This window comes from Myodes glareolus, chromosome 8 (assembly GCF_982192425.1).
Source record: "Myodes glareolus chromosome 8, mMyoGla1.1, whole genome shotgun sequence".
Taxonomy (NCBI): Eukaryota; Metazoa; Chordata; class Mammalia; order Rodentia; family Cricetidae; genus Myodes; species Myodes glareolus.
Window position 1 is genome coordinate 18426890 of NC_142033.1, and position 144179 is coordinate 18571068.

General features: G+C 41.3%; 3 protein-coding genes across 6 annotated transcripts in view; all 3 read right to left on the bottom strand.

The window, feature by feature from the left end:
- The window catches only part of Slc4a4 (solute carrier family 4 member 4), a 412005-nt gene extending 379852 nt beyond the window's left edge, over positions 1-32153 (bottom strand). The window contains exons 1-2 of one of the 2 annotated variants that reach the window (XM_087908890.1): positions 32139-32153; positions 12353-12412 (exon numbers count right to left, since the gene is read on the bottom strand). In XM_087908890.1, the coding sequence (XP_087765016.1) occupies positions 12353-12366 (14 nt within the window). In that variant the 5' untranslated portion in view covers positions 12367-12412; positions 32139-32153. Of the gene's footprint in view, positions 1-12352; positions 12413-32138 lie in introns of those variants that run through there. The other variant, XM_048425042.3, reaches the window with a different exon arrangement.
- A 7076-nt stretch (positions 32154-39229) lies between these two features.
- Dck (deoxycytidine kinase) lies at positions 39230-57577 on the bottom strand. Its single transcript, XM_048425015.3, has 7 exons — positions 57372-57577; positions 52968-53083; positions 48718-48911; positions 47689-47836; positions 45481-45596; positions 43645-43735; positions 39230-41217 (listed from the first exon to the last, which is right to left on the bottom strand). Exons 1-7 carry the CDS (start codon positions 57460-57462, stop codon positions 41191-41193), a joined length of 783 nt encoding a protein of 260 aa, XP_048280972.1. The 5' UTR covers positions 57463-57577; the 3' UTR covers positions 39230-41190.
- A 1246-nt stretch (positions 57578-58823) lies between these two features.
- Mob1b (MOB kinase activator 1B) lies at positions 58824-102028 on the bottom strand. 3 transcript variants are annotated; one of them, XM_048424992.3, is made up of 7 exons: positions 101795-102028; positions 79263-79429; positions 77726-77819; positions 71620-71753; positions 68678-68841; positions 67528-67624; positions 58824-64961 (listed from the first exon to the last, which is right to left on the bottom strand). In XM_048424992.3, the coding sequence occupies exons 1-7, from the start codon at positions 101806-101808 to the stop codon at positions 64945-64947; spliced, it is 687 nt and encodes a 228-aa protein (XP_048280949.1). In that variant the 5' UTR covers positions 101809-102028; the 3' UTR covers positions 58824-64944. The 3 variants fall into 3 exon arrangements, with proteins under 3 accessions (XP_048280949.1, XP_048280933.1, XP_085547786.1); XM_048424976.3 differs by lacking the exon at positions 101795-102028 and adding an exon at positions 90254-90366; XM_085691660.2 differs by lacking the exons at positions 67528-67624; positions 101795-102028.
- Positions 102029-144179: the final 42151 nt, after the last annotated feature.

The window sequence follows — 144179 nt, forward strand, 5'->3', positions numbered from 1 at the left end:
GAGTCACTTGTCACCAAGCCTGACTCCCTGAGTTTCTGTCTCCAGAACCTGCATGGTGGAAGTTGAGCACTGACTCTCACAGGTGTCTTATTCCACATGTGCACAATAGCACATGTGCGCGCGCGCACACACACACACACACACACACACGCCAACACACAAAAATAAATTCAAAGCATGACTAACATGTTGTGATAGCTTTTCTCATGGCAAGTAAAAATGTTGGTCTGATTCTACATATTCAACTTTGTAATTCCTTCCTCGTAAATGGGGTTTCACCTTGGGTTCAAGCATTACAAAACCTGAACCTGTCTGCTAAAGGCTCTCAGCTTCTAAACATTCTGCTAGTTCAGTGCCACGATGCTGTCTTCTGAAGTCTCAAACAAAATACTACAGTGAACCCCATTGTTAAACAGGACACTGAGTTTATGTTTCAAATGTTTGTTTCAGTGATTTTAAATCATTTTGGCAAAAATTTTGTCAGCTCTGATCCCTTGCATTGCTGTTGCTATGCAAGGTAGCTCAGAGAGTAATTTGTATTAAGAATAAAAATGTGGCCATATTGTTCTCTTACACTTATAGTTATTATTCTTCTTGTTCTTCCTTCCTGAAATATGTTTAGGATGTTTGTCCATACCAGCAACCATAACCAAAGCTGAGTGTGGCTCACATCTCTAACCCCAGAAGTCAGAAGGCAGAGGTAGGAGGATCATGAGGCGCTCCAGACCAGCCTGGGCTACAGCAGGAACTTGCCTCAGAAACAAAAACAATCAAGGCTGCAGAGGTGGCTCAGCAGTTGGAAGCTTATATCACTTTCCCAGAGGACCAGGGTTCAGCTTACGGAACCCACATCAGGAAGCTCACAACCACCTATGACTCCGTAGGTGGATCCAGTCCCTTCTTCTGGCCTCCATAGATTCCTGCATGCGTGTGGTACACATAAACTCACGCAGGCAAACACACATAAACATAAATAAAAAATTGATATCTTCAAAAACAGTCCATTTATAACCATATGCATATAAATTGGTATACCTCAGCGTAAAATGGCAGTTAACTAAAATAAATGAGGACAATAGTTTAATCTCCCTTAGCACTTTGGAATACCATCCGTAAGAGACTTGCTATCATCTAGTTTATAATTTGAAAGGTATTTCTTGTTTCAGTGAAATATTGGCAAAGTTCAATTTCTTTTCTCTTATAGTTAAATTACATAGATACAATTGTTAATACAACACAGAAATATTTTAAACGTTCTACTAAATTTTTCCTATTCCAGATTTCTAGAGGGTTGGTTTTCACTTCCCTTGAGTCTGTTTACTTTAGAGACAACAGCATAGTGAACTTCTTTTTCAAATATTTATCTTTATTATTGTTTAACAATATATATATAACAATATATATATAACAATATATATAACAATATATATATATATATATATATATATAACAATATATATAAGAGGGAGTGATTGTGGGCACATTTGGGTGCAAGAGCCCTAGGAGATGGGATCCCGTCCCAGCCTGGTCCCTGGTCAGCCACAAAACAACAGTCTCTCCTAAGCAGTGAGCCATCTCTCTAGTCTCCCTAGTGAAGTTCTGTTAACAAAGAAAGGTTGGGGAAAGGAAAGGAGGGGACAGGAGAGGAATGGAGTGGAAGAAAAGAGAAGGAAAGCCACTAGCGATATTTGAGCGAAGGAGAGACATAAAAGCAATTACTTGGGGGAAAGGAGTTTAGCAAGAGCAATTGAGATGATCTCTGCCTGAGATGATCAGGCTTTATGTGGATACAGTTGTCCACACGTTGGCGCCATTTGTAGCATGAGGGCCGGCTTGTTGGGGTTTTTGTCCTGCCCAGTACTTCATAGCCGGCAAGCCCAAAGAAAATCATACATAGGACTCCATAAGATTATAAACTGATTGGCCCATTAGGTCAGGCTTCTTGTTAACTCTTATAATTTATGTTACCCCATTATCCTTATCTACTTTAGCACATGGCTCCGTACCTTTCTCAGCTGTGACAGCTTACATGTTGTCTCTTTAGTGATCTGCGCAGGAGTGGCTGGGGAACTTTCTGCTTCCAGAATACTCCCAGTCTCTTTGCTCCGCCCCTACTTCCTGTCTGGCTTTCCCACCTATACTGCCTGCCTGGCCAATCAGCATTTTATTAAAATATGATTGACAGAATGCAGACAATTCTCCCACATCAATAAATTTAGATGAGTACAATAATTTCATTTAAAAAGCCCCCCGTTATTCTTCTGGCTGATAGAGTAAGGTTGAGAAACTGTGTATCAAACCGACAGTGATGGCGCGGGACACACCTTTAATCCTAGTACTCAGAAGCAGAAGCAGGCAGAGCTCTGTGAGTTCGAGGCAGTCCGGTCTGTAGAGTAAGTCCAGCCAGGGATACACAGAGAAACCCTGTCTCCAAAAACAAGGGGGAAAAAAAACACTGAAAATCAAAGCCACCTCAGGCTACATGCTATTTAAATGAGTATGGTGTTAACTTACTTTTCAACACTGAAATACTTTACTTTTACCATTTTTTTTTTTTTCCGAAACAGGGCTTCTCTGTGGCATTGGAGCCTGTCCTGGAGCTAGATCGCACACAGCAGGCCACCACTGCCCAGCTGCTAACTTTTTTTAATATTAGCACATACTTGGCATTAATTGTTAAATAAAAACTGCTTACTTAGCCTCTAAGCCTTCTCCCTGAATACTTCAGTAATTCAGGAGCTACATAAAAATATTTAGGAAAAAAACTGTTACTTTTTTTCATTTAACATGTTTAATTATGTTTCTTATGGAATGAGAAATGAGGATTCCCCTGTGTCTTATCACCCCAACCCATCAGAGAGAAGTATATCCAATCCTACATTGTAACTTGCTTGTACTAATTTGCAACAGTCAATTCAGTCAGAAGATTGCAAGCTAATTTTTAGACTAGCATTATTATGAAAAATTGTACAAACTTTCAACAAAATAAGTAATTAAAATAAGGCCATAACACTTAAAACACTTCCTATTATTCGATATTGCTACTATCTGTGCTCACGGTGTGTGCATGGCAGAAGTACTGCGTGACCCCTGTGTATGTCCTCCCAGCTCTGTTCAAGGATATTGGTATTCTGATGAAGGCCTTAGTGGAAGTATTTACACGGAAATCAGCAAATACCAAAATCCACACTGATTCGCTGGTTTGCTCATTTTTTTTAGACTTCAGAAAAAAAAAAGGGGAGAAAATTTGAAGAGATATTTAAAATGTGCCAAGTCTGTACTCATTAAATTGTGAGCAGAACAAAATATAGTGCAATGTTTCCCCATTGGTATCAAAAATACCCATTTCAGCAAAGAATTTGCTCATTTCCTTAGTGACGGAGTGGCATATGGCTCCGTTCGTTGACTTGCTGTTCATTATTTCCTGAGGTAAATGAAAACTCAAGTAACTTCCATATCAGAAGCGTTCCCAACTGTCAGCTACAGCCACTAATTGTCTAGACTTTGGAGAAATCAGAAAGACACGTTAGGATCTGTTACTATGAAATTTACAATGAAATTTTTGTGTATTTTTATTACTTGTAAATTATTGAGTATATATCCTTTTGTGGATCACATATAAAAATTCCCTATTAATATGCACAAATACGTATATTTGGAGTACTTTTTGTTAAGCTTTTACCAGCATATTGCTGGTTATATAATTATTTTTATTTAATTACACAGTATTTGCGTGATATGAGCATACAAATATCTAGATGAGGTTTTTTTTTAATAGCATTTGTTTATCTTGGGGATACTAACTATCTTTCCTCTCTATTATCTTTAGCATAATAATTCTCCAATTTTCTTCCCTTGGATCGAGGTAACTGTGGGGTTCTCTATACACGGAATGTATAGAGAAATAACTCTCTCCGCTATCACTGTATCCCCTTACAAGACTGGGTTGATTTTGTGCTAGGCTGATGCAGCAGCATTTTTCCTGAGACAGTAATCACGTTAGGTGTGTATGCATGCACACGTGTATGCACAGACACATGTGCGTATGTATATGCACAGACACGCGCACATAGGTGTGTATGTGCATGTATGTGGGTGTATGTATGGAAGTCAGACAAAACTGGGTGTCTTTCACAACTACTCTCCACTTTATTCTTTTTTGAGATAGAGTCTCGCCGAGGCTCAAGGCTGCCCCGCAAGCCCGATGTCCTGTGTCTGCCTGTCTCTCCAGGGCTAGGACACAGGTCTGCTTATGGCTTTCCACCAGGGAGCTGGGGACCTGGCCCGAGGAACTCACACTTTGCAAATGCTTTACTGACAGATCCATCTCCCCAGCCTTACTCCTTCAATTTTTATATCTCAAATCTTCTTTCGTTCTCTTGTTCTCCTAAAGTATAATATTAACCTGACTGTGTTAAGTTTACAAGAAAGCTATGTGGGGACAAAAACAAAAGGTTTGTATTTTCCCCTGATTTTATTGTTACTTTGGCTGGGTATACAATTCTCAGCCTGAGTTCATCTTTCAAGTTTGAGATTATAACTCTCCTTTTCTTTTAATAATCAATATTTTCCATAAATTCAATAATTTGGGTATTTTCACTTTGAAAGTAAAGTAAATGTTTTTTTGATGTTTTTCTCATTTATTTGTAAGGCAATCTATGTCCCAAATAATCTTCAACTAGGCTTTTGGGCAGGCCATATAAACTGTGAAGTATATTTTGCTTTCCTAAATATGTCCAATATCAATCAGATTACAAATAAATGACCCTCTGACAAAAAACACATTAAATACTTCTTAAGTATTTAATTTTTAAGTATTAAATTTTCACTTTTTAAGTGAAAAATTATCCAAACCGAAGGATGTAACATTTCACTCGTACATTTAACAGATTTGAGAAAGTGTTGGGGTGACGGGTTCATTAGTAAATACTCCATGCAAATGTGAAGATCTAAGTTTGGGTGCCCTTGTAAAAGCTGGGCATGATGGGAGGTGCCTGCAACCCCAGCACCCACATCAGAATCGTGCCAAGTGAAAAGAACAAAGAATATGTCACATGATGTCATTTATATGCGGAATCTTTCTTTAAGTCATACACACAGATGGAGACTAAAACAGCGGACCTTCCCGTGGAGATGAAAAATAAGACATCTAGTCTCAAGATATAAAGCAGAAAACATAGACATAAGAAATAAATTAAAATAAAATAATGAAAACAATAAATAAATAAAAAATGTAAGCACACCATGAGGATGTAGTTAGTAATAGCGGACCGTTGTGTTTGGGAGATTTACAGAATGAAGAAGCCGCAGCTGCTCTTGGCTGACGGCATGCGATGGTGGTTCTCTTCCTTCATCTCACCGCAGCAGTGATTCTCCTATACGTGTCTGCACCGTCATGCTGGGGGTCCCTGGCAGGAGGACCAGCATCTATCCCTGGTGCATGAGCTGGCTTGTTGGAGCCCATTCCTTATGGTGGGATGCCATGCTCAAGTTTAATGTAGGGAGAAGGGTCTTGGTCCTGCCCAACTTAATGTGCCAGACTTTGTTGACTCCCCATGGGAGCCCTAATCCATTGGGAGCAGTGCTGGGAGGTGGGCTAGAGGGAAGGTGATTAAAATAATAGTAAATAAAAAATAAAAACCACTGGAATGCTCAAAAATTATGCTGCATGCCTTAAGTAATCACAATAAAAGGTATTTTCCTAGTGAGAAAAGAATTTGTATTTATAACATAACTTGTGGGAGTACAAAGTAGAACCACCACACACACACAAAAACCACACTTCCCCTAAATTTCCTCACTTTGGATGACGGTCCCTAAGAAACAGATTAGCTATCTATAAGGCCACATGTGAATTGGATGACGGTCCCTAAGAAACTGATTGATTATCTGTAATACATCATGTGAATTGGATAACAGTCCCTAAGAAACAGCATGGTTTTCTATAAGACCTTATAGGAAGGCAAGTTCTGCAACAAATTCCCAGGGAACCTCACTGTTGTTAACTCTGCTTTCACTACAGAGATGGGCATTAGTCACCTCATTTTTGTGTGATTCTTTATCCTTGAGCACATAAATTTGATCTGATAATAAAGTTTGTCTGTGTCCTTTGTAGCAAGAGATACTACAAAATGGCATTTTACATAAAAGGATCAGGTAAAAACCAGTTGGGGCCAGTATAGTGACACATACCTGCATCCCTGCACCAAGACAGAGATTAAGGCAAGAAGATGAAGTTCAAGGCCAGACTAACACAGACGTCTTTATTTTTATGGGCAATAGACATACACTTTTGATTATGTACTAAAATGTTTAATAGTTTGAATTCTTTGGGAGTATAACCCTGGCACTTCAGAGACCAGTCCAATCCTTTCCCTTTCGTTCAAATTGTGCGTCTCAACCTCTAATCCAGTGACTCTTGTTCCCTGAGCTAGGGATGATTCCCACTACCTGTTGGCTTCTATGGGTTCTTAATTAATGTACAAATTGACCGCAATTAAAGATGGACCGGGAACAGAGTCCAGTGGAAAGTGTACAAGGAAGCAGGCGGAGTGTAATTTAATTATCAGAGCTGGAATTTGTCCAGGACTCCGCCTGCCATCAGGAAAGTACCCTGGGATCTTTAATGACCACAAGTGGTCAGGATTCTGGTTTTACACTTTGTCCAATTAATTTCCAAGCACATCTTCAGTTAGAGCATTAGGTAAAGGAACTGGGGAATCCACTCTGCTAATAAGCAACCCGGGGACTTGTACTAGCTTCCCATGGGATTGTCGACGGCGCATGGATAGGGTGCGTGATCACATAAGCACATGCTTAATAAGAAGCACTTCCATTACAGCTAATGAACAAGACACAGCTCACTCATTTCTTCTCCACCCAATTCAGGTGAAACTATCTCTACAGTGCAACTCAGATTAGGATTGAAAAGTGCTGGAGTCTGGGAAGATTCCAGCATGCCTCTGCTTTAACTATGGTCAAACGCAGTAGAGTGCCCGGGGTTGTTTTGTACGTGACTGCTGCCCTCTGGAGGAAGTCACCATCATGTATATAGCTCAGGGTTTCTTTCCAAATCTTGAGGTAGTCTTCAAAGTGAAATTTCAGTATAGAGCTTTCAATTTATCACATGTTCTGTTAATAAACTGCTGGTTTCTTCAATTAGTGCCCTCTTCAAAGTAAGACGGTGGTCCCTACTATTATGAAAACAAAAACCTGAGAAGCCCCTGCTTGTGTGCATTTGCCTTAGTGAAAAGCAGACCGGCTCAGTGGTCAAGAGCACTTGCTGCTCCTCCAGGGTCAGTTCCTGGCACCTGGGTCAGGTGGCACAGCGCTGTCTGTAACTCCAGCAGGCGCCTCTGTACTCCGTGGGTAACTGCATTCATGTGCACGTACCCACATGTAGATAGGTACACACAAATGCATAATCAGTACATGCTGAACTCTTTTCTGCTCTGAAAAGCCTACCTCTATGGCACCTAGACATCTCTCCGCTGAACAGCCGTACTACCTCTGAAGTTTATTGAGGGCAGATATTTCCTGGCTCTAGTTCGCATTGACTCCATCACCATGACGCAGTACGGCATCCAGGTGTTTGAAATTTAGTAAGCCCTGAAGGTCAGTCTGTGACCCCCTCTGGAGGCAACACCATGTGACTGTATGATTCTAAGAAGAAAACCACATCAATGTATCATATATAAGCTACACACGTCTTTCTTCCATTACTGTGTTTTTTTTTTCTTCCACGAATAGCTTCTGCTTTAGATCCCAGCATTGCAATCATCAAGTTTACTTTCTCTTTCTTCAGGAACCATTGTATAAAATTACTCTGGGATCTTATTAAAATCCAGGCTAATTAACCTGACCGTATTTATTTCCACACTCAGATAATAGGAGTAATTCATGAGAGACGCAACACTTCGGACACAAGGGAAGTTAAGATGCCTATGACGCAAATACAGGCACTAGGAAAAGATGATTGGACAATTTCAAACTAACTGCTACTTCTTCCTGTGACTGTAGCTGGTCTCCCAACATAATGTTTTGTTTTTAATTAGGGGAAAAGGAGATGTTTGAAGACATTACAGAAATCTGGTACGATGGCAGCCAGAGTGGAAGCAGGCAGCTTCGTCTTGCCAATGCAATTGAGGTTCTTATTCATCTGTAAAATGAGAGGCTTGCAGAGCGAGATCTCTCCGCTCCCTTCTTGCTTGCAACTGCCAACAGTCCACAGATGTTAGCAAATTTAGTTCTGATAAATGTGCAAAACCAGCAGTCACCTGCTACCTTCAGACACAGAGGGACGACAAGAAGAACATGCTTCTAGGCCAAATAAGGTGAAGAGCTGCCCAGATTTCTCTCAGTACTAAGGGGTTTTCCAAGTCACAGACTTGTTCCTGCAAAAACCTACACAGCCCAGGGCAAACCACGGTGCCTGGACACCCTACAGAAAGAGATGGATAAGATAGAAATGAAAAGTTTTGAATGTTCTAAATGTAAAGTGCCTCTTGGCACACTGAGAAGTGTCCAGGTTTGGATCACGCTGATGAAACATAACAAGTTACTTCTAAACTTGAACTGCATGTGTGTGTGTGTTTGTGTGTGTGTGTGTGTGTGTGTGTGTGTGTGTGTGTGTGTGTGAAAGAGAGAGAGAGAGAGAGAGAGAGAGAGAGAGAGAGAGACGCACTTGTGCATGTACATATGTGTTTCTGGGGATCAAGGCCTTCCACATAGGAGGCAAGTATTCTTCCACTGAGCTATATCACCATCCCTTTTGTGTATTCATTTATTTTAGTTTTTCACTCAGGGCCTCACTAGTTACCCAGTTAGCCTTAAACTCATGCTGTAGCCCAGACAGGCTTTTAATCCACAGTTTCCCTTCCGTAGCCTCCCAAATAGCCCATTACCTCTGCTATCAAGTCCAGATACTTCCAAACCTCAGAGGTATTCCAGTCGTGGTTAGGAGAAAAAATACAATCAGAAAACAAAAGAATCTGTCCTTTACAAGTCAGGAATAAGTTCAATAAAGGACAGAGGAGCCCTTGAGAAGGAATATAGAGAGATTTCTTCATAAGGTGGGGTGGTATTGTACATAAAACTGAGTAATAACCATATTACAAGCTGAAAAGTCTATCAGAAAGCCGATTATATTAAAAGGAACAGTTGTCTCCCAAACAGACCCAAATGCATATAAACAAAATCCAGTTGACTTTTCTTACCAGAATACATGATCTTAGGTAGGAATCATACCTAGGTCCTAGCTTCCTAGACTGTATATTTCTGACTCCCGTACACTCTCGCTCTATGGATTTAGGCTAAGCATCTACTCAGAGTTCTTCTAAAATTTCATACTACTTTGTCTGAAGGTTAATATGAAGGATAGTGCAGTGTGATGACAGGATTCTGGGATGCTGAGGAGGAAGAAGCCTCAGTATCCTCTCTCCGCCAAACAAAAACTGCACCACGATGAGACTGGCGGAACGATGCTAGAGCTCCAGTCTGTTAAGGTTTGAGACCTCCAAATCGGGGTGATAAACTGAGATTAAATCTGACCACTCCCAGCCTTGCTAGCCTTCTCGCACCCCATCTGATAGCAAGCAGTTGTGCCTGTGGTCCTGGAAGCAGGGTCCTCCAAGTGTCAGAAATCTGCCCTGGTCATTGATCTGGGCTTCTGATCTCAGAAGAGATGGCAGTCAATTGTTGATCCTCTCCTTCCTTTGTAGTGAGCCCTCTGCCACTCTGGAGGGTTTCCAGAGGATCTAAAAGGCTGGTGTTTCTTTGCTCTGTCCCCACCCTCTGCCTATAAAGTATTTTATCTTGCCAAAACTTAAATCTCTAAATTCATCAGAACTCAGAGCCTTGCCTTCCCTGCTATCTGTCTTGTAGCCTGGTACAAAAAGAGAAAAAAAAGGCAACAGGAATCTTCTAAGACCTCCATTTCATCTTCACTTCGCGTCCCAAGCCCCCAGCTATTCAGATATGTCAGAATCTCAATTTTACAACCTCAAGAAAGCCATTCTGGCACATGGACTATTTCCTTGAGCCCCCACAAGTTTCTACCTTCTACTTCAGCCTACATACTCCTTACACATATGCGTGATCCACAGAGCCCTTCTCTCGCTTCTTGGTTGCACTCAGCTTCCCTTGCTAGGTGAAACTATAAAATTCTATATCATCTTTTCTTTTAAAGCATTCATATGCATTATTGTAACTACTCATTCTGTTCTTTTATTTCCTACACTAGATGAGGGTGAGGGATAGCTTTGTTTCATTCTCTCTCACACATCCAGCCACACACACCGGTGCCTAACACTCATCAGACTAAGTAATTAAATAAGAAAGGGCAGTCAGTAAACATCAAACGCCATTCAAAGTCTACACAGTCAATGGACAATTGAGCCAATAAACAAAAGGCAGTAGACACAGATATCTCACATCCAGCCATGATTAGGAAGCAACTAATTTGCAAGTCCCGCCTTTTCTTAATCCTGGAGTCATCTCTTTTGTGAAACAACCCTGTAGTGCTTGTATAACAGGCAGAGAACATTCCGTTTGTTGGCGTGGCTATCCTAGAGCCTCCGGGGCATCTTGGCAGACCCTACAGGGCCATCTGGCCTTTAGCATCCCTCCTGAAGCTCATTTCTGCTCCTCTGTGATCAAACACTCTGCCATTGATCTTTTCCAGGATGTAAGGTTGTACCTGCTGTTTCCTGGCTACGGCATCTTGTCAAGAGTAAGTACCAAATGGCTTTGCACCCCCATGTGGAAGAGGTTCAAGTTTTCCAAATTCTAAAAGTTCACCATAAAAGCTTGGGAAGCTCTTCTCAACAGACGTTCGTAGTTCATGAAGTGATTGTGCTCATACAGTGAGTAAAAGTAGCAACTGTTGTCTTACTAGACAACAAAAAAGAGGCAAAAAATGTCTAATACTAAAAGTCCAGCAATAATCACTTTCAGCCTGTCTATTGAACACTTATGGCTATCTATAAAACAAAGGTCAATAGAATAAAGCTAATTAATGTAGAGTTCAGCTCTGAGGAACTTCATTGAAGACAGTGGGAAAAGAAAAACCCTTCCCTGGCTTGGGAAAACAGGGACTCTTAAACCAACTGGACCCAGACTTTAGCACAGAACACATAGCTTCTTGTCATCCCCTAAAAGTGTGGCAGAAGACTTAAATTTACTATGTAAAATATGTTATAACATAAAACAAGAACAAAAGAATACTGTTAAAAAGCATGTAGTTAAAAACCCACCAGCATGCAGGACTCTGCAACATTCTAGTGCTTTCTCCAAGAACCTATCCCTAGGAAAATAACATCATCTATAAAACCATAAAAGCAGCCTCAGGTATCACAACCCTGTAGAACTGAATGCACATCTCTGCGAATGCCCTGTTTGCACCATCAAAAACATGAGCCAGAGATGCACATGGTGCTTAGCATCCGGAAGGGGATCTGTGCGTGCTAGCCCCACGCTGCACAAGGTATTCCAACTTGTGTGCTTTTCCAATCCATTCTTCCCAGGCTTCACCTCTAAACAACAAGATGTGAACCAGCATGCATAGATGCGGGCCAGCTGAGACATCCTGTTAACGCAGGATTTGATCCTCCAACCTCACAAACCGCAAAGGGACAAACTCATGCACCACGTGATTCTTTGTTCCCCTCCTCGTAATCAAAACTCTACTAGGAAAGTCTGTGTATTAAAAAGTATAACGACAGATACATTTTAGATCTTTTCCCCACAGAGGACAGAGTTTCCCTGTGGGTTTTGTTTTTTTTTTTTTTTTTTCCCCAGTCTGGCTGATAATTTGGTGCCAGCACCAACTGCTGGTTAGATCATCCAGTCAGCAGGTGGGGCTCGCTGTTCCCTTACTTGTGTGATTTTGGTTCTTGAACATTGAGAATTGCCAACAATCCCAAATGGTGTCTCATTCCTTCTCTACAGTTGGTTTCTATTTAAAGATAAAAACTATCACATTTGAACTAAATTTCAATAAGACACACAAGTGACAAGCCCCTGTAAGGCCAGTTACATGTCTGCTTATAATGAATGGGATGGAGATTTTTATATCAAACCACAACAGCAGCAAGTGCATCTCTATATGATTCATTCATAATCACCTTCAGAAAACCTACACGATTTAGTGAGCGCCCACCACTGTCACAAAACAACTCTGGGAATTTAAATCAACAATACTAGGCCATCACGACTTAGCAGTTTTGAACCAGGGTAGAGCACTTGCTTTTAAGAACAAAAACCGCTTCGTTCCAAATGATTTAATCTTCCGTAAGTAAAAACAAAGGTGGGAGGGTTAAAATGCAAGACTGTCACGCGTGACTTTCTTACTTACAAAAGGTCAAGCATCCGGGCTCAGGTTTGTAGCCAGAGGAGGTAAAACAACTGTGGATATCTGTGAAAAGAAAAATAATTGGGCAATGTATTTCGAACACCATAAAGACCTTGGAGTGATAACCTGATAGTCACGATATCTAAACATAGACCAGAATCTGGCCTTCCTGCCACTCTCAAGTTCCAGGCTCAGGATTCTATGTCTAACTTCCTCTGGCTTTGTTGCTGATGCAGTATATTGTACAAATTCCCATTACCTAGAAAAGATTTAAAATTCAAGGATTTCAGCGGGTCATAGTGGCCCACATCTTTCTTTTTATGTATTTATTTTTATTTTTATATGCATTGGTGTTTTTCCATGAGTGTCAGGTCCCTTGGAACTGGAGTTACAGACAGTTGTGAACTGCTGTGTGCTGGGAATTGAACCTGGGTCCTCTGGAAGAGTTTCTCAGTACCCTTAACTGCTGAGCCATCTCTCCATCCCATCCCGTGGTCCATATCTTTAATCCAAGCACTCAGCAGAGGCAGGCAGATCTCTGTGAGTTTGAGGTTGACCTGGTCTGCATAGTGAGTTCCAGGACAGTCAGGATTACATAGTGAGACCCTGTCATTAAACCAAGGATTTCCAGTTTGATGGAGGAGGGTTATCTGTCTATTGTGTTATTTTCGTTGGTCAATAAAGAGACTGCCTTGGCCCCTTGATAGGACAGAAAATTAGGTAGGCGGAGTAAACAGAACAGAATGCTGGGAAGAGGGCTATGAGGCAGACGCCATGGAGTCAGCCACCAGGTCAGACATGCTGAATCTTTTCCGGTAAGCCACCACCTCGTGGTGCTACACAGATTATTAGATATGGGTTAATATCAAGATATGAGAGTTAGTCAGTAACTAACTCTCTAGAGATAATGGGCCAGGCAGTGCTTAAATGAATACAATTTGTGTGTTGTTATTTCTGGGACTAAGCTAGCCATGCGGGAGCCGGGCGGGACAAAAAGCAGGCCTGCCTGCAGCCCCTCACTACACCAGTTATTATTTTTAGTTAGCATACAAAGTAATGGTGTTAATCATGACATTTTCATACATCCAGACATTATACCTGGATTTTAAGTTGCTTCCCCACCACACTTCCTTATCTCCTTTTTGTAGGTCTCCTTCTTCATCATCTGCCTGTATGATCACACATGGCCTATAATCTCTTCTTGTTCCTCATCTCTACTCTCTCTTCTACACATACATACATGTGTGTCTGTGTATATGTATATACATATATACATATACATATATAATTGGAATTTAAGTTTCTTGCTAGAAAGCTGCATGGGAAATGTGTCCCTGCAGACCTCCCCTTATGGAAGTCTGTAAATGAGCTGGGCACGTGGCGCATTGTTGCAGTCCTAGCCTTTAGAAGGCAGATATAGGAGGCTCAGGAGTTCAAAGCTAACCTTGTCTGAGTTAGAGGTCCCTCTGGCCCACGTTTAAGAGCCTGTCTCAAAACAAGTCTCTAAATCTCTCTACTGACTTTCTATTGATATTTTTAAATGCATAATAAATATGAATAATCATTTCCACGTCTGTCAAAATCCAAATTTTACTATAAGAGAATGTAAAAAAAAACAGAATTTTACTGAAATATAGCAAAATGCAAATCTGCTAAAATCCATCAACCATGTAAGAATAACTGGTACCGGCTGGGCAGTGGTGGTGCACACCTTTAATCCCAGCACTCGGGAGGTAGAGGCAGGTAGATCTCTGTGAGTTCAAAGCCAGCCTGGTCTACAAGAGCTAGTTCTGGGACAGGCTCCAAAGCTACAAAGAAACCCTGTCTCGAAAAACAAAACAACAACAACAACCAAAAAGAATAATTAGTACCTAAAATGTGTCTTTGACTAAAAATTGTATCCAGAACATCCGCGTTCCTGTTTGCAGAATCCTGCATCCCTGGATGAAAATGTCTATAGTCATACTAGATGGTTCCATATGCAGGCCGCTAAAGGGCCTCAACGACATGATAGCCATTGTGCAAATGCAGGAAAAATAAAAAGTGCAGGGTGTTTAGTTTTTATTACAGGTATTATTTTGTTAAGGAGTTGCAGGCCTGCACAGCGCATGCACATATAGAAACAAGCACAAAGTCAGGAGAGAGGAAGTGCTGTAGTACCCAAAGCCTGTGTCCTTTGATTTCTGTTTTTGTGAAAGAAATGGTAATTCAGAGAATAATACTGTGAGCGGGCCATGGCCTCACTGCTGGCTGCATGAGAATTTGGGCCTTCACCAACACAGCCCCCTCAGTTCATCCACAGGATTAATGCATTTTGGAGGCTTTGAAAATCTTCCATCAATGAGAACAGTTTGTTGTGTAAATTCCCTTGTTTTCAGCATTCCCACTTGGTTCCACTTCCTCCTGGCTCTCTGGCTATGACTGTCCCAGTGACTATTTTGTCTTAGAGGAATCATTCAAAATAAATCATTTCTAATCCTGTTTTTCCAAGTGTGGGAGAAAAGTCACTCTAAGGAGATTCTATAACTGAAGCCCCAACATTCTACCTTCATCCCTAGCAAGAAAGATTGTCTCTTTCACTAGCATCTATGTCTGTCTGACTAAATAATATCAAAAAAATATGAAGCAGTTTTTACCATAATAAAAATGAAGCCACTAGCTCAGTCATGATACAAAGCCCTCCCACCCCGACGGATGGCCTCCTGTTAGCTTTATTTGTGTATAAAGCTTCTACTTGTTAAAAGACTTTTAATTTAGGGGCATTTCTTATGTTTGTTTATATTTTTGAAACAGGGTTTTTGCAGCCTTGACTGGCCTAGGGTTTGCTATGTAGACCAGGCTGACCTCAAACTCACAGAGATCCTCTTGCCTCTGCCTCCTGAGTGCTGGTATTAAAGTCATGTGCCACCATGCCCATATAAATTGGGGATACTTTAGAGACTGAGAAGGCCTCATTAATGCCACAGGTATATTCAAACAAGTTTATGAACAGACTAACTTAAATCATATTGAATGTCAGTGGAATTATTCAAGTTATTCTTAAAGACTGTATTTCAGGATAATCTTTACAGTCCATTATTAATGATAATCTTGGAAGATGTTAATTAATCTGGAATATATAATTGCCTTGAATTAATACAGAATTCTCATCATATCAAAAAGTCCATCTGGCCTGTGAAAGAGGAATAAGCTATTTCCCAGCAATTCCTTCCCCTTTTCTTCTTGAACACACACAGGAGTGGGAGGTCAGTTGAGACAGAAGCAGACCCATGTGCAGCCAGCTCCGCTACCAAAGCAAGGAGTGTGCCTTCTGCTAAACTAATGACTATTTGTTACAACAAAGATGTTTGCCATATGCCCTGGCACCGCAGAATAAGCCTTACACAATTATTTCACTTAGCACCCAAAATGACTCTGTAGACGCTATAAAGAAGGAAACTCAGGGAGAGTTTTTTATTTACAATTATTCATACAATATATTTTGATCATGTCCCCCACCACCACCTGCCCAAGAGATTCAGAGAGGTTTTTTGTTTATTTTTAAGTCTTAGAAAGTAATGTGTGTATCTAGAAAAGAATGGTGGACTTTAAGTTCTTACCCCTAAGCTCCATACCCTTGCTGACCCTAAACACTAGATCTTTAACAAGCCATTTTTAAAGTTTTATCTTCAATCATTATTTCAGAGCCCGTAACAGTCCTCTGCCTCCCTACACTGCTGCGCCTTTAAGTTCAAGGATCAATTCATTTCCTTCAACATCAGAGCCAAAGAATTGGATCGTGGAGTAATCGGAATTCAGAATTAGTAGTGTAATCTTAAGAGGAAGTAAAGCAAAGGTTTAAAGAGAAGGGAATTTAAAGTGTCTGTTTGGCTCATGGTTGGAAATGGGCGCGTCTCTTGAGGCATAATCATTTTTAAATCTCTGGTGGGGATGCATGTATGTGAGGGCGTGCCACAGTACATGTGTGCCACAGAGCACATGCAGAGGTCAGAAGGCAGCCTTGGGTGCTTTATTTTCGACCTTGTTTGAGACAGTTGTTAGCTGATGCATATGCCAGGCTGGCTAAGTTGGGAGCTTTGGGACGCTCCACCTCCATCTTGTTCTAGGGCACTGGGGATGTAGATGCTGCTGCTGTATCTAACTTTACACAAGTTCCATGGACCCAAGCTCGGGTTCTCATGGCTGAGTAGCCACGCTCCCTGTCAAATACGGTTTTTATAGTAGTTACAAATGAATCATGTTTAAACATAGGAGCATTGAAAAACTTAAGTATAAATGAAGAAATCAAGTTGAAATATGTTGTATGGCAAATAATACCATGCATTTAAGTTTTAAATGCATAAGGATACGGGTATAGCCATTCATATAAAACATATGAGTAGGGAAAGTCCACATTAGGAATGGATTGCTATTTATGGGGCAATTAAAGAGTTATGGCTCTAATAAGTAAACAAAGGACATTGGCTATGCACTAATGTATTGATTTAAAAATAGTAAGGATGGCCTGGAAAGATGGTTCAGTAGCTGCTCTTGCAGAAGACCTGGGTTCAGTTTCCAGCACCCACACGGTGGCTCACAAGCACCCATAACTACAGTTCTGGGAGATTTGACACCTTCTTCTGACCTCCATGGACATCAAGCACACATGTGGTGGGAACACATACAAAACATTCAAGCACCTAAAATAAAATCAATAAATCTTAAAAGATAAAATTAGTAAGGAACACGGCAGAAAGTTCCCCTCTGTTCAGTACAGGTGGCATTTATGAGGCATTAGACTCCAGCATTTCTGGAATGTTTTAAGTGTTTTCTTTCAACTCAATTTTCTGATCTTTATTGGAGATGCAAAATAGATGATACATACATATTCATACATGCATACATACATGTATATTCACTCACTGACCACGGAGAGGTCAGAAGAGTCCCGCATGCTCACCCCTGACCACTGCACATCGTGAGGGTGGTGCCCTTTGGTGGCGGTTGTTAGCAGTCTAGTTAGGGAACGGGGAGATAGCAAAGTAATGATGAGAACGGGGGAAAGGAGATGGTGAAGGCATGTGATGTCCTCGTGGGTGAGGCGGGCCATTTCCAAATAGTGTTTGAAGCTTGAACTGTGACAGCTAGCAGCAAGTCGAGCATCATAGCTAAGTAGGAGCTAAGAGTTAGATAAACCCAAGTGCTGTTGGTTGTTTTTTTATTATTTATACTTTGAGAGGTGGGCACCACCCAGATCCTAAATAAATCACACATGGAGTCATATTCTTTCTTAAGCTTGGTTTATTTCTAGCCAACTTTTCTTAACCTAAATTAGCCCATCTACTTTTTACCTCTGGGCTTTTATCTTTCTCTATTTCTGTATACTTTCTTTACTTCTTACTCCATGGCTGGCTGTGTAGCTGGGTGGTTGACCCCTGATGTCCTCCTCTCCTTATTCTATCTTGCCTCTTCTTCTCTTCACCCCAGATTTCTCTGTCTATCCATTCTCTCTGCCTGCCAGCCCTGCCTAACCTTTCTCCTGCCTCACTATTGGCCTTTCAGCTCTTTATTAGATCAATCAGGTGTTTTAGACAGGCAAAGTCACACAGCTTCACAGAGTTAAACAAATGCTACATAAAAGAATGCAGCACATCTTTGCATCATTAAAACAAATGTTCCACAGCATAAACAAATGTAACACATCTTAGTATTCTACAGCACCCAAGGAGAATAAGAAGACCCACGACCCTGCGTCCCAGCTCTCCATTTAACCTATTGGAATGGACTGCAATTACTTGACGCTGCAGATCATCTGGAGAAAATAGTGAACTCTAACTTTGGTTTCACATATCTGATTAACTGGAGAAATCCCAAATAAGCTACAGATGAAGAGCAGCAATTTATCAAAGGGAGCAATGAGCCTGGTATAGTAAATTTGGCAGGAGGATCTAAGGGTTAGGGTCAGTGAAGTTAGTGTCTGGGCATTCCAGCAGGATGTTTGCGCTCTAGGTGTATGAACAAATCGCTGTCTCACAACCTGGAACATAGAGGACTCAGGCCTTCCCTCCACTCACAGAAAGGAAGAAACACTGTTGTTTTCAAATACAAACCCGGCCCAGGTGTTAGCAGGGATACCAAATGAGAGACATTGCTGGTGGGAGCAAAACCTGAGTTTACTGGACTCAAGCGAGTGGAAGAACAGAATTCCAACCAGATCAGGGTTGCCTGTTAGTTTGGGCTGCAACTAGGAGCCATGGCCTTCATCTCGGAAGCAGCAGCTGCATCTTGTGCTTTAAGGTTAACAAATCCTGTCCTCAGACCCTTCAGCATCACCGTCATCATAAGCTAGAAGGAACAGGCAACCTTTTCCTACTTTGCAGCAGCGTGGCTAGTTGAGGTGCCAGAGCCAAGGGCTGAGGTAGGACGGCTGAGGAGGCAGTGTGAAAAGCCAGCACCCACGCAGCCGCAGTGGGGCTCAGGCTGGCAGCGGCTTCCTCTGAAATCTGCAGCTGCAGGCTGGAAGCTGTGGCCACTGGGTTTGGAAGAGACACGCGGTGAGTTACCGCATAGGCTCCATGGATGCACAGGGGCCATGTGTGAGAATTTCCACACACAGGAGGGAGAGACCTCGTCCCGGTGGGTGGAGACCAGAGCCAGGGAGACACCAGCGTTTGTGCTCTCAGGATGGGAGAGGCCAAGGTACTCCGATCATGGCAGTTTGCCGTTGTGAATGATGGTGTTTATGAAAGACCTAGAACTTCAAAGTTAAAGAGCGGAACGGAGGGGGCGTTGCCAGAAACTGCAGGTGATAAATACTCTATGATGGCCATGTCTTCAATTATAACCAATAACAAATGGGTCAGACGCCGGCGTGGTTATAAGAAAAACTTTATGACGTAACTAGAATTTTATCCTACCGATAAAAACCACATAAGGAGAGTGACAGACTGCTCAGAGCAGAAGCCACTAAGCTTATAAATCCAGGTGAGACCAGGAGGAGCTGGGCAGTGACCTCACTATTTAACCCCAGAGTTGGCCTTAAATCTACAACTGCTCCCACTGGGCACATAAATCCGTCAGCACAAGCAATCTCCAAAATAACCGAAATGAGAATAGCAGGCCACAGGAAACCACCCGGTGATCCGTGTGACGCACCGCTGGTAATTGTCCAGCCACATCTGTGACATCTAGGAACCTGAAACTCCTCACCCTGTTTCAGAGCCCCCCGCATGGAGGAGAACCCAGGAACGGGCTCGTGGGAGACAGAGGTGCACCTCGCTTACCTAGGCTCCTTGCCCATCTCAGGAATCATGCTGTCTTTCCCTGAGAGAGAGCCCTCTCTGGCTGAAGGGCTCCCATCAGCTGACCTCTAGAAGAGCAGCAGAGGGTAAGCACAAGCTGACCCGGCTGTCTCCGCACCGTCTCCTGACAAGGGCATAGGGGACACATGGGCGGTCTCCACTGTCCTGAGTCATGCACAGGTGTAAACATAGGAGTGTCACAGTGAAGGATCACATGGGGACCAGGAAAGACGCACGCATGCTGCAGTCCCGCTGTCAAGGTAACAGCTATCTTGGATTCCTGGCAACAGGATCCTGCCGGGCCAGCCCTCAGAGACACGAAGGGATTAAAAGACTCTCCCACTGGAGAGGTCACTGCCCTCCAAAGGGCTGGTCAATACGTTTGTCCCTCCAGAGTGGAGCATTGCTGGCAGCGTATGGCAGACTGTCAGCATTTTTCTACTGTGAATGACACAGCCCCACAGTCCTTATATTTCCTTTCCTCCTGCTTCCAGTAAACACTTGCTGCTCACAGGGGAGTCTGTCTCCTGTCAGTGACAACTGATAACTTGCTGGCATCTTGGCCTTCGTGAAAAGTGATCCATAAAAGAAATCGAAGCACTTCCTCCTAGTAATTAAAATCCTGTTATCATGGTATTTGAGGGTTTAAAGACACTTGAAGGTCATCTTGACTACAAAACTTTAAATAAAGTAACATGCCTAATGTTCAAAGCAAGAAGAAAGGACACGTTCTTTTGCCAGACATAGGCGTCCTTCCTCGGCTGAATACGTCCAGTGTGTGTGTCTGAGAAAGATGACAGGCTTGCACGAGGAGACTCTGGCTCCCAGAAGGACCTCAACTGCCCTTTCTTCATCTCACAAGTAATAATGGTCACAGGTATTTTGGTTACTGGACAGCAAATGTTTTCTGGCTCTCTGAGATGACTCAGAGACTCTCAGCCTTGCCGTAGGAACACCCATGAATAAGCAAAGAATAAACACCATGTCACCCTTCCACACCTCAGTGGGAAATTGCTACAGAAGACAAAGCCCAGACATGGAAAATAAGGCTGAAACTGTTCACACGGGTGATAGAGATGGTGGCTAAGAAGCCCCAAGAAGGCAAAGAAGGCATGGGGCATGCTGAGTGATACCCAGGCTCGGGATTGAAGGGAAGAGGAAAGGGATAAAGGTAAGAAAAGGAGACAGGTGGTTTCAGCTGCGTGCCAGGCTGATTAAAACATTCAGGTGCCAGGCTGGAGAGACGGCTCAGCAGTTAAGAGTGCTGTCCATACAGAGGACATGGGTTTGATTCCCAGCACCCACCCCACAGCTAACAACAATCTATAACTCCAGTTCCAAGGAATCCAATGCCCTCTTCTGACCCCCGTGGACATCAGGCACATGCGATGCAAAGGCATGCATACAGGTAAAACACCCATGGATCAAATAAAGATAAATAAATCCCTAAAAAAGAACATTTAGAACCCTCACCACAAACATCTCATGACATAAAACAGCAGTGACTTTCTAAATACTGGTTAAACAGGTGTAAGCATAGGAGCGTCACAGAAAAACTCAAAGAGGCAGCATACATGGCCCTCTCTAGTAGACGCTGAAAGAATTTCCAAGGGACATATATTCTGAAATTCAAGATGGAAGAGCACGGTAGAAAAGCTGTTGAAGCTGTGAGTGTGTGTTGTCAGGACGGAAGAGCACTGAGAGCCAAAGGAGACTCTGGTGGTGGATGCAGAAGACTGGAGAAACTGACGACTAGGATCTGAAGTGAATCCCGATCATAAGGCTGGCTGGAAGACACTGAAGAAGTATTTAATATGGTTGGTGTGGTGGTCCTAGAAGACGTTCTGGAATATGGAAAAGACATAGAAATAGGAATTGTGCCTTCTGAAAAGTCCATCAAAGCTGTGCACACTGTATATGTATGTTTAATAGCCAGTTAATACACGAATGTACATCACAGAGGATGAACGAACCCTACGAGAAGATGATTTTCCCCCATTCTGAATGCTCACAGCAACTGCCTGAGGGCTTCTTTGCACTGGCCTGTGGTTGGGGCTGGGGTGGGGCAAGCAGCAGCCCATTGATGCCGATCGCCAGAACAAAGGCACGGACGTGAAAAGTGCAATGTGTAGGAACAAGAATGGCAGCGTGGGGTTTAGAATAAATATAAAGGAAGATGTGGAGAGACCTTTAAGTAGTGGTGTTGACAACACGGGGGATATTTGGATCTGAGATGAGTAAGGAATGGATAACAAGATGGAGTTGTCACGGGTGAAGGATTAGAGAGTCATTGCCAGAAAGGAGATGGAAATGTCTCCGAGCTTTGGCGAGCCTTGAAAAGGGGAATAAGCAATGCTCTGGAGTAAAGAGCAATTAAGGCAAAGCAGGGAGGATGGAGAGGAAGAGAGAGCAGCCAAGAATCTAAAGGGTGGACCCTGGCAATAACTATATTGGGGGGTGTTAGCCTGAAATGGATGGATTCAAGCCTAGACTACAGCATGGATCAAGTAGGCTCTGAGATCAAGTACAGGCGATTGCCTTGGACTGCATAGGCTCAGTCAAGCACATGAGCTCTGGGGTTGACTGCAGGGCCTCTCACATTGAGCAGATGACCCAGGCCATGGGATAAATTGGTTCTGCTGGAATAAGCTATAGCCTGGAGCACATGACTGTGCCCACTAACCACATGGGTCAACCTACTGAATGTATGAGAACTTATATAAAGTTCATGAACCCTGCTTTTATAGCATAGGCCTGAGTATGGAGCCCAGGGTGCCCACAGGCACGGGGTAGGCCTGAGGCTCATAGGTTCTAGGATAAATGACATGTGATTAACATAGAGTACATGAACAGGGCCCAAAGTGTCAAGTATGTAGATCTAGGCCATGGTGTTGGCACTGAGTGTGCAGGCCTGGTTATAGTAGTGCCAGCATTTCTTGTACCATTGAGATGGAGTGTGGCAATTCATCACATCATAGCCAGAAACTATGTTCTTGGAGTGACAGTCATGATAAAACTCTTAGGTATCCATGGGAAGTACTAAAGGACAATTCAACAAGCATGGCCCTGCACTCTGTTCCTACATCCAGATGGGAAACAGGAAGTCCTAGAGGAGACACTTGCTCATCCAGGTTTACTATAGCAATATTCACAATATCTGAGTTCTATAATCATCCTAGATGTCCATCTACAGATGAATGAGTGAAAAAGTGTGATGCTCTATTCGGCAGTAAAAAAGAGTGAAAGAATGTCATTTGCAGGAAAATTGATGCAACTCAAGGTGGTCATACTAAGCAAAACAAGTCAGACTCAGACAAATATTGGGTGTTTTCTTTTATTTGTAGATCTAAGGCTTTATGTGGGTGCAGAAAGTCATTTGTGTAAATAGAAGTGAAACTGAGGGGATGAATGAGCACAGCAGGGCTCAGCAGGGGGAAGAAGAGAGTATGGGATCAATACAATAAAAGTGCATGGCATAGTGCAACGAAAACATCTTTATGAAACCCATTACTGTGTATAATGAATGTAAGGCAATAAGCAATGGAGACTGACTTGCCTACACAGTACACTGGTGCAATAATGGCACATTCGTCATAAGAGTAACCAACCAATATCTGATCGGAATTAAGGCCACTCCATGATATGAAACCCATCCCCAACACTACTTTGGTGGCCAAGAAGGTGAGGTGAGTTAGGCCGTGGACCTGGGGAAAATCTAAATCCTATTGTGCTAAAGAGTATAGCAATAAAATGACTACTGATGACATTCTGTGATACCCATAGGGTAGTGCCTTGCTCAGCCAGCATCATTAGAAGCTTCTTCCTACAGGAGATGAGAACAGATAGAGAGACCCACAGCCAGACAATATGCAGAGAGCAAGAGACCTAGGAACACTCAGTCGGGAATGGGATGGCTTCATCAAAGACTTCCTCTCAGGGCTCAGGGAACTGTGCAGAAGGTATGTTAAGATTGTGAGAGCCAGTGGGGATGAAAGACACCAAGAAAACAGTGTCTTCCAGACACAACAGTACTGAAAAACATGTGAACTCACAGAGACTGTGGCAGCGTGCACAGGGCCAGCACAGAGCTAGATGGGGCCCCGCACTGAGAAGGGAAGTGGAAATGAGCCCCTATCCCTAACCAAGAGGCTGTCTTCAACTGACAACTGCTTGAGAAGGAAAAATTCATTTTCTCCAATGGAGACTTACTAGGTACACAAGCCACACTTAAGAGCAGGCTCCATATCCAGCTGTGGATGGTCAACACAAAACTAACTCAAGGGCATTTTTGGAGATGTTTTTGTCTCATTTTGCTTGTGAAATGTTTTACCGCACTCTTCTTTCACTTACCTATTATGGCTTCTGATTTTGAATTATGGAGAGAGAGAGAGAGAGAGAGAGAGAGAGAGAGAGAGAGAGAATGCACGCGTGCGCGCCTCTGAGTGCATCTGTGTGTCCTCTTATGTTTTCTATGTTGTTGTTTGGGGTTTGTTTGTTTTTTCTGTTTGTTTGGGTTTTTTGTCTGTTTTTATTTTTACTTTTTTATTGACCTGAGTTTTGGGGTGGTGGTATTGTTTTAGCTTGTTTTCTAGAGAGAAAAGTAAGTGAGAAAGCATAAAGCTGCATGAGTCAGGAGGTGGGAAGATCTGGGAGGAAATGAGGGAGGGGAAACCATGATCTGAATATAATGTATGAAAAAATAATTTTGGGAGGTTGAGACAGGGTTTCTCTGAATACCTTTGGAACCTGTCCTGGAACTGGAAAGTCTCTCTTCTTTCCTCTCACCTCCTAATAATAGCTGCTACATCCTGAGCCTAAAACCTTTGGAAATGGGGTTAGAATCTTCCCAATGGTTCATTTTAATAGTAAATTACACACAAAGAACCAGTGTTTGTAACAATCTGAAGGTTGTTCCACAGAGCTCATATGCTAGGGAATTCTCTTTCTAGTGAAATACTTTCGTGGTCATTTCTACAAATAGATGAAAAATACTTTGTTTTTCAAGACAGAGACTAGTCGGGAAAGCGTGGGAACTCTCCCAGCACACGCCTGAAGTCTCAGCATCCTCTGCTCTGTGAAGTCGCTGCTTCCTGAGGGTCCTGTCCTGCACACTGAGATGAGTAGAGTCTCAGATAAGGTCCTTCACTATAGCAAGACCGATAACTGGTAACAGGAAATTGTAGTGTTAAATTGTAATTTTTTAGCCTCCACCGTACTTTAGGTGATTCTCTCTCGCTCCCTATTTAAATCTACTAGGGGCACCTTCCTTGAATCACCTCGGGAAAATCCTACCCAGAAAGTATTGAGGTTTTTTGTTTTGTTTTGTTTTGTTTTAATGTGTGGTGCTGATACTGGTATATTTTATGTATAAGGTGTAATTAATTCTGGATGCTAAAGATGCAGTAGGACCTCAAAGAGTAAAATCCCTGCTCTATGTGCTTCCCTTCCAGTAGTGAGGTGTGTATGCACTATAAAGCCAGGCCAGTTAAGCAGCCAAGTTGCGACATGCAGATAACTGTTATGGAGAGACTGAGCCAGGAAAGGGGAGGGCATAATTCTACACAGGAACAGAGGAAATAAACTGTCTCGTTAGAACAAATACTCAAAACACTCAAATATGTAAGATATTCTTCAGGAAGTATTGCAGCTTCATTTCCTTTCCAATAATATCTTCCTTGTGGGGAACTTAAAAATTCTTACAGTTTGATTTATGCATACATGGAGTGTGGGTGGACTCCTTGGGACCCACTCCTGCCCTCCACAAAAGCAGGAAGCACTCTTACTGGCTACCCATCTCTCCAGGCCATCATGTGGGTATTTAAAGACAACCTTAGGGCTGGAGAGAGAGCTCGGGAGTAAAGGTGCCTGCTGGGCTAGCATAAAGAACTCTAGCACCACCAGCACTAAAACAGTCAGGCACGAAGCATGTAACTTTAACCAATAGACACAGGGGTTTCTCTGGGCATTGCTGGCACCAGTCTCACCAAAAACTGGCAGCTCCTGGTTCAGTGAGGCACATCACCTCAGAAGAAGGCAGAGAGGGACAGAACAAGACTCTGCACATTATCCTCTGGGCGCATGCAGGGCAGCTATAAATAGGTACACATATAACACACATGCACACACACACACACAGGGAGGGAGACACATATTTTATAGCTTTTTAATCTCTATAATTTCTGAAGAAACCTGTAAGCAATACAATTAGTAAACAGAGGAAATTAGGTGTGATAGCAAAGAGGCAAGCGCGACGGCACAGTAGGAAAAGGCACTGGCTGTCAAGCCCGATGGCTCGCGTTCAGTCCCCCGGAACACACATGGTAGAAGGAGAATGGAGGTCTGCATGCTGTCCGCTGACTTCCACAAGCACACGTGGTATACGCCCATGCACAAAGACATCGATGGAAGAGGGAATTTCAGTCCTTATTTAAAAAGGCATTGCGCATCAGTGGGGAAAAGTGTGTTTTTGAAGAAATGGTTTGGGAACAATTAGGATAGCCATCTATGAGAAGTTTGTGTGTCTTATTCTTCAGGTGAATACAAATTTCAGTGTGGAAAAGCTTTTAAACATTAAAAACAAAAGCATAAAGTACCTGAGACAAAAGAAAATTTCATAAACACAGAAAGGCAAGCCTTACTAAGTATACAGAACACTAAAACTGTTTAAGAAGCATAAATCCAAGTATATTAGCAAGCCAAATTGAAAGATTTTTTTTTGCCAGGTGTTGGTGCACACCTTGAATCCCAGCACTTGGGAGGCAGAGGCAAGAGGATCTCAGTGAATTCAAGGCCAGCCTGGTCTACCAAATGAGTTTCAGGACAGCCAGGACTGTTACACAGAGAAACCCTGTCTTGAAAAACTAAAAAAAAAAGGACATTTTTTTCATCAGAGAGAAAAGAACAATCGCAGATTCTGGCAGGAGTCCTGCTGCACGCAAATGAGTATGGTGATTTAAGTGGCTGTATCTTTGACTCCGAAGTTCTGCATCTAGGAATTCGGCTTATAGGACAGATAATAGACACAGGTGAGAAGAGCTATGGTGTGCATGTGTGTGTGCATTTATTCAGAAGTATCTGAAATACCAAAATAGAACAAGTGGGATACATCTATGACATGAAAGAACATACGTACATTCTCCCAAGGGCAAGACAAACCTCAAGTATTAAAATGATCTCCCAGAGTAATAGTTGCATGAAGAGATGGTGGGCTTGGAATACTGTCCTGGTTATAGTTTGTAAGTTCTGTGTGGGAAGGTACACACTTATGCACCTCTGGAGACACCACTATGGCAGCAGCAACTGCTTCTGGAGAGGCAAGAATGGCCAGTACTTAAAAGAGAAAGTTTTATGTTATATTATGTCCATTTATGGATTTTTTATTTTATGATATATGCATGCAGTATCTATTCAATAGTATAGAAAATAGCATGTTAAAACCTTAAAATTAATAAATGTTTGTTGAAATGCCTTTACTATGGAAATAAGGGAAATATGTTTCTTAAATTGTTAGGTAGGAACGTTAAAATCTAGGTTCTAGTTATTTCATTCTACCAAATTCCAAAAACAAACCAGTTATTTTGAAATTTTTATTCATTCTTTGAAGTTTTCACAACTGTATGCAACGTAGTTTGCTATTACCCATCCCTAGCCATTGATTTTCTTAGTTGAATTTTTCCATGATTTACCTATTTACAGAACATCTGAAACTTACTGAGCAACTGAGGCAACAAAGGAAAGTCGTTCATATTTCTGCATCCTTCTCAGAACCTTTCCCTCAGCCTCTTACCCCATCCTGCACCAACGCTCAAAGGCAGTTCTCCGCAGCGTCATCGCTACAGTACCGTCTTCACTCACTCTGACTTGAGTTTTTGCTTTTCTATTTATGAAAAGCATTCAGTAATTGTTTTGCACTCTAGTCAGAAGTTTGGTTGCTTTGTAGTACAAAGGGCAACACAAATATCTATGAATGAGTGAGCTGGGTTGGAGCAATGGGGCCAGTAGAAATGAGCAACATGCTATTGTGTGTAATTAAATTTTGGGTGACTCATTATATTGCTAGAAATCAAACTCGCAAGTCAGTATTTCCACCTCCGTGTTAATCTGTTTACATGCTAGTCTTTCTCTGTGTGGCTCACAGAAGTGATGTTTTCATTCCCTTTGCTTTGGGGATGGACAATGCCAAATAACAAGCAAAAATGTTAGATGTCACTTTCAGAACAAAATGTCTAAGTCAACCTTGGGCGAGAAAGGAATGAGTGAGCGGAGCGGGGGTTGGGGCAAGGGGGCGCACAGAACCGAGCAAGGAGTTATTTTGTATAACTAAATCTTGCAGTTGCTGATACAAAAGAATGGCTAGTGAGACAGTTCGGCGGGGAACCGCAGCTTAATGGACGGCCCTGAGCTTGGTCCCCAGGACCCACGGGGCAGAAGAGGAGGACTCAGTCCCAGAAGTTGTTGTTTGACCTCCACACACATGCTGAGGTCCGCGTGTGCCCCACCCAACTTCAAATAAGCAAGTAAATGTAATTTTTAAAGGTTATAAAAAGAAACTCTTAGAAATCCTGACAAAACCAAAACCAAGTTAGTGAGAAAAAGCAGCAGGATTCTTGGTTATGCATGGTTTCTGGAAGGTGTACTCAGGAACCTTTCTTACACTGAAATGATTCTGCTGAGTGTGTGTGTGTGTGTGTGTGTGTGTGTGTGTGTGTGTGTGTGTGTGTAAAGTCTGTTTTAGACTCATAGTCTTTGTTTGTTTGTTTGTTTGTTTGAAACAGGGTCTCACTATGTGGCTCAAAATGCCATGAAGCTCTGGGCCCCTGTGCCTCTGCCCCCATGTGCTGTATTGAAGGGCATGTACCACCAATCTCGGCTTAAATTTACAATCTTTCTATAAATTATACCTCAACTTTTAAAAAGCTAGCCTAGGATTTCCTTTCATTCCGCCACAACCTACGTGGGCCTACATTATCCACATTCCTCTCTCTTTCTCCCCCACAAACTCACCAGATTCCAATGCCAGACAATACAAATGCGAAGTCACAAGGAAAGCAGAAACACAAATATTTTTAAGCGGTGGGAAGATCAAAGAAAAGTCAATAATGAACTGTGGCTCCATCAAACATTTACAGAACATGAAGACAGAACAAAATACCCGGTGACCAAAATGTATGTTAGGCTCACATTTGCCTTAGAGCAATTTATTATTAAATTTGCAACTGGCTTTTAAATCATTTAAGTCTAAAATTATGTTAAGAAATTAAAATACAACTTTGGTTAATTGTGTTTTAGGAAACTGAAATCCACTTTGAACACATTTTTGAGATGAGAAAAATACGTTCTTTCCCTTGTGTGAGTTTGTATTGTCCTATACACCAGGGATCTTTATTAAAGCAGCTGTCAAATGTGCTGACACTGCTCAGAAAATACATTTATGTTCTTTTTCACACCAAATGCTCTCTTCTCTCCGTATGCGAGGAACTTCTGTTTACGAGGAGTCACGGAAAACGCCTTCCCTTATCTCTAGGTTCTGCTTGTCTCTGTCAAAAGCAGACACTCCTCATGGGCATCACAAGCCAGACCCCTCGCCTCTCCACAGCCGTGAACTGAAGTGGGAGGTAAAGAGCAAAGGAAAGTCACGGGGGCAACAGTGGCCGCTGCAGTCAACGACCGCCGGGGAAAATCCACCAAGCTCCAAGGGCTGCAGGAAAGCCAAGCTACCACTGAACCGGCTTCAGGGGGGGCCACTGGCAGAACGGAAGGAGCTGCATCAAATCCACGCAACGGCACTTCAGCCCACAAGCAGCAGTCTGCTGACTGAGTTCAGAAGGCTAGGAAATGACTCAATAATCAGACACCAGAGGGGAAAGAAGAACTTGATACTATTAATAGCAATTATTCCCGAATTTGTTATAAACTTTCTTGGAGGAAAAATAACAAGGAAAACATAGAAATTATTCCACCAGCCCTGCTGAACTATGTCTATCTGAAGTAATTAAAGACTCTTGGTTATTTTTAAACTTTTTTCATCTCACCGTTGTAAAGTCAGAGTCCTTTACAATGAGAGAACTGTACAACTGTGGCACGGGGCGGGGGGAGGGTTACTTGCATCTAGGATTTCTAGTCCAAAAGCAATGTCTTTCACTTATTGAATATAAATCAAGGGATATATATTCACAGTTCACAGTTGGATAAAAATATAAAACAATGCCCAGCTTAGAAGTCTGGTAAAGAATAAAGATATTTTTCAGCCTGTGACTAGTTATACAGATACAAGATGTCAGAGAGGCCGTGTTTCCAATTGGAAAGACAAAGGCTTCCATTCCGAGATCCTGGTTCACACAAATCAAAGCAGTATAGTTTTTTACCAAGTTCAGTCCTTTGAACCTCGATTGCCCCATCTAGATTGTCACAAGGATTAAATATTAACATCTATGAAGTCACTTAGCAGACACACGGGAAATGGCAATTATTATCAGAGTTTTTGACTTTCTCACTATTCACTTTTCATCCGGGTATTTAACAGACACATTACCAAGCACTGACTTAGAGTAAAATGGCGAGCAAATCACATCAACTCCTGTCATTGTGGAGTTTTCATTTAGTAGGTAACACACACAAGCTCATGAAATAAAAACAATGACAATCAAATTAGGCCATTACAGCATAATTTTATGATGCATGGCATGAAGGAAATTATTTGGTGCTGTGGTAACTTGGAAGAGCGACATCTCATTCAGCCTTAGGCTGGTATCACAAATGTTTCTTGGAGAAAATGACAGTTGAAAACTGAGTGAGGAACAGGAGTCGGCAGAAGAAACACAGGAGGTCAGGAATTTTTTTCAAAGGCCCAGAATTGGGGAAGATTATAGTTGTCAAAGATTATCTCAAAATATCCACCAAGGCATTCCCTTGTTCTGGGTATACAGCATCACTCCTATAGATAGCTTTCTGGTTTCTTCCTCGGCCGTAAGTGTCATGGCACACAGCCTTTCAACTGACACTAGCAACTGGAGAAACACCTTCCCCAGCCAAATGCATCCATTAGTCACCAGGTTCAAACCCAAATCCCTGGTCATGTGGGCCAATGATTCACAGTATGGACCCTCATTCTCATCGAGTGGTCCCCTGAGGATAGCAACAAACAGGGTGACGGATAAACACGCTCCACACTTCCCATGACCTTATAGCCCCACTAAACAAGTAACAGCGAGTCCTTAAATGTTGCTTGAATGATCGGTTAACAAATGCAATTGAAGATAAAACTAGGAAAGATGGTGATAAACATAAATATGAAAAATGCAGCTATGGCTTGAGACTATTATCTTCATGTTAAGCAGCAGGTATCTGTCCTTAGTATAAACCATGCGTCAATAAATTCATTTCCTCTCCACCCAATATTTGAAGATCTACTATTATTTGTTATTGCATATCAGGTATGGATGCAGACAAAGCAGATCATATATTTTTATTAACTGAGAAAGAAATATTTAAGGACTAAATGACAAAATACATAAAAGTGCTTTCAGTAATAAAGCCCTTCATAAACAGTGCCTTGTTCTCTCTTTACAAGTGAGTTACAGCTGAAAATTTACCTTTGCTTTGACGTCATTCTAAGCTCCTATTCCTTTATATATTAGTGACTTCCAGACAACAAATTTAAATAAATCAATAATGGTTTGCACCTAACGGTTTTACTCCACTCATGACTAAGCTTATAGTGAGCCTTTCTCAAGTCCTCAAGGAGGAAGAAGAAAATTACCACTTTGGAGAGAGCCATGAAAAAGTCACTTTCTTCTTAAATACACAATTCTTTAAAATGATTGTGCAGCTTAAGACAGGGCTGACTTTAAACGAACGAACTTGTGTGCCTATTAAAATACCAGATATCGTCAACCATAATAAAAATATTAAGCATTAAACATTTCTTAACTTATGTAATAAAATTCTTCAGCCATGAGAACATGACCATTGATCAATAATAAAAACTTAGCATAGGAAATAGTGAAATAAGACAGCACAGGCAAACAGCACCATTGACAGTGCATAAAGCTGACAATGAGATTTTTAGTCTGTAACAGAAAGGTTTCAAAGCACTTTTTATAAACTACAAATAAAATTAGACAGTGGTATAATAGCATCCTTTACCCACATCGATGGGATATTAGATTTCTCTATTTACCTCCTATTTCTTTAGCCTTGAATTCATCTTAATACATTAATCCTGGACTTGGCTCTCTCCAGGCATTCTTCCCATGGCACCCATGCTGTTTCCCTTTCTCTCTATTATTTGATCATAACGACCATAGGAGTGCACAAATGTTTGAATCTGTAGATGTAAGGAATCTGCATCTGCCTCTAAATTAATTTCTCTTGATAACGGATAAAACCAAGTTAAGCAGAAGGTTGATAGATTCGTCATTCCCTATGAAGGCAGAAAGGTAGAAATACGGCATATCTTTCAAGGTGCATGTATCCACTGCACTAATTCAAACGCCCATGGTTTTACTTACAGTCCGTGCCCTTCCAAAAGTCTGTAGTGATGCTTTCTCAGCAACGATGCCTGGAAAAGCCAAAGAAATCCTTCCCACCTTGCAAGCTTCTTACACCTTCTGAAAGATGCGGGCTCAGGAGTTGCCAAATGAGATGGGCAAAGGCAGCCAAACAGGGACAACTTGCCAATCTAAAAACAGCAGGTCACGGCCAACAAACATACCATTCCTCACTTCCCTTCCCCAGCCCCACTTCTCCTCTTTCTTCTTAAGAGGTATGCATGGGTCCTGTTCAGAATTAATACAACATATATTTATATTTTTCTGTATGAATTGGTTGGTTGGGAAAAATTATAGTAAGAAAAATGCAAAAGTCAGGGCAGTTATTACTTCTACATTTATTTATTCAAATATTGTCAGGGAGAGGGAGGGGGGAGAAAAAGAGAGAAGCATATGGAGGTCAGAGGATAATTTTAGGAGTCAGATCCCTCCTCCTGCCTTGATTGGGTTCTGGGGATCTAACTTGGGTCACATCCATGCTCCAGGATAACTGGTTCACGGGCTTCCAGGCAATTCTCCTGCCTGCCTCCATCCTTACTGTAGAAATACCAGGATTGCACATTTGTCTTTTTACACAAATTCCGACGTTGAACTTGGTCAGGCTAAGCTTCCACAGCACTCATGACTGCGTTATCTCCCAGGCCCATCTGCTCTGAAGGGAAAACCAAGCACAGGTTGGGAATCACAAGCTGTCTTTACATTTTCTTTCTCTTCCCTGGAATTTCCTGAATAATGACTATTACCGCTTGTGTGTATTGTAATAAGCAAAGCCTTTCAGCTTTGATGCTACTGCTGCTTTAAAACAAGGTTCTAAGGCCACCGTTGGCAAATTAAGGAAAGCTTAAACTCACAGAAGCCAAAGCTTGCCCAAGGCATAGACAAGTAGGGGAATTTGTCTTCAAATTCTACATTTGCTACACACACACACACACACACACACACACACACACACCACCCTAAAGAGGCCAAAATAACATGGTATTTAAGATTTACCATTTTTAAGTCTTAGTAACTGAAGGGCACTTTGTAAGGCCCATTCATTAGCAATGAATTGTGATTTTCCTGGAGTCTAGTTTTGATTCCTGGATTTAAGGGAGAGAGAGCAAATTGATTTATCAGTTGTCTGTGCATTGCTACAGTGCGACCTGCTTGTCATGTCAGGCAGGTGTAAGAAATAGTGAAGCTGGCTCGAGAGCGCAGGCCTGGAGCCCCGCCCTCACCCCAACCCCCCAACCCCTCCCCCCAGCAGCACTCAGGAGGCTGAGGCAGTGCCTCAGTCACTGTTCGATTGCTGTGAAGACACCATGGCTACGGCAACTTAGAAAAGAAAAAGATAGAAAATAAACTTTAGGTTAAATAAAAAATGAAATGTCAAATTCATGAATGACTCAAGCTAAGCCATGAACACATCAAAAACTATATGCTATCATACAAACATGTACAGACACATGCAAACATGTACAGACGTATCATATGGAGAAAAGGCTACTAAAACACTGAACTGGGGGTTTGTTTACAGTTCCGGAGAGTGAGTTTTATTTTATTTAATTAACTTTTTTTTTTAACATACCAACCAGTTTCCCCTTTTTTTTTTTCATTTTATTTAATTAACATTTTTTTTCATTTTATTTTACTATTAGGTCCTTTTTTTTTTTTTTTTTCCTGACAGAGTTGGAGCTCCTGTTGATCTGAGTTCGCTAACTGGCTACCCCGGCTGGCCAGCAAGTCCTGGAGAACCATTGTCTCCTCCTACCCTAAGCACTGGGGCTAAGGACACACAGTGCCAACTGTGGACCAGAATTCAGGTCCCCATGCAAGGCAGGCACTTCACCAACTGAGGAGTCTCCCAAGCCCATGCTCTGCTTTTATCAAGACGTGTTTGTTTTTATTGTTATTGCTAAGTAAAGGGTGTTTTTTTTCATCTGAAATTATAAACCAATAGGGAAATATTAACACATTCAAATTCTAACTACACTTTAAGTTAGGCACAGGCATCTTTCATTTAACATATAATAATAACTTCAATACAGTTGATAACTAAATTTCAATTTAAAAAACATTATTACCTCTCCAATATAGAAATCAGGATTTTGGTTTCTGAATCGAAACAAGACTGCTAAAAGATAAGAAATACATACAAATATAATTATATATACACATGAGAACATGTAACAGTGATATGCACAGATATGGTTGGGTTTATGGTAGACTCTATTGCCCTATTTGTAATTTCTTATACTCTCTAACTTACTTTGTTAAATATTATCTAGGGCCGATCAAATTCAGATTGTCTCCCTTCTCTTCTTTACCATGATAACTTTGTTTTCTTTGTCTACTTTGTTTTCTGTTGTGTACTAAACACCACGACCAAAAGCAACTTGAGGAGGAACGGTTTTGTCTGACTCCCGCTTCCAGGCTGCAGTCCATCACTGAGGCAGGAACTATGTTATGCTGCTTCCGGGCTTGCTAGCACTCCTGCTCAGTTGGTTCCTCCCCAGGACTGGTACCACCCACAGTGGCCCGGACCCTCCCACAGCAGCTGGCGATCATGAAAATGCCCCACAGGCTTGTTCACAGGCCAATCTGATTGAGGCAAAACCCAACTGAGACTTCCTCAGGTGTCTCTGGCTGTGTCAGGCTCCCAGCTGAAGCTGGGAGAACAATAAAATAAAACTGCAAGCTATCAAGGGGACATTTTGGCGTATTAAATTCCTTTTAGTCCCCATTTCATGATACTACCCAGGTGTCCCTGCACTGTCCCTCTGGCCACTCCAGGAATAACAGAGCTGTTACACTAATCATAATAGTCTTACTCGTAACAAATGCCCAAATAAGAGTAATAGTTTCTTTTATTAAAAACAGAGCTATTTTTCAAAAAAGCAAATATAAATGTGCGAACATTGGGAGTTATTTTTATTTAAATCTGTCTTCTAAAAAGGAATACGAAAATCTTCATCCACCTAGCTTAAAAATAGCAGCTAACAGACAGGACGGTGCATGCTCCAATCCGCACTCAGAAGTCAATGCAGACTGCTTAAGGCCAGCATGGGTTGCCCTGAGCCCCCATTGGGTCATGACAGACGACTTGAGGGAAACAACTTGAGATTTTCTTTTGGCCTGTGTTTTAGGCCCGTTAGCTGGTAGAGAGGGCATGGTAGACACAAGACTTCATCATGGAAGCCAGGAGCTGAGACAAGTCTGCATTAGTAAGCCTCCTTCTTCCTTTTATTCCATTCAAGACCCTTTGAAACTAGATGGTGCTGCCCACACACAAGATGGATCTTTCTCCCCTTAAATAACCTTTCTGGAGGATCCGGAGAAATGCTTGAACAGTTAGTAACACTTACTACTCATGCAGAGGACCAGAGTTCAGTTCCCAACACTGGCAAACAGGTGGCTCACACCTACCTGAAACTCCAGCTCCAGTAATCTGATGCTCTCTTCTGGCCTCACCAGGCAACTGCGCTCTGGTGCACACCCCCCCACACACACACACACAAAAATACATGAATACACATTTCTTAATAAAAGAAAATGTTTAATTGGCTTTTCAGTTCCAGAGGGTTGAAATCTATGATGGCAAAGCAAAGCGTGTCGTCAGGAATAGCCAAGAGCCCACATTTCAAACCATAAGCAGCAGGCAGAGAGCTCCAGTCTTTGGACACTTCAAGCCTACCCACAGTGACACAGGTCCTCTAACAAGGATACACCTCCCAATCCTTCCCAAACAGTTAATATGTGAATCTATGGAGGCTGTTCACTCAAACTACCACAGGCTACTTCATTCTGTAGCTGACAAGACAAAGTGAAAGCCATCTAATTTGCTGGGCAGACCCTGAGATGTAATTCCAGGTGTCAATTTGTTTTCTCCACTTTTGAAGCCTTATCTAGGAATTCCACCTGTGCCAATATCTTGAAGTGTTTTCCTTGTGTCTTCTTTTGTTTCCAATCTGGTTTTGCTCAAGCTCCTTAGCTACTTGATGTCTTCTGTGCTCTCACAAGAATTTGGAGATGTTTTATCCAGTTATACAAAGTTATCCTTGGCATTAAAAGTCACCCACTGTAACCCTGGGGCCTAAATAATTTTTTTATGTCTAATGGTGTTTTTTGTTTTTTGAATTAGGTGCTGTTCTAACATTCGGCATATAAATTTATATCTCATTCTGATTTTCTTCAAGTAGCTTATATCTTGTAAAATTTGATGGGTTACTGTATTCGAGGTATTTCTTTTTATGTGTTGATTTTTGTTGAACACATATTTTTCATACAATACTTTCTAATCACAGGTTTCCCTTTCCTCATCTTCTCCCAGACCTTCTCCCCACCCCACTCATCCAACTCCATGCTTTCCCTTTAAAAAGCAAATAGGCAACTAACAAAACAAACCAAGATAGAACAAAACAATCAAACAGGAGGGAAAAGAAACAAAGAAAAAGCACAAGAAGCACACACGTGCACACATACGCACACGCAGAAACCCATAAAACACAAAGTCAGAAAACATTAGAGAAACAAGGTATTCCTTTCTTATTCCTCATTTGCATATCTTTTTCTAGTGAGATCTAGTCACATTCTTAACGATGGTTTTACTAAATACCCAACTCAAAAATGCATGCATGTATGTAGTTTAAAATAAATCTCAAACGTGGGAGGGTGTTGGGAGGAGGGGCGGAAATGGAAACTTTTATAATTTAATAAAATTACTTTCAAAAAAAATAAATCTCAAACATTATAATTCTCTGTAAATAGCCGCAGATACATAACTAGAAGTGTCCTTTACCAATCCTCTATGCACAGCTCAACCCATGCTGACAATGAAGATGAACCAGTAAGTTAAGGTGATGGCCCAGTCAGTAAAGTGCTTTCTTTGCAATCCAGAGGATATTACGTTGACCCCTAGAACCAGGTTTAAAAACAAAAACAAAAACCAAGCAGCAAACAAAAGCCATGATGTGCAATGGCAGCTTGGGAGTGTTCTAAAATATTCCTTTATACTGTGAGATGTGTCACTGTTGGCTTAATAAAAAGCTAAGCAGCCAATAGCTAGGTTTTCTTTGTTTTAGGTCTAAAAACCACTTATGAGTGAACACATATTATATTTGACTTTCTGGTCTGTCTGGATTACCTCACTCAGTATGGTGGTTTTTTTTTTTTTCTAGATCCATCCATTTGCCTGCAAATTTCAAAATGTCATTTATTTTTTTATCGCTGTGTAATACTCCATTGAATAAATGTACCACATTTTCTTTACCCATTCTTTGTTTGTGGGACATCTAGGATGTTTCCAGGTTCTGGTTATTATAAATAATGCTGCTATGAACATGGTTGAGCACATATCCTTGTGGTATGATTGTCTTTGGGGTATATATCCAACAGTTGTATTGCTGGGTCTTAAGGTAGATTGTTTCCAAATTTTCTGAGAAAACACCATACCGATTTCCAAAGTGGCTGTACAAGTTTGCACTCCCACCAGCAATGGAGGAGTGTTACCCTTACTCCGCATCCTCTCCAGCATAAGCTGTTTTCGATCTTGGCCATACTGACAGGTGTAAGCTGGAATTTTAGAGTTGTTTTGATTTGCATTTCTCTGATGCTAAAGATGTTGAGCATTTCTTTAAGAGTCTTTCAGCTCTTTGAGATTCATCTGTTGAGTTATCTTTTTAGGTCTGTACCCCATTTTTCATTGGATTATTAGTTCTTTTGATGTCAAGTTTTGAGTTCTTTGTATATTTTGGAGATCGGCCCCCTGTCTGATGTGGGGTTGGTGAAGATCTTTTTCCATTCTGTAGGCTGCCGCTTTGTGCTGTTGACTGTGTTCTTTGCTTTACAGAAGCTTCTCAGTTTCAGGAAGCCCCATTTATTGTTTCTTCAATGTCTGTGTTACTGGGGTTATATTTAGGAAGTGGTCTCCTGTGCCAATGTGTTCGAGTGTACTTTCCACTTTCTCTTCTATGAGATTCAGTGTGGCTGGCTTTATGTTGAGGTCTTTGATCCATTTGGACTTGAATTTTGTGCATGGCGATAGATATGGATCTATTTTCATTCTTCTATATGTTGATATTCAGTTATGCCAGCATCATTTGTTGAATATGCTTTCTTTTTCCCATTTTATATTTTTAGCTTGTCAAAATTCAGGTGTTCGTAGGCGTGTGGACTGACATCCATATCTTCAATTCAATTCAATTGGTCCTCCTGTCTGTTTTTATGCCATTAACAGGTTGTTTTCATTACTGTAGCTCTACAGTGGAGTTTGAAGCCCAGGATTGTGGTGCCTCTAGAAGTTCTTTTGTTGTACAGGATTGTTTTGGCTGTCCTGGGGTTTTATTCTTCCATATGAAGTTGGGTATTGTTCTTTCCAGGTCTAGCAGCTGAACATTCTTACTAGCAGTTGTCCAAGTTCTCCTCCAACCCACACTACTCTGATCCACCTCTGTTACTGTCTCTATTGCAGTTTTGGGATTAGGGTGAAATGAAATTTGAGTGGTTTGGATTTGCATCTTCTTCATGTTAATGATGATGAGTGTTTGTAATGTATTTCTTGGCTATTTTTTATGCATGCCAACATTGTGTGTGTGTGTGCGCGCGCGCGCGTGTGTGTGTGTGTGTGTGTGTGTGTGTGTGTGTGTGTGTGCGCGCATGCACTAGGCAGGAAAGCCAGGAAACGGGACCGTCCTACAACTGGAGCAGGAGTTCCAGGCAGCCAGTCTACAAAGCCAAGCTTTGTAAAAAAGACAAATGGAAGATCTGAATTACTATGAAACTACAATAAACAATCAAAACAGTGCTGACAAAAGAACAGACAAACATACCAACCAAACAGAATAAAAAAACCCAGAAAATGGCTTGAATAAAGACAGTCAGCTGATCACTTTAGAAAGAGGAGCAAAGACGGTGCTGAAGCAGGCATACAGGCACACACACAAACCCACAGACAGACCTAACACCTTCAAATACTGCAAATGGAGCACAGATCTAGAAGGAAAACGCAAAGCCATAAAATTCCTAGAAAATAACCAGATGATTTCTGGTTCAGAAAATTTAAACTCTCTCACTATAGTTCAAAAAATTTAAATGTATTTATTGACAAACATTTAAGGTGCCAAATTTATTTATATCAAGCAAGAAAAAGGTCAGATATATCACAAGACAATTTATTTTTTGTTATTACAGATTTAAAGTTGAATCCCCTTTTCAAAGATCAGTGCTACTGTACCAGTTAACCCACTAAATTATCATCTTTGAATAAGAAACCAAAAATAAAAGGTAACATTTTTACAAAGGAAAATTATAGCTTCAAAATAAATGTGATTCTTCATTTCAAGAAATTACACGTTTTTCCTAATGTGAAGTAGAAAGGCTAATTACCTGGTAAAAATAATGCAGAACTTAACTTGAAAAGACTACACTGGAAAAATAAAAATAAAAATACTTCTTTAATTATAGACAGGACGTTCCCAGCTAAACATCAAAGTGGTTTAGAGATACATGCATTGTTAACAGGAACTTAAAGCCTTAGTTATTTCCTAGTTCAACAAAAAACTGTAACATTTCCATGAAGCACTATATATAAAGCAAAATTGTTTTATCAATTATTTCTCTGTGAGTATAAGAGATTTAAGAAAAACTCTACAAAGCAAACTATGAAGCGAAGTTGTGATCACAACAGTCTCCCAGCAGAAGAGTGTGACTTCCATCTTAGATGGCCCAGCAGGAGCTGACTGGATAGCTGAAACGCTCCACCATCTACCACTGTGTCTTACCATGTATAAAGGCAGAGAGACTAATTATCAATACAGGGCCAATGCAAAACTTGTCATCATGTTCTATCATCATTTTACATAAAAACTGAAAGAAAGAGAGGAAGAACTATACTTGTATCTCAAGTGATTTCAAGAAAATCAGAGCCAGGTGCGGTGTTGTGTGTTTTTAATTCCAGCATCCCAGCTCTGGTGGGTGGAGCTCTCTGAGTTCAAGGCTAGCCCGGTCTCTATACTGAATTCCAGGTTAGCCAGAGCTGTAAAGAGACTTTGTCTCAAAAAACAAACAAACAAAAAAACAAAAGAAAAACCACAAAAGCAAAACGTAAACAAGCATTTAAATTATAGTAATTCAAGAAAAGCAGTAGCTAATTTAATGAAGTTTTATACTCATGTAATAATGTCTTAGCTACCTTTTAGATATTCTTCCATTCTCTAAAATTTACTTTCACAAAAAAAGAAAAAAGTACTCATCACAGATGAAGAAACACGTAAAGATTAAATGATTTATAAAGTAATTACACCATTACCACACTGGGAACAGAATTTAACCTCTTTCTCTACAAATGCACCACAGGCACATGAATAAACATCAACAAGGTGATGATCACATGGTCTTATCGTCAACTTTAAGTGGGGTGGAAGGAGAGGCACTTGATAAAAACAACACTACAGGGCTGAGACAGTTCACTGTAGAAAGGTTCCCTAGCATAAATGAGACCCTGGGTTTGATGTCCAGCACCACCAAAGGGAATAAGATGAAAAACAAAACACACATCAAACAAACCCCTATTCTAGGGATTCCCCAAACTACTCCTTTCAGCCTGTAATAGCTGTGCTAACTTACAAAAGATGTACATCCTCCCTGTGTAACACTAACGGAGTGAGATACTAATGAAGACATGTCTACCTGCTCAGGATAACGACCGAGAAGGCGGAGGGAGGCTGGGCCTTTCCTAACTCACTTCACTGATCCTGAGAACATCTACCTCCAGACTTCCTGGTGTGAGAGAGAAACACCTCTGATTCAAAACCGAAGGAAGTGAGGAAGAAAGGGAGGAAAGGCGGGGCACGACGTTTTACAGGGGATTCTGAATATTAAATAAAATACATATACAAAGAAAAGGTTGTTCTCCTTACAACGAAACTGGTTTAAAAACGTGACTCCTATGGAGACCTTTGTATGAAATCAAGCTATGAGGACACGCAGACAGAAGCTTCTGGAGACATTCTGTTGCCTGCAGGCTCCCGTTCAATCACAAAGTACTCAAAAACTCTTTAACCTGAGGAAGAAAAAATAAATATAATTCCTTCATATAATTTGATATCTAATATCTTATCTTCACCTACAGAAAAGTCAAACACACCAATTATATAAATAACTATCACAATACCACAGCACTTATTTTTAAAACAAATACTAAGTATTTCAATAGTAGGGTAAACAGTCTAAAATTATTAACTAATTTACATTTAAGACTTATATAATTAAAAAAATTATACAATTTTAAAAGACCTCTAACACTAATTTTATGCCTGCTCTCTCATACATACACACAGAGTGCTGTTTTTCAAGATGGGATTTCTCTGTGTAGTCCTGGCTGTCCTATAACCAACTCTGTAGACCAGACTGGTCTTGAACTCACAGAAATCCACCTGCCTCTGCTTCCCAAGTGCTGGCATTAAAGACCTGCGCCATCAACTCTGAGCTATAGTTCTCTGTATTTTTAAATAATGTAGAGCAATGATATGTAGTCTTAATACTGATAATTAAGAGATTAAACACCTTTGCAATTCAAACATAAAAATCTGTAATATTAAGGCATAAATTTATTTTTATTTTTTATGTGTGAACATTTTGCCTGCATGCATGTCTAGGTACCATGTGCATGTCTGGTGCCTAGAGAGATGAGAAGACGGTATTGGATTCCCAGAAACTGGAGTTACAGCCAGTTGCAAGTCAGCATGAGGTGCTGGGAATCCTTCTCCTTAGAAGAGCCAAGGCAAACATGTCTAGAATGATAGTGTACAGGCAAAGCTACATAAGTTTTGAATAAACCTAGCCAATAGATGAAGACTACTATGCAAGACTCTAATTCTCCACTGTAGACTATAAAATTTTCCTTAAAAGATAAAGGTTGTTGGGGCTGGAAAGATGGCTCAGCGGTTAAGAGCACTGCCTATTCTTCCAGAGGTCCTAGGTTCTATTCCCAGCAACCACATGATGGCCCAGAACCATCTGTAATGAGATCTGGTGCTCTCTCCTGACCTGCAGGCATACATTCTCGGCACCCATATGACGGCCCACTACCATCTGTAAACCCAGTTCTAGGGGCTCTGACATCTCTGCCTCCTGGAGCACTACTCACATGTGGTGCACTTACATACTTATGGATACAACACATTAAAAAATAAACTGAAGTTTAAAATAATAGAGACTAGAAATTGGCTCAGTGGTAGAGAGCCTGGGCTGCCTTCCAGAGGTCCCGGGTTCAATTCTCAGCACCCACACAGTGGCTCACTGGGATCCAACACCTTCTTCTGGTGTGCAGATACATATACAGGCAAAATACCCAAATACATAAAAATGCATAAATCCTTTTTAAAAAAGGCTTTTAAAGAATAAAATTAAAGTGGTTTTACAGATTCAGTTAAATTCGTGCTTACTATAACTGCTGCTAATTTTATTTTAATAGTGTCATATTTTAATTCTACCTTATATTTTAATATCATAAATAGAAACTAACTTGAATTTTCTACATATATATTACTTTATATGAAAAGGCAACCAACCATACACAGCAGTATTTTTCAAATGTTGAGGTTTTCCATTTTTGAGATATAGTCATTATTTTATTATAGTAAACAGCCAGATATTCATGAGAAAAAAACAAACAGAAATAGCCCCTAAGTTTCTCTCAAAACTAAACAAATTTATGTTTTTTTTCCTAGACATGAGATCACTAAGTTAATATTAATGGTACATAAGGATTTATTATATAATTCTTTCTATTATTCCCTTAATGTTCTTCAGTAAGTCTCTCCCTTATATGTATAAATTACATTACTCATTTAGATAATGATCAACTCTCAATTTTCTGAAGGTTAAATTAACCTTTGTTAAAATAATGATTCAAGGATTAGAAAAAGGCCAATTCATCCTTGACATGGTCTCCAACAAATATATAAACTAGCATTGCTTACTTCCCATACATCAGCTAAAAATGAACGAGAATATATCCTACGACTTTAAATGCCCTCCATACTGGATTCCTTGAAAAAGATAAACTAATTTTAAGCAGTTTATATTAAAGCATATGTGTATGTATGTGTGTGCATATGCGTGTGTGTATGTGTGTGTGCGCGCGCGAAGGAAAAAGTGGGACAAGGCAAGAGAAAGGGATGAGAAAAAGCACAGTGCTTCAAAGACAGACAGACCCCTGCCCTCTTTTTCAAGACAGTGTTTCTCTGTAGCTTTGGAGCCTGTTTTAGAACCACCTCTTGTAGACCAGCCTGGCCTCGAACTCACAGAGAATCACCTGCCTCTGCCTTCCAAGTGCTGGGGTTAAAGGCATGCGCCACCACTGCCCGGCTAGACCCCCAGCCCCTCTTAATGTACTTTTATAGAAGCTTTTCTGTAAGCAGCTGTTCTCACAAATTAATATAGCTGCCTAAGACAAAAACAAACACTAGGCTTTTTCTAAACACACCTTTTCAACCAGGCTTTCATGCTTGTCTTTAAAGTCTTCGTTGACATCCAGGGTGAGGATAGGCACCTCCTGAAGATAATCAAAGTTGGTTCTGTTAAAAAGAAAGACGAACAAAATCAGAAACGCACTAAATCCAGGAAAAAAATATTAAAAACTACTTCATATTCAAAAGTCAAAAGATTGTCACTCATGCTAGACTAAAGTTATCCTGCAGGGAGAGATTGGCAGTCTCTTCTTTACAGTAGATTTACTACTATGTGTACAATCATCTCAGCTACAGAATATGTAAAACTAGGCATATATGTATGTCATTCCGCAAGAACCAAAACCACGAGAAAGGTCTTGTATTCTAGCTACTGGTGTAGTGTAGTTGTAGAGTGCTTGCCTAGCGTGTCCAAAGCAGTGGGCTCCATTCCCAGCACTGCAGAAAAACAGACAGAAAACTAAACTCAAGAAAGCCATTCAGAGCCTCAGGCGCCATGCAGTTACATACTGCCCGAGAGCTGACTCAAAGTCGATGCCATTAACTGGGCTACTCTCTCAAGTCCTGGCTGAAGACACAGTTTAAACTACATCCCAGTAGCTTCCCCTGGCCACGTAAGATGCATTCCAGGATTCTCTGTAAGACTGAGATCACGGTAACATCCACGCCATATGCACTGTTTTTTCTTACACCTAACATATACATATAACTATAACACTACTTCTACCTTAAAACCGCCTTTTCCTTTCCCTAAACTGAGAGTGTTCCCCTTTCCATTTAAAGCGCACCACAGCTTCTCTCTGGCAAAAGGTTGCCAATATCCCTCACGACTCTAGCATTTCAGAAGCATTACTGAGTAAGAGAAGGGATGCTTGGCTATAAGCACTATCATATGTGACAATCTCTAAACAGAACAGTTACTAAATGACTACTGGGCACATCCTATACATGCTTAGACAAGCTCGACAGAGCGACTACTCATCGCCTAGGCACTTCTGGGTGGAACAGGACAGCCGGACAGCAGTGTTTCAACACTACTCAGAATGGATGGCAGTGCCGTCCAGTATGGCCTCAAGCTCCTGGGCTCAAGCAATTGTAGGGCAGTCTTCCAGGAAACAGGACTATAGCTGGCAAGACATGGCCAGCTTAGCAAGCAACTTTAAATTCACGAATTCTTTCTGAAATTTCACATTTAATATTTTTGAATTAAGGCTAATAATGTATAACTGAAAGTAAAAAGTTAAAGCAGGGGGCTGGAGAGATGGCTCAGAGGTTAAGAGCATTGCCTGCTCATCCAAGGATACTGAGTTCAATTCCCGGCAACCACATGGTAGCTCACAACCATCTGTAATGACGTCTGGTGCCCTCTTCTGGCCTGCAGACATACACACAGACAGAATATTGTATACATAATAAATAAATAAATAAATATTTAAAAAAAAAGTTAAAGCAGATACAACATCGGACAGACTATGCTGCCTTAAAATTACTTCTGAGTTTATCTTAGTAACAGACACAGACACAGGCTGATTTTATCACTTAAAGTAAAAATACCAATAGAAGATACTAGTCACAAAAATCTTCACACAACTGACTTAAGTATGAATACATGAGTAAACATAAAGATTAGCTGGGCAGTGGAGGCACACACATTTAATCCCAGCACCCAGAGGCAGAGGCAGGCAGACCTCTGAGGTCAAGGCCAGTCTGGTCTACAGAGTGAGTTCCAGGACAGCCAGGGCTACACAGAAAATATCCAGTCTCGAAAAAACAATTACTCACATCGCCCATCTCCTAGACTAAAATCCGATAAAGGGAACCACAGTGAATAGCAAATAGGAAGAAAGCCTTACTTCAGAGTTCGATGAAGGAGCCAGCTCTCATGTTTATAGTGAAGTTTCGCTAAATATTCAAGAGGAATGCCTTGTTCTTCGTTTCTTCCCCGTAAATATATCCTATTTAAGCATTTCTAAAAGTAAGCAGTAAGAAAAATTTGAGCAACGATTTGCGTCTACTACCGTTAAAATTTCCTTTCTGCTGTCTTCACGTTAGCCAAAACCCTGTATTTGTATTTTTTCTAGAAAGTTGATATAGCTAATTTTTCCCTATAAGTGTTATTTTAGTCAGTTATTTTAATTAAGCTGAACTTTGAAAAATAAATCAGTATCCACATATGAAACACACTAATCTAATTAAGTATTATAAAAGGGGGGGGAGCTGAAGATCATTAAATATCTACCTACTTTTTTTTTTAGAAAACAACCAGAGTGATCAATCTATCCATCCTACTTGCCATTAAGCAACTGTGCTTGGCTGGACTCCAACCCTGTAAGAGCAGCTTGTCCCTGAACCACCAGAACCTGAAAGAACACGGGGTCCTTTATACCTGTCTTCTATATGTATGATAGAGCAAGGTGGCCACCAGCCACCACGGCTTTTCAGCACTTGAAGCATGGCTAACATGGTGACCAAAGAGAAGAATTCTCAAACTTTGTATATAATTTTAATAATCACAAGCTTCCACAGCCACATTTGACGGTGTGACTCTCAATCATTTTTCTCTAACGGTGTACATATAAAGGAAATTCCATACAATTTGTGGGAGCTCATCAACACCCAGATATACGAACAACCACACTGTGCCCTGTGGTGAAGCACCTGTCTACAATGCTCAGTATCTCTAGTTCAATCCCCAGAGCTGCAGAAGAAAGAAAAAAAGGACCCCCAACAAGTAACGTTCACCAGACTATGCAGCCCGTAAACTGTGACAGTCTACTAAAAATCCTTTCTTCAGTAATTTTTAATTAAAACATACAAATGAGCCCAGTGTGGTCATGTATGCCCTTTAGTTCCCGCTCCCAGGAGGCAGAGGCCAGCCTGGTCTACGAAGTGAGTTCCAGGATAGGCAGGATTACATAAAGAGTTTGTCTCAAAAGACAAACACAGGTCATAAATGAGAGCTTGGGAATACAGCTCCGTCAGTAAAGCGCTGACCACACCAGCACACGCACCTGTGCTAGATCCCAGCACACACAAAATCTCAGAGAGACAGAAGCAGGCACATCCTCTGCTCGGCTGAGACAGAGAGAAGCAGTCTTCTCCAGGGACAAGCCCCATGGTAGGTTATCCAATCCCAAGCAACCAGTCCCAAACACATAGTCATGGGAGCAAGAAGGCTGTGTTTATAAGTTTATATACACATACATACGTAACAATAATAATTAAAAACTTAAAAGGTTTTGAAATTAAAATTTCAAAAAAATTTTGAAAGTGAGGACATGGGAGAAGTCAGAAGAAGGAAAGGGAAAAGGAAACAGTCAGTCTAGCTGACTGGACCTTTCTGGACTCGTGTAATATAATACACAAATAGAAAATGAATTTACCTAATAAAAGGTGTATTTCTCAGGGAGTTCTCTTAGTTGGAAACAACAAGATCTCTGACTCTCTTTGCAAGTGCGTCACTATTTCTTTGTACCAATTCACAAGTAACCATAAGATGTTTCTTAAAGTGGCCCTCCAACAGAGAGCAAGCATCTGGGAAGCTTCCACTATGTCCCCAGACCTTCCAGTGGTCCGAGAAATCCAACAATAGCTAAAACAGCTCACCTAAGTCTCACCTAATCAAGCCTCTTCTTCTAGCTCTGATAGGACAAGAAGCTGAGTTAGGAATTAAGACTGAAAAAAAAAAAAAGGATTGGTGAAGAACAGAGAAACTGCTCTGAGTTTCCAGGTTAGGAGCTAAAGAGTTGATTTTATTTATTTTTAACTTTATGTCAATGAGTGCTGGCTGTATGTATGTCTGGCCAGCTCATGTGTGCAGTACCCATAGGGGCCAGAAGAGGGCATCAGAGTCCCTGGAACTGGAGTTACAGATGATTGTGAGCCACCATGTGGATGCTAGGAATTGAACTTCAGGTCTCAGAAAGAACAGTCAGCTCTCTTAACCACTGAGACATCTCTCTAGCTTGGAAGTCGGTTTTAAATTGTCATTACTACATCCGTCTTGTGATTTCTATTACTTCAGAATTTCAATGGCACAAGCAAATGTTTATTGGTCTCACCTCTGGAGTAGCTCGTAGATAAATGATTCCATCCAGTTCAAGACTTTGCCCAAACTGGCTATTCATCCAGTCATGCCAGTCCTGATATATTGTCCACTCTGTTTCATTCATGCAGTCAGATTCATACAAATTAGATGCGAAAATATACCTGAAGGAGAATCTTTGTCAGCATACACATCCCCTCAAACACAGACACACCAATTATGACAGAGGAAACGGGCGTAAAACACACTCCTAAATCCCGTGGCAATGAGTGCCTTGGAAAACGTACACAAGAAATGGGTTCTTTCCCAGTAGCTCTCAAAATGTTGAATAAGGATCCCTGGAGGTCCCCAAGCTCCGTCCAGATCTATGAGAAGCCAACTTACTTCACATACTACTATATTTCAACCAAAATACATATACACACATATAAATATACAAGCATGGATAAAAACCCAGTTTTATTAATTCAGACATTAAAGAGCTACAAAAAAATGTAAAGCAATGCTACTCCTTTCAATCTATTTTTGTTTTAAACCAGAGGTTTTCTATGTTAATAGAGTATGTTTATTATTGATTCTTTCATTTTATATTTTGTATATTGATTGTATACTGATTCCTAATCTTAATTTGTAATATATGTATCAACTGACAAAACTTTTTAGACTACTTTACAATTAAAAAAAAAGGGATCCTGAGACCAAAAACTTTAAGGGCCTCTATTCTGAGATAATTAAAAAGGTCAAAAGGCAGAGTAATTCTAAAACACCTTTAGAAATTTTTAATTTTTGTCTTCTTTTTCTAGGCGAGAGTCTAGGATATAAATCCAGATATAATCAGAACAGATGAGAATTCTAAGGGGTTGGAGGGAAAAGGGGCTCTGTCAAAACGTCATTAGCACCACAAACAATGCTAAAGCTATTTTTCAATGTAATTTTCTATCTAAAACCTCCAACTCAGCCTCCAATTTGACTACCAGGAAATGAGAAAAAAAGGGAAGTGTCTAGATATAAACTCCAAAGAGCCAAATATAAGCCATTTGCATACCTGTCACTATACACAGATCGCTCAAAAAATAATACCGGTTTCTCTGCATCTTTGAGCTTGCCATTGAGGGAGGCGAGCTGAGCTCGGATCCGGCTGAGACAGGCATAGGATTGGAAGGTAAAAGACCACCGTTCCGGTTTCTCATACATCATTTGAAGAACATTCCCACCACTTTTCTGGGACGTTGTCAATTCCTAAATTGGCAAAAGAGGTAAACAAACAAACAGAGAAATAAGACTGCCAATAGGGTTACTGTAACTTTTTTGTCTTGTTTTCTGAGACAAGGTCTCACTATGTAGCTCTGACTGTCCTAAAACTCAGGATACAGACCAAGGTGTTCTGGAAGTCACAGACATTCACCTCCTGCCTCTGCCTCACAAATGTTGAGATTAAAGAGACGAGCCACCATGTCCCTGGCTATCTTAACTTTTTAAGAGGTTCAAAAAGAGAAACTAGGGGGAAGGGTCCTAGAGAGCAGGCTCTATGCTGAAGAGCACCTGCTGCTCTTGGAGAGGACAAAGGTTTGGCTCCAGCATCCATGTAGTGGCGATTCCGGAAGATCTGATACCCTCTTCTGGCCTCATGGGCATTGCAACCACAATACAGACAGATATACAGGCAAAAGGCTATACAAAATAAATAAATCTTTAAAAAATCTTTCATAAATACGTTATTAGCAAAATCAAAACATTAAATTATTTCTCCTCACTCTTTTCTTACCTGATGTCTAAAATAACCCTTTCTCACAAGTGACTAACGACCTACAGAAAAAATGTCAATACTTAAAAGCTAAATAAATACATTTGATTTATAATAGAAATTTTAATAGTTTTTAAAATAGAAAAGACAGAGAATATTGTACTCCTATTGCCCTCTCGGAATAATCAGCTATGAGTCTGGCAAGGTCAGAGGAAGTGCTGGCCACTCAAGCCCGATGACACCAGTTTGACCCCTGGAACCCATACAAAGGTAGAAGAACACCAACTACAGAAGTCTGCCCTCTGATTTCCACGTTTCTGCATCAGATATATGCCCACACACAAGCACTGATAGACACAAACAAAATTTTAAAAAAAATCATCTACATGGGGGCTGGGGCAACGCTCATTGGTTAAGGACATTTATTCCTCTTGCACAGGTTCAGTGCCCAGCACCCACATGGCAGCTACTATAACTCCAGTGTCAGGAAATCTGACGCCCTCTTCTGATCTCTGCAGGCACCACTCACACATATGATGCACATACATACACACGCAGGCGAAACACTCATACCCTTAAAACAGAGTAAACAAATATCTCTAAAAAGAATCAGCTACAGCTAAGTCACACACGCCTCTCTCGGGTGAGACACATATACTCCCAGTTTATCAGCTTCCAACAGTCCCCGATTTTCTAACAGATCAAACTTAAGGGTGCTCTTCCACTTACAATGGGATTCTGCCCTTATAAATAAATCCCACACTGAAATTATGGAAGGGTGAAATGTGTCAAAGCTTAAAAGGACAGTACATGACAAGAAACTTCTCATTGTTTGGTGTCACTGTGATTTCACTGCTGGTGTCTACCACAAGAGAGTACCACATGTCTATGAGTTCGAAGCCAACCCGGCCTACAGAGAGAGTTCTAGGACAGTCAGGGATACACAGAGAAACCCTGTCTCAGGGAGAAAAAAGAAAGAAGCAATTAAATAAAAGCTTTGAGACTACATAATGCAAATCAGCAAAGAGAGTAAACTACTGCTTTAAGTGAGCCTGCAAAACAAAGACTAATCATCTGTTGGTTTTCAAAATCATTTCGCCAGAATTTAGGGAATGAAAAAGAAAACCATGTAATCTTTGTACTTTACCATGTCAGACTGGAGGTAGACGGTTGGTAGCACAGTAACACTTCAGCCACTAGATGGCAGGTATAAAAAACCCACTAAACAACTTACAGCCAAGTAAGTTAAGCATACAGACGGACAGTTAGTTACTGAGGGAAGAGAGGAAGGCTCTAATGCCAAGTTCTTCCAACTCCACAACCTCCAGGAAGTAAAACAAGATCAAAAGGAGGACTGGTGGGTTAGGTCTCCACACAGTCTACTCCTCAGTGATGACAGGATCCTAAGACAGCCGAGTTTCAGAGACTGGGCAATTCATATTCTAACTACAAAGAACGGATCAAGAACGAGTTGGAGAAGGGTTGGATGAAGAACAGAAGTCATTTCACTTGTGTTGCTTTGTGGTGCTAAGGCTGAACCCCAGGGCCTTGGGCACGCTAGGTAAGCAACTTACTGTTGTGCTATATCCTAGCCCTGAACCCCATTTTTTGTGGAGAGGATGAGTAAAGACAACATACAAAAATACAGAGAAGCTATCCACCTACTTACTGCTTCATGTTTCACATTACCCACAAAATACTGTTCCCCACATTTTCGGAACCCTACTTGAAGCACAGAAGACCACAGCCTCAAGCACACAAAAAACGAGAAAATGAATTCCATACGGGGAGTAGTCCCTTTAAGGTTTAGTATTTGATATTCAAAGGATCGGGATATATTTAGTTGTGCCCAAGCCTAAAATTAACTATGCTTTGCAAATAAAAGTGTGAGAAATATGTTTAGCTATCGAAACCCTTTTATCTAAAAGAGTCCAAGAGAGAGAGAGAGAAGAAAAATTCACAAATACCCCTGTGTGGGCTAGTTTCATGTCAACCTGACACAAGTTACAATCATCTGAGAGGAGGGGACCTCAATTTAGAAAAGGCCCCCATTAAATCTGTCTGTAGGCAAGCCAGCAGGGTGTTGTCTTAATTAGTGATTGATGGGTGAGGACCAAGGCCACTGTGGGTGGGGATCCCCCCTGGGCTGCTGGTCCTGGGTGGAGGAAGCCCAAGCAGCACCCCTCCTCCAGGTTCCCGCCCTGACTTCCTTAGGTGATGAACAGTGATGTGGAAGTCTAAGCCAATAAACCTTTCCTCCCAAAGTTGCTCCTGGTCTGGTGTTCCGTGACAGCAATAGTCACCGCAGCTAAGACAACCCACGAAGGCTGTAGCTTCCTGCTACTCATTCCCTCCCATATGCCCAATAATTCCCAGAAATCCTCACATCAACAGCTCTCCTTTTTTTTTTTTTGTCAAGTTTTTTCAGACTGAACAAGCTTCTGACAGGCCCGCCCAACTTCTCTACTTTCAATTTCGCTTCTCCAGAAATGAAAATGCTTAGGAACCATTAGCACACACAGCCAGAACTTCCTCCAGGAAAGAAGGAACCGAAGTCTTTATCCCCCTGTTTTCTCATCTGCAGTGCTGGACTGAAAAGAGCTAGGAAATGAACCGTCCAGAATGGAAGCCTGTGGAGAACGACGGCATAGGACAGGGAAATAGGACAGAAATGGATTTCCAGGGGCTGGAGAGATGGCTCAGTGGTTAAGAGCATTGACTGCTCTTCCAGAGGTCCTGAGTTTAATTCCCAGCAACCACATGGTGGCTCAGAACCACTGGTAATAAGATCTGGTGCCAACTTCTGTCTGCAGGGACACATGCAGGCAGACCATTGTATACACAATAAATAAATAAATCTTTAAAAAAATGGATTTCCAATGATAAAGGGCTGAAAAGATTAATAAAATCCAATTACTGGAGGTTTTGGTTTTCTTATATGTTTTCACTTAAATTATAAAAAAAAACACTCAAAAATTTGTAATTAGATTTTTAAGTTACTTTCACTTTTTTTGTTTTTGTTTTTTCGAGACAGGGTTTCTCTGTGTAACAGCTCTGGAACTCACTCTATAGACCAGGCTGGCCTCAAACTCACAAGCCCACCTGCCTCCGCCTCCCGAGTGCTGGGATAAAAGGCGTGCGCCATCACTATCAGTTGCTTTAAGTTTCTTGAACTTTCATAAACCTTAAACTGTGATGTAATAGTGCCTAAATCTTAAATGCACAGCTAGACTTGAAAGTGGTTACTGGAAAGGGAAGGGGGGGGGGTGCAAGAGACAAAACACACTGCTCCCCTAACCTAAAGAATTTTTATTTATTTATTTATTTTTTTAATGTGAACGGGTGATTTCTCCGAATGTATGTCTGTGCACTGAGTTGTTCTTGGTACCCACGGAGACCAGAAGAAGGTATCAGAACCCCGGGAACTGGAGGTACAGACAATTCCGAGCTACTACATAGATGCTGGGAACTGCACTTCCGTCCTGTAGAACTGAGCCACCCTCAGGTCCTAAAGAATTTCTATCGTATTCACTTAAATTTCACTTGAATACCTCAAACTCATCTTGCGTATTCTGAACGTTGCACCACCTGGCAACTGGCTCAGGAACCACTTCCCAGTCCTCACAGACTTGCTTCAGGATGTTCACGAATGTGGACTTCCCAGCGGCTGTCACAAAAAAGAAAAGACAAAACTAAGAAAAGGTGTTTGAAAAGCAAACATAACCAATGGCCATCAGCGTTTACAAGAATAAGAGTGAAAGGTACATACGCAGAAACAGTAAGACCTTTTCTTCACCTTTATTTTTATAAATGAAAACTTAAAGACGGTCCCTAGCCAACTGTGCTAAACAAATTTGTTAGCAAGGAAGAGAAGACCTGAAACCCTGCTTAAGTTTACAAAAGATATCATGACAGGAAAAAACCATCTGCCTTCTGGCCCACCTTTCTTTCCTCAGCCAAGCCCTTAGAAAAAGAACTTTCTGGAGAGTGGTAAAGCCTGTCCTTCAGCCAGTTGTATGAACTTGACCAAGTCCCTGACCTCAGTTCCTCATAACCCAGGAAGAAAAAAATAGTACTGAAACTATTGGGATGCCCAGTAAATGACTTTCTCCTACCTCTGCTTTCTCAGTCTGAAGAGCTCTCGCTAAGAGTAGCCTGAACTTCGAACTCCCAATCTAGCAGGCTAAGCTAAAGAGATTTTGAATTCTAGCCCAGCCTGGGCTACGTGATGAGACACAACTCAAAAAACAAACGACAGCAGGTGTAACAGCCACACCCACAACCCCAGCACTCGGAAGGCTTAGGTAGCAGGGCTGCTCTGAGTTCAAGTTCAAACTGGGCTAACCATGCTCCACACAAAATTAAAAAAAAAAATTAAAAACAGGAAAAGTAGGGTAGACACCCCAATACAACCAAAGTAATTTACCAATAATAAACAAACCAATTAAGAAATAACTATACAGGGGGCTGGAGAGATGGCTCAGTGGTTAAGAGCATTGTCTGTTCTTCCAAAGGTCCTGAGTTCAATTCCCAGCAACCACATGGTGACTCACAACGATCTGTAATGAGATCTGGTGCCCTCTTCTGGCCTGCAGACACACACACAGACAGAATATTGTATACATAATAAATAAATAAATAAATAAATAAATATTTTTTTAAAAAAAGAAATAACTATACAATCAATGGGAAGACGCATCCAATGCTTAAGAGCTGGCGCCTACTACAATCTGATCCTAATAAGCCTATGGCTAGAGAAATAACTTTAGGTCTTGCAAAGCACTTCCTATGACTAACAGCTGGAGAAGTCTGCCTCGATTTTATGGTTCTGTGCCCTGTATCAAACCCTTAAATAATAATAATAATAATAATACAGCTTTACTTTTCCTGATCATTCACTAGTTTCTAAGGTATCCATGAAAAAAAAGACAAAAATAGCTTATGTGTAATCAGGACATACTATAGTCATCATTTTGGTTATCAATGAGTCTGGACCTTGTGGCGCAGAGGGCGTAGCAGTTCTTCTAATGCCCACCACACCCTTTCTATCGTAAGTCACCAAATGTGGCTATATGAGGCATCCATCACTGGCCAGTATTATAGTCTTCCTTCCTCCACCTTACACACACAATATATATATATAGCTTCAGTATCTTCGCCAAGTATCCTCTTCCTTATAAACAGGCTCAGGGTTGGCACCAAGAACTTACCTTTGACTTTCAGAAGTACAGACAAAACTCCAACACTATACAAGGCCAGAAGGAAATCAGGAAGAACCTTAGAGACTCATGCACAGATGAAGGAAAGGGGGATCAATAGGGTCACAGGGTGGGTGAAGAACAGCATATCAAAGCTGCTAAATCCCAAAAAGAGAAGAAACAAAGGCAAAGATAAACTGGGCGGCTATTTAGTTGAGGGAAAACATGGGTGACCAAAATTCTGTGTGGAAAGGATAAGTTTACAGAGAGTAATGCATCCAGAAGTATGATTTAAATGGTCATCACTCACTGGCCTCGGCGGAAAGGAGAACATGATATCCAGGGTAGCCAAAAAACACACTGAAGTATCTCAGACTAGTCCAGAATCTAAAGGTACTTACGGCTAACACATAAAGCCTTCTCTGACACCAATTGCAACCACAAAAAGCTCGCAGAGTTACACTTTAAAATTGCAAATGTTAAATTTTACTTTAAGCTGAGCAATCAGAATCAATTGCAGTTCGTAAACAATCACTACCCAGATCCTTCCTGAACGTCTGGGATCAGAGCTGGGAAAAGCTAAGAAACTAATATTCTACGAAGGTGAACGATCACAATAAGCAAGAACACCTGTTAATAGCTTTCCAAGTCACAGTAGGAGAGGTGATGGCGCAGGGTTTGGATGCTGTGCACTCAAAAGCAGGTAGCCACGCTGGTTGGTCTACACAGTGAGTTCCAGGTCAGCCTGATCTACACAGTGAGTTCCAGGCAGGTCAGGGCTGTACAGTGAAACCATCTCAAACAAAACACAAACAACCAGAAAGTCATGGTTAACAAACAAATCCCTAATGCGAAGCAATCATCACCACGCTACGTCATTCTGAACACACTGAAATGAGTCAACAGGGCCTCCATAAACCTAATCTCTGGGAGTAACTCAGCAACACGGAACAAGAGAAAACAGGTTACGTGACTACGCAACTAAAAATGACCAAACAATCTTCAAATTTTAGGATGAACAGAAGAATTACAAGGTAGTCTTCACAGATTGCACAACCTTTACATCAACAGGACCCAACAAATAAAGGTAAGAGGGATGTAAACAACCATACAAAGCTACAGGAGCAAGAGGCAAGAGGTGCCGCCTCCCTGCAGGAAAGATCACAAGTGGCTATCTTAACATGCAGAATCTAAATGGCAGTCCCTCCAACACTGCTGTAAGTCTACTCGCCAAATCACCAGATTCTTTCTTTTTGGTCGGTCAAAGACCTAGATGCTCAAGGGAAATCTCAATACTTGTAACTAGCTTTTCCTAATGGTGTGCAAAGGCCGGCCATTAACATGCAGCTCTTTCCAGATCAGTAGGGAGGAGGTCAGGGAGGGATTTCAGGCACAGACATTCACAAATGCTTTCAGGGATGAGAAGATTGAAGATGAATAGAGGCAGGGAGACCTCTAGGTGTATGTTGCCTGGGTTTGAGGGAAAGGAGATAGATAATCCACTATGGTTCTGATCCCAGGGGTCGTCCACTGAAATCTACTTCAAAGATGACTTTATTAAGAACTTCCTCCTGTTTTTACGTACAGTCATCTTTATCTACTAAGAGATGTGTGTTGTCTTGCTGGTAAGCATGACATCTCAAAGAACTTTTAAGAAATACGTATCTCTTCCAATTCGACCTGTGTCTAAGGATGGGGTAAGTAAAGTAAGCCCTCTTGTCTGTGTTTCAGCTCTGCTCTCGTGAAGGCATCCACACCTGCTTGCCTTCTTAAAGAGTGGGTACTTTGAATGTGATCCAAATGAAACCATCTGTGGCACACATCAACAGTCAGTGCTCAACTTGCAGCCCCCAAATGACAGCCGTATAAACAGGAAACACCATCAGGTTTCCTGTGGTCGGAAGTGTAAAGGAATGGGAGATTCGTGTTCACCTTGCAGAATCACATGCACGGTGTAGTTTATCCCAATTAGGACAGAAATTCCTCGTATGCCTACACAGTCTTAGGAATTGCCACCAGCGTCAACCCAAAAATGTTGACCATGGGGGAACAGATGAGGAATATACCATTTAGTGGAATATTATTCAACACTATTTTTTAAGTACTACAATGGGCCAGGCGTGGTGGTGCACTCTTTTAATTCCAGTACTTGGGAGGCAGAAGCAGGCAGATCTCTGAGAGTTCAAGGTTCTACATAGTGAGTTCCAAGTCAGTCAGGATTACATAGAGACTCAGTCTCAAAAAAGCCAAATTTAAAAAAAAAAAGTACCACAGAAACAAAGCATGAGCGAATCGTAAAAGCACTCTGGTAAACCATACAAGACATTGAAGACCAGACACTCTGGTTCTGCTTAGAACGCTGTGGAAAAAAACAAAATTTGCATGGAGTAAAAAGTAACAAGTCAGGGCTTGTACAGGGAGAATTCTAGAGCTGACTACAAAGAAGCACAAAGGGAACTAAAGGGGGAGGTGACGAAAATGTTCTCAATTTGCAGCAAAACTGCAAAGTTAGTGAAACCTACCGGAAGAGCACACCTAAAAAAAGGGGGTCGCTTACCTAAGTAACCTCTCAAGACAAGCAGCATCCCCCCAACTGCGCCCCGAATCCTCGCGTTTGGAAGTTCCTAACAAAGAGGGTGCAGTGGCCCAGAGCGCGCCTCACAAAGCCCCGGGATGGCGCAGGGCCAGAGGAGCCACCGTGCGGGCGCGAAGGGAACGCCGAGCACCGGCACCGGTACCGGAGCGGGGTCGCCTTACCGATGTTCCCCTCGATGGAGATCTTCTTGATGCGTGTCCCCTCGGAGCTGGCGGAGGGAGAAGGGCAGAACCTCTTGGGCGGGGTGGCCATGCCTGGCTCGCGACGGCTCGGGCTCGGGATGCAGGAGCGCGGCGGTGCTGGGAGCTCCGCTGAAGCGTCACGCTCGCGCCGGCGGGACCCGCACTTTGACTTTGGCGCGCGGCTGCGCAGGCGGCTGGGCGGGCCCGCGGAGCGGCCACGCCCCGGCGGCCCCGACTCCCACCCTCCACGCCTCTCCCTCTCCAGCCCGCGGTGCCGGGAGTGTGGCACCACCCGGGCAGCCAGGCGCCCCGGGGCGCTGGGGGCAGGGGGCGGGCCTTGCGCTGCGAGCTCGTCGGAGGGCAGGGGCGGGGCTTGCGCGATGAGCTCATTCGACGGCAGGGGGTGGGCTTTACAGTGTGAGTCCTTCTCCCCGTGTCAGGCTGGGAGGTTAGAACTCGGCTGGAAAGAAAAGTAGGAAGTAGAAAATTCAAACTGAGGAGCCTCAGTAGGTGTCTCTACAGGAAGCGTGTAGCTGTCCCGCACTGTTAAGAGGTTTTTCGTTAACCAGTGACCCAGTGCTAATCCCACTTTAGGGCCGGGAATGAAAAGAAGTGCCGTGAGTGACCGAAGGACAGGACTACCCCTAGGTATGGTGGAGAAAATTTATTTTGATAAATTTAGATAAAAGGGACAGCATAGGTAGAAGCAGGAACATCTGGGAGAGTCCAGAGTGGACATGACCAGACTGAACTGGGCCATAAGAGAAAAGAAAAGGCATAAGGGGGGAGACGAGGGAACCAGGTGGAGCATCCAAAAGACCAAAGGTACAAAAAGGAGCAGGTAATGTCGTCGTCGTCTCCCCCCCGCCCCCCAATTCCCCTTTTAAAACTTAAAGAGCAGAAATTTAAAAGTGTGTCTGTGGACTGACTGAATTTACGGCCCACTCCCTAACACTGCTAGGGTGGCCTGAGACTAGCAAGGCCAGGGACCTACAGGAAATCCAAATACTGTTCTGCTAATGGACCCATAGGTCCCTGTCTCATTCAGTCAGCATTCAACTTCCCCTGCAGGAGATGGAACAAAAACAAACTCACAACTAAACAAAGTGCATTTTCTTAATTCAGTAGAAAGGTTCACAAATATTTCATTATTTTGCTATCTTTTCACAGCAAAAGTACATACTAAAGAAAACATCAGTTTTAAATTCAAGCATATAAGCCCTAGACCCAATAACGTGTACAATTCCTTAACTTTAGTTTTCTAAAATGTAAGGTATACAGATGGTAACTTCCTGTATTGTGAGAATTACAGAAAGTACTGCCTAACAAATTTTGAGACATTCAATATGCTCTATATACCTTAATTTCCCTTTGAAATGTGATAGTGTAGAAATACCTACAGTAAAAATAAACAGTAATGTGAAGTCAGGATTCATGGTCAAACATAACTATTTATTAGGGTTTTTTTTCCTTATAAACATTTTCTTCCTTTTTTTTTTTAAAAAAAAGAAAAACTTAGAATTTAAATACCTCCCATTCCACCACATATAAGACTGTATACATTATTTACATTTCTCAAATAAAACATTACAGATTTTCTGACATTCAGTATTTCCTTTAAAATAACAATGAAGCAATTAAACTTTGATCAATAGCTACAATTTGTATAACCTTGGCACAATTTACAACATGGCACCCACGCTGTATTTCATATTTTAGACCATATTTTGTCCCATCTAATTGCCCAGTAGAGAACCTGTCCCTCATGAGAACAGACTCTGTCTCCATGCATACTAAAGCAAGTGCACAATGCAAATGCTGCCCTTTTGCTTCCATTACTTGGTACTGGTAGTATTTCTGATCTTTGTCTTGAAAAATGATTTCTACTCTGACTTTAAATGTTCCTTATATTTACTGTTTTCATGACATTATTTCTACCAATACTTTTAAGTAATATCTTAAATGTATAGGAAAAAAATCAAATAGAACAAAAGTCTTCCCTAAAATATTAGTGATTTCACCACCCTGGTTATGCATATACAAAAATAACAAACAAAATTTAGTAGCTGTAAAAAACTATTTTCCCTAAAAATAGTCATTTCTGCAAAACAATTTTAGGAGAAAAATGTTCTGAAATAAAAATGCACTAATAGATTTTACAACCTATACTATTTTCAGAAACAAAAAACACAAATTTGTGCAAAACTAGAAGAAATATCCACTTATAATAATAATAATTATGAGCCAGGCGGTGGTGGCACACGCCTTTAATCCCAGCACTTGAGAGGCAGAGGCAGACGGATCTCTGTGAGTTTGAGGCCAGCCTGGTCTACAAGAGCTAGTTCCAGGCAGGCACCAAAGTTACAGAGAAACCCTGTTTCGGAAAAAAAAAAAAAAAAAGAATAATTATGAAAGAGAAATTAGGAAACTGTCACTTTACATCACCAATAACTAGAACTTTGGTGACATAAAGAAACCTGTCAAGCAAACAAAAGAAAACCTGTATGTCAACAATACTTCAGAACTAGTAACAATGACAAGCTGTAAAGTCAGCCTTGAGTGCATGTGATCGGTGTACACAACAGATGCAGAGTGGAAAACACAAATCTGTCAAGGCCAGTGATCTCACTTACTGCATGTTTGAGAACTGTGTAGCAATACATGCAAAAGAAGGAGAGAAAGAAGAGGGAGGAAGGGAGGGAGAGAGGGAGGGAGGGAGGGAGGGAGGGAGGGAGGGAGGGAGGGAAGACACCTGTACCAGGAACTTGTACCACAATTATAAAAACTGAGGGCCCAATTTAATTTGCATTTTTTTTCTCTTTTGTGAGAATATGAATAAGTCCAACTATATGAGTAGTAGACAGAGATCACGCAGTCTTATTCTTCAAATGAATTCTCACAGATCAACTTCTGAAAGCCTTAAAAATTCAGATCATCTGCATTCAGAATCCTGTTGCATGTCTGTTGTTAGTTTTGAACTTTTCTTATCTTGACACAAACCTCTATTTATCACTCACAGATGATCATGCTGATAACAGTGGTGCCTATGGTAAGTCTCTAGATTACTGCAAAGCCATAATACTAAAGTCCATTAGGAGCAATACTTCAAGACTGAGCTGAGTTAAAAGTGGTATATTCTTTAATATGTCAAGAAAGCTTCAAAATAAGATGTTTTCCTCATATGTAATCATATTCCACATTGCAAATAAACTTTTGGTCCAGTATATTTTCAATCGAAATTTAATGTTATAAATGACACATTCTGAGTACTTATATAATTTTAAATGCTATTCACAATAGGTTAAGGTAACACATGGCATAATTTATAATAAAATTTATTCCAATTTTTCCTATACATCAACCTCCAGTCTTCAATTAAAGTCAGATTGAAAGAAAGACTTGTTTAAAATAAAACAGAACACAGCAGAGGTAAAAAGGCTTTGTTTCTTTAAACTGCTGTTTTAAGTACTGGATCCACTTTCTCATACTATCTTCTCAATCAAAACTATCCTACATAATTCGAAAGTTTTAAAAGATAAGGGGGGGGGGACAGAAAGCAAGTTCTAGAGAAAGACCTTAGTTTAAAAATTCTATTTAAATTCAAAGTAATTATATTTAATTTCTTTTTTACAATGTTTTCACATGTAAATGATGGTTTCTATTTCCAATAGTGACATCAGGGAACTTCTATGCTGTGACGCAGTCACTGATAGCAGTCTTCTCCCAAGATCCAGAGCCTACAACATACTCTTAATTACCACATTGGCTTGGTTCTCAGAGAATAGCCAAGTTTGTGAACTTGCTTTGGTAATTAATGTTGGTTCTGTTAGCTTTGAAAATTGTTATTGTGCAACTAAAAAGATGAAAATGATATCTTATGTAGTCATAAACCAACTCTCAAAGCACCTATGACACATGACAAAGTTCTAGAAACATACTTTGCAACATAGTTAAAATAAACAGTGCTCCAAAACAAAACTGCTTTGAAAGTCAGCTCTCATTTGGATGTTGATTAAGGTACAACATACTCATTTTAAAAGGAAGTTCCACAACTTAGTATTTGCATCTCACATAATCTACCATTTTAGTGGTTATCAAAACCTCTCTCAGAGAGGGTGTAGACAAAGCTATAAAAGAAAGCTGTTGTTTTGCTGTTACTTTTCCCATAAGCAAGGAAAATGCTCATAAGACAAAATGGAATCTAGTGAATACATATGCAAAATATAAATATCCATATTTCCTGGGAAGAGATTGTAGTGCTTCATACATCCTGATAATCCAGGTAGTAACTCAGAAATACATATTAAAAATATACTCTGCTACCCAATACATTTTATGTTGACCATTTAGAATTTACAATGACTAAAAGAACTAAAATGTGGCAACAACCTAAAATGCTTTCAGTTTATGGTACACAGAGCTCCAAAGCCACCCAGCAACACACGCATGCTCACTGTCTGATGCAGTCTAACGGTGTGGCTTCTGTGGGAAGTGGAAGAACCAAGTGAACAAGTGAACAGGGCAGCAGCACCACCCACTCAGTCAGTCTCTCTTCATGACCACTACTCTGACAACTAATATTTCCTAAAACCTGCTTCGTTATATCCGCATCTAACAAAAGCACTGTGAATAACAATATAATTTTCTATATCCAATTGTATGGGATGAACTTATGAAAGAATGAGGAAAACAACTTGCACTTTTATAACTGCATAAAAAATGGGGTAGCCAGATATGGTGGTGCACACCTTTAACCCCAGCATGTAGGGTGCAGAGGCAAGGAATCTGAGAGTTTGAAGCCATACCTGCTCTATGTAGCAAGTTTCAGGCTAGCTAGGACTACACAGACACCCAGTCACAAAAAGCGGGGGGGGGGGGGAGGGTAATTAGGGGAAGAAAGAAAGGGGAGATTTTATTTCTAAGTGAACAGATCTGAAAGGGAATCTAAGAGACAGTTATAAGCAAGCTCTCCTGCAGAAGGAACTCTGATTTATACTCTATGAAAGGGCATTTTACTCTCCAAGCAAGTTTACCAAACTGGCTTTCTCTTGAGTTCTAGTGTTTCCTTACTTAGCGCCATCTGCCACCATGTACACCTGCCAGGCCCTTCCCCAGGAGAGCTTCTATTTTCTCACTACACAAACACACACACACACACACACACACACACACACACACACACACACACACCAAAACAAAAAAAACAAAACAATAACAACAACAAAAAAAAAACCCATATCTCCTTACTTCCCCAAATTGAGGGACTACTTGTAACAGTGGCACCTGAGATCCTGGCACAGTGAAAACAGCTCCTGCCTAGTGTAGTGGAGCGTCAAGTCCTACTACCAAGCACTAATTTGTAGGATTAGTTTTCCATTCTTATCGCGCAATGTATGTAAGGCTTAAAAGACTCCCTCTCCTCTCTACATGCTGCTGCTATGGAAGCCCCGTATTGCTAGGGCGATATGAAGTCAGGAGACTATGGAAGACCGTTTCAGTGAGTAATTATGGGTTCATTTCCTGTTCAAAGAGGACTCAAACATCAGAATTCTGAAGCAACTCATAATGCTTGATATCTATTTAGATACTAAAAAAATTATTTTAAAGAAATCAGCTAGCTGTCAGTTTACAAATAAGCACTACTAATAAATGCCCAGTATTATCTACCTTTTCCAAGGTTTTTGTTCCTTTTATTATTGGTACTTGGTGAGCAATTCCCATTATAGAAATGAAATGGAGAAAAAGGCAGTTCCTAGTGATCATAACTGCAAGGGCATTCAATTCTTACCATTGTCACTTCTCAGTGACAAAATCACATTTACTTAACTATAGACTCTTTTCCACTAATTATTTGCATACAGTTCAGAGCAAGCATTTCTATTTCACTAGGGGAGACTAATTACAGAGAGTGAATTAAGGAAAACAGATTTATCCAAACTGACAAAATTAAAACTCAGAGTCTGAAAAGAGTATTTCTCAAGAACAAAACTTAAGAGAGGGGGAGAGGAAACCTCAATATTTATTCTAAAAACCAAATTCTTGAACTTGTAATTGATGATGACAACTCAACAGAATGTCATGTCAACTAAAATTTAAAAGTTATTAACTACCAAGCTAACATTCTCATTTCTTGGTATCGCCACAAGGAAAATAGATTTCACAATGGAAAATAAGAAGCCAGGGTGCTTCAAACTGCACCAGAAATCAAGGTAGTGTGTCATTTAAAATGACAGTCAGATACCAGCTTCATTCACTGAATGGAGATGCTAAAAAGTGATTAATTTCCCCAAATAGTCATTAAATGTTTAATGTCTGTACCTAAAACTAACTATTTATTTTTAACTTCTCATGGAAGCTGATTTCTAAAAGGAAGTCTTCAAGACTCTGTTTATGAGTAATAAACACCATTCTATTCCAGGGTTTTAAAACAGAACTTTCTAGAATTGACTCCCCATACTTGTTTCTCTTTTGATTTCCCAAACAAACTAATGCCTGCCACCACCCATTCTCATTTTTCCTTCCTCTCTGAAATACATGGGGATTCTGCACTTACGGCTCATTTGGCAATTCCTAGGAAACCTCACAGTTCAACATCCTTTCTGAAGACGGCAATTCTATATATAACCTGAAGTTTTACACTTACAGTGCATTTAACATATAGAAAGAAGCTGAAATGCAATGGCTATTACATTTCAACATCCTCAAATTTCAATATCACAGATATCAAGAGATGGAAAAAGACCTGCTTGTAGAACCTTAAACATCTGCTGAACAGAATATATTAGTCAATATCAAAAATAATTAAGAATTTTGTTGTTTTACATTTATGTTCTACATGCACACCTTTACAAATTATGTCAAAAATAATTAAGAAATAATTTTGTTTTACATTTATGTTCTACATGCACAACTTTACAAATTATGTTTTTTTAATGTAGCAAAAACTGGACATCATCAACTTGAGTAAACTATGGCTTTTATAACAGATTACTTTACAACATGCACAACTAAGTGCCCTAGATAGAAATTCTAATATTGTTTCAAGCTCTGCTCAGTCCTATATCTGTGCTTTGCACCTTAGAAGTGAACCTATCAAGGCACTTAAAAACACATAAGTCTTTTTTAGGGACTTCAAAGTGGGCCACAATTTACATAACACAGAATTCAATCCATCGGCATTTCAGTTAGTATTTGTTTCCAGAGTACAATATCATAAAAAGTCCTCAAGTAACCAAAACCAAGTTAATAAAAATAAAATACTAAAAAAAAAATATTGTACACCACTAAGACAAATTTGCCATTTTCAAATGTAGAGAATGGTTCTTGGCTTCCTCTAGCAACAAAATATGATTTTATATTTCAGAAGAGAAAAGGGAACCCAAGCAAGACCCCAAACCTAAAACAGAAACAATCCAGATAAAAACAAAATATAGCAAAGCCCAAATACACTCCGCACAGTTCCACTGGAGGAAAAATTTGCAGCTTCATCCTTTATCTGTCCTTTGAGGTGAGTTTTTCAATCAGTTCTTGGAGTGGTGCAAGTTCTCTTCTGTCAATAAGGTTGAACTCCTGCAAACAGCACAAATTATTTGCATCTAATTCCAAAGCAGATTACTATGCATACGAGCTTCTGGTGTAAGTAAAAGGCAACTTCATTTTTTAAATTGTTCGTTAGCTTAAAGAAATCACATGGCTTCCTTGACGCTGTTTTTACATCTATAATATTAAAAATAAATCCCCCCTAACTTATTAAATTATTGTGGAGACTACGTGCGGCAACTGCTGCTCACTACTTCATGTAATACCTGGAACACACGACCAATCAGAAAGTGGGAGCTGCTGCTTCCTGATGAAAACAATACACTGGGCGGCACTCAAATGTCAATCAAATAGGGATCTGATATCACTGCAAAGAAAAAACTTTTACCATGGAAAAATTAAGAAGTTGGGATACTGTGCCAATAATCAAGGTTCTGTGTCTTTTTTTAAAGATTTATTTATTTATTATGTATACAGCATTCGGCCTGCATGTATTCCTGCAGGCCAGAGGAGGGCACCATATATCATTATAGATGGTTGTGAGTTACCATGTGGGTGCTGGGAATTGAATTCAGGACCTCTGGAAGTACAGTCAGTGCTTTTAACCTCTGAGCCCAGTACTATATCTTTTAAAATGACTTTTTAAATGATTCCTGTTGAACTATGATTTTAAAAATCAATAAATAAAGCTGGGTGGTAGTGGTACACACCTTTAATCCCAGCATTCGGGAGGCAGAGACAGGAGGATTTCTATGAGTTCAAGGCCAGCCTAGTCTATAAGAACTAGTTCCAGGATGGGCTCCAAAGCTACAGAGAAACCCTGCAGCTCACAACCACCTGAAACTCCAATTCCAGAAGATCTGTAATGAGAACACACTCATGAGAGTATCCAAGGTAACGGAGGCGGAACTCTCCCAGGGGGCAGGAGACACAGCTACAGAGTTCCAAAAAAAAAAAAAGAGAGAAGAGAAGAGAGAAAGAAAAGAAAGAAAGAAAGGAAGGAAGGAAGGAAGGAAGGAAGGAAGGAAGGAAGGAAGGAAGGAAGGAATAAAGGTGACATATACTATTCTCAACTCTCAATTAGCACCCATTAGCACCCATCATTGGCCAGCACTACAATCAGAACTTTAGAGACGCACAAGCCCTGAGATCTGTGGAGTCCTGGCCAAGAACATGTGGGAATACATACATGGGAATACCTACCACGTGACTAACTCTTCGTATTGACATTAAGTAACATTATTAAATAAAGCATGTCCTTGACAAATCTTCAGAGTGACCAGAAAAAGACTCAGAATTCCCGAAACGCCTCATAATTCTACACTACAAAGTAGATGGCATGAGGAGTCAGCTGAGTACCTGACCCTCAGCTAATCTTTTGCTTTTCCAACCCAAAGCTCTACCTATGCCCAAAAGGGCCCCATGCAAATGAGTAAAGATAAGTTGGCTGGCATGTCCAAGATAAGCACATACCTCTAACAAGCAGGTATCATCTGGGTACTCCTCATGTCTAAAGCTATACCTAGTAAAGATGTGACATAGTCTCCAAAAAGTAAACATCAACAATCCACCTGCGAGCATGAGGTAGGGAATTTGATCTGGGATCAAATATATTCTAAACACATGAGATATTATGCTCTTGGCCTTGTAGGGTCTAGACTGTATTGGGTCAGAGCAAGATTCTCGAAATTCAGAGATCTTCTTAATCAAAATCAAGTGATCTTCTTAATCAAAAGGTGTTGCTAGGGGGCTGGAGAGATGGCTCAGTGGTTAAGAGCATTGCCTGCTCTTCCAAAGGTCCTGAGTTCAATTCCTGGCAACCACATGGTGGCTCACAACCATCTGTAATGAGATCTGGTGCCCTCTTCTGGCCTGCAGACATACATGTAGATAGAATACACAGATTCTGTAGATTGTATACATAATAAATAAATAAATAAATAAACAGATTTTTTTTAAAAAAAAAAAAAAAGGTGTTGCTAGGAGGGTAAGATGTGCAAAATGCTCTAAATTGGTTCCCCACTATTTGCTAGCACATAACATAAAGTATACTTTATGGCTATAGAGTAAAGTAAAACTAACACTTTTAAAGGAAGAATATTTCTCCTGAACCAACAAAACCTAAATTTGGCAATCATTTTCTGCTAACTAAAATACTAATGTAAAACTTCAGTGGTTTTGTGTTGTTATTGGTCTACAAATCAGACTGTCAAATAACTCCCCAACAAAGCTTTTAAAGTTATAACCTCTTAAAATGTCTTTTTTACAGATAATTTTTTTAAAAGTATCTTTAGTGTTAGGAGTATGTATTAATGAAAATGGACACATGTTTCTTTGGTAGAGAGGAAAGTAAAAATGACATTTATAAACATATGTTCACATATAAAAACAAACAAAACTTGCTTTCTCCCAACCAACATTTCCTTCTTCTAATATCTACAGAAACAGGAAACAAACAAACTACTTGGCCCATCTATTTCCAACTCTTTCATTTTTCCTTATAATTTATCTAATTAGAAAATTAAATAAAACTCTACTTATAGTTTTCTCTTTCCTCATTCGAGACAAGGTACTGACAAGTAACCACGCTGGTTACCTGATTCTCCTGTCTCAGTCTCCAGGGAACTGGGATTGTGTGTAGGGGCCACCATGCCTGCTTTCTTAGTCTGCATTTCAAAGGCTCTCTCTGAGGACTAAACAAAGGGGAAATAAATATAAGGGACCTCTAAAACACACTCTGGCCCTTCCTTTCCTCATACATGATGGGCAGTCATTAGCTTCAAAATTACTTAAAATATGGTTTTAAAAAGAAGTGGGGGAGCCGGGCGATGGTGGTCCCAGCACTCCGGAGGCAGAGGCCGTCAGATCTCTGTGAGTTCCAGGCCAGTCTGGTCTACAAAGTGAGTTTCAGGAAAGCCCTGGCTACACAAACAAATCCTGTCTCAAAAAAAAAAAAGTGATATTCCAAGTATGTATGTGTGTGTACACACACATACATATACACACACACGTATATATACGTACGTGTGTATATATATATGTATATATATGTGTGTGTATATACACACACACACACACACACACACACACATATATATATATAGAGAGAGAGAGAGAGAGAAAAGAGTCCACTAAGAGAGACCCAAGATTTCCCTTTTAAAGTAGTGGGTTAAGAAAACAAAGAATGTTAGAACACTTGAGCCCAAGTTCACTACAAGTGTGCCCAACTAGTGGAGTTCACATTCTCATTGCATTTTTCCCCTTCCTTGATTTGTTTGTTGCTTGTTTCTGTTGGTTTTGTTTGCTGTCTATTCATTTTTGTTCATTTGTTTGTTTGTTGAGATTGGATATTATGGTCTAGGATAACCTGAAACTTGCTAAGTAGCAAGCTGGCCTGGAACTCAATCTTTACGCTTCAGCCTCTCAAGTGTCAAGATTACAGGCAAATATCATCAAATCTGACTCACTATTCCGATTTCTTATTTAGTCCCTTCATATGGCCTAAAATGAAGGCATCCTTCCAAGCAAGGCATCTTGGAACTGTTTTAGAGTTACCTACTATAAACCGGTAGACTAATGAAATTAAGACGAAAAAGGCCCATCATTATCATCATGGAAAGTGTAAAACAGGATGTAGATTAGATAGAGATAGCAAGCTCTGCTCTGACAGTGTATATACACCATTTATTCATCACAGAATTCTAAAAATGAACATGGACCAAGAAAAGCATTATGAGCCAACCTACCTGAACAAAAAAAATAAAGTGCTTGAAAGATGTATTGAGATGTGCTTCCTCCTGAAGCTGGATCACAGGGTCAAAATGTTGGTGATATATGTGAGCATAAACTCTAAAGAGTCGTTTGAGAATTGTTTTCGCCACGGACATGAAATTCTTCGGGAATGGAACACCTAGTAAAGAGATAAGCCCTCTCTGTTAATAAGAAAAGAGCAAAAAGCAGAATGCTTTGCCATCAAGTAGCAACAGGGCTGAAAAATGTAATGTATATGAATTCCTGTTTTCATGCCCATAAAATCTTCAGACATTCTTAGCACATCATGAATGAAAGCGAACTCCAGAGCTTTTTAAAAATAAGAAGGATTCTTCTTTATGGCATACTGTATTTCTAACATACATCCACTTTACAAATAAACACCTCAGAGGCATCACGGCAAGAACGCACATCCAGATTGTTAGATTTCTTAGCATTAAGCACTACACAAATATGTGGTAACAATGTATTAACCACCTTAGTTATGTTTAATGCTTTTAATATATCAGACACACACACACAATTTAACCTATAGGAGATCCTGATACAGGCATAGTCACATATCTGTTCAGCACCTGAGCGGCTGAGACAGGATTATAGTGAGTTCAGGACCAACGTGGGATACATAGCAAGATCCTGTCTCAAAATAAATAAATAAATAAATAAATAAATAAATAAATAAATAAATAAATAAATAAAATAGGGAGGTTTGAATTTGGAAGGATATTATACTAAGTGCACATCAAACCTAAACAGACTATTTCTCAATCTTAGTTATATTTTGAGTGAAAAAGAAAATGACATACATAGAGAATAAAACCATGGTTACTGGATTAAAGGGATAGGAGGATATGAGAGAATGTAGGTCAGAGATAAACACAATAATACCTGTAGCAAAGATACAGGACAACCAAGTCTAAAGATAGAATATAAAATATAAGAATGAAACATAATAATATACCATATTTACATTTTATTAGTTGGGTAATTATAGCTGCTTTTCTAACAGAATAAAATGGATTAACTGTAACACAAAGAATATTTATTTATTTTACTATAAAAACTAATTTACTATAAATATAAATTAGCATCATGCTATATAAAAAATTATAAAATAATTCAATTTTAATAAAAATCTGGGCCAGTGAGACGGTATAGAAGGTAAAGTACTTGCTGGGCTAGCCTGGTGATCTGAGCTCAATCCCCAGAAAGCACATAAAGGTAAAGGAGAGAACTGAAGTCACAAAGTTGACCTCTGACACCCACATGCACACACATGCACACACAATAGTCATAAGTAAATTTTTAAGAGGAAGGAAAAGAATACAAAATCCTATATTCTAAATGTTGAACTTGGCACTAAAACACTGGTACTACTGGCTCAGTGTTGTTAATACTATTGCCCATTTCACAGCACTATAAATCACAAGGACACAAGCACACCACAATCCAAGGACAGTCGAAAATAGCAAAGTCATAAAAAAACAAGAAAAGGAATGAAGCCCGCATATTCTAGGCATAGCACTGCATAAAAACCTAAAAACACAAAAAGGACCTAAGGTTGGAGAACAGTGCTCTAATGAAAGCATACAATGTCAGTCAAAAGTTGTTTAACAAAACTCTAAGGGTTAATTGAAAACACAGTTGTAACAGTTTGAAGACGTACAGACACGTATTAACTGTCTAATGGCAACAATGAAGACCTTTAAGCAAATATACCAAACAAGTCACTCGATCTATTGATGGAGGAGGGTCTTCTGTCTGTGTGTTACTTTCATTGGTTAATAAAGAGACTGCCTTGGCCTTTTTGATAGGCCAGCCCTTAGGTGGGTGGAGTAGACAGAACAGAATTGTAGGAGAAAGAAAGCAGAGGCAGGCAGATGCCATGGCTCTCCTCTCCAAGATGGAGGTGGGTTAGAATCTTCCCGGTAAGCCACGACCTCGTGGTGATATACAGATTATTAAAAATGGGTTGAGTCAATATGTAAGAGTAAGCCAATAAGAGGCGAGAACTAATGGGCCAGGAGTGTTTAAAAGAATACAGTTTCCGTGTAATTGTTTCGGGTAAAGCTAGCTGGGAGCTGGGTGGTGGGACACAGTCCGCCACTCCGTTTGCAACAATCTATGTCAGGCCAAATCTCAAAGCTGTTTTTTTTCTTCTCAGATATTTTGATATCAAAATCTATGTGATGTGTGATGGCTCATGCCTGTAACCACACTCAGGAGGCTCAGACAGGATTGTCATAGGCTTGATGCCAGCCTGAGCTACAGAGATAGCTACCCTATCTCAAAACAGAAGAACAAAATAAAATCTTTAAGATTTATTTTATGAGCCTTAAAAAACCACACTTTTTTATCATAAGTATAAAATTAGATATAAGCTATGGAAACTTGAAGGAAAAAGAAAATAAAACATGAGTGTGACAGGTATCATTAGCTATCTTATTACCTATTATCTTTTTCTATTATAGGCCAGATTTTATTATCTTTCTATATCAAAAATTCATCTGTCCATCACTTAAAACTATAAGGGGATATCATTAATAAATTTAGTGTGAAAAGGGACACAAGAACACTCTTTAAATGTATAAAATTAGAAATATTTTGATTGATGTGGTAACCTGTTATGGGTTCCTGAAACAGTAATAAGTTTCCATTTGGGACTTGCTTCTGAAAAGAAAACTACTAGATATTTATAATTCTTTTGTTTTTCTTAAAAAAACAAAAAAAAACATGAGACAGCTTGCTTATATCTGACTGGGTTAACTGGGTTAGAAAGCTCTGGTGTCTCTTCTTGTCTCTTCAACACAGTCCCAGGGAACTACTCAAATGGGTAGGAAAGGAAGAGAGAGCACGCGATTATAGAAACAAAATTAAATACATTATGATTTGTTCCAATTACGAAAAATAATTTTACCAATTTTTGATGGAAATAATGTTTCATCATCCAGCTGGTCCTGAACCCAGGTCATCAGGTAATCAATGTACTTTGGTGCAGAGCACTTGATAGGCTTTTTAATGTTGGTTCCATCTGCCCAGTGATACTCATATCTGCAATAAAAAGAAAGCACACAGATCATCACAAGGGAGGTATAAAAGTGTGCATATAAGTATATGTATGAGGAATATATATGCAAATATGTTTTAAACAATCTGTTCTCCAAGTAAGTACACGTTCTTAATCAACAGTAGTCTGTTTTGCTTTTATCAAAATTCAACCTAAGGAGATCACACTGAATTCATCTTCTTTTTTTGTGTGTGTGTTTGTTGAATTTCTCTGTAGCTTTCGAGCCTGTCCTGGAACTAGCTCTTGTAGACCTGGCTGGCCTCAAACTCACAGAGATCTGCCAGCCTCTGCCTCCTGATACAGGAATTAAAGGCTGAATTCATCTTCTATTTAGATGTTTTCCTCACCTGTCCAATTTTCTATCTTTTCTTTTCTTTTTCTTTCTTTAAAAAATAAAAGTCTCTTACTGTGTAGACCAGGCTGACATAGAACTCAGAGATTTACCTGACTGTGCCTCCCAAAAACTGGGGTTTAAACATGAACTGCCATGCACATCCCCTGAATTAAAGAGCTCTCTCTAATACAGAATAGAATTGAAGTGGAAGAAGTTACTACTCTGTTCTATAATGGCTACCTCTGAACTTTATAGTTGTTTTTCTTCCTTGCATAAAATGCAGTACAATTCTTTTTAATTGGGGGCTTTAAATTTGGGGTTAAGTATAAAGAATGACAGAAATTCAAAGTAAAACTAATGTAAATAAGAATGGCTCAGTAGTTTAGTACATTTGAATGAGGAACTAATATATCCTTAAAGAAAACTGGCAACTCAAATATGCTCGTTTTAGCTATTAACCAAAATTAACCCTTTGATTTAATATGTAACCATGTGAGAAACACAAGGTCAAGAAGAACGAGCACTAAAACAAAATACACTTCCCCTAGTCAGAAAAGCAGATTAGTAGAAGAGACACCCATAAATGTATAAGTAAAAATATGTATGAACTGCCTGTCTAAAATGGACAGTTTACTCTTGAAAGATCTACCTACAAATGCAAATATAAAACAAGTTACTTGGTCTATACTCAGGTCAAACCCTCCAGTTATTTTCTTAAACAATTCTTCCAATCTCTCAGTCTCTCAACCTCTCTTTCTCTCTCTCTCTCTCTCTCTCTCTCTCTCTCTCACACACACACACACACACACACACACACACACACACACACACCTCCCTGACTTTTAAGATAATAGGACTCTTCTTAGAAACTACAGTATACACATATATCAACATAGCCCTAAAGAACTAAGTACATAGCTGAGACTCCAAAATATAAAAATGTATAAACTCAATTGACATTTAGATTTTTAGTTTCCAACATTTCTCCTGCTACCTAACTTTTTTTGTTGTTGTTTTGCTTTTGGTTTTTGTTTTCGAGTCAAGGTTTCCCCATATAGCCCTGCACGTCAGGAAACTTACTCTGTACACCAGGCTGGCCTCAAACTCAGAAATCCACCAGTTTCTCCCCTACAAGTGCTGTGATTAAAGAGCACTACCACCAACCAAACACCATTTCCCTTTTTTGTTTGTTTTTCAAGACAGGGTTTCTCTGTTTTGTCCTGGATGTCCTGTAACTCTTGGTAAACCAGGCTGGCCTTGAACTCGTGGAGATCTGCCTGCCCCTGTTTCCGGAATGCTGGGATTAAAGGTATGTGCAACCACCACCCAGCTACTACTTCACTTTTAAATCAACTATTTTCTAACTTTTCTCCCAGAGTTTGACCTGACTGAAAAACAGACTAGTGAGACTAACAAATAGCAGTCTAACAGAGAAATACTACATGGTGTATTTCTGATAAAAATTATCTTCAATAGTATGAATGAGGATCCTTTCTATTTAGCAAATCTAAACCTTAATAATAATCCAGAAGTGACCTAAGCAAGAATACACCTTAACAAACATTCTTAGAAGAGCCTTTTGTATCACTGCTGAGCACAAGGAATGCCCATCAAATCCATTGTGAAGTCTCAAAGGAAGATTCTCCCAAACACCTACTGGTACCCTGCTACAATGGTTAATCACTTTCCCAGTCAAAATTTTCTCTATTATGAAAGTTAAATACAAGCTGGCTAGTGAGGGCCCACGCCTTTAATCCCAGCACTTAAGAGGCAGAGGCAGGCGGGTCTCTATGAGATTGAGGTCAGTCCAGCCTACAGAGTGAGTTCTAGAAGAGCCTGGGCTACAAAGAAAAACCCTGTCTTGAAAAAACAAACAATAAACCAAATGACTTCATTGGGTAACTCTATTTTACCCCCAACAATTTTTTTCCCACTCTTTAACAGACGATTCTCTTTAAAATTCTCTTCTGTTATCACAATATTTACTTGTAAATTACAGCTCCAAAATAGCCACAATTTCTTTCACAATCATATTAAGCAGCAAGTGTCAACCAAGTCCTCAGAAACAACACTTAGTATCGCTCAGTAAGAGGCTACTGGTTGATCATATACAATCCAAATCTAAACTTAGGATTGGTAATGAGTGCTGACAAGATGGCCCATAGTGGGAAACACCAAAGTTGAAATTAACAGACATCTCTGCATGATTCAATTCTTCCTTATTAGTAAAGATAAAGAACTGGGACAACTCCTAGCATTAATAATAGCCACACACCTTTAATCTAAGCACTTAGGAGGCAGGCGCAGGTGGATCTCTCTGAGTGTGAGGTCACCCTGGTCTACACTGAGAGTTCTAGGACAGCCTGGGCTGCATAGTAAAACTATCTTTAAAAAAAAAAAATTGAAAGAGTAAAGAGTTTCAAAAAAGAGTCAGTTGTAGTGGTGCATGCCTTTAATCCCAGCACTCAGGATACAGAAGCAGGTGGATCTCTGTAAATTCAAGGTTGGCCTAGTCTACAAGGCAATTTTCAGAACACCCAGGGTTACACAGAGAAAGTCCATGATGGGTGTGCGGGGGGGGGGGGGGGGGAATTCGGGAAGGAAGGAAGGAAGGAAGGAAAAGGAAAAAAGAACAAGGAAAGGGCACAGCTATGACCAACACAACTCAGATTCTAGTCCAGTGCCTACCTGGGCTGCAGAGGTAAGATGTAGTCTCAAACAGCTGCTTTATTTATTTATTAAAGGACAAAGCCAGTGAGAGGAGCACGAGGTCAGGCGATGTGCTACAGAGGAACACTTTTCAGAAGACAGAGCTACTTTGTCCCTCAAGACAAACTAACCATGTAATAGCAAAATTAAAACCATCCATTTTCACATGAAATTTAAAACATATGAACTAAACACCAATAATACCAATAGGAATTCAGTTATAAAAGGAAATTGAATTTCCTCAATGCCTTTTTTTTCTTACAAAATCTTAAAACAACAAGAGACAAAAATTTGATGAAATTAGGACATTGTCATCTGTCACAATATTTAGTTAAAGGGATATCTAATTCATTTAAAATCAAATTTGCTAAAGAAAGGCACCCTTGACTAAAAACCTACGGAGGGTCGGATGTGGTGGGACACACCATTCGTCTTGGACTCAAGAAGACAGAGGTGTGCAGTGCTTACTCTGTGAGTCCAAGGCCAGCCTGAGCTACAAAGGGAGTTCCAGGATAGACCAGGTTACACAAAGACTTTATCAAAAAAGCAACAACAAAAGTTCTATAAAGGACAGTTCTCCAATAAAGCGTTCATCGAGAAGTGAAAAGCACCAGCTACAATTCTCACAGAAGAGCACTAAAGGAAGCAGGGAACTAAAATTTGGGACAACTCATCTCTGTAGGCAAGAAAGCAGCACAAGGCAATTACAGCTCTCTGCTTTTCTAGTGAGAATGGCCAGTGTGTTTGCCTCCTAAGATAGCAACACACCTCTCCTGAGCTCCCATATCTCTGCTGTAAGTTCTTTGATCAGCTGACTAAATTCTTTATGTCCATGATGATGCATAGGGTCAGCAATTTTCTGATATGTTGGAATATGTAGTCAAATATATATTCACATATCACTAAATAAACAGCAGTGGCCTTTATTAATAGTGATAGTAAAAGCCAACTTCAAAAAGGTATTGGCCAAACCAATATTGATTGCTGAGGAGATAGGTGGTAAGCACTGTCTTTGCACCAAGACAGATTTAAAAGAACAAATAGACTTGAGTAGCACACCTGCCGTCTTTGATTTGATGCTGAGCGCACACACGTGTGTGCACACAATATTACAGTATAAACACAACACAATATATCATTGTAAAAACAAAACCAGTAGGACTGGAGAATTGCCACAGCTGTTGAGAGTGCAAAGCTCTTCTGAGGACCTGAGATAGGCTCCAACCTGTGGCAGCTCCAGGGGATTGGACGCCTCCAGCCACTATGGGCACTTGCGCTCATATGCACACACCTACATGCGCATGCACGAGTGCACGCACGCACAAATTAAAAACAATTTTTTTAAAATAAAAAATTTAAGCAGAAAGAGCACATCTACACTGAAGAATCCTAAATGGCTCCACAGGAAAAGAAATGTTCAGCGCAGGCCTGTTGCAAGGAGGAGACATTGTAAAACATAAACGTGAGAGAAAAAGAAGAAACAGAAAGAATTTGCAAGTGCTGTTAAGCTCCTAGGTGCAAGTTTGTTTTTATTATGTTTTAAATAGCTTTATAAACTATTGTCCATAGACGGTATTATGTACATTTAATTGAGATAAAGGAAGATAAGTTTACTTTGTATCTGAATCAGCAAAGTAGGTGTATATTTAACAGTGGAAATTGGGGTTTCCCAGAGTACACATCACTAATACAATCATTCCAGCCCATCAGATACCAGGCTGCCCCGTGTATGCTATATACACATGTAAAAACAGGACGTATTTTACTCAATGTATGATGCTAATCAATGAACTCTTGATTTTACAGAGAAAACTTATCGGTGAATTTTATTGTATATGTTCATTTTATTATTATTTTTTTAAATGAAAAGAGGATTCGAAATGCCATGCAGTCATTAGTAGAAGAGTTCTAGGACTCTGCCTGCCCTATAACTATCTGCATATGGCCTAGCAGGAAACAGAAATTCACACATGCATTCAAGTCAAGCAGTTAAGGAGAAGAACAGACTCCACAGCTTTCCGTCCACAGCTGTGACTGGTTTTTAAGAATGTAACTTATTTTCCAATAACCCCTGCCTCTGTGGCTTTACCACCAGCTCTATTAACATAAATGACTGGTTCAGGTGAGGTTGCGCCCTACACCCTCTGTGGGTTCCTTCCTCTCATTTGTGCTGTTCCCAAGCCTCTGTTCATCTCCATACTGCTTCAGTGAAAAGAAATGCTTGAAGAAGAGATTGCTATTCAGTTTCAAGATGGCATGATGTTTTAGACAGTTATTTCAGGATAGAAACTGGTTTTATCACCAGGTTCTTTTTTAAACATGTTTTAACTCCCATAAAGAACAAACTGTCCAACTTAAGTTTTTCATAAAATAAGGTTTTAAGATCAGATCTGTTTCTTGCAATGACATGATGAGTTGCCAAATGACTGAGATCATTTTAAATGTTCTGTTCATACTCTTGTTTTAGAATTAAAATTTACATTCATTGTGTGTGAGTTTTTCATTGTTTTGAGGGTTTTTTTAAATTTGGGTTTTATTTTATTGTTTCTGATTCTTAATGTAATATGAATATTCTTATCATTTTGCATTGTTTCTTACTGAAATTTTATATATAAATTATAAAATGTTTCCCTAAAAAAAAAAAAGAAAGAAACAGAAGAAACGAAAGGTATCCGAGAAGAATAGACAAAGCAACTTTTCAGAAGAAACAGAGTAACTGGCAAGGAGTTTCCATGAAGCCAGTTCAGGTGGATGGGAAAGACACCATAAAGAGAGAAAAAGCAGCAATGGCAAGTCACCAGGAAGTCACTGAGGGAATCGCTAGAACTCAGGAAGCACATGGTTAGACACTTCCTTCTCATCTAAAGGCCCAAGGACAGTGACAAGGAAAACTGGACATTAATCATATCTTACTTTGGTCCAGCTGACATCACCGGACAACTCTCCTCTGTACAGAAGTCTGTGATGGTTCCATAAAGCATATTGATTTGATTGAAAAAATCCACAGCTGCAAAGCAAATGTCCATCATAAGTAAAATAAAACAGTAAGAAAGTTATTTTCACTTATTTAAGCAGAATCCCAGGTTCTTTTTCCCTACAAAACCAGGTGGAAAAGTTCACACCAGAGCCCCAATTTGTTGACTGTACTAAAATGAGGAGCTTGTACTAGGGAGCAACACAAAAGTGTGAAAAATTATTGGCAACCCACATTAAAAAATGTATATATACAATATACAAAGAACTATATGTAAGAGATGACAACACAGCAGAAAATGTAACAATTTAAAATCTCCCTTCACAGAAAGTTTCTAGATAATCATGAAACCCTATGAAAAAAATCTCAGTAATAATGAAACCACAAATTTTAATGATAATGGGTTGTCATTCCAAAGCCACGCCCCCCCAAAACACTTACCTTCAAAGTGGAAAAGCCAAGAATACCCAACACACTGTGAACTGTGTGAGCACGTGGAGGCTAGGGGAGAGCACTAACAGCTGTCCCAGTACCACAGACACCCCATCCTAGCAACTCAGACAGACAGACAATACAGACAGAATTAACTGCTCCTAGACTTAATATGTTGAGTCTAAAATACAGGGTTCTACACAGCCATTCTTAACCTTTCTTAATTAGTATATGCATGCTAGCAAAATGATTCAGTGGGTAAGAGTGCTTGCCACCAAGCCTGATAACCGAAGTTTGATCCCCAGGACCCACATGGTAGAGAGAAAAAACTGTCCTCTAACCCTCACATACTTGCTGTGACATGTGTTTTCACAGACATTAACACAAACACACAAATAAATAAATGTGAAAAAATCCAAATAGCTAATAAATGAGCTCTCAAAGTACAGAAGCACAAACAAGTGCCAAAAGGAAAGAGAAGAGAGAAGAGGGGACAAGAAAGGAAGGGACAAGAGGACAGAGCAGGGCAGGGCCTTTAATCCTAGCAACTGGGAGGTAGATGAATCTCTGTACATTGAAGATCAGCCTAATCTACATAATGAGTTCTAAGTCAGCAAAGGCTACACAGTGAGACCCTATAATGTACACATACATTGGAAACTTATTCTGGTTATCTTTGAGATGTCACAAAAATCATCTCATTGGGTAAAATGGCTCTCACTAATAAAGTGAAAAAATAAACCATTTATTTTTAATAACAAAACTGTGTTAGTCCAGAAATACCACATTCTAATTAATCGCATAATTAAAAAATAATGTGACAGTAAAGTTCTATGGACATTTCATAAATTTTCATACTCAGATAAAATAGCATAAAGACTAACAGATTAGGACATTACTAAATAGTGACATTAGGCTATCTGTCATCACCATATTGTGACTATTAGACTAAACAGATTCTAGAATAACCAGCACCTAAACATTCACCTGCACTGAGGTCACTGTCCCACTTCAGAGTCTGGTGAGAAACAGACGGCTACTTACTGTTCACTGCGACCCACTCATTGAGGTCCTCTCCCTCAGGAAGCATGACGGCCATGCGGAGGTTCCCACTGCCAAGTGTGGCTTCTGCATGTTTTAAGAGCTCATACTGGTGAGAACCCTCTGGGATGTTCTTCTTTGGTTTAAAAGTTTTAGAAGAGCGACTACCACTATGAATAGAGAAAAGAAAAGGGGGTGGATAAACTATCAATAGAATCTACAATTTATTACTGGGCAAAATAAGTCATCTTAAATATCCAAAAATTAATAAGAATTACACTTTCAGTCCCCAAACTTAAACTGTACTAGCTATATTAATCCTAGCAATAATGTAGTTACTGTATGTAATATAATGACTGTGTTATCTACCCAAAATACATACACATATTCTCTCTACTCTCTAATTCAACTCAGGAGGAAAAAAAGAACTTTCAATTGTAACTAATGTAGTTACAATTGAAACTAACCACTAATAATAAACTAATAGTAAACTAACCACTCTGCATTACAGACTATAATCTACAAATTTTTTTTAAAAAGGCAGTTCTATAATGTGTAATTTTATTCCTTATTCAACCCTGCTTGTCATTTTAATACACAGAAGTGTTTTCTCTTATAAAATGTAGATGCAATTTCATATCAGTGTAATATAAAAACCCAAGAACATGGGGAAAAGAAGGTAGATATTCTTCTACCCAATTACAGGAAGCACTTGCAATCGCTCATAACACAGAATTCTGGTTAAACAGGTTACTATGACTGGTCAAATTGCAGAATGCATACAAATACACATGTAGTGTAGCTTATGTAACACACGTATACATACAGTCAGCCCTCCATGAGTTTTCATATTGACTCAATCAAACAGGAACTGAAAATACTTGGGGAAATTACAACTTTACAGAACATACAAATGTTTGTTTCCTGTCATCCTCTAAACATAGTATAATAGAACTTAGACTGTGTAAGTAAACTAGATATAAGCTTAAAAGTATGTAAGAGGATAGATAGAATACATATGCAAGAATCATACCATTCTATAAAAGACACTTAGGCATATACATACAGTCTCTATAATATTGCAGGATCCTGGACCCAATCCCCCTTGGATATAGAAGAACTGAGGGAGGGAGGGAGGGAGGGAGGGAGGGAGGGAGGCAGGGAGGCAGGGAGGGAGGGAGGCAGGGTGAGAGAGAAGACAGAAAGGGGTGGGGGGGTCAACTAAAACTAGGTTTAGAATGAGTTTTAAAAGATTAAGAGCAGGGTGAAGAGGTACACAATTGTAGCTCTTGGGAGGCAGAAACCTGCAGATCTCTGTGAGTTTGAAACTAGCCTAGTCTACATAGTGAGTTCCGGAACAACCAAAACTGCACACCACAGAGAAACACTGTCAAAGAAACAAACGCCACCCCTCCACACCTCTTGCCACCTGTAGCAGGTGAGAGAGCTGTCCCTGCGGTCATAAGAGCAAGAGAGCTGTCCCTACCCCTCACCAGCTGCAGCAGGAGAGCAGGCCCTGCACCTCACCTGCTGATGGGGGCGCAGGTGAGCCTGCCCTGAGGGCATGAGTGTAGAAAAGCTGGCCCCACTACTGAGTGTCTATCATAAGGCAGCATGGGTGAGATGGTCTCACCCCTGCCCCTTACCACCTACAGCAGACAAGAAACTGAACCCTTACCAGGTACAGCACTTGGTAAAGTGGGGCCTGCACCTCGTCTGAGCAGCACAGTAGAGCTGACTCTGTTGACAGGGATGGGAGACCTGGCTCCACCATCTGCCATACGGTGGCTTGGGCAAAGGAGAGATGTTCCCCGCCCTGTGGCAGTTGGAAGAGCTGAAGCTGCCCCTAACCAGCTATGGCCCCGGGAAGAGTGGCCTGGACAACACAGTAGAGCTAACCCTGGTGGTGTAGGTGTGGGCGAGCCAAACCCGAAGGCATAAGGGCAGGAGAACACTGGGCTGCCCCTTGTTCCTTGCTGTATATATAGGGTGAACTAGTCAGGGCAACGCTGGAGAGCGTAACCTAGTGGTGAGGACAAGGGAGAGCTGGAGGGCTGGCCAACCATGTAACTACCCAGGCCCAGAACCAGGGTTATGAGTTGGCCCACCCTGCTGTCAAATATTATTTTAAGATGTGTTACATCTATTTATACCGTGGAACATTTGTTTTAATGATGCAAAAATGTGTTGTATTCTTTTATGTCACATTTAACTCTGTGAAGCTGTGATTCTTTGCCTGTCTAAAACACCTGATGGTCTAGTAAAAGAACTGAATAGCCAATAGCAAGGCAGGAAGAACAACAAATGGAGCTGGCAGGCAGAGAGAATAAACAGCAGGAGACATCTGGGAGAGAAGGAGAAAGAAGGAAGAAAGGAGAGGAGGACATCAGGGGCCAACCACACAGCAAGCCATGGAGAAAGTAGTACAGAAAGGCAAACAGGGGATAGAGATGGCTCTGCGGCTAAGAGCACTGACTGCTCTTCCAGAGCGCCCACATGGCAGCTCATACCAGTCTTTAACTCCAGCTACAGGCTTCAGAAGTACATGCAGGCCAAAACCAACTAAAATGAAATAAATATAGATAGATAGATAGATAGATAGATAGATAGATAGATAGATAGATAGATAGATAGAGAAAGGTATACAGAAATAGAGAAGGATAAAAGCCCAGAGGCAAAAGATAGATGGGATAATTTAAGATAAGCTGGCAAGAAATAAGCCAAGGTTGTGTTTTATAAGAGTAAGAGTCTCTGTGTGTGGTTTATTTGGGGGTTTTATGACAGGCTCCCCCAGGAGCAAGGACCCCCCCAAAAAAGTCAAAAGAATACAAAAGAAAACAGTAAAAAAACGAACACCACCACCTTGTGGGAGAATTGTCTGTATTCTGTCAATCATGTTTTAAATAAATGCTGATTGGCCAGGCAGGAGGTGTAGGCGGGGAAACCAGACAGGAAGTGGAAATGATGCGAGGAGAGCAGGAGAATTCTGGGAAGGAGGAAGCTGATTCCACTTACTCCTGCCCAGACCACCGAAGCAGCAGGATGTGAGCTGCCCCACTGAAAAAGGTACTGAGCCACATGGCTAACATAGATCAGAAAAATGGGTTAATCAAGATGTGAGAGTTAGCCAGTAAGAGGCTAGACCTAATGGGCCAATCAGCTTTATAACTTACAGAGATCTGTGTGTGATTTTTCTCTGGGACTAAACAGCTGGGGGGCCGGGCAGGACAGAAACACAAACAAGCCAGTCCCTTCATGTTACAACACCTCAACATCCACTCCATCTATAATCTGATGGAGCATTGGGGGGGCCGGTTCCACAAACCAAAGCTGCAAAATCTCTACAATACAGAGCAACAACAGGGTATCTAAGAGGAGTCCCAGAGAAGCCCCAGTATCAATGGTGTAGCAGAAACCAGAGTCTTAACCCAGACCAATGACTCTTTGCAATGAACACTTGAAACTAAAGACATATGGACTAAAGGGTATATTGACAAACTCACTGTGTCACATGACAGCTTCTATAACAAGACTTTTCTTTTTTTTTCTCTCTGTTTTCCTTTCTTTTAAATTTTACTTTATTGGTGGGATTATAAGGGCAGAAGGTGGATATCTAGGGACAGGAAGATGAATGGGATCAAGATGCATGACACAAAAGACACAAAGAATAAACAAAAACGAACTTTAAAAAATTCAGACATTTGAAGATATGAATATGAAAACAGAATCCTAAACAGAACACAAAATGGTGAAACATTACACTCATCACAGCTTTGCCTTCTTCAACCCTTTCTCTGAAGTTTAAACTCCACATCCCTTCCTGCCTTCCCCAGGATACAGCTATGGCTCAACCCTAGTTGTATACTACAACCACAGAGGATACTAAAGTAAGTTAAAAGTCTACCAATTAACCCAAATATCCAACTCAAACAGTGATATCACTCGACTAACATGCTCATTTAGATATTGTCTGTTCTTGAGTGCTTAATTAGAATTAAATTGGTATTTTTCAACACCAAACACATCCACCTTCCATGTCTTTAGTCAACAACCATGGAATCTCTTCAAAAACATTAATAAGTAGACACGGTTCCTCCTCTGAGAACCACTCAGTAGCTTCCCAGTGCTCTCAGAATAAATCCAAAGGTAAGACACTGGATAAGGTCAAGCTGTAGAACACATTAGAGTGCACGGACTTTCCTCCAGTCTAATCATAATGCATTAAACATCAAATTCTTGCCAAACAGTTCTAAAATATATTTACAAAACTACAATTATACCTTTTCAAACTCAATTCTTATTTTATTTTCTCCTTTTCAAACCTCTTAAAAACAGAAAAACAGAAAAAACTGTTTTTCTCAGGGGTTCTGACAAAACTAAGGAAAGTATTGGACCACTGGACATCCCTGGGTCTTCTCATACTTAACTGTGATAAATATACTATGCCAATATATTTTACAAGATTAGGTATTTTCCTAATCTATCTGTTGATTATGAAAATAGCTCTCCTCAGACTCTTGTGGTTCAAGCCTTGAGGCAGCCTGCTTAAAAAACAAAAACAAAAACAAAACAAAACAAAACTCACTTAAGCCACCACCAAGTTAGAAAGAACTGGCAGCTCTGAGAATAGCTGCAGCACACACGTTCTTGACCTATGCCAGCAGAGAGATGTGTGTGGGTCTCACTTGCTCCCCAAAGTTATCTGCCAATTAAACTTCTCTTCCCTGAAAAAGTACTTTCTACATCAGGGCCTCTTCTAAGATTTGATCCTTATCAAACTAAAATCTAACACATAAAACTTTATACTTTGTTAGAAAAAAGAACCTGGATTTGATGTTGTAGAATATCAGTTTTCACGTGTATTAATGTTTTTGTGTCTAGTTTGGTTTTTTGAAATATTCATTCTAGTTTAGACCTGCCTCAAATTCACCACGGTTTCATTTTCCCTAGGTTTATTATTTGGTAGCTCATCACTCCCAATTTACTGACTTTTTTTCTTTACTTTTTTTCTTATTTTTTTATTTTTATTTTTTTCAAGACAGGGTTTCTCTGTAGCTTTCTAGCTCTTGCAGACCAGGCTGACCTCGAACTCACAAGAGATTCACCTGCCTCAGGCTCCTGAGTGCTTGGATTAAAGGTGTGCACCACCACCATCCAGCTACTAGCCTTTTTCTTAGGCAAGTTCTCCAGAGTCTGCTTCTTGTTGTTGTTGTCATTTGTTTCCCAATTATTAAAGACTAATAAAAGCAAAGTACCACTAATCCTGTGTCACAGAACATAAAAACTACATGTGAAAAGAGATTTTAAACTGTAAAATGCTATGCAATTGTTAGCAGTTTCATTCACCATCTTTCCTTTTCTTGAACCAGAATAATTGAGTAAAGACATGGTGGTACAAAGTCCTAAGCTGGAATCAACCCCAGTCCCACCCTCAGCTCCCTAGACTACATGGGGAATAGGCCCATGGTGTGGAAACAACTGTAGACATAAGGTTCAAAGACAACTGAAGATGATGTACTGTAGTTTGCATTTGTGTACTCGCCTCCCTGTGTTCACGCTACTGCTAAGGTGCGCTCAGAATAACAAGTTCCTGTTTCCTCAGATGCCAGTTTCTTCTTCCTCTGGCCCTTAAGAAACCACAATCTGGAGTTTGAGAGATAGCTCAGCAGTTAAGAGCACTGGCTGCTCTTGCAGAGGGTCCAAGTTTACTCCCCAAAACTCACACCTTGGTCTGTAACTCCAGTTCCAAGGAATCTGATACCCTCTTCTGGCCTCCACTGGCAGTGTATAAGTTGTTTGGGGATTTTTCTGTGGTTTTTGTTTTGGTTTGGTTTTTTGAGACAGGGTTTCTCTGTGTAGCTCTGTCTATCCTGGAACTAACTCTGCAGACCAGGCTGACCTTAAACTCAGAGACCCACCTGTCTACACCTCGTGGGTACCGGAATTAAAGGCTTGCACCACTGTCCACCTAACACACACTTCTCTATTTCTAATTTTCATTAATTCAAACTTCCAAGTCCAGGTGGTTCCTGTGTGTTAAAGGGTTCCTTCTAAAGCTTCAACAGACATCAGCCACCTGTTGACTTCGTTGTCTCCATCGTTTGCTTCTCTTCTGCAAGTACTGCTGTGCAGCACTCAGTGTGTACGTGAGAAATCCTCAGGACAGCCTCGTTCCAGAGCATGTGTGATTTTGGATTGTACGATGCTCTTTTTACCCTCGCAAGTAAGTTATAGCCTCAAAAATCCAATTATAATACCCTCTGAGAACAGTTGATTTTGAAGATAAAAATTCCTCTTTTAGTTCCCAACATAGCATCATACCTACAGAGAATGCAGACCCTTATGATTAAATCTGAACAATATGAGTACTTATAAGGGGTAGTACATTAATAGTACAGCCTCCTTGAGGCTATAACTTTCCAAATAAACACCTAAGATATTCAGGATTAGTTTTCCCGCCCTCCTTATCCTATCCAAAAACAAATCAACTTGCAGAGCAAGTCAGTGCAGTCTAGAATACGCCATCCTAGACACAGTTCTTACCCTTTATAAGATACAATTATCCCTTGTGATTTGCCTGTTTTAAGTTTCAACATCATTTGCTTCCTGTTCGAGACCATAAAGAATATATTGGGTCTCAAAGGAATACCCATTTTGTTTCCTGTAAGCCATTTAATGCTATCAAAACCATTCATTTTAACATCTATTGGCAAATGACAAGGTTATAGTTTCTAAAATGGACTGGAGAATCTTAAGGCTGAAGACATGAGAGAAATCAAACCAGGAGCAACAGCAGGAAATAAAAAGATACCTGAATATTTTGACATTGAAGAATATGCTAGTTTATTGAAAATCAGAAACCAATTAACTATCATCAATTTGTATCAATAGTCCCATTCCTTCAAGGTGAAGTGATTTACTCTGACCACACAGACTTTTAAATGGAAGAACTAGGATTCAATAACAGTCTATCATCTTGAAGTTACTTAGCATTACTGTTTTAGCTTCCTCATCTATACAGTACCAAAACAAGGCTTGCCTTACTACTGAACCACCTGGGAAGTACACCATTTATACTGGTTTTCTTTGCTCCATTCTAAGTACAAAACTGGCGGCATTCATTTCAGTATTTCTTCTTCAGGTCTAAGTCTACTACCAGAGATAAGGAACTGCATAAATAACTTGTTGGTTGACAGTTCCACTCAGCTTCAGGCTTAGAACTCCTAACAGTGTAGTAATGAAGATTGATATTAACTTATTAACTAATATCTCCAACATGCTTCATGCTCAAAAATATTTTACATGTAATTGTTCATTCAGCTGTTACAAATGAACTCTGCCATAGTGCTAATTTCTTATTTTGTAATATAAATTTTAGTCTTAAAATGTTCAATTTGCCCAAGATTACAAAAGTTGTAAAATAAAGAGCCCAGTTTAAAGTCAATTTTGGGGATCAAAGGAATAGTTCAACAGTAGAGCACGTGTTTAACATGAACAAGGAAGGTCCTGTGTTCAATCCAGAGCACTAAAATAAGTTAATAAAATCCATTTTCTTACTTCTGCACACTACTTAATGCCTTTTCCTCATTTTCTGCACGATTATATCTTGCAATTTCATATCATACTTCAGTAGAGCCATTCAAGAATTAATACAAAGTTAACTTACAATAAAAAATATAAAAGGTGTATTTTAAAAGCAATCTTTACTGGGTACATTGGCACACACCTTTAAGCCCAGCACTCAGGAGGCAGGAAGACCAGCCTGATCTATAAAGTGAGTTTTCAGACAGCCAGGGCTACAGACAAACCCTGCCTGGAAAATACAACAACAACAAAAAAGCAATCTTCTAAATACCTAGTTATGTTTCCTTTCTTCACACATATCTAACATGGAAGTACTGAACACCATACTCTGCCAGTAAAAAAATTTAAAATCTGGCCCAATAGTAGTAACAGTGACTAGTGAAATCCTCCTGTAAAGATCGATTTCTCCTTAAAATTTGCAAAGAAATTTATGCTTCTTAAAAGGCTCATAAGTGTCTGAAGATTTCAAAATGAACATATTCTAGGAAGAAAGCTCAAAGATAAAGGCTAACATCAAAAAGATCATCTTGGGGCTGAACAGATGGATCAGCAGTTTAGAGAGAGCACTTGCTGCTCTTGCAAAGGACAGAATTCAATTCTGAGCACCCACACCACAACTCAGACCATCTAGAATTCTAGTTGCAGAGGATTCAACACCACTTCTAACTTATTTGAGTTTCTGCATGAACATGGTGCACATACATAGACTCAAGCACACATAAAACAAATACCTTTTTACAAATGATCATCTTGACTTAAAAGGGACAGCAATGTATACAAACATATCTGTTTATATTTTGGCTAAAAATTTTATTTTTTATAAGTAATATTGCTATTATTGTTACAGTTGGAAAAGGTTAGGAAACTCATGTAGCCAGAAAACAAGAAAGAACACTTTCAACAGATCAGAAATTGAAGAATTCTGATGAGATTAAAAAGCTGATGAGCTTAGGGCTAGAGAAACAGTTCAATTGTAAAGTGTTTGCTATGCAAACTTAAGGACCTAAGTTCAATGCTCAGTTCCCACATAGATGGATAGATAGATAGATAGACAGACACACAGACAGACAGACAGAAAGAAAGAAAGAAGAATAGCTAGGCAGTGGTGGCACATGCCTTTAATTCAAGCACTCCAGAGGCAAAGATAGGCCTCTGTGAGTTTTGAGGCCAGCCTGATCTACATAGTGAGACTCAGAACAGTCAGGACTACACACAGAAACTGTCTCAAAAAAAAAAAGTGGGGGGGGGGGGGAGATGGTATTGCACACCTATAATTCTAGGCTTAGGAGACAAGAACACCCCTGTCAGCTCCAGATTCCATAAGAACCAGTCAGAAAAACATGACTGAGAAGTCACCCAAAGTCAACAACCTCTAGTTTCCACACATTTATGCCCCAACTAATATGTGCTCGAACACACACACAAACACATACACATGCATATATGTACCCAAACATACACACAGAAATACTTCAGTGATCTAAAGTAACAGGGAATCTTGAGTCTTATGGAGGCTGCTATGACTAAAAATCTGAATTATAGGAGAGAGGCCCTGTAGGGTTTTCAGTAGATTGTATGGGAAATGAACCGGCTCTACGCAATTGGACTCCTCTGCTGGTCTTTTCCTGAGAAGCAAGGAAGGGGCAACAAGTGTGTAGTAATAGGCTAAGACTCAGAGCAGAGTTGAGTTTGGAGATTACCACCTGCCCAACAGATAAGGGTACACAATCAATCAAGCAAACATCTATTGGTGTACATGCACACGCACAAATACACAGTGAGGTATTTGATCATTCTCCTACTATTGTCAAAAGAAAGCTCCTATAATCAAAGACTGTAATTCACTAAAAAGAAAACCATAAAAATTACCAAACACAAATAAGCAAACAACCTCCACAACATCAACTACTCAAGAAACCAATACCAAGAAAAAATTACAACTTAATAAGTAGCCGGGTGGTGGCGCACACCTTAAATCCCGGCAGATCTCTGTGAGCGAGGCTAGCCTGGTCTACAAGTGCTAGTTCCAGTACAGGCTTCAAAGCTATATATACAAAGAAACCCTGCTTCGAAAAACAAAAAAAAACAATTTAATAACTAAAGAAACTGAGCGACATTGTAAGGAAGACACCCAAAGTCAACCTCTGGTTTCCACACACAGGTGCATCCACCAGTATGTGCACATGCACTAAATATACCCAATGTCTTCAGGAATAACAAGGATACTATCACCTTCATGAAAAAGGCAATTATTAAAAGAGAGTGCTTTGTAACAAATCACCAAACTGCTTCCTAACTTGGCTATGCTGAAAGTACAGAAGGATTAAACTCTCCTTTAACATTCTGTCAAGTCAATAAATGTTGTCAATAATCAGTGGTGGGGAAGGGGGAAAACCAGGTTTTAAAAGGTTGATAATGGTTACAATTGCACAACCTGGAGAAAATACCAATATACCAAATTATGCTATAAATAAGTGATTTGTGAAGTATGTGATTATACATAAATAAAGCTACTTTTAAAGGCACTAAGTTGACATAAATACAGACAACTGATTTTTGACAAATGAGGAAATAAAACTCAATGAAGGAAGAATGATCTTTTCAGGAAATGGTGTTAAAACAATGAGAACTCCGTATGTAAAACATAAATCTAAACAAATTCAACACCTTACTAAAAAAGTAATTTGAGTTGGATCACAGATTTAATGTGGAACACAATACCGTAAGACTTCTAGCTGGGTGGAGTTGGTGCACACCTTTAATCCCAGCACTCAGCAGGCAGAGACAGTCAGATCTCTTTGAGACTGAGGCCAGCCTGGAATACAGAATGAATTCCAGGATAGCTAGGGCTACACAGGGAAACCTTGTCTGGGGGGGAAAAAGACTTCTAGAAAAAAAAAATAGGAGAAAAATCTCTGGACTCTTGAATCTACCAAGATGCAAAGTCATCACAAAAGAAACTGACAAGTTAAATTATAAAAGTTAATATCTGTACTGTGTAAGACAACATAGAGAAAATGGAGAAGCTACAGACTAGCAGACAAATATTTACCAACTACATATATATGTATGTGTGAAATACTCTGGTCTGATACACTATGATTCCAAACACATGACATTTTGGCAACTAATGACAATAAATGATCAGCAATCATAGCTGGGGTAGGGAAGAGTGGGTCTTTCCCAAGAGAACTGACCATATATGTTCACATTAAAAGTGTGAACAAATATCCATAGCAGCATTATTCATAATAGACAAACTAGCAGAATAACAAATATAAATCAATTGATAAATGGAAAATAAAAGTAGGTCACCCACATAACAATATTTAACAATAAAGAATAATGTACTGAATACATATTACAAATGATAAATCTTAAAAATATTGTGCAAAATGAAAAAAACTTACCTACAAGACACAAAATATTTGGTATTGCATTTTGGATGACTCCGTCTACAAGAAATGTCCAAAATAGGCAAATACATCGGCAGAACAGACTATAGTTGCCAGAGGTTAGAGAGCTGGAGGAGTAAAAAAGTATTGCAATGGCTTGTAATCCCAAAATTTGGGAGGGGAAGCAAAAGGCCAGCCTCTTGCTATGTAGCAGGTTCAAAGTCAGTCTGGGATCCAGGAGACTTCACCTCAAAAACAAAGAGGCTGGGAGTGGTGGTAGATCTCTGTGAGTCTGAGACCAGCCTGGTCTACGTAGTTTCAGGTGAGCCAGAGTGAGACCCTGTCTCAGACTGACAGACAGACAGATAAACGGATAAATAAATAAGCAAGCAAGGGGAAAAGAGAGGGAAGGAGAAAGTAGGGAATGGAGGGATGACAGAAACAGTAAATATGGTGTGATAGGATTTCTATTTTTAGATTATACAAAGAGAACTAACCAAGAGAGAAAGTAACATAGCATTTAACATACATGTATATAGCACACATATATAGTGAGGTCTCATGTTTTAAACTAATATTTCAGCTGCATAAATAAAACCCCAACATAAAACTACAGAATTGGAGTGACTCTAACAGTAACAGTTTAAATGTCAAGGAAGGGGCTGGAGAGATAGGTCATTGGTTATGCATACTGGCTGCTCTTCCAGAAGACCTAGGTTTGACTCCCAGCATCCACATAGTGGTTCATACTCATCTGTAACTCCAGTTTCAGGGGATTGGATGCTCTATTCTAGCCTCCCCAGGCATGCAAAGTGGTATACTAGCACACATGCAGGCACAATCATACACATAAAATTAAAGTTTAAAGAATAAATTTTAAAAGACTGCAAAGAACACTGAAATATCATCTAGTGAACTGTGAATGCATAGGCCAGGGGTAAGAGTTAGATACTGAACTAAAGGAATGGTAGTGGTGAGGAAGCAGTCAGTAACCCAGCCAGAAGAACAAGAATGGCATTCAAAAAGACAGGCAACTCCGGACAAATGCAAGCTGTAGGAGATGCAAGTAAAATGGCAGAGTACTGCAAAGCAGCAAAGACATGGTAGAAAGGGTATGGTGAGCTGGAGTGATAATCAAGGACCATCTTTAGATATCTCTGCTGAAGAGTACTGCCAAGCACTCTGAGCCCATTCCAGTTTCTAACTGAAAAGATCATGTGAACTACAAAAAAAACAGGTAAACCACAGAATTCTAGCTCCCTCCTTTTCCTATTAAAAAGAAAAACAAAAAAAGGGATACTAGCCAGACATGATGAGGTGGTAGAGGAAGCACTGAGGAGGCAGAGGCAGGTGGATCTCTGTGAATTTGAGGATAGCCTATCTACATAGCAAAAACAAGAACAACCAGAGTTAATCATGAGAGCCCATCTCAGAAAACAAACAAATAGGCAAAAATAATGCTAGAGTTGATCAGCAATAGTGGCAACACTAGAAACAAGCAACTTAAGTTCCTGATACCCAATACAAACAGTCCTTGCACAAAAGTACACTTCACAGCTCTTGCTGGTTAATACATGAACATAGGCAGGACTTCCAGACAGAGAAAGAGGAACTGGGAGCAAGAATCGAGGTACAATTTTGCCAGCAGACACAAGCAGACCTGAAGCAAGTCAGACATAACCAAGCCATGTGGCCGAACAGAGATTTTAAAAAATATGGGTAAATTATAAGAACTACTAAGGAAAAAGACTAAGCTAAGGTCAAGTTTTCAAAATTAACAATAAGTCTCCAGGTCATTATTTGTATGCTGGTGGTCCTAAGACAGTCCGACAAGAAAGCTTGCTACATTTATCCATGTACCATGCTGCAATTTTAAACTTCTTTTTTCTTTTTAAGATTTATTTATTGTGTAGCCAGTATTCTGCCTGCAAGCATGCCTTCAGGCCAGATAAGGGCACCAGATCTCATTATAGATGGTTGTGAGTTAAATGAGTTTGCACCAGTCAAGCTTCTAACACAGGGTTCATTCTAACCTTTCCTATTCTTTACTTTCCCAGTTGTCCTCATTTACTTGTTTACTTACTACACAGCACAATTTCTGACCTGCTTCGGTTACCTTTCTTGTGGCCGAGGCTCCAATAGTAGACATAGAACCAAGAACCTCGTGTTCTTTATAGAACTTTGCCTGTGCATTACATTTAACTGAAATAGTTCTTTGTTTAAAAACTTCCTGTTGCTATAGTCTTTTTAAGATTTATTTATTATATATACATTGTTCTGTCTGTCTCCTTGCTGGCCAGAAGAGGGCACCAGATCTCATCACAGATGGCTGTGAGCCACCATGTAGTTGCTGGGAATTGAACTTAGGACCTCTGGAAGAGCAGTCAGTGCTCTGAACCGTTGAGCCAACTCTCCAGCCCCCTGTTGTTATAATCTTTACACACAAGTCTAATTCCATTCCCACTATCTCTTCTCTGCCAAAATTTCAACTGATTGTCTTATTCTAGACTCTTAGAAATAGCACTTTTGAGTCAGTGAATGGGAAACTACACATTTTGAACACTGTTTTAAGGTCTGTTGCTTGGATCTCTGACTTACTGTTCAGGACTCCTAAAGAGGATTTATCAGCCAAAGCTGAGTGGTTTTACTGTTGTTATTGTCTGTATTTTTATGACTGGATCTTATATGTTGCTCAGGCTTGTGACAGACTCCTGGGTTCAAGTCATTATCTTTCCTCAGCCTCCTGAGAAGCTATGATTAGAGGTGTATGCCTGGCTGATAGTTTCTTACCTAAAGTAAAACAGTAATATACCAGAAAAATGTGTCTTTAAGCACTTTTACCCCTACTGTTTCTATTTACTCATTCTTTGTTTATACTGTTATGGCTCTACATTGATACTCCACTTCCACAAAGAATATAAACATAAAAATAATCTCCAAACACTACAACCACGGGGCAACTCCAATATAGTTTAAAACTGAGAAAAAGAACTTGGACAGAAAATACAACACACAGCAATAAGACAATATTTAACCTTCCCATTAAAAACAGCAATAAAAAGAGGTGGAAATTTGGCTCCTCAGTGCTAAAAATATGTACTCTCTCCACAAAGCTCAAGGTTGATTCCCAACATCCACATCAGGGAGCTCACAACCATCAGTAACTCCAGTGCCAAAGGATCTGATGCCCTCTTCTGACTTCCATGGTAACTGCACATACAAGGTGCACCTACATACTTATAAAATACTCACATACACAGTAAATCTTTTTCACAAAATTTTTAAGCAATAAAAAAGCTGAGTGAGGTAGGATATATGTGTAACCCTAGCACTCTAGGGGCTAAGGCAGAATGATGAGTTTGAAGCTAACTTAGGCTTCATAGTAAGCTCCCAGTCCCTGAACTATAAAACAAAACACTATCTCATTAAAAAATTAAATCAAACAAAAACTAGTAATAAGGCTATTTAGCCATGAGATTATCCAAATAATAATGCCAGACATTTATTTTCCTTCAAATTCTTGCTTTTAGTTTCTAACCTCAGAAAAACCAGAGTACCACTAATACATATCATAATAAAAGCACAGAAATTACCTATAATTATCAGAAATGCCAAAATTTTTATAAAAATAACAGCCTCTAGCAGTCATAATAATGCTGTGATATTCATATCACTGTTTCATGTAACTATAATTTATGGAGTAAAACTTTCCATAAACTCAGTATCTCTAGTTCCCCCAATATTTCTGGAGTATTGGTCCTAAACACAAGATCCATAGAAAAGAAAAAAAATGAATGAATCCCCTAGCTGCACAAGTACTACACATATGGAGTCTCACACTGTACTCATTCTTAAGAGGTCTACCACAGGCGCCCCCAATGCTACAACAGGAGCTGGGGCAATAACCTCCACAACAGCCAGAGCCCAGGACACAAGAGAGACAACCAAGATGGGTCATAAAAAAAAAGCCACTATGTAGCAAATAAGTAAATGAGGTCAACTGGGAATCAGGTTTTTCATGGATAAAAAATGTGGAGACTAGGGGAGGCTAGAATGAACTATGTTACAGGCTGGAATGGTGCAAACTCATCTAATATATGCAGACAGACACTTTTCTTTATAATGGACATGCATTTGTATGTGTATATGTTTTCTAGCAGAGTCCAGCCAAACGGCTTAGCAATAGCAAAAAACATCTGTAGCAGTAGGTGTATATGCCACCTATATTGCTTTCTAAATACTATTCTCCACTAGTAGAAACAAAGCTCTCAGGGAAACAGCCAGATCCAAGACTGAGGCACAGAAACTATAAGATAACCCTGGAACATCTTATGTCAGTAAGCATGACAAAAACAGAGATGAACATAAGAGAAAGGACACAGGAACAAGCATAAATAAGGTTTTCACTACCCAAAGCTGGGACAATTTGAGCACCAAAGTTAGTAATAATAATTTCAGATCCTAACTAACTGAAGAACCAGGCAGTGGTGGACACATCTTTAATCCCAGCACTCAAGAGGTAGAGACAGGCAGATCTCTGAGTTCAAAGCCAGCCTGGTCTACAGAGTGAGTTCCAGGACAACCAGATATACACAGATGTAACATGAGGGGCCGGCTTGTTGGGGTTTCTGTCCCGCCCGGGTACCCCACAACCGGCAAGCCCCAGAAAATCAATCACACAGAGATCTCTATAGGTTATAAAGCTGACTGGCCCATTAGGTCAGGCTACTTATTAGCTCTTATAACTTATGTTACCCCATTATTCTTATCTACGTTAGCACAAAATGGCTCAGTACCTTTTCCAGTGTGACAGCTTACATGTTGCCTCTTCAGTGGTCTGCGCAGGAGTGGTTGAGGGAGCTTTCTCCTCCCTAGCCTTATCCTATTCTCATTGCCCCGCCTCTACTTCCTGTCTGGTTGACCCGCCTATACTTCCTGCCTGGCCAATCAGCGTTTTATTAAAATACATGATTGACAGAATACAGGTAATTCTCATGCACCACACAGAGAAACCTGAGGGGTGGGGAGTGGGGGAAGGGCAACACACATCATGGTACACCAGTAACAGACAAATACACCATGTCCACATGATCTGATGCCATTTAAAAAAGAACAACATATACCACTTCTGCCTCATATATATAACCTATGTGCACAGGAAACATCAGAAAAAGTATAAAGAACATTCTACAAAAATGAACCTCAACACTCAAGGGTAAAGGTCATGAAAGAAGAATAAAGAAATACTTTAGTTAGAAAACTGTGGGGCTGACAGTTGAACACCTTAAGCAAACACTGGGTTCCATCTCTAACACTACAGGGGGGATGACAGAATACTTCTGACAGAACTGTGCATGTGTACGCGTGTGCGTGTGTGTGTGTTACTTTGAGATGTTAAGGTTCCTCATCTCTAGATGAGGAACACATGACATGAAAACTCTGTGCGATTTGTTGAAGTCTTTCTGAAGACCGAAAACTTTTTTTTATTTTTATTTTATTTTATTTTTTTCGGTTTTTCCAGATAGGGCTTCTCTGTGTAGCCCTTGCTGTCCTGGAACTTGACCAGGCTGGCTGTCAATTCACAGAGATCCACCTGCCTCTGTTGCCTGGGTGTTATGATTAAAGGTATGCACCTCCATTAGCTGGTCTTAAAAAACTATTTTGTTTTTGAGACAATGTTTCTTTGTGTAGCCCTGGCTTGTAGCAGGAGCTAGCCTCCACGTTCCACCCTCGTTCCACCGCCCGGCTAGCTTAACCCCCAAAATAATCACACAGAAATTGTATTAATTAAATTACTGCTTGGCCCATTATCTCTAGCCTCTTATTGGCTAACTCTCACATCTTGATTAACCCATTTCTATTAAATCTGTGTATCACCACATGACTGTGGCTTAGTGGCAAGATTTTAACCTACGATCATCTCAGGCCGGAGGTTCATGGTGTCTGCCTGTCTCTGCTTTCTTCCTCCCAGAATTCTGCTCTGTCTTCCCTGCCTACCTGAGTTCCGCCCTATCAACTAGGCCAAGGCAGTTTCTTTAATAACCAACGAAAGCAACACAAATACAGAAAGGCCTCCTACACCACTGGCTGTCCTCGAACTTTCTGTAAACCAGACTGCCCTTAAATTTAAGAGCTCCACCTGCCTCTGCCTCATATAACTGCTGGTATTAAAGACTTGTACCACCATGCCTGGCTAAAATAATATATTAAACAATTCAGCAAATGAAATTATTTTACAGCTATTTGTAACTATTGTTATAATGATTTTTAGAGTTCTAAAAGTTTATAATTTTCTATGATTTCACACCTTACTATCAAATTGAAGATATTATAGAAAGTCTTATGTTCTTTGTGCTACACGTTGAACATAGACTGTATCCCTTGAAAGGTCAGTATGTTAAAGGGTTGCTTCCCAGGATGATGTTACTTCATGCTATTGGAACCCTTAGTAGTAGACTTAGCCTCAAAAAGGTCCTTGTCAAACTCTGGACATCAGGCCTGCATGCAAGCCCTTTAGCCAGATGAGTCATTTCATTCGCCCAAAAGTCTATGCACCGTCACTAAGAAAATAACACATGAATAACCTGGTCTATGCATGGGAAGGATCCGTTTGTTTATCTGTGATAAATTATCAATTTGTATAATGTAATAGAAAACATTTGCAAAGTTATACTCAAAAATATGACCTATGGCTATCTGTGAAGCTCTAGTTGTAAATTATATTCTCTGGCTTCCTGAAGGCTCTTACGATGCACTACAGGCTGGCCTTCAACTGACAGTCCTCCTGTTTCCTGGAGATTACAAACATGGATCAGCATGCCCACCAGGAATTACTTTCTTTCTTTTCTTAATTGTATTTTGTAATATCTCTAGTAAACTAATATAAGAATAAGTTATAATATTAGGTTTAAAATTTTCTCCCTTGTCTTTCTCTGTTGTGTTAGCGGCAAAACCATTGAAAAGGATCCTACCAGTACAAGCACAGTGCCTGCTAACACAGACTATTCTGAAAAACAGACCTGACTTAGAAAAATACTCATATATATGGGCTGAGGATTTAGGCTGCAGTTAGACGCCCTCCTAGTCAGTAGGAGCCCTAGCTAGCACCAAAGTGTGGGAGGGTGGATATGCAAAATATAAGCACGAGGTTGTATTAATCACAGACAACACAGCATAAGATCATAAGCCTAGATCCAGACTTCCAGGACTCAAATAGCTATACCTTTATCAGCTACATGACTTTCCTGTGCCAGTTTCCCTACCTAAAAACTAAGGTTCCTGCTAGTTATTTAACTAAGGTTTTTAAAGCACTGGGTACCCAGGCTAGAGAAATGGCTTAGCAGCTAAGTGCACTCCCAGAGGACCCAGGTTTGGGTCACAGTAACCATGCCGTACTCCAGTTTCCTCAGCTCCACGGCCCTCTTCTGGCCTCCACAGGCACTGCATGCACATGGTCACACACATAAATACAAGCAAAACACTCTGGCTCACAGTAAACATTCACCAACCTACAGTTTTACTATTAATTAACTTCTGTTATAGATGAAAACTGTAAAGCACTAAAATCAGCTCAATCATTTGTTTAAAAACAGTAAATAAGGATGGGGGGGACACAGAAAAAAGGACAAGAAGAAAGGAGAAAGACACATGAACTCAGATAAAATACCGGTTTCTTTTCCTACATTTTTGCTTCTGCAAAAGAAAAATGGAAGGGGGAGCTGGAGAGATGACTCAGCAGATAAGAGCACTGGCTGCTCTTCCAGAGGTCCAAGTTCAATTCCCAGCAACCACATGGTAGCTCACAACCAACCGTAGTGAGATCTGGCGCCCTCTTCTGGCCTGGAGGGATACATGCAGTCAGAACACTATACATAATAAGTAAATAAATCTTTTTTAAAAAAAAAAAAGCTATCAGATATGAGAACAATTAAAAAGAAAAAAGAAAAATGGAAGGCACTCAGCATAGTCATTAAGATATATTTTCTTTCTTTCTCCCTTACATTCCTGAACCGTTTTTGTTTCTCCTACATAGAAGCAGACGTGATCTATATTCCTCCACATCCCTAACCCATCTTTTGCTACAGTTAACAGCATTTGTTTTAATTCCATCAAAAAGCCTTACATTAGAAAATTATACTCTCGCTTTTTTCATTATTTCTCAAAAGAATTTTAAAATGCCAGAAACAAAGAACATTCAATACACTTTTTGATTATTATCAACAATCACTTTCCTCCTAAATTTCACTGCACTTTACATAGATAAAATATCAAGAGAAAAAAAACTAAGTAAAGAGACCTGTGTTCCAAAAACTGGGCCAGCAATCCTGGTGATTGTGATTTTTGTCCCTTCAGTAAAATAGGGAACAGGCTATTCCTAAGAGCCCATCTGATCACTCCAAAATTCTACAGCTTCTTGTACAGCCTTCAAAATGTAGAGTTCACAAGCAATTCCCTATTTCCCAAGTAAAACGCACCATAGCCCCTTTCTTTCTCAGAAAAACTCTTACTCATCTTTTACTAGGTAGCACCCAACTTTTTTCTTGAAACCTACTTAGAACAAATTGCTTCCTATGTTTTGGGACTTCACGATGGGTTGATGAGGAAACTGTCAACCAACCACATCTAATTGTGGCATGGCGACCTGGACCCCAGAAAGAAAAATGGGAGATTCAGGTGCGTGCTCTCTCTGCGCGGTGTCTGGAAGTGTGGTGATTGGAAGTCGGACCTCCCGCTCTTATAGTGTGAGTTTCCCCTCTTTAACCACTAAAATATAACTGTTATTCTTGAGCTAGCCTGGTTATTTATCATACCGACCTAATTCGCTACACTGTATGCCATCTACCGTCCACGGAGTACCCACACTCCCCACATAGCTGAAGTGTCGAGAACTTGAATTCTACAAAGCTAACTTAGGTTTCCATACAGACATGCAGAGGTCAATGGGCAGCACAACACAGCGTCAGGCCAGTCTTTTTCACATAATGCAAGGAAAATTCAGTCTGAGCATTCATACAAAGGCTACATAATCGCTCTGAAGACCGCCTGTGCACCCACCAGGATCGCCCTGGGCTGCCCCAGCTCCCACCCCCAGCTCCTACCCCACCTTCTCTGTTTCACAGCACTCCTGCTCTTCCTTCACACTAAGTAATTCCTGACCTCTAACACTTGCGGGCACTGACTGAAACATAAACCCTACTGAACAGGAAGCTTGTCTATCTTAATAAATGACTCGGCTAGGGCACAGCGAAAGTTGTGGGGCTTTTAACCAACAGCGCTTTCCTTCTCAGACCCGACTCATCATGTGCTAACCCTATCTCTCAGTGTCCTATTTCCTCTGCTTTATCTACTGACAGTAGCCTTCCCAAGACAAGGATAGCTGTACGTAACTCCTTCATTTTTCTCTTTTTCTGCTTCCCCTGTTGGTTCATAAATAAACTCAAGAAACTATAAATAAAAATTGTTGATTAAATCTTGTTTGTTTTTAGACAGGATCTCACAGGCTGCTCTGGCTCTCTCCAAGTAAACCAGGCTTACTTCGAATACACAGAGATTCACCCGACTCTGCCTACTAAATTCTAGGATTAAATGTGTGTGCCACCATGCCAGGCTCCCTACAGATTAACTTTTCGGGACTGTTAAACCCATGGGCAAAACCTGTTGAGCGTGTGTATATATATGTGTATGAATACATATATAATTTTTTAGTTGTTTCCATTGAGCTATGTATTTTCTCTGCTCCCCGCACTTCCTCCTCACTCCCCTTCTATATCTTCTCCCACAGTCTCCATACCCCCCATTTACACAGGAGATCTTGTCTTTTTCTACTTCCCAAGTAGATGAGATGCTGAGCATATATTAACTTCTATTTGTGAACTTGCAAAAAAAAAAATTGTTCACTAAATAGCACAAACTCTCTAGATGATCACTGTAGTTACAGCAATATTGTTTTATATAGCTAATACTCATGGGGGGGGGAAGAACTAACCTTCCATGTATCTGCACCTAATACTGAGCCACAGAAAAACAGGACACTATTTTATTTGTATTCACAAAGCAGCACTAGAACCTTCCCCATCACCAATTTCTAGTCAAATACGGCCCTCCTATACTGTAACCACCTTAGCTCGTAAGTTCCAAAAGAGACAAGCCTGTCGGCAGCCACCATCCCACTTACACTCTTGAGAACAGAGGATAGGCAGTGCAAAATCACACTAACAGGAGAGTATACTGATTAAGGTAAACCGTGAAACGACCGCTTGCTGTCCAACCCACCCAGTTTCCCTCACCTACTGACAAACTCAGAATCAGCCCTAGAATAAATTTACAAGTTGAAACATGTCGGGCAGGTTGACACAAGCCAGACACTGACTGTGCCTAGGAGAAAAATCTGTCCAGGGTGAGCCCTTCCACGACAATTCAGCTTTGCCTAAACACCCTAAGAAGAAATGATTTCCGATATATGAGCAGGTGAAAATAAGGGTATACTCAAGATTCAGGTGCCAGTGCAAAGGCTAAAACTTACGGGAGCGGGAAAGGGAAATCTGAACAGAAAGGAACTGCTGAACGCTGTTTGTCCCATAACAACAAAGGGGCGTATGAGGTGGATTACAACCTAGAAGGACTTGTTTTTATTTTTGTGTTAAACCAGCTTTCTAAACACCTGGATGAGTAATAAGAAAGCTTTCAAAAGAGTTACTCTGGAGGCGTAACCCCAGGGACCTGAGGTTTGTCTCTTGCTTCCAAACCCTAGTCTTGCTGTCCTATTTTTCTGTCCCAACCCCCACCTTTCCCTCCTATTTGTCTGAAATAAATGGTATGTGAAACAATGACCACGAAAGTCAGTGTTAGCCTACAGCCCGGTGGACCTAAATTAACCCTGGCCCATTACCCAGATCCTATCCGGAGGAGACCTGAAAAAAATATAACCTCTACACATCAAGAAAGCACTGCAAGAAAACGGGAGTGGGAGTGGAAGGTGGGTGGTGTTCCCAGGCTGTCACCAGGGAATCCAGGTCTTCAAACAGCCCTGTTTTGAAGTCCCTGTCTTCAAGTTATCTCTATGGAACTTGGCTCTCAATTTCTCAACCCTAAGACCTAACATGTTAAAGGGGTCGGGGGTAGTGGGATAAGAACAATCTATCTTCTATGGTTTGGACTCAGAAAACAGCAATGGGCAGCTGACACAGAGCCGGGAGACCTGGCAATCCTTGAAAGTCAGTCGGGAGAGTGGGAGGTAAGCGTGCAAATACACGCAGACACGAGTGGGAGGTGAGTTTGCAAGCACATACACACACGCGCGCACACACATACACACAGAGATACATATACATATATGGGGGGGGAGGAACCAACAGGGAGGCAGGGCCCGACAGCACTAGGACGGGGAGGCAGGGCCGCGCATCCCACAGACGACCGAGAGACAGGGCCTGACAGCACCAGGAGGACAGGGAGGCAGGGCCGGGCAGCACACGGAGGACCGGGAGGCAGGGCGTGGGAGGTCGGTGAGCACCGAGCCCTGGGAGCCCTGGGGGCGGCGGAACAAAGCCAGCTACTTACAACAAGAAGCTCATGTCGGCCGCGGCGTGGGCTGCGGGCTCGGCAGAGCGAAGCCTGGGACGGCCGGCTTGAATCGGAGGGAAGGCGAGGGAGCGAGGAGGACGCACGGCTACGGGGCGGCCGCCGACTTCTCCGGCTTCTCTTCTTCCAGCGGCCGGCGGAGGAGCGGAAGAGGAAGACCTGGGCTCGTCTGGCTGCGCCGCCTGGACGCCGAGCTGCCAGGGAAGCGCCGCCCGCCGCGTCCTTTTCGCCAGCTCCGCGCCCCCTCGGAGAGATCTCGCGAGAGCTCAGGCGCCCCGCCCACCCCGGAATCACCTTCGGGTCACCTCGGCAGCAGGCGCTGGCCATCCCAGCCGTGGAGCTTGCGGCAGCACGTGGCTTCGGGTCATGGCCCAGCTTCCAGAGCTGCTCGGCTGCGGTCGGAGCTCAGGAGGGAAGTGAACATCCATTCCAGCCATGGGTTTTGTCGAGAGGGAGCGAGTCTCCATCAAGGACTGCCCAGCAAGGACAGTGGAAGGCCATGGGTTCACTTTTCTCGAGTTAAGCAAGCAACTTGAGCTACAGCCCCAGTCCCTGTATACTCACATTTAGAAACAAGGAGACATTTCTTCAGCTTGGAATGACTTGGAGATGGGATTTTGGGTAAGGGATTAAGTGAGTTTTAGAATTCTTTTTTTTTAAATCTATAGGTATATCTTAAAACACTGGACTCGGAGGAGGTGAGATCAATTATTGAACAAGAAAGCTAGGCTGTTGGCAGCGACAGCTGGGGAAACCAACCAGCTAGGGAGCCAAGGAGAGCTGAGGTCAGTACATCGTGAATGTCTGGAAACTGATTTTCCATGACCAGTTGTGGGATCTGTTCTAAGTACTGATGCACAAAACACTTGATCAACTAAGACTTAGTCAGTCATGCACTTGGAGAAACTTTAATTCTCATATGCTTAAGAGACTAAGGGCAAAGATTTTTATCTACTGCGGCTCCCTAGATGGCTCAGTCAGTAAAGTCACTTGCCACCAAGCCTGATAACCTGGAACCCCTATGATAAAGAGAACCAGTTCTCACAAGTTGTCCTCTGACTCCCACACATATGCACAAATGAATAAATAATAAATAAATAATAGATAATAATAGTTAAGAAAATGTTAAAGTGGTTAGTGCTGAGCTTGGTGGTGCTTGCCTCTGCAGCTCAGAAAGAGAACAAGTTTGAAGAAAGCCAGAACGACACAGGAAGATAAGATCTGGGGTGGGGGTGCCTGCGAATGCTTGGCTCTTTACAATATGCCTCATCATGCATTATCTACTTAGGTGGGAAAATAAAGTTCACCCTCCCCCCCCTTTTTAACACACCATCAGCTCTACAAGTTCTCAAGGACTCTAAATGAAGCAATGTGCAGATATTAACCCAACTTGAGCTTACTATTCCAAAAGTCACCTGAAGGTAATGCAAATATTAAATTTATTCTCTTTCATTAATATACCAGTAGTTTGCAGTGTTGAGTGGTTTTTAAGAAGAAAAAAAACTAAATGCAAGAAAACTGAACCTTTTGTTTCCTAGGAACAGCAAATAATAAATAATAATTTGAAAAGACAGCCTCAAAAGATAAGAAGAGGCCAAGATGTGGTGGTGCATGCCCTTGGTCCCAAAATAGGGAGGCAGAAACAGGCAGATCTGGTCTACATATTGAATTCCAAGCCAACCAAAGACAGGGTCTTAAAAAAAGAAAAAAGAGCTGGGCAGTGGTGGCACTCGGGTGGCAGAGGCAGGCAGATCTCTGTGAGTTCGAGGCCAGCCTGGTCTACAAGAGCTAGTTCCAGGACAGACACCAGAAAAGCTACAAAGAAGGAAGTAGTGCTTACTCCAGCCCCCAATTCTTCAGAACCCTCAGGTAGCTATTCTCTCTTGATTCAGAAATGTGATCTGCTTTTGGTAGAATGAACATCTAAACAGCAAATCTAGAAAAAGGTATCTAGCGACCAAGACTTAGTAAGCTGATAATATGCAATGTGTCCTACAGGGGGGTTTTTGCTGTGTAATATTTAGATAGCTAGGATAATTATTCTATCTGGTTAGTCCATTACATAACATTATTTTTGCACTAATAGTCCTATGAACCAATCACTTTAAATTTTCAAATATTTTATTACTTTTTAATTTCTTTTCTGTTTGATTTTTTCATCTATGGCTCATAATGTTTCATGAGGCTGATATTATGCATTGTTTTCCCTTTTTTATAAACAAGGGAAAGAGTATAACTTGCCCAAAATCACAGCTAGTAAGTACAATCTGAATTTAGGAATCTCTGTTTCCCCATTCTTTTCCCCTCCCAGCTACACTGATTTAAAATAAATATAAGTAAATTGTGTCGTGTTACACAATTCTACTTATAAGCAGCAATTCAACCTGACCATGTTTCATCAAAGATAAACTATATTTGTAAATGCTTCTAGGGATAGAGTGGTTTGACCTAGAAAAGGATGGAAGGTCTGGGGAGATGCTGTGTGAACATGAAGATCAGAATCAGATGCCCAGCACCCACATAAAAAAACAAGCACAGTTAGGTAGGTGGTGGCGGCAGCACATGCCTTTAATCCCAGCACTCAGGAGGCAGAGTCAGGTGGATCTCTTGTGAGTTCGAGGCCAGCCTGGTCTAAAAGTGATTTCCAGGACAGGCTCCAAAGCTACACAGAGAAACCCTGTCTAGAAAGAAAGAAAGAGAGAGAGAGAGAGAGAGAGAGAGAGAGAGAGAGAGAGAAAGAAAGGAAAAAGAAAAAGAAAAAAAATAAACAAAAAAGCTAGGCATGGCTTTAATCCCAGAACTCAGGAGGCAAAGACAGTCAGATCTCTGAGTCTCAGGCCAGCCATCATTATATTATGAGACCCTATCGCAAAACAACAGAAAAGAAATACATGGTCTGTATCCACAACACTGGGGGTAGGGGAAGATACAGGAAGATTCCAGCGACTTGCTAGTTGTTTAGCCAACCCAGCCAAAATGGCCAGCTCCCAAATCAGTGGGAGACCCTGTCTCAAAAACTGAGGTAAGCCAACTAGGAAAACACCCAGTGTTTTCATATGACCTCCACGTGTGCACACATTTAACACGCACAATAATAGAAACGTGAAAAGTTGGTTCATAAAACTTGGTGTCTCTTTCTCTCTTTTTTTTTGGGGGGGGGGAGGGGGGGTTCTCAAGACAGGGTTTCTTTGTGTAGCTTTGGAGCCTGTCCTGGATCTCACTCTGCATACCAGGCTGACCTGTAACTCACAAAGATCCGCCTGCCTCTGCCTTCCAAGTGCAGGAATTAGAGACGTGCAACCACTACAGGCTGGCTAAACTTGGTGTCTCTTTTTATTATTATTATTTTATGTATATGAGTTCTCTATCTGCATGTATGCCTTTATGCCATGAGAGGGCATCAAATCCCACTATAGATGGTTGTGAGCCACCATGTGGAGGCTGGGAGTCGAACTCAGGAACTTTGGGAGAGCAGCCAGTGCTCTCAACCGCTGAGCCATCTCTCCAGCCTGCTTGGTATCTCTTGATGCATTCCTTTATAAAAAAACAAAAAATGATAAAGCAGAACAAATGCATCTTTACTGAAGGTGGAAGAAAAATAAATTTTCTCTTGATCACAAACCTAATATACTTCTACTTCAAATTGTTCATTCTTTGCAGATGGGCACATTCATGCAGATAAAGACTAGATTTTAGTGAATAAGGGACAAATTACATGATTGCCCGCTTGACATACATTTATTATCTATGAGGGGCTTGAGGGGAAAAAGGAATATGTAGAAGACATATCCCCTGTCTTATGAAGCATATAACTAAAAATTAGTATAAATAAGTAATAATTAGAAATTAGACGTTGGCACTTTGACATCTCTGTACCTGAGTGTACGAGCTCCCTGGATGCAGTGTGGAAGCTGAAGCCACTCTTCCCAGGTGGCCCTCCCAGATGGGGCTCCCACAGCTCAGCCTCCAGCAGCAGCTGCACCATCTGAAGTTGGCTCACCTGCTGCTACACCCTGGCAGCCAGGCCTGATGGCCCAGATGGCCACCGCTGCAGCTGGTGTGGCTGTGGTCTCTACACCACACCCTGGGTCATGCCGTCACTAGGGCTTCAGTGGAGGTGGTAATGCTGCGCCTACAAATCCTGACATCACTCACTAGGAGCCTCAGGGAACCCAGCTGCTGGGCCAGCAGTCTGATGGGCCTTGGTCTCTGGAAAGCATCCAGAACCAGAATGACGTCAAGCTGGGCGAGAACGTCAACAAGGTACATGGGCAGTACAGGATTGCAAATGGCATAATCTAGAAGTTCAAACTGGCCAGGCAGTGGTGGTGCAGGCCTTTAATTCCAGCATTCTGGAGGCAGAAGCAGGCAAATCTCTGTGAGTTCGAGGCCAACCTGATCTACAGAGTGAGTTCCAGAATGGCCAAGGCTACACCAGGAAACCTTGTCTCGAAAAATAAAAAATAAATAAATAAATATTCAAATGGAAGAGATGGGAATTGGCCCTACATACTTGATAGAGCAAGTGTGGACCCTAAGTAAGCAAACCTCTTATTTCAAGTAACTTCATTACTTCAGAATGGCCATGAAAGAGAGTTCTAGCCGTGTAGATGTTCACCCAGTGTTGGGTACTGGGCAAGCGTTTGGCCTCCTTGAACCAACTGTATTGTGTTTTGTGAGTTAATGAAAAATAAGCGGTTTTGTTCTGAAAAGGAAAAGAAAAATTATATCATGTGGAAAGGTTTGTGTTCTGCGTGAGTGCATATTACAAGGCTATCTCTTGCCAGGTGTGGTGGAACATAGCTTTCATCCCAGCACTCAGGAGGCAGAAGCAGGTGGATCTCTATGTGTACCAGGCCAGCCATTGTGAGACCCATTCTCAAACAAACAAAGGATGTCTCTCGTTTTGGTGATCAGAGTATTGGATCCTGCGTATACAGAAACAAATAGTATAGAAGGGTGGGGCTAACAGAGGGCTTGCCTGGCAATGGCGGCCCTGGGTCTAACCTATAGCATCCCCTAAAACAGTGGATACTGCGTATTTATGTCTCACATTTAAATTACCGTTGCATTTATAAACAGCATAACTTCATAGGAAGTGAAGTTCTTGTTCGTCCCAAGGTGTTTTGACGCACAACAGGAACATTGATTCTACTCCCCTCCACCACAAGAGTCATCTTTGCGGGACTTTTTAGGAAACGCTATTTGTAGTATAAGTTTGAGGATCTCAGTCCATAGGACAAAAGTTAGAGGGGGCTCTCTTGTGGGCTGGAGTTGTAGCTCAGTGGTAAACCCCAGCCCCAGACCAGCGCCAACACTTGGGAGAGAAACTGAGTGGCTGCATGGGTGAAGTCGCCTGCTGAGCTCAGTCTGATCTCCAGAACCCGATGGTTGAGAGAGAACTACCTCCTGAAGGTTGTTTTCTGACTTCCACACTCTCGCTGTGGCGCATGCGCTGTGGCACATGTGCACTCTGCTCCCCTCCCCCATGCGCACAAATCTTTCCAAAGTAAGATAAAACGGACCTTGTAGTTTTTCGGCACATGCAGAGCTTTATTTCTTTTTTTAAATTTATTTACTTATTTATATTTTATGTACATTGGTGTTTTGTCATGAGTGTTGGGTCTCCTGGAACTAGAATCACAGATAGTTGTGAGGGAGCCGCCATGTGGTTGCTGGGAATTGAACCCAGGTCCTCTGGAAGAGCAGTCAGTGCTCTTAACCACTGAGCCATCTCTTCAGCCTGAGCTTTATTTCTTGATCATAAAGTTTATCGTTGGGGGCTGGAGAGATGGCTCAGTGGTTAAGAGCACTGACTGCTCTTCCAGAGGACCTGGGTTCAATTCCCAGAAGCCACATGGCAGCTCACAAGTGTCTGAAGATCCAGTTGCAGGGAATCTGACACCTTCACACCGAAAGTTAAATAAACCATTAAAAAAAAATAAAAAATAGAGTTTATCGTTGCCCACAATGGGCTTTCCTCCAAGACACAGCAATTACTTCATTACTGTGCTGCATGCAGATGAGGAAAAAGAGAATCCTCTTAAAGTTATCCAGCGTTACTTATCACCAAGGGGAAGGCCATTGCTGAGGTATGAAGTCTAAAATTAACTCTACCAGCTGTGATTCAGTTTGCTTTGTATAACACATGGGCCCGAGGGACTCAGTCGGCTAGGTTCTCTGGCTCCTTCAATCCAGTCTACTCTTATAAAGTTCGTTTGCCTGGAGTGCATGCTATCCACAGGACATGGTAACTAAGCAGCTTGAAAATATAGGGAGACTAAACAAGCCACTCCTTGAACCTCAGAAAAGCCTGGAAACGGTGTGGGGGACAGAGGAGGAGTCACAGCCTGAGTTGGCCAGAGGGAGGGTTAACTTTTAACCTTGTTGAAATTTCCCAGAGAGCAGGCTGCTGATGTGCCCTCGGAGGGAGGTCAGCAGATGAAGGCGTCATTTCAAGGAGACTATGTTTTTAGCCCATCATCTCCGGGAGGTCCTGTAGCCTGAAGGACCATATATAGACATAGAGAGCATCCCGACTGGTACCACTTAAAAATACTCTAGGAACCAGCAGCTGTTACTTTCTCCCACACGTTTACAGTGAGCTGGCTTAATAAAACGGCACTTGTTCTAAGAGCTGCTGCCTTGGGAGGTAGGCAGGGGTGCCTTATGTTTATTCTGTCTTCTCCTGTTTGGCCCCCCACCTCAGAAGAACAAAAAGTAACCCAGAAGAATGTAAGGGGTCAGTTATGAGAATTGAAGGGGTTGTATAAATTTAAATGATGAAATGAGCAAACCCTCCGGAGGCAAAGGCAGAATTGCTGAGTAGGCTCTATAATGAGTTCCAGGCCAAAGAAAAGAAAGAAAGGGAGGGGGAAGAGGAGGAGGAGCGTGGAAAAGACGAAAAGAGAGAAGAGAGGAGGAGGAAAGGAAAGGAGGGAGCTCATCTTCCTATACAGTTTTGAATCCCTGTCTGTGAGACTGATGGAATCCAAGGACCCCAGGCACTTTCTGTTTGGCCATTTTTTTTTTCTCCCTCACGAATGACCATTGCTACACCTGCTTCTTGGCATCTCTGTCATGTTTTCTTTAGTTGTCATAGTCACAACCATAGCAACCTGAGCAGGCCACAATCCTCTTAGAGCTGGAGACATGCTAGTCCACCTTAAATAACACAATTACCCTGCCCTGCCCTCGTAGGAATCCGATCCATATAGTCAAAGCATTTCTTTTGCCGCAGGGAAAGTAATGCAAATCCTCCAGGCTATTTCTGTGCTTAGGACTCTGTGGTTTCAAAGTACCCACCAGCCCCCACCCCTGAAAAAAAAAATCAAAACAATCCATTTTGAAATCCGATTTGTTTTCAAATAATTCTGTTTTCCCACTAACCATTTAATGCTAAAATAAAACCTTACCTAGACATGATGGCTCACACCTGTGATCCCAGCATTCCAGAGGCTAAGGCAGAGGAATTAAAAGTTTAGGTCTAGGTTATACAGTAAAACTTTATCTTAAAAAAAAAGGGAGGGGCTAGAGAGATGGCTCACAGGTTAAGAGCACTGTTTGCTCTCCCAGAGGTCATGAGTTCAATTCCTAGCAACCACATGGTGTCTCACAATCATCTGTAATGAGATCTGGTACCTTCATCTGGCATGGGGATGTCAATTCAGGAGGAACATTATATACATAATAAATAAATCTTTTTTAAAAAACAACACAGAAAGGGGAGACTTGTGATGGATTCTGAGACCTCCGTTGACCCTTCCTGGAGAATCTTCTGTAGACCCTGTCGTTAGCATTTAAGAGATACCTGCTATAACCATCTAACAGTGAGGTCAAGAAAGAGACAGACAACATCACATCTCTAGCTTCAGAAACTGCCCTGTAAGAGGCCATCACCACACAGAAGGATCCCTCATCACAGAACTGCACACATAGGCTAGAGGTCCCCATCTGAGGACAAGGGGTTACTTTAACATGACAAGCAATCATTTTTTAATTTTCTCTTTCCTTTTGCTTTGTTCTTTTTTAAAATTATTTATTATTTTGAATTCACTCATATGTGTATGTGACTGAGATTTTGTGCACAATATGCCCACAGAAGTCAGAAGAATGTGTGGGATTCCCTGAACCTGGAATTCCAGGTGTTTGTGAGCCAGCTGATAAGAGCAGGAACTACACCTGGGTCTTCAGCAAGAGTAGCAAGTGCTCTTAATGACTGAGCCATCTCTACAGCCTTGCCTTTTTATTTGTGTCTGTGTTGGGGGTGGTACAAATGCATGCAGAGACCAGATGTCAACATCAGGGTCTTCCTCAAATGCACACTACCTTAGTTTTTGAGACAAGGACTCTTACTGAAGCTGGAGCTCACTGATTAGGCTAGGCCCACTGGCCAGCAAGCTCCTGGTATCTATATATCCATCTACTGAGTGCTGACAGACCACGGCCAGCTTTTTGTGTAGGTGTCAGTTATCCAAACTTGGTCAGGTACTCGCACTTCAGCGGCAAGAACTTTGTCCACTGAGCCATCTCCCCAGTTCAAAAAAACCAGTCTTAACAAATTAGTAATCCTTCTCCAGGTGTGGAAAATCTGATGGAGAGTAAAGATAGAGAGAGGTGTCTTTGTAATGGTCTGTCCTGTCCCTTTAAGAAACAAGTCCCGCCCACTCCCTCTCCCATCCACCCCAGGTAGGCAGATCTTCCTTGGATCTTCCTTCCACTTCCAGCCTGAGTCCCTTCCTTTCCATCTCTCCTAAAGAGGCAGTTTCTGCCTCGCTCCCTTCTCCCCACTTTTCCCCTTCCACCCCTCTCTATTTCTCTCTCTCTCTCTCTCTCTCTCTCTCTCTCTGTCTGTCTCTCTCTGTGTGTCTCTCTGCCTCTCTCTATCTGTCTGTCTGTCTCTCTCTGCTCTTCTCCCTTCTCCCCTTCTCCCTTTTATGTTTTAAGGAGCAGGGCCCCTTGTCTATTCCTTACACCCGAAATAACCACACAGAAACTATATTTATTAAAACACTGCTTGGCCATTAGCTCTAACTTCTTATTGGCTAACTCTTACATCTTAATTTAACCCATTTCTATTAATCTGTGTATTGCCACGTGACTGTGGCTTACCGGCAAGATTCTAACCAGCATGTCTCAGGCAGGAGATCCATGGCGTCTCTCACTCTGCCCTTCTTCCCAGCATTCAATTCTGTCTTCTCCGCCTACCTAAGTTCTGCCCTATCAGGCCCAAAGCAGTTTCTTTATTCAGTAACCAATGAAAGCAAGACATAAACAGAAGACCCTCCTATACCACTTTTCCCCTTCCCTTCCATAACCCACTAAACAAATATCCAACCTCACTCTGTTTGGCATGTCTATCCATCCATCCATCTCTCACCCGTCAGGGCTGCAGCTCCTTGTGGGTCTGGCTGCCCCTTCTCCGTCTCTCACCCACCATGCAGCTCCATGCCTAGGACCTGCTGGCCCTCATGGCCTGCAAACCACTCAGGGGCTCCATGCCTGGGACTGGCTGCCTTTGTGGCCCGCCCTGGTCTCGCAGCCCGCTGGGGTCTTGTGGCCTGTTGCCGCCACTTGGGGACCTGTGGCGTTTTACTTTTACTGTTACAATCACGTGTGATAAGTTAGAATAATGACCTTCAGTGGGATTAAGCAACTTTTCTAGGTTGAATGTAACAGTTAATAAAGAAAACACTAGCCGGGTGCTGGTGGCTCACACCTTTAATCCCAGCACTCAGGAGGCAGAGGCAGTCGTATCTCTGTGAGTTCAAGACCAGCTTGGTCTACAGGAGTTCTGGGATAGCCAGGGCTACACAGGGAAACCCTGTCTCCAAAACAAAACTCTAACCTGTATTAAACATTTCCTGTATCCAAGCACTGTTTTGTTTTTGCTTTGCTTTATTTAATTTGTCATTATGCTAGGAATACCATTATCATCTCGGTTTCATAGATAGGAAAACTAAGATCGCCAGTAAGGACAGGTAACACTGATATCAGAGAAAGCTTTGTGGGATGGAATCAATGTTCCAAATCATCATGCCACGCTCAGACATTTGCTATGACATCTCCCTTAGTTTCTTTAATCATTGCTGTGGCAAAACACCTGAAGAAACAACTTATGAGAAGAAAGGTATAGCTCAGAGTGTCAGAGCTTCAGCTATCACGGGGGTGGAGGAGTGCCAGAGTTCAAGGTAGGGGGAGTTCGGGGCAGGAAGCAGGGAGAGCTAGCTCAGAACCAGAAACAAGCGTAAGCTCTGCTCCAGCCGCCACTTCGAGCAGCCTGTGCCACCTCCTCAAGACTCTACAGCCTTCAAAATGGTGCCATAAACTGGGGGCTGAGCGCTCAAAACACGAGCCTATGGGGGCCGTTCAGATCCAAATCATATGAGCCTCTTACTTTTTCTTGATGTTTTGTTGGTTTTCGTAATGAGAATTGAACTTAGGGCTTCACGCATGTGCTAGCCAAGTACTCCATCTAGTCTGGCAGCTGTGTTTTATCTGTAGACTGTGTCTCTCTAAGCTGCCCGGGTTGCCCTTGAATTGCAATCCTGCCTTAGGCGCCCTAAGTAGCTGGGATGCCAGGCACACATACCACACCAGGTTCAGTTCTGTCTCCACCTCCCAAACCAGAAGCTATGTCTTCTTCGTATGCTATTCTCTTGCTAGCGTGAGGCTCTCTTACGGCTGCTATTTCTTACACGTGTTAGAAGCCAAGTAAGCAAACTTGTTGGTACTGTGTCTTTTTTTTTTTTCCTGTGACAGGGTTTCACTGTGTAGCCCTGGCTGCCCTGGAACTCTGTAGACCAGGCTGGCCTCTGCCTCTCCAATGTGCACCATCACCATCTGGCTGGTAGTATCTCTAAATTGGTAGAAAATAAATTAGTATCTGTGGACTTAGTAATAACTCCTATACAGGAATTTTTCCCATTTTCTCCTTCATTCTCTATCATACTCTGTTAAATAGACATCTCCATGCCCACTCAAATGTCTCCTCTTAGATGAGTCAACATGAGTTAACCCAAGTAGTTGACCAGAAAAATTATCCAAGTAACGAGAAAATATCAGAATCCCCTGAGAGGGGCAATGGTTTATTGTCACAATCTTTTCAACACTTGGTTTTACCCACCTGTAGCAAAAACAAAAACAAAACAAGATAAACAACAAACACAAAACACACAAAGGTACTAGCTAGTTCCACAAGCCGGCCTTCCGTGGAATGTTTATAGTTAAACTGCTCCAACATGTTAAGTGGCTGAAAGGGCAAAGCCCAAAGTGAGCTGAGCCTTCCTACATCAATTAGCAGTTAAGAAAATGCCTCACAGATGTGGTCACATGCCAGTCTGATCCAGGCAACTCCTCGGTCTTCCCAGGTGACTCAGTGATGGATACTTGAAAGCTGGAGATAGCTAATACAGATCTACTCCGCTAGAGAAGCAGAACTCACAGCTTCAGAACTCCGAACTCTGGAGCACTTGCTGGCCGTTGTCCTAACTCGTTGATGTACATTTCCTAGCCGCGCCTTACTTTCTTCTTAATGTTTATCCATGACTATATGAAGAACGTTAGAAAGTTCAGTGTTGCCTCCATTTCTGTCTGTAGCGAAATGCCCACTGCGAGCATGCTCGCTCATCAGAACAGCACATGGATGACTGACGCAAAGATGCTTGGGCACTGTCTGGAGACCGTGGGAGAGCTTGACTACACTGATTTACTGCATCCCATGCTCGGTCACCGAGGACTTACAGTGTGTCCCCTACTCCGAAGGTGCTAGGTAGACAACAGGACAGGCGTACTTTGTTTCATCAACAAGACCATGTCGTTTGGTATGTAGTCTCCTTATATTTTGTAGCCTGCGTCCTGGCAATGACATCTGCTGCAGGGCCCTACCCGACTTGTTCACTCTTGCTTTGGGGGAGGCATGTGGATTGAGAAATTGCAGGTGGAGATAATAGAGACAGAAGAAACAGACATAGGACAGATCCGGGAGGACTGTCTGTGGACACTGCAGCCTCAGGTTTATTTTTCACCCCAAGCCCAAGGGGAGGGCAAAAAGACTTTTTTTTAATCCTGATGCAAGGAACAAACAAGAATTCAAAACTCTGAGGAGCAAAGCATCCAGTAGCTACACCTTAGGCCCGAACATCCTGTTATCTAGGCAAGACATTCAGCAACTTCACCTTAGGCCTTTTGTTTGACCTTTGGTTTGTCGCTTGAACTCTCTAACCCTAAGTCCAGATGGAGGAGAGCCACTTCTATGGGCTCCCACACTAATATAACCAGGAGTTTTGTTATACAACTTATATTTTGAGATTATAACATAATTACATCATTTCCCTCTTTTCTTTCTTCCCTGCCACCCGTCCCATATCCCAAATTCATGGCCTCTTTTTCTTTCATTGTTGTTACATATACATAATATAAATTCCTAAGTATATAAATACAACCTGCTCAGTCCATGTAATATTGAGTGCACATGTATGTTTTCAGGGCTGACCATTTGATATCTGATAACCAGCTGGTGTGCTCTTCCCTGGGGAACAGTTTCTCCCACTCTCGGCATGCCTTAGCTGCCTGTAGTTCTTCGTCTAGGGTTGAAGCCTTTTGAGCTTTCTCTGTATAACCAGTTTTATTTTTAAATAGGAAACTTCAGGTTATCATAAAGCATCGTGAATTGGATGCCCTTGTCATACTGGGGATTGAGCCTAGGCCCTCACACGTGCCCTAGAGTCGCTGCATGGAGGAAACACTTGCCCAGTTCAGCATTCTAAAATTTGCATACCAATGTCAGATTTCCCAAAATATTCTTCCTCAGAAATAAGAGACCAAATACAAGAATTGAATACTAACAGTACTAAAGAATAGAACTATTTGGAGGGAGAGAGGGGACATCGGGGATGAGGGAGGGGCAGGAGCGCTATGGGAGAGGGTGAATATGACAATGACATGAGAACATCAGAATGGACCCTTTGTTTTGTATTTTATATGCCAACTCAAAAGGAGGAGTGCTAATACTGGAATAAAATTAAAGGTCTATTTTTATTATTTTTACTTATGTGTGTCTCTGTAAGCCAGATGCTTTCGGTGACCAAGGAAGCCAGAGAGGATGTCAGATCCCCTGGACCTGGAGTTACAGGCAGTGTGAACTGCCGAGGTGGGTGCTGGGGATCAAACTCAGGTTCTCTAGAAGAGCAGCCAGTGTTTTTAAGCACTAATCCATCTCTCCAGCTCTTGAAATGTATTTTAAAATGAGCATACAGCATAAGCGTATGGTGTTCTGCCATATCTTAGACTTCATAAAGTATGACATCAGTTTCTTATTGGTGATATAAAAAATACTGCACACTTGTATCCTAGAACAATTTAAACTTATTGTCTCAAAATTCTGGGGGTCCAACGCAGAAATGGGACAGACTGTGCTAAAATCCAGGCTTTCTCAGGGTTGTGTTCCATCTGGGGCACTAGGAGAGCTGCCTTTGTCTCACTTTCCAGGCTCCTGGAGACTTCCTGTTTTCCTTAGCCCAAGGCTCCATTCTTCCATCTGCAAAGTAAACCACTCATTGTTACCTGTGGTGAGATTACACAGTTCCTTAGCTTTGTCTTTACAGTATTTTCTTTATAGAAAGAAGAAAGAAAAGTATTCCACGAGTCTGCCGGTGAACAATCTAGAAAACTGTGCTAGTGGATCTTTCCTCCTCCTCCTCCTCCTCCTCCTCCTCCTCCTCCTCCTCCTCTTCTTCTTTTGAGACATGATTCAGTAATTATGAAGCCAATCCTGAAACTCACTCTGTAGACCAGACTGGTCTTGAACTCACAGAGATCCACCTGTGTCTGCCTCCCGAGTGTTGGGATTAAAAGCAAGTGGTATCACTGCCCAGCTGTGCTAGCGGATATTAAATAAAGAGCAGAGATCATCAGAAGTTGAGGCTATTTGGATCTGCCTGGGACAAAAAGTATTGCCACTTTTATACCCTGGGTAATGCCCTGAGCTTGGCTGAATGACCAGCGAGGGGCCACAGGGTTTTGTTTGTCTTTTCAATAAATGCTGCCTGCAGTCTGGATATGGTGGCACATGCTTGTAATCCTAGCACTCAGAAGGCTGAAGTGGGCGTGGGAGTTTGAGACCAATCCGTACTTCATAGGATATTTTGGGCCAGCCTGGACTACCTTAAACAACAACACAGAAACTGTGATGATAGGTTATATTAAAAGATATTCTCCTATCACTTTCAATCACTTTTTAAAAAATAAAATAGCATTTTCTTTGGCTATGTATTTGCTTCTGTTCTTGTTTGAGACAGTTAGTCTAGGCTGGTCTGGAACATCTCCTGTAACTGAGGGTGACCTTGAACTCCTGACTTTGGTGCGGGCTCCATCTCCTAAATACTGGGAGGACAAGCATTCTGTTTAATTCACATTTGCTTTATATTGTCGGGGAGGAATGCCTGCATTGTGCGTTTCTTTGTTTTGCCTAGGACAAAAGCACAAATGGCAGAGGGTATCTGGTTGGTACTAAGACACTGCTATGTCAAGCGAGCCAAATGCTCTCAATGGACGATTGAAGTGGAGTGGGAGAAGTGCCTGCCAGTTCTCATTATTCATTACCCTGGATGCTCCACCGCATGACACTTGAGTCTTCTTGAACTTTGGCCAGGGGGAAACAGCGGTGCTGATTCATTGGGTATAATTCCGATGTGGAGAGCAGATTTTCAGAAGACCTGGGCTCTGGAACAGCAGGCGCTGTGGGTGAAAACAGCCATGGAGTGAAGTCCTTCTCTGACCCCAACACCACACACAAAGGCCGCCGAGGGAAACTCCACATCTGTCTACTTTCCAGTATTTATTAGATTTTATATGAGAAGGGGGACCTAACAGTTTAACAGTATATACTTGGAATATACCATAGTAACTGTGCTGGGACAGTTTTATGACAACTTGATTCAAGGGACAGTGATCCCAGAGGAGCGAGCCTCAGCTGAGAAAATGCCTCCATTAGATCAGGCTGTAGGCAAGCCTGTGGAGCATTTCTTAATTAGTACTTGTCGAGGGAGGGTCCAGCCCTCTATGGGTGGTACCATTCCTGGACTGGTGGTCCTGGGTTTTATAAGAAAACAGGCTGAACAAGCCGTGGGAACAAGTCAGTAAACAGCACTCATCCATGGTCTGTGCGTCAACTCCTTCCTCCAGGTTTCTGCCCTGTGTGAGTTCCTGTCCTGACTTCCTTCAGTGATGAACAGCAATGTGGAAGTATAAGCCAAACAAACCCTTTCTTCCCAACTTGTTTTTGGTAATGGTGTTTCATCACAGCAATAGAAACCTAACTAAGACTGTTATGGTTTAAGTAAAATACTGCAGGTCCCCAAGTTGCCCGTGTGCCAGGAGAGGCAGTGGATCCCAGGCAGCGAGTCTAGGAAGAGAGATGCATGGTGGGTGCAGTTTCCCAAGTGGTGGGAACAGACAGCAGGAAACAAGAGGCTCCAGGCAGGGAGCCACGTGGCAGGTGAGAGACAGATGGATAGGCACGCCATGCAGAGTGAGGTTGGATATTTATTTAGTAGGTTAAGGAAGGGAAGGGGGAGAAGGGAGAAGAGCAGAGAGAAGGAGAGAGAAAGAGAGAGAGAGAGAGAGAGAAATATGAAGAGAGGGGTGGAAGGGGAGAAGTGGGGAGAAGGAGCGAGGCAGAAACTGCCTCTTCAGAGAGACTGAAAGGAAGGGACTCAGGCTGGAAGTGGAAGGAAGATCCAATGAAGATCTGCCTGCCTCGGGTGGACTGGAGGGGCAGGGGAGTGGCTTGCCTCTTAAAGGGACAGGACAGACCATTACATTCCCATCTCTTTTTTATAATAAAAAGACAGAAGGTAAGGCACAACAGGTTAAAGGAATTGGGATGGTGGATTCTCAAGCGGATTCTGCTTATTTGTGGGGGGACCTGAGAAAGTTGGTCACATCCTGGAGTAGCTGGTCTCCTTGTTCCTGTCCAGTGTTTGTGGTATGGAAATGTCTGGTGTCTCTTACACCTGTTTAAGGTATTGGCAGAACAGAGGACAAAGTTAAGTTTAGGGGGAAAAATTAGAACCAGGGAATTGAGAGGGGTGTATTTGACCTGTTTAAGTGGATCCTTCAATTCAATGCCCTGGAACTTACAAGAATTTTTGGGGTTTGTGAAAACATAAGTTTTAAACAGCAGCAGAATGATTGTGACAGATGTTTTTGCACAATGAAAAGTATTTTTAAGACTATGAAAGGCAGCGTGAGAGAGAAATTTGATAACTTGCATTTGTCCTCACACCTTTATAACTCGTAGATACACATTTTAATAACTTGTATTTTACTGAAATTTGTTTGGTGAGACTGTCCTTTTAAGCTGACAAAACCTCTCAGCTGCCAAACTGTATCAAAGATCTTTGAGAAGGATAAGATTTTACTGAGTTATTGATTAAAAATGACAGATAACTTACTTGGTTGACACCTAGAGCATCTCCTCAGGATTTTCCATGGTCGCTGAAGTTTATATTTGCCTTTTGCTGTTTAGCGCAGGGCCTGCCAGGCTCCAGAAGATCCTGTGGGTTAGGAAATCTGTAGGAAGACAAGCCTGAGCAGCTAGGCTGTCGATTCCAGCGATTCTGTCCATGTCTGGAGATCTTCAGTTAGGTGAAAGGCAGTTTTTACCAGTGGTCAGTGCTTGGCAGTAGAAACAAAGTGCGGATGGATACTGTTTTGAGCCCATTTGTCTTCTGTCTTCTTTGGAAGAAATAGAGTGCTGCTGCTAGGAGCCACCCTGTCTCTTTTAGTTATAAAAAGTTTTTTAATAATTAAATATTTAAATGTCATATTCCCCAGATCTCTGAGAAGTTGTGTGCTGTTTATCAGGTATAACTACAGTAAAGAATCTTCCTGGAGAGCTGACTCTGAGCTTGACTGTACTAGCTCTCATCTTAACAGGTAAAGCAGGGTTGGATTACATATATAGTATTTTTTCTAAGAGCCTTAAAAGTACATACCAATTTAAAACATGAGACTTATTATTTTATAGCCTAAAATGAAATACAATGAACAGACAATTATAACATTTAACAGTAAACATAGGTGTATTTACGTTACATGTATGTACGTACACACAAACAGTACATAGGAATTGGGCAAAGTGGATGCTTTGGTGGGCCCTACCAAAGGCATGCCACTGTGCAAAACACACATGTGACAGAGTCAGCACCAGAGTATCAGGCAGGGAATACCTCAGTAAAATGATGGAACTTGATCACCTGACCTGGCTCTCAGTTAAGATGGTGGTAAGGTCACCTGACCTCAGTCAAAATGGCAGCAGTCACATGTTGTATGGAGAAGCCGCATTTTTTTTTGAGCTGCAAGAGCTTTACCTAGAGGCATGATTCACCCTGTTGCCAAGCTACCATGCCATAAGCCGCAGCTGAAATTGAAAACAGCTGCCTCGTGGAGCCAACCAATCTTGTCGGCAGTGGTGACAGAGACAGTTTCAGGAGAAGCAGAGCTGGCAGGACATCAGGGAGCATAGTTTGAGTGTTTATACCATAGCTGGGAATGTGAAAGACCACGAAAAATACCACAGGGCCTATAGAAGAGCATCCTCTCTCTACAGGCAGGTGTTAAAGCCTGACTGGCCCCAGTCCGGGTGACTCAGAAGCCAGGGAAACTAGAGGCCACTCCGGACAGTCTCTCATGGTGGGGACCACTTACGAGTGGTCCAAAAGAAAGGAAAAGAGAAAAGAAGGAAAGAAAAAGAAAGGAGAAAGAAAAATCCGAGGGACCCAGTTGAATGCATCACACAGCATGTGCAGTGCTAGCTTGGGATGACTGACCCTGGCTTGTCTGGTCACGTTTTTAGCTATGGAAAGCAACCAGAGATGAATGTTAGCAAAGAACTCAACTGTAGCCATGAAGACTGATGTTGGGGGCTGGAAGGGGAAAGCTCACCATTGAAGTTGCTGGTGTGCATAGAGGTTGGCATTCAGGCAGATACAATGCAGAGCTGTTGTAAAGAAACCTAGTTCTGAAGCCCAGGGTTCCACATTTTCTCAGCCGGCTCTCCAGGTGAGAGAGAACGCAGAGAGTCTGGCCGAGTCATGGCTCCAATGTAATGGTTAAAGTAAAATGCTGCGGGTCCCCAAGTGGCGGCAGCAGGCCATGAGACCACAGCAGGATATGAAGGCAGCCAGTCCCAGGCAGAGAGCCCCGAAGTTGCCTGCTGGCCATGAAGGCCCACAGGTCCTAGGCATGGAGCCACATGGTAGATGAGAGACCAAGATGGGGTAGCCAGTCCCACGAGGAGCCACAGCCCTGGTGGCTGAAAGACAGATAGATAGGAACGCCTTGCAGACTGAGGATGGATATTTATTTAGTGGGCTATGGAGGGGAAGGGAAAAAGGGAAGAGAAGAAGGGAGAAGAGCAGAGAGAGGCAGAGAGAGAGAGCAAGAGAACCAGAGAGAGGGATGGGGAGGAAAGGAGCTACAGCAGCAGCTGCCTCTTTGGGAGAGAGACAGAAAAGAAGACTCAGACTGGAAGCTGAAGATCAGCTTGCTCCAGTGGACAGGGTAGGGAGTGGGCAGGGTTTGTCTCTTAAAAGGACAGGACAGACCATTACAGTGATTGCAGCAGAAAAACTCAACTAGAAGATATAAAAATATTTTGAGATGCCATGTAATCAATCTATTAGTATTGTTTATATTTAACGTTTTTAAATTTAATTATGTTTGTTTTATGTGCATTGGTGTTTTGCCTGCATGTATGTCTGTGTGAAGGTGTCAGATCTAGGAATTACAGACAGTTGTGAGTTGCCATGTGGGTGTTGGTATTTAAACCCAGGTCCACTGGAAGAGCAATCAATGCTCTTTACCACTAATATATCTATCCAGCCCCTCTATTTTAAAAAGTTTTAAGATAATTTCATTTTATTTGTATATGGCATAAAATTCCTTGGATATAGAGCTGTAGACAGTTGTGAGCCACTGTGTGGGAAAACCTGGCTTCCCTGGCAAAGTATTCAGTGTTCTTAAGCACTGAGCTATCTCTATAGGCCCCTCAAAAGCTGTGGAGGCCCAAAAATGTGAGCTTATTTCCACCTTGTCTGAACGTCAAAGTTTTAGCTTTTTCAAAGTTGTCGACAAGTGTGGCTACACATCCTGACCTAGGGTGTGATTACTCGGTCCTTTTGACATTAAGATGGCCCATTGAGAAAGATCCACTTCACCCTGACCAATGGTCAGTATATTCAAGCATACTTCTGCTCCTTCTTTTGAAATAGGAGATTTGACCTTGGGAGTGGCTGCCTTCAGGATACTTGGTCTAGGGTGGGTTCACTGCCTAAAAACAGAATGCTAATGACTTGATGTCTTAAAGCACTGAAGCAATTAACTGTTCTAGTTGTCCTTTGTATCATGTTAAAGCAGTTCTCTGTCTTCTTTCTCCTGGTGTATTTAGGTATAAAAGTGTATGGAAAATTAAACACGGGCAATTTCAGTATTCACTGGAACTCTCTCCCAATACTATCCTGTGTTTCTGTTTTTACTCACATTTTTGTGCCATATACTAACCTTCTAACCCCATGCCCCTAACCTGGTAAGTGATATTTTTGTTGAAGCTGGTCTCTGACAAAAAGTTTATTGTATTTTTTAAAGGAGTAAATCACAAATCATTGGTGAAGAAAAAAAAAATGAAGAAAATGATCAAATTAATTTTTTTTCATTTTTTGAGACAGGGTTTTACTGTAGCCCTATCAAGCCTGTCCTGGAAGTAGCTCTTATAGACCAGGCTGGCCTTGAACTCAGAGATCTGCCTGCCTCTGTCTCCTGAGTGCTGGGATTAAAGGTGTGCACCACCACTGTCTGGCTTCAAAGTGATCTTGAATTATCAAAAACATGTTTAACTAACTTACTCACTTACTCAACAAACATCCACTAAGAAACCTTAATGTGCTCTCTGCTAGTCTAGGCCTTGCTGGCCTGGTATCATTAAGGACTTCTTGTTATATTAAAGACTTTAAACATAATCCTATAAATAATAGATAATAATAATAGATTATTAAAAAAGAAAAAAAAGTAGGATGAGGGGATGATGTGCAGGAGTGGTAGTTGATTTTTGCAGTTATTCAAGGAGAATGGAGGCAGATTTGGCCAAGATATATTGTCTATATGCATGAAATTGTCCAAGAATAAAAAAATATTTAAAATTAAGGACACACATACACAAACAGATACACATGTATGTACACATTCACATGCAAGAGTATACACACACATGAACATAGAATCATCCACTGTCCAAATTCCTTCAACCTGATATGTCTAACTCCCCGATTTTTTGTTATAAGAAAAAGATGGGAATGTTGTAATCTGCTGATCTGCTCTGTCACCTGGGTACGCTGTCCCTTTAAGAAACAAGCCCTGCCCACTCCCAACCCCCCCCCCCCCACTGCCTCCTCTCCAGACCAGACCATGCATGCTCTCTCTTGTTCTCTCTCTCTCTCTCTCTCTCTCTGTCCTGCTTTCTGGAGAGGTACCTTCTGCCTCTCTCTCTTCTCCTCCCTCCTCCCTCTGCCAGGGCACCCACCGAGGCCTCGGGTCACCGGCCACTACCCCTCGTGGGGCCAGTCTCAGGTCACCAGCATTATGAATGATAACAATAAGAATTTTTTAATGGGCCAGTGAGATGTCTTAGCAGGAAAGCTGCCTGCTGTCAATCAAGCCTAATGAATTCAGCTGCCACAGTGCATTTCATGGAAGGGAAGAATTGATTACCACAGCAGTCCTCTGACCACTACACATGTGCCAAGGCACTCGCGTGCATGTGTGCAAACAAATGATAAACAGATACTGTTCAGAAAGTATTTGTCTCCTTCGGTGGGTCTCATAGCATTCTAGATAGACATGAAGCATATGTTTACTGCTAAAACACAAATAGACTGACTGTTGAAAAATAGAAGCTTATTTAGCTTACATCCCCGATGTCTGGGAAGTGCAAGTCACAATGGAACAGAAGGGCAAGTGAGGACATTCAAGATAGAAAAGAAATGCGGCTAAACCTGTCCTTTTTTATCAGGAACTCACTCCTACCGTACTGGCATTACTCCATGCGTAAGGGCAGAGCTTCCTTACCCAATCATCCCTTAAGGGTTCCACCTCTTAATGCTGTTACAAAGGAATAAAATTTCAACATTAGTCTTAGGGGGACATCCAGACCGCATCATCATTCTTGGGACATGATAATAATCACAGATAAGAATGGTTTTAGGATCTCTATTGCTGTGAAGAGACACCATGACCATGGAAACTCTTATAGAAGAAAACATTTAATTAGGGCTGGCTTACATTTCCAGAAGTTTAGTCTGTAGTAATGAGGCCACTTGTTGGTTTCCGGCTGCTCAGCCCTGAAATAATCACACAGAAACTACATTATTTAAATCACTGCTTAGCCCTTTAGCTATAACTTCTTATTGGCTAACTCTTACATATTAATTTAATCCATTTTTAGTAATCTGTGTATTGCCACATGGCTGTGGCTTACTGGGTAAAGTTTCCAGCACCTGTCTCCAGCGGGGCTACATGGCTTCTCTCTGACTCTGCCTCCTTTCTCCCAGCATTCAGTATAGTTTTCCCTGCCTAGCTCTGCTCTACCCTTTCACGGGCTCAAGACAGTTTATTAACCAATGGTATTCACAGCATACAGAGGAGAATCCCACATCATTAGTCCATTATTATCTTGGCAGGACTTGGTAGCATGTAGGCAGACATGGTGCTGGAGAAAGAGCTGAGATTCCTACATCTTGACCTTGAGGCAACAGGAAGTGACCTGTGTCACTGGGTGTAGACTGAACATAAGAGACCTTAAAGCCTGCCTCCACACTGACACACTTCCTCCAAGGGCACACCTCCTAAGAGTGTCACTCGCTATGGGGGGCATTTTCTTTTTCAAGCAACCACAGGAACCGAGGATATATGGAAAAGAGAGACAATTAAGAAAATAAGATGGGGTTTTGTATGGCTTAAAAGTCTTGACCAATACTTATAGTTAGAGCTTTTGGTTGCAAGAGATAGGAACATAGGGCCTGGCATTATAGCACCTGTCTTTAATCTCAGTTCTCCAGAGGTAGTAGCAGGGAAATCTCTGTTAGTTTCAGAGCAGTCAGTGAGACACTACCTAGAAGAAGAAGAAGAGGAAGAGGAAGAGGAAGAGGAAGAGGAAGAAGGAGAAGGAGAAGGAGAAGGAGAAGGAGAAGGAGAAGAAGAAGAAGAAGAAGAAGAAGAAGAAGAAGAAGAAGAAGAAGAAGAAGAAGAAGAAGAAGAAGAAGAAGAAGAGGAGGAGGAGGAGAAGAGAGGGGGAGAAAGAAATCAACAAAAATAAAAATAAGAATGTGTGTGTACATATATGAGTTCAAACAGGGATACATCTATGTATGCAGTTTCGTGGAGCTCACAGATTAGCAGGAATCTGAAGGCAAGACTTGGTGATCAGAGAGAAACCAAGGGATTCCCTCCAGGTACAACCACAAAGTACAACAGGCATCTTCAGTCAGAGAAGATTGGTCTGGACCCCTGAGGGATGTTTCTGCGGGTTTCTGTGAATTGATCTAAGTGTTGCTGGGCTCCAGTTTCGACTGACTCCAACGCCTGGACAGGAGGACCCTGTTTCTTCCCTCTCAGTTTCTGCAGCAGAAGATGAATAATTCTGAACCCTACTAACATAGATGCACAACCATAGGTTCTAATAACTTCTAACCAAATAGGAAACAGGCATTGAATGATAACCAGGTATAAAACAAAGCAACCAATACAGAATTTGAAACAGGCAGTAAGAAAACCTATTACAATGTTAGACAGGTGAAACTGGTGATCTCATTTCTTCAGTCCACAAAAAGAGAGAAATAATAGCACTCAGCATATGGTAGGTAGGAAGATCAAATTAGAGAAAGCAAGACGTCCTGATGTATAGAAGATGGAAATGAATTGCCAAAATGATATCAGTTGGAATTTATTGGAAAATAATTAACCTGCATTCTTCTGTTTTTCCTCCCTGCTAAGTATTTCTTCTGCTTTATTGCATAATGAAGACTATACACATTTTTCGGTATTTAGCACTGTGGTGCTAGATGGATGGGATATTGCTTCTTATATATCAATTTTTAATATAACAACTTTAATGAGTTATCCATTACTTATAATAAGGATTTTTTTCAATTTTTAAAGTTAAACATATGATTTAACAATTTCATGCAAGCATATAGTGTGTTCTGGGCACATTTGTTCACTACCACTTCTCAACCCTTTCCCACCCACATCAACACCCCTTCCTCCCTGTAAATCCTAGCTCATGGATATCCATGTCTTATTGCTTTATTCTTTGCTTTGTTTTGTGGCCTGATGAGTGTGACCACGCTAGTGCATATGAGCCTGGTGCAGAGCTATCCACAGGAACATCGGGAACTTACCAGACAATGACTGCTTCTCCCTCAGCGTGCATCAGCAGCCTACAGTACCCAGGGAGTGGGAGGGTACCATGAACCCTCTCGTGCCCACAACTTGAGTTCATTGTGCAGCAGTCATGTTAAGTCCAGGACCGTGCTTCACACCCCTCCTCATCAACATCTGGCTCTACTATTTTCTCTATTTACTCTTTTCTTCTTATTAATCTATCTGAAAGGTCATTTAAAATTAGTTCATAGGCCAAGTGTGAGTTCCTCATGCCTAGAACCTCATTAGTGGGCAGGCTGAGGAAGAAGGATTGGGAGTTCCACCGGGGCTACATAGTGAGATCAACAAATCTCACACACACACACACACACACACACACACACACACACACACACACACACACACAGAAAAATCAACATAAAATACCCTCTTATTTTTTGCTAGTATGTATACACACCACACACACATACTGAATTATACTTTAATTTCATTGTTGCTTCTTCAAGACAGGATCTACTTTATGCTGAACTGTATCTCATTAAGCAGTTCAGGCTGACCTTGAACTCCTGGCAATCCTCCTACCTCAATCTGGAAACTGCTCAGATTACAGGTGTGCCCCACCACATCCTGCTATTTCTCTCCTTCCTCTTCTTTCCACTGACCTACTTCTCTTTCCAAGTGCTCAAAGATTTTAGCTGAACGGTCCTTTATATTACTCCTTCCTCCTCATGCTCCTCACTTCCCTCGCCCCAGAATGTTCTCCCTTCTGTTCTCATCTCACATGTCCTTTTCTCTCCCTTCCCCATCCTTTACGATCTGTTTCTCCTCTCTCGTCCATGGCCCCTTTTCTCTCTCCCCTCCCCCTTTTTTCATTCATTCAGAAAGATTTATTGACTGGGAAGCAAGGGGCAGTGGTGTAGCCCCTTTGTACTTTCATGGCCTACACACACAGGGGGATGAGTTCATACACATTATCTGTATCACACACAAATTAAAATGTAGAGTTCCCATGTGAGGAAGCAGGTGGTGTTTGTTGTCCCAAGTTCGGTTTATTTTGCTTAATATAATGATCTCAAGTTTCATCCACGTTTCTGAAAATGTCAACATTTCATTTTTCTTCATCCTGCCCTAAAATCCGATTTTGTCTAAGTCCTCATTTTCTTTACATACTCTTCTGTTGATGGGCATCTAGGCGGCCTCCGTTTCCTGACTACTGTGATCAGTGCAGCAGTAAGCATCGAGGCACACGTATGTTGAGTGGGCCCTCTGCATATATACAAAGGAGTGTACAGCTGGGTTCTAGTTTTAGTTTTTTGATAAACATTCACACTGATTTCCATAGTGGTTATATCGGTTTTCTTTCCCACCAGCAGTGTGTAAGAGTTCGTTTCTCTCGCATCCTTACCAACATTTTCTTTTTTTTTCTTTTGTTTTTTGTTTGTTTGTTTGTTTGTTTTTCCAGACAGGGTTTCTCTGTGTAACAGCCCTAGCTGTCCTGGAACTCACTCTGTAGATCAGGCTGACATTGAACTCACAGAGATCTGTCTGCCTCTGCCCTCAAGTCCTGGGATTAGCTGTGTGCCACTACCGCCCACTCTTCAAAAAAAAAAAAAAAAAAAGGAGAAGAAGAGAAATCCTAACCTATACTATCTTTGTTGGGTAAGGGATTACATTAAATTGATCTTTGTTTTGTTTGCAAATAACAAGAATGTTTTGTTCAAAATGATTGAATAGTTCAGATTAGAGAGGAATTATCAACAAGATGGACAGCAGCTTCAAGCTGGTCTCTGATGTGCCCCCCAAATTATGAGATATCAATTCAATCTTTCATCTTCATCGTCCTGGCATTTTGAATGACAAATGCCAAAACAACCTTGCAGTTGGCAGCAGCACAGAAGAATCCTAAAGGATGTGAAGGCAGAACACAGCTGCAGCTGCACTCTGAACTCTGCCATTAAGTTCTCCAAAGCATCCTTGAGCCTAGCTAAAATCATTCACCAGATCTATGTGAGATGATTTTCATCCCAGTAAGGCATTAGTTTTGGCATTTCTCTGACATTTTTCTTCTCGTTGTTCTTTGAACTTTAATACGGTAATGCTTTATGAATGATCTCTCTAAATATATTTGTTACTCTTTAAAAGAGGGCCTTCCAAGCAAAGATACTTTATAACTTCACATTTGCTGACAAGGTTATTTCCAACATCTTACCCCATTTCATCTATCCGCAGCAGCTCAGGACCTTCAGAGACAAGGCTGAATAAACTGCGGCCGAGCAGTCTTACTGATCTCGAATGACTTCAGGCATACACGCAGACAAAATGTCAATACACATAAAACAAAACCAATAACTTCAAATTTGTTTTATTTTATTTGAAGATTTTATTCTTATTTTATGTATATATTTGCCTGAAAGCGTGTGTGTGCAATGCCCAAAGAGGCCTGAAGTGGGTGTGGGATCCCCTGGAACTGGAGTTATAGATGGTTGTGGCTGCCACGTGGGTGCTGGGAACTGAACCTGGACCTCTGGAACAGCAGTGAATGCTCTTAACCCTGCACCATCTCTCCAGATCCCTAATTTTTTTTCTTAAAACATCATTAGTGAAGAAAAGAGAAGTGAAAGAAAATTAAAATGAATTTCATGTATTTATCAGTGCCGCACTTTTAAAGTTTGAATGCTTTTTAGTTTAGATAAGAAACTGAGTGTATTAATAACCTTCATACAAAAATAGCAGATTCTTATTTTTTAGAGTTAGTTTTCAAATAGCATTTAATTAGAACAAGTTTTCCAGCTTCAGGTTTTCCCACAATAATTTTAGATATTTATCATCTCAAAGTGGGATTTTCATCTGAAGTTTTCCTTTAAAATATCTCCAAAAGGTGATTTTTTTTTTGCCTCCTAGAGACACTGGCAATGTCTAGGAAAATTTTTGTTTTATTATAATTGAGGGGTGAGAGACATGTGCACCAGTTGGATAGAGATGAGAGATGCTGTTGACTAAACCCTCTCTCCTGTAGATTGTCTTGATCATGGTATTTTAACACAGGAACAGAAAAGTAGCTTAGACACCTCCCCATCCGCTGGCTCTGACTTTCCATGAAGGTCTGTGAGCCCTGGGTTGGGGGTGATGAGCAATAGCCCATTTAATAAGGTAAATTTAAAGGGAGTTTTCTTGATATGTGAGTTAATGTCATATGATGCTATTTTTCCCACTTAAAAGTCAACTTCTTCAATAATAAAATGCCCTGGGACAGACTGATTCCACATGAGCTAAACAGAGCTGGATTGAGACTGCTTCTTACTAGGTCGTATATCAGAGGGAATAACATTTTTTTATCATAAAACCAGAATAATATCATCTGAGTTATGGAGTTGTAGTGAGAATTACGTGATATGGAGAGCCTTGCCAGAGTATTGGCAGAAATTACATGCAGGGTAGAAAAAAATATATATGTATTAGTTCATTTTTTGTTTTTGTTTTGTTTTGTTTTGTTTTTTTCCCCTGAAGAGTCTGGAGTCTCTTTCCAGTCCTAGCCCACACTGTCATGTGCTTTCTGTGATTGTTAGCTCTCTTTGAACAGCTGTGGCCAAACAGTGACAGTTGACCCCAGGATATCACAGGGAACAAGGACTGCTTTCAGTCCTATCCACAGTAACCACACAGTGCTCCTGGGAGGAACCAGCCCTTGGCCCCAAGAGGGATGTAGATGACCCAGGGAAGACTTAGGTAAATAACAAGCAAAACAATCCTGTGACAGTAACTGTGATAGAGGACACATGTCCCCAGAGGTTGCCACATAGCGTACGGGGGCAGGGAAACTGGGGGGCTTTGTTCTTAGAAACAGTCAGAGGTCCATCTTAATTTCTACACATGTACCCCTCCTTTAATTTTGGGTCTGCCATTTGCCATTTGTCCCTGCAGCCATTGAGTTAACAACTATCAGTACCTCCCACAGGATTTGGGTGTGTGATACTGTGTTATCTAAAGATTTTTTTTTGTTTTATTTATTTATTTATTTTTGGAGACAGGGTTTCTCTGTGTAACAGCCCAAATTACTGATATGTAAATAAACATGTTATGTAGAATTCTATTATCTTTCTGGAGAATGTATTTTGTCATAAATATCTTAGTATGCTAGTTTTTCTTTTAAAAAAAATCTTTTTGTTTCTTTATTGTGCAAAGGGGTGTCCTCCATGACTATATAGGCCAGGACTTGAGGATAATGGTACTCTCCTTACACCGGATGATTTCTGGGACTTGAACTCAGGTCCTCAGACTTTTAGGTCGGTCTACAAGCACTTTGCCATGATGAGCCCGAGCCATCTCACTGGTTGAGTTTTGTTTAATACAACAAACAAACGAACAAAAAACTTTTAAATAATGTGTATATAAGCTGGGGGGGGGGGTTGTTCATATCATTTTAAGCCACTTGACATGGGTGCTCAGAATCGAACCTGTGTCCTCTCGAAGAGCAGGACAAGCTCTTAACCCTGAACCATCTCTCCAGCCCCAGGATATTAGGCCCCGCCTTCTTTCTGCCCCATTGTCGTGTGAAGAATCTCTATCACATTGTCTCATTACTATGAACTATACCGCCTTCCATACTAGGAGTCATCAAGACTGGGAAGCTGTAGGCTGCAAACGTAATTAATATGCAAGATAACATGAATGAACTTTTATCGTGTGCTGGAGATCAAACCTAGGGTCATATGTATGCTGTTCAAATACCCTACCTCTAAACTCTCTCTACCCCACCCCCTGTCCCAGCTCTGATTATCACTTTTGTGTACATCTAAATTTCAGACACCCAGACTAATGATAGTTCAGTCTTTTCATAACAGCACTGTAATTTTTGCTGTGCCACCTAACCAGACTATTACAGCTTTCTGGGGCCATCTGTCTTAAGTTCTGGCCAATGGAATATGAGCAGAAATGATTTCTGTCACCATTAGATATTCTCCTTCAAGTGTAGTATGAGGCTGCTTGTTCGTTTCCAGCTGCCCAGACCTGAAATAACTGAATAGAAACTGTATTAATTAAATCACTCCTTGGCCTATTAGCTCTAGCTTCATATTGGCTGGCTCTTGCATCCTAAACTAGCCCATCTCCATTAATCTGTGTACTGTCACATGGCTGTGGCTTACTGGCAAGGTTCCATCCAGTGTCTGTCTCTGGTGGGGCTCCATGGCCTCTCTCTGACTCTTGCTTCTTTCTCCCAGCATTCAGTTTAGTTTTACCTTTAGTCTGTCCTGTGCAGGTCCAAGACAGTTTCTTTATTCATTAACTAATAAAAGCAACACATAGACAAAAGGACTTCCCACACCATTAAAGAAATTAGCATTTAGCATGAACTACACAATGATACTCTTGTCTCATAAAAAAAAAAAATGAAAACAAGCAAACAAACCTAAATAAGACCCTCCCAATCTGGCCTTTCATTTACTCATCTCTTCCTGTGCTCTGGGTGGGACGCCAAAGCAAACCTAGCCCGGGCCCAGAGACCAGAACCATATGCGGAATATGGTGGAAAACTGCCTACCAGCCCAGAACCACCCATATCTGAACTATTCAATGAGATGTCTCTCCTGTTTAAGTCATGGTATTTTATTTTATTTATTTATTTTTAGTTTTTGGTTTTTCAAGACAGGGTTTTTTTGTGTAACATCCCTGGCCATCCTGGAACCCTCTCTTTGTAGACCTGGCTGACCTCCAACTCACAGAGAACCACCTGCCTCCGCCCTCCCAGTCCCCACTCCCAGTGCTGAGATCAAAGGCATGTGCCACCATGCCCAGTTTAAGTCATTGTAATTTTAAAAAGATTTTGTTATGGCAAGTTTATACTGCATAATAACATGTACAACAAAATATTAAGAGTGAACCCATATGATCAGATGACTTTCTTTGCCTTGCTTGCTTTCTCTGAAAGTTTTTGTTTACATATGAAGATCTATGATAACTGAGATCAGCCAGGCAGCTTTTACTCCTGATATCATATCACATATCATAGAGGAGCACAGAAGCAGCCATACATTAAAGGATTGTTGGACCTAATTCCTGTTCAAAACATTGTATTAGTTTTGTAACTTGGACTGATTCCGTGCATACATCATCTCAGAGAGAGAAAGTTCAGAGTTGAAGATACTGGCTTCCCAAGGATCCCTGGCAAAGAGACTACCATCTCCAGAAACTGTCTGCTAAATTACTCATTCCTTTACTATCTTCTTCAAGGTCAGTGATTGGAAATTAAAGTAAGAATCACATCAGGTCATGCAAAGACTAGAGAACCCCACTATCTGCCACTCTATTCCAATGCCTGGTCCCATCCCACTCCATTCTTCTTTGTCACATGGCTGCTGAATTGGTTTTTTCAGAAAGGCTATGTTTCTATTTGAAATTTAGCTTTGTTTGTCCAGACTTGAAGGGAGGCTGAAATCTGAGTTATATTAACATTGATGTGCTCCATCAGGACAATGAACGCTTTGTTCAAGCTTTCTTGACTTCTCCAAGTATGCCATCCCCTTTAAGAAGAAAAGTTAGGGGCTGGAGAGATGGCTCAGTGGTTAAGAGCACTGGCTGCTCTTCAAAGGACCTGGGTTCAATTTCCAGCACCCACATGGCAGCTCACAGCTGTCTGTAACTCCAGTTCCAGGATCTGACATCCTCATATACACATAGGCAAAACACCAATGCACACAAAAATAAAATGAAAAAATGAATGTAAAAAAAGAAGAAAAGTTAAAGTGGTATTTCTTTCATACAAATTTAGTTTCATATTTCATAGTAGGATCACACCTCACTAACTTTCTAATTAACTTTGGATTGACTTAATAAAAATTTTTGGAAAGCTAAACAGATATATTTTAAGGTAGTTTATCTTGATTCTATTTAACTAGGTTAGTTACTGCTTGACAGTCATTAGTGAATCTCTCTCTCTCTCTCTCTCTCTCTCTCTCTCTCTCTCTCACAAAATCTGTGAGCTAGAGAGATGGCTACATTGTCAAGGGCGTGTGTTGCTCTTGCTGAGTACCTGAGCTCTGTTTCCAACACCTGTCTCGGGTGACTCACAACCACTTGCAATCTGCTCTAGGAGCTCCCGTGCCCTCTTTAGACTCCTGAGTACCCATACTCACACGTGCATAGACACATACACAGACCCACACTTAAAAACAAGGCTTAAGGGGCAGTGCATAGTCTTAGCTGTACCCAAACTGTTCAAAGTCACTTCTAAAACTTAAGGCAAAACCTTAACCACGCTACCCTATAAAAACAGGAAGCAAGTTACATACTCCCTATACACAATGGTACAGAGGAAACATTCCCATTCTCAAGAGAGGAACAGGAGAAAAGTCAGAATAGACTAGGCCACGGTGAGACCAAAACCCAGCAGGGCAAACACTGGATTTTGAAGCTTACATCTTGCATCAGAGGTACATGATGTCACCCTGTAAGTGCTTAATGGATGGGTACCACCCCATACTGCCTCCGCCCCGTGCCCGCCATACTGCCACCTGCAGCACTTATAGCCTCTCCCGTTTAGCATCTGTAGCTTTTCTCGGCACACACGCGAGGTCTCCTCAATGCTCCAGGGTCCTCATTGCATGCTAGGCTACACTATTACACACAGGTTGCTCAGGCGGTCCTTCGAGGGAGTCTGACCTTGCCACAAACAGTCAGGCTTCTTTGCTTTTTCTTAAAAATCTTGTTGAAAGTCTCAGTGACCCTGCCACTCCTTCAAAACCAGCGCCATGTGGAAAACGCCAGGTTCTGCTGTAGGCCCAAGGTTTAGGTGGTTGCTTTGGACCATGAGTGCAGCACCTCCCGTGCTGGCACAGCTGGACCAGGAAGACCTCTTTCTTAGCTGATGGTGTTCAAGCACACCATCCCCATACTCTTGGTTTGGAGAAAGTTTTTCAAATGCATTTATCTTTGGACAACTCAGAGCTTCCAGGGCGTAGGGTCTTGGCCTCACCTTTGCTCTTTGTGCCAACGCACAGAGCTTAGGGCCACTGTGTACATGCCATTCCTTCTGTCAGGGGTGACTGAGTGCTTGGTCCTCTGGGGCCATCTTCTGGGAGGCTGAGTGAACTAATAAATGAGTTTCAGGGAAGCCCATGAAGAATTTATCCCCCCAGCTACTTCCTGTTGACCAAAGATTTTTACCATGAACACGGCTATTTTTCTGGGCATGAACATTCAGCTTCTAATGTCTCAGGAGAGCTCTGAGCAGAAGACAGGTTCCAAAGCACACAACTAAGATGAACTGCTGGAGGGACCCACGTGAGCCAGTGCTGATGTAGGTGCTGGCGGCTGCTCACCACAGCACACCCCCCCTGCCATTGTTCTGGGTGAGAACAAGTGATCAAAAACCACAAGGAAACAATGAAGGAGTGGCCTTTTGGCATTCTTTAAATCTACATGGTCCTCCTGCCTCCAGTAGTCTTTCCTGACATGGATCTGTTGAAGAGATCAAATATTGTATAAAATATACCGATTCAGAATTTGTCCAGTGACTTCCCATTAGGTCAGTTAGCTTGTTCTTCTACCCCAGTGTTTCCTGTAAACTGAAAGTCCAATATAAAGGCTTATATACTGGGAGACAGAGAGAAAGCTCAGCAGGCAAAGGAATGACACCCAAGCCTGATGACCTGAGTTCAATCTCCAGGACAAACACAGTAGAAGGAGAGAAGGAAGTTCTGTAAATTGTCCTCTTAATGTGCACACACACACACACACACACACACACACACACACACACTAAACAAATGTAAAAAAAATTAAAGGCTTATACTGATTCAAGACACACAACCTGCTCAGAATATGACTAATGATACTATAAATTATCTTGTGCACAGTAGGAAGTGCATATCTTGTTCTATTAGTGATGACAAAATTGAGGACTGGACTGAATAGACCTTTGTAGTCCTGACTATAAACATATAAACACAGAGCATGAAAGTATGAAAAGAATGCATATTTACATGGTAGAAAAGGGCTGCAGCTAAGGCACGGCAGCGCTTACTTTGAAGACCTATGTCTCACTGACCAGAAGACATGATGCCACACAAGTCACTAGCTAGTTGGGATCTTGGGGGAAAGATGACAATAACGTATCATGATGATTTTCTTGAATTTATATCTGAACTCTTACATTAAGCATTTTATAAGTTGTATAATGCCAAATATATAAAAGGTAATCGTATTTTAAATAAGCAGCCAATTAGCAAGTTCTGCAGACGCTGAATTATTAACAAGTACTTATTACTTAATTAAAAAGTAATTTGATGGGCACAGTGGGCCACACCCTAATCTTAGCAATCCTGTGGTAGAAGCAGGCAGAGCTCTGTGAATTCAGGGCTAGTTTGATCTGTGTAGTGAACTCTAGGCCACCCAAGGCTACATAGTAAAACTCTGTCTCCAAACAAAACAGCCCAATAAATATCTTATTTTATATGCACAGGGGCTTTGCCTGCGTGTCTGTCTGTGTACCGTGTGCCTGGTGACCCTGGAGGTCAGAAAGGTCACTGGGTCCCTTGCAGTTGGAGTTACAGGCAGTTGTGAGCCACCCTGTGGGTGCTGGGAATTGAACTCAGGTCCTCTACATGAGGAGCCATTGCTCTTATCTACTGAGCCATCTCTCCAGCCCCTAAAGATCTTTTGTTTTATTCATTTAAATCTCCTGTTCATCCCTTAAATTCATCTTGAGCATTTTGAACCTTGCACTACTTGGCAACAGGTTCAAAAGCCACTGCCTACTCCTCAGACTTGTTTAAGGGTATGCACACATGTTGACTTCCCTGCAGCTGGTGTCCACACACATGTACAAAGGGGCACCTGCATATACACACTAACAAGTACACTACATGGCACGCACAAGCTGTTGAAGTATACACAGAACCTTTGCGTGTCAGCATCTGATGTGCCACTTTTTAAAACCGTAGCTCCTCTCTCAGAGACGTCAGCAGGAGAGTGCTCTACATGAACAAAGGCTGTGTGCAGCCTGAAGACACTGCTTTCCTGTGTTTGTGTGAAACAGAAGCTTTGCGGTCTGCTGATGAGGCAGAACAGTCCTTGAATTTAGCGACATATCAAAAATCTCCCAGAAATCCACCAAGGATTTACTGAGACAAAATAATACAAGAGGGAATCCTGGAAATAGTATTTTGAACAAACTCTGGGTCTCAATGCATTTAGTTAAGCCCCCTGGGACAATCGCTAAGAATCAGGGCATCTCTTCAAGGGACCGTTTGCCGGTTGTTCTGTAATTCCTACGGTCCCTATGCCAGGATGAAGGCTATCTGATAGGTCATTAACACCTTAATGTGACTTAATGTCTTCAGAAATGCTAATGGTGGATTTGAGACCCTATGATACGTTAGGGTAGGGAGGGGCTGAAAGAAGAAAAGCTTTGCTTCCTGGCCCCACAAGTGCCTTAGGGAATCACTTCCTTTACCCATTGTAAAATCTGTCCTCAAATCACAGATGAATTTTGTGATGAGAGTGAAATGACATCAATGGAAAAATCTAGGCAGCACCTGGGTGCAGTACTTGTGAGTCTTATTGAATAACCCTCCATTCTCCTCTGGCTCCTCTCCCTCCTTCTCTCCTCCTCCTCCTTCATGCCAGAAAAATCTCATGTTTTTCCTAGGGCATATGGGCTTGCTACTCTGCTATTGGGATTGTTCACCATAGATGGAGTCACTATTGGGCAGAGGATACTGTAAAGGGGATTAAGCTGAATTAGAATCTTTCAATATCTTTAATACTTTTTCTTCCCAAAGACTTTATTATCCTCTGGCATAGCCTAAAGAGCCCATTTATTTTTCCCGTTTAGGACAAGGAGGATTAGAACTTTTTCTACTAATACCTCCGCTGGCTGCTTTTCCTGGCAGCCTTTCCCAGGTTGCTGGAGGACTTAGAAAAAGCTCTCGCAGGATATGATTCTACAGGGACAGCCCATGCCCCTTTTGAAATCGCTCTCCTGCCCTAGGCCTGCTTCCTCAGAGTTCCCGTGCCAGCCCTCCAGCTACCTCTGGTCTCTCATCTTTCTACAGTCCGCCCTTGAATCTACTGCATTTCTGAAGATAAACCTGGTTTTCTTCACTTTCTACTTCAATATGCAACCCTTCCATCTTCTTCGAGATAAAGTTCAATGCTTCAAACATAAAGGCTAAAGATGACCTTCTGTGGTGAGCTCTTACCCAGCGTGACCAAGGCCTTGGGTGTGAGCCCAACACCACAAAGAAAACACACACATACCCGTGCGTGCATGAGGCCTTTTACTGTTCCTACCCCCACCAGCCAGCCCCAAATCCCTGCTATAAACCATTTGAAATTCACTGACTTCTCCAGGTTCTCTTTCAGGGTGGGGGGAAAGTTCCCTGGGCTTTGAATAACAAGTCTCTCTGTTATTTTGTTAATCTTTATTTCTTTACAATCCAACTTTGATGTCAACTCTTGTCATCTTCCATTCCATAAGTGTGTGAAATGCCCTTCCTTTGAAGTCCAATGGCATCCAAAGGAAACTTTATTACAGCAACTAATTACTAATTGCATTCCGCTACAGTTTGCTTCCATACTTACTCTACATCTGTTTGCCACGCTGTGCGACTGTGAGAACCTTGAAAGAAAGGGTTATATTCATTTACACATCTCTGGAGTACAAAAAGCATGTATTATCATTTTTGGAAGGGATTATCTCAGAACAGATAACTCCCAACTCCATGTCATTGAAAAGGATTAGGTCAGAGTCACCGTCTGTAACAGAGTTCCCGTGAGTGACAAAAGGACAGACCCTGTGTGGGAGTGCTGCGAAAGGCCGGATTCTAGCATGGGTGGGGACAGTACTAAAATGCCATCAGTAGACACATTGAATGGAGAGAAACCAAGAACTTCAGGACATGCCCAGAGAGTATTAGGAGTGTCATGGATGGTGGCAGTCGGAGGAAACACAATTAACTTTCTTGGAAATTTCTGGGGACAGTTCTTATGATAACTTAGGTTCCCAACTATTTTATGTTCATAGAAACAAAACAAACAAGACCCTACCAACCCTGATATGGTAGCACATGTCTTTAATCCCGGCATTTGGGAGGCAGAGGCAAGTGTCTCTGACATGAAGGCCAACCTGATCTACATAGAGAATTCTGAGACCTGCCTGGTCTACACAGAGCTAGTTTCAGACCAGTCAGGGCTACATGGTTAGACCCTGTCTCAGGCCAACCAACTAAAACCACATACAAACAACCAAACCAAATCAAATCTGCTAATTCCAGTTGGTCCCATCCTGAAATCTAGATCAAATAATGGTTATTGTGGTAGGTGAAGGGGGCTGCTGTGTAGCTCTGTGGTGAGCATTCGCCTTGCATCTGCCCTGAGTTGAGCCCCACAGTAGCGCTCGAGGTGGCAGCTCCACTCTCCCTAAAGCAGCAGAGAGAACAATGAACTGTGTAGATGACGACAGCCAAGCAGAGTAGGGCTGTACACTTCACTAGTGGAATCGTTTCCCATGTCATCCTACATAGGCTTTTGTTTAAATGACAATACAAATGACTGTAAGGGCACTTCCTCCTGCTTCTCGTGTTGGTTATAAAAGGAGCCTACAAATGCAGCTAAAACCACACAGGAAGACTGTTCAAAAGCTCAAGTGTCTGGGCTGAAGAGATAGATGTCTCAGTGGCTAAGAGTGCTTGCCGCTCCTGAAGGGGACCCAAGTGTCTAGCACCCATGTCACACAGGTCACAGCTGACTGTAGCTCCAGCTCCCAGAGATATGATGCCTCTCTGGCCTTTTAGAGCATGGGCATACACATACACAGGCACCTATGCACATGAATAAAAATTTTAAAATGTGTCCAGTGGTAGTGGCGCATGCCTTTAATCCCAGCTTTCAAGAGGCAGAGGCAGGTGGATCTTTGTGAATTCGAGGCCAGCCTGGTCTACATAGCTAGTTCTAGGACAGGCACCAAAGCTACACAGAGAAACCCTGTCTTGAAAAACAAAACAAAACAAAACAAAAATTAAAGATGTATGTTTCTATGTTCATTAGAAAAAAAAGTCTGATCTAATTTAGAATTGATAAGAATCTAATTTATTTTTTGGCTAGAGATGTTACAAATAAACCATGGTGCAGATATATAATCACAGCTCTCGGGAAACTGAAGTGGGATGTTCCCTGCAAGTTCAAGGCCAGCCTGGACTACCTAGCAAGTTCTCAGGCCACTGTGGGCAAGAGTGAAATCCTGTCTCAAAGAACCAAACGAAGTCAATCCAAACCCCAAACCCACATCCCTCCTATGTGCTGTTGTCCAGGGGGGCATATTCCTGTTCCACATGCTGGATATGCTAAACAGGCCTCTTGAAGCATAACTTAAGCTTGGCAGTTCCTTTTTTTTTTTTAATAGACTTTGTTTAAAAGAAAATTTTTTTTCTTTTGATGTTAGCTGCCTTATACCCTTTTGGAGTCAAGGCAGATTATCAACAAGTAAACACTGAGATGGGATTGGAAGGAAGAGACACAATACTACTACCGTTACTATTTTAACAATAACTAACAAAATAACGATGATTACCAGTTTCCAGGTCTTCCTATATGCGAGGCACCTCATCACACTATGGGGTAGTTAGCATTATAATTTAGCAGCTAGCATTTATAATTAGGAAACAAAGTTCAGAGAAGTAAATTCCTTGATCAAAGTCACAAAGGTAGATGTGATAGTCATATGAAAATGTCTTAATTTAAAGTCTTTTTTGTTTTGTTTTGATTTTTTTTTTTTTTTTTGAGATCGGGGTTTCTCTGTGTAACCCTGGCTGTCCTAGATCCCACTTTGTAGACCAGACTGTCCTTGAACTCACACAGACTGGCCTGCCCCATCTCCCGAGTGCTGGAATTAAAGGTGTGCGCCAACACCGCCAGCCTAGTTTTAAAGTCTTGTGTTTTATTTGTATGTTTCTTCCCTCCAACTCTGCTGGAATATTTGCTTATCATTTAGCTTGGTATAAAAGGATGTAGGGCACCTTCTTTGCCAAGGAAAATTATTTAAGTGCCTGCAGGAGGAGGGCATTCTTTCCGATGTCCTCACGGATTCACTGCTGGCTTTCATCTGTGCCCTTTCTCAGTGTCCTCTGCTCCTTGTAATACAAGCTCTCTCACCTATTGTGTGTCCTTTTCATTTTTTCTCAGTGTGGGAGCACCACAGCTTAGTAGACTTGTCTGGAACCCCAGGTACAGAGGAGTCACCAAATCGACATGAAAACACACTGCAGGACCATCCGGAAAGGAATTCTCAAGAAAGTGGGAACATCTGCCTTGAGGGCTGGATGATGCTAGAGCAAGCTGAGGGTAGAAGCATTGTGCACACGCTTGTATGTGTGCAGATATGCTCTTGCTCTAGAGCAAGCTGAGGGTAGAAGCAGTGTGAACACGCTTGTATGTGTGCAGATACACTCTTGCTCCAGACCAAGCTGAGGGTAGAAGCAAACACCTTGCACACACAGTCTAGTATGTGTGCAGACATATTTTTGCACTCAAGTAAGCTGAGGGTAGACAAACACTGTGCGCACACACTTGTATTTTTGCACCAAACTGAGGGTAGAAGCAAACAGTGCACACGCACACTTTACACGTGTGCAGACACACTCTTGCAGTTTCACTTTTTTTTTTTAACCGTTTATGTCTTATCTATGTAGAAGTGATTATTGAGAGTGGTGCCTATTGAGCAAGAGTTCATAGTTCCTTTATATTTTGTAGCTGGGGCTAGATGGTGATAAACTACTGTTTGCCATTCTAGGAGAAACAGGAGACGTGGCTGCTTGGCGGCTGAACAGCAAACACCTCTTCTGCTCTGCCTTCTTGACCAAGGCTAAAGATGCCACACCCCTTCGTTCCATTTTCTAAGTATCCCCAGACTGCTCTTCTTATAGTGGTGCTGACTCAGCAAGTCTCCATCAGTCTCCGTCTCAAGAAAAAAAAAATATGGGTCAGCAAAGGCACTTGCTGCCAAATCAGACAACCTGATCCCTGAGACCCACATGGTGGACAAAGAGAACCACTTCTGGCAAGCTGTCCTCTGACCTCCATATGCTCCTGCCCTAACCCTGCAAAATTAACAAAATGTAATTAAAAATAATATAAAATATCCATTTTACTTTATATTGAAATTATTCTTTCTTGACAGAACATTTCATCCAAATAAGTAACCAACTGCTGTCTTTCCCAGAAGCCTGGTACAATTTTATCCAGAGATGTGGTAGCGTTTGTCAGCTGTCAATCAGAAATAAGTGTCTTTTATTCCTTCACAGAGGGGATCTACGGGAGACAAAAACTGTTTAGTGTAGATTTGTTCCTAGTGAACTTAAGCCAACTGACAAAGCTGAACTAAGATGCGCATCACTGCACCAGCGACGAGTTCGAATCTGTGTCTCGAGGACTGGGTGTGCTCTCTCCAAAGGATGAGGACCAGGTGGTGCTCTCTGCAAAGGATGAGGGCGTAATGGCGGTGACAACGCTATTTCTTTGACTTGTCCTGGAAATAACTGGTAGCCTCAATTCTTAAAGCTCTTTTGCACCCATTCAACCTAATAAACTTCCTTTAATCTTGAATGTTTAGTAGCACCTCAACCCAAGGTTACACAAACGGGTGCCATGTCTTTTTAGTGTTTGACTTCAATTCCTTCTGCCACCCCAGGCTTGTTGCCAAGTGTGGCTCGGAATTTCTAGTTCCTTTCAAATGCAAAGAGGGTTGTGTGTGGCGGGGTGGGGGTGGGGTCCTTTGAGCTGAATTTGGCTTCATTACACATCAGAGGAAGAGCATGCTCATCTCTCACAAAGGAAGGGAAAAGACAATAAAATGAACTCTTCCTTTTTTAGCAACCAGAGCTCTCCTTTCCCTGCCCGCTCCAGGTCATAGAAATGTGTTCAGCGGAGCTGTGAGGGATTGTTTTTCTCCTTCCTTCCTCCAACTAGTGTTTCCAACAATGCAGACCAGCTTTACCTGCAAAGAGGTCAAGGAAGTCGGTTGACAGGTCAGCTCTCTGCCTAAGAGACTGCTATAACAGAACCTGAAAACAGTGTTTTATGACTAACTTACAGTTGAAAATGGCAGTGGTATCTGCTCTCTGAAGTTACCTCTGTCCCTGAGCTTCTTTTGCCTTCCTTGGAACTCACCATACCGCAAGCCTGCCTGCTTCTCCTGTTACTTAGTCCTTATCAGCCAAACCCTTCAACACCGCTTTGATAGCATCAAATTTAATCCAGACAGAACTCAACTTTTTGACCTTACTTCCTGGAGTGCCTTACCCCTTTATTCACCTCCAAATAACCTCTTGGGGGGATTTCATTTTTATTTTTTCATCTCTTCTGCTTTCTGCCATCATATTACAAACGATTATGAAAAAGAGTACCATGGGCTGGAGAGATGATCCAGGGATTGAGTGCTTGCACCAACATACGCATACACACACACACACACACACACACACACACACACACACACACACGAGGACCACTCATAGTGGAGTTTTAAACAAATGTTTCTTTGTTTTGAAACAATATTGTTCTGTGACAGCCCTGGTTGACTCACAATTGGCTAAGTAGTCCTGGCTGGCCTCCAGCTCACAGAGATCTCCTGCTTCTGCCTCCCGAGTGCTGGGATTAAAGTGTGTGCCACCATGCCCGGTAGTGCTACAATGTTCCAAAACGTTCTTAGTTTTAATTTAAAAACTACCATTTCCTCTGTAAATCCAGACATACACCCAGTTAAACATCACTTTATAGTTCATCTGTAAGCCGGTGACAACTCTGGATGCACAAGGCACACATAACACTGTACGTGGAACAGAAAAAGAACAGTGTATGTTTGTTAGACAACTGAATAAGTCTCTGGCTTCTTTTCTCCTTTAGAATCCTCCCAACTTCCTATAAGTATAAAGGAGTTTTCTATTTGAGTATTTGGTTTTATTCCTGATTAAAAGCTGGGCGTATTAGTACACACCTTTGACCCCAGCACCCGGGAGGCAGAGGCAGGGGCAGAACTCTGAGTTCAAGGGTAGACTGGTCTACATAGTGAGTTCCAGGACAGCGAGGGCCACACAGTAAGACATTGTCTCAAAAACAAACATACAAAAAAAAAAAAAGCTACCAGTTATCCTTCTGTGCATTTTGGGTTTTGGTAATTTTGATTAATACATTTTGGATGATTGCTGCACCTACGTTTAAAAAAAAAAAAAGAGGAAAATTAGGTGGTGGTGACACATGACTTTAATCCCGGCACTCAGGAGGCAGAAGCAGATGGATCTCTGTGAGTTCAAGGCTAGTTTGGTCTACAAAGAAACTTCCAGGACAGCCAGGGCTGTTACACAGAGAAACCCTGTCTTGATAACCCACATAAAAAGAGTAGTCGGTGGGATGGGTCAGAGGGCAGAGGGTGATGTGCAATGTGATGATGGTGACCTGGGTTGGGATCCCTAACACCAGTGTAAAGTCAGGCACATTAGTATACATCCATGACCCCAGGGCACGGAGGTAGAGACACAGTCAGGTCAGTGGAAACTGGGAGCTCCAGGGCCAGTGAGAGACCCTGGCTAAAAAATAAGTGACAGAATGACAGCCGAGGTGGCCCTCTGGCCTCCACGAGCACACACGTATATACAAAAAGGGAAGCGGAACAGAAGTATCCTAGATAACTCTGTAAATTTGTACTTTAGGATGATAATCTGCAATGAAGGGATAATGCATCTTCTTTCTTGAAAGAAAAATTTAGGGGGCTGGAGAGATGGCTCAGTGGATTAAGCCCTTGCTGCCAAGCCCAACTACCAGAGTTCCATTCCGATGACCCACATGGAAGGAGGGGACTGACTTCTTAGCTGTCTTCTGACCACCACACAGATGCCATAGCACCTGCAACCCTCCCCATACACAATGAACAGATAATGCAATAAAAAAGAAACATTTAATAGGATCTGGCTGGGAATATATAACTCAGAGGATGATTTCTTACCTAGGGCTTAGGAGGCATCTGTAGGCCCTACCCTGAGAACTGGAAAAGAGAGAGAGAAGGCAGACAAACCTCCAGAATGATTCTCAACCTGTGGGTCATGGCCCCAAGACTGTCAAATGACCCTTTCCCAGGGGTAACCTAAGAACATCGGAAAACACAGATATTTATACATTACAATTCATAACTACAGTTTTATTGTTACAGTTATAAAGTAGCAATAAAAATAATTTTAGGGATGGGAGTCACCACAACATGAGGAACTGTATTAAAGGGTCACAGTCTTAGGAAGGTTAAGAACCACTGAGCCAGGTTTTCTGTCCCACAGATGAAATGAGAAAAAGCCTCTTCTCTTTGACAGTTCAGGTATAAAAAGCACAAACCAGTCGGGTTTTCTGTTCGACTGGGTTTTCTGTTCTTTCTTCTTGGGCAGAGAAAGATTTTTTTTCTGTTCGACTGGGTTTTCTGTTCTTTCTTCTTGGGCAGAGAAAGATTTTTATCTGGGAAACACGTAACTTTCCTTATTTACAAGTAGCCCAGGGTAAACAAGCTAAAGTTTAAATATAATAATCTTGAATATCTAAGAGTCTAATGTCATAATGTTACTTTATGGGACTGGAGAAATGGCTTAGTGTTCAAGATCGTTTGTCTGCTCTTTCATAGGATCCAGGTTCAATCCCCAGCACCCACAAGATTGTTTACAACCAAGCATCTCTCACTCCAGTGCCAGGGAATCCAATGCCCTTGTCTGGGTTCATAGGCGCACACATACATTTAAATAAAAACACTTAAAAAGTCTGTATTGGTTTAAGATGAATACCATAAGTTGACCATCACACATTTTACCTTAAGAGAAAATGTTTTAGAGCTAGCTAGCAGTGGGGCAAAATGAAAAATCTAGGCGATTTATTTCTAGAAATGAAAAAGTTGAATTTTGAA

Bases quoted from the DNA above. Each gene is read 5' to 3' on its own strand.
- Dck (XM_048425015.3), bottom strand. From the start codon at position 57,462: ATGGCCACCCCGCCCAAGAGGTTCTGCCCTTCTCCCTCCGCCAGCTCC. The intron at 45,597-47,688 runs GTGAGACCAATA...GCTTACTTTTAG, and splicing joins ATCTACGAGCTACTCCAGAG to AAATGCTTAAATAGGATATA. The intron at 43,736-45,480 runs GTAAGGCTTTCT...TCTTTTTAACAG, and splicing joins CTCCTTCATCGAACTCTGAA to AACCAACTTTGATTATCTTC.
- Mob1b (XM_048424976.3), bottom strand. From the start codon at position 90,330: ATGTATTTGCCTATTTTGGACATTTCTTGTAGACGGAGTCATCCAAAA. The intron at 79,430-90,253 runs GTAAGTTTTTTT...CTCTATTCATAG, and splicing joins AAATATTTTGTGTCTTGTAG to TGGTAGTCGCTCTTCTAAAA. The intron at 71,754-77,725 runs GTAAGATATGAT...TTTTTATTGCAG, and splicing joins GTGATGTCAGCTGGACCAAA to ATATGAGTATCACTGGGCAG.